Below are 130,562 nucleotides of genomic sequence, written 5' to 3'. Positions count from 1 at the left end.
TAAATGAGAAAAATAAATATAACCAAAAAGCATAGGAATATCCACATGTAGAAGAATGAAGTTGGGTTTTTAACTTACAGCATATACAAAAATTAACTCAAACTGGATCAAAGCCCTAAATATAAGAGCTAAAAGTATAAAGATCTCAGAAGAAAATAGAAGGAAATTTTGATGACATTAAATTTGGAGAGGTTGTCTCAAATATGACACCAAAAGCACAAGTAACAGAGGAAAAAGATAAATTATACTTTATAAAAATGAAAACCTTTTGCATATCACAGGACATTATTAAGAGAGTGAAAAGACAACCCGTAGAAAGAAAGAAAATATTTACATATCATATAGCTGATAAAGGAATAATATCCAGAATATCTAAAGAACTCCTATAGCTCAATAACAAAAAACCCAACCTAATTTTTAAAATGGGCAAAGAACTTAAACAGACATTTCTCCAAAGAAGAAATAAAATGGCCGATAGCACATGAAAAAATGTCAACATCACTAGTCAATATAGAAATGTACCAAAACCACCATGAGATACTACTTCATACTCATTAGGATGGCTATTATAAAAAAAATTTAAAAGGCAGTAATAAGTGTTGGTGAGGATATGGAGAAATTGGAACCCTCCTGGACGGCCAATGGGAATGCAAAATGGTGCATACTGGAAAACTATATGGCGGTTCCTAAAAAGAAGAAGAAGATGAAAGCAGCAGCAGCAGGAGGAGGAGGAGGAGGAGGAAGAGGAGAAGAAAGGAAGATACAGAATTGCCATATGATACAGCAATTGCCCCTCCGGGTATATACCTAAAGAAAATTTTGAAAACAGGAACTCAAACAGATACTTGTACACCAATTTTCATAGTAGAATTATTCACAACAGGCAAAAGGTGGGAACAATCCAAATGTCCATCAATAGATGAATAAACAAAATGTGGTATATACATGCAATGGAATATTATTCAGTCTCAAAAAGGACTGAAATTCTGATACATGGTACAACATGGATGAAACTTGAAAGTATCATGTGAAGTACAGTAAACCAGACACAAAAGTACAAATATTATATGATCCCACTTATATGAGGTACCTAGAATAGGAAAATTCATAGAGATAGAATGTAGAATAGTTTACCAGGAGCCCAGGGGAGGAAGGAATGAGGAGTTATTGTTTAATGGGTACATATTTTTTGTTTGGGGTGATGAAGAGATTCTGGAAATGAATAGTGGTGATAGTTGCACAGCATTATGAAGGTGCTTACTACTGCTGAATTGTATACTTAAAAATGGCTAAAATGGTAAATTTTATATTATGTGTACTTTATCACAATAAAAATCTTTTTTTCCAAAATTTATTTATTCATGAGAGACACAAAGAGAGAGGCAGTGACATTGGCAGAGGGAGAAGCAGGCTCCCTGTGGGGAGCCCGATGTGGGATTTGATCCCGAGACTCCAGGATCACACCTTGGGCCGAAGGTGGACACTCAACCACTGAGCCACCCAGGTGTCCCCAAAAATCTACTTTTAGGCACAGGAAACATGAGTCCTTAGCTTTATTGCTGAAAGCTTTGTGACCTCCATGGTTTTGCTACAGAGTGAATGGATAAGCTACCACACCATGGGAAAACTAGATACAAATATGAATTTAGTTGAGAAATTGTGTGTGTAGACAATAGATGTTTAGTCTACATTAGATATGATTATTCTTCTGACTTGTCAGAAGTGTCACAGCCTCTTTGCTTCCTTTCTTCAGTACGTTGTGCTTCAGTTTTTACAGGGAGAGATGGAAAAGACATTGATAGTGATACGGTAAGTAACATACTTCACCTTCTAACTTGGAGATTAGTTGAAGGATGAAGAAATGTGAAGAGGCTCTACTGGCCATGCTTCTTAGTCACTTAATTCCTCCCGGGGTCAGAGGTGCCACATTGTTTATGGATACTCTAACCACCATTTCCCCCTCGAGGTTTAGCTTTCAATGTTTGAAGACTCAGCAAACTGGATTATTTGTTCCTGGTGAGTTTGGGCATATCCTGAGGTTTATTGTAGACTGTTGACCCCAAACAACAATCCTACACAAAACTTCATCATGGTTAGCAAAAGGAAATTTATTTAGTAAGCACTAAATAAAGTAGTACAGACATATATTAAAGCTAGTGCCCCGGGACGCCTGGGTGGCACAGCATCTGCCTTCAGCCCAGGGCATGATCCTGGAGTCCCAGGATGGAGTCCCACATCAGGCTTCCTGCATGGAGCCTGCTTCTCCCTCTGCCTGTGTCTCTGCCTCTGTGTGTGTCTCTCATGAATAAATAAATAAAATCTTTTAAAAAAAAATAAAGCTAGTGCCCCTTATGTGGTTAGAATATATCATTTCTATCATTGTTTAGGGGAAGTTGGAAAGTATTAGTCATTTATAAATCATGGTGATGTTTATTATAAAGATTATTTTAAACAATAACAAACCACAGTGGAGAAGGGGGATAAAGACATACACACACACACACACACACACACACGCACGCGCCTAACACAAGATGGAAATATGAAATTAAAATAACCAAGGAATTCTAACTACACAAATAGTTTCTTGTGGCTTAGTCCCACTCAGACATTAGTGGAAAGTAGCTGACACCTGTAGCTTAACCTAGAGTTTCACTAAACTGATGAGAAGCTACCAGCTATCTTCTCAGGATCCTGTGTTGCTTCAGCGGTTTAGACTAAGATTAGAATAGGTGTGAGGGACCTAAATCAAGGGAGTGGAAATGGAGGTACCATATGCCCAAAAGGTCAGAAGCACTATAGATTCTCCAAGGAGTTCTGATCAGTTTCAGAAAGTGTGTGCTACCAGGGTATTCCAGGTAGCATGAGCATAATCACTAATAGAACCAAACTGGGTTGTTTGGGGTCTTTGGAATTATTTTGTCTGGGGATTTTTTTGGAATTTAAGAATAACACAATGATATATTACAGAGGCAATTGACCAGATCAAATGCCCTAAACCTCCTAAATCATCACAGACTAGAGACTGAGTTTCTGGTTTTACTAATAGTATTAGTTTGTGCTTATAACTGAGATTTCTGGGGCAGCCCTGGTGGCTTAGAGGTTTAGTGCTGCCTTCAGCCCAGGGCGTGATTCTGGAGTCCTGGATCGAGTCCCCCGTCAGGCTCCCTGCGAGGAGCTTGCTTCTCCCTCTGCCTGTGTCTCTGCCTCTCTCTCTCTGTCAGCTCCCTGTATGGAGCCTGCTTCTCCCTCTGCCAGTGTTTCTGCCTCTCTCTCTCTCTCTCTCTGTCTCTCATGAATAAATAAAAAATCTTTAATAAAAAATAACTGAGATTTCTGGTACTAGTATCAGATTCAAACATAGACTTTTTCTATCTTAAATGTTTTATACTTAATTAATAGTGAACATTTACATTTGAGGAGGTTAAAGTTCAGATAGGTTACATAATTTATAGGAAATTCCTGGGATTTAAACCTAGGTTGTGTGGCTCTAGTGTCCCTACTCTTAATCACTATACTCTGCTGTTTTCATGCCACTATGATCATTTTATCAAGTATGGATGTTTAAATTAAATCTTACATGTTCTAAGACTAGGAGAAAATTATGTTCTTTCTAAATAACTTTGTTAGATTCAGGGCCTGCATACATGCCTATCCACATACAATTAGTCAACAAATAATTTTGTATGTTTTCAGGAAAATGTATATGATAGCTGCAAAAGTATTGCAGATCATAGAGTTTTCTTTTTATAAAACACCAAAAGAAGAATGAGAATACAGATATGTGGCTCACATAGATTAAAAAGTTAAAGGTAGATGGGCATCTGGGTGGCTCAGTTACTTGAGCATCCAACTCTTGATTTCAGCTCAGGTCATGATCTCCTGTTGCTGGATTGAGCCCTGGGAAGGGTTCTGTGCTCAGCGTAGAGTCTGCTTATCCCTCTCTGCTCCTCCCCCGTTCTCTCAGCTGTTGCCCTTCTTATTCTCTTCTCACTCATCTAACCTTGAAAGAGTTGCATATACTCACTAACTATATACTTCACTTCCCACTCGTTCTGTGATCCACTGCAATCTGTTTTTTGACCACATTTGTAAAACTACTCTTGCAAAGGATGTCAGTGATATCCTAGTCTTGAAAATCTGACAAATACTTTCTAAAAGAGGTATAATTAAGATATCAGAAAAGTAACAAGTGTACAATTTGGTGATTTTTAGTATATTCACAAGATTGTGTGACCATTACCCCAATTCCAGAATATTTTTAGTATCTCTGAAGAAAAACTCCATAGCCATTAGTAGTCACTTTCCATTTCCTCTTCCCTGCTGGCCCTGCCAACCACCTGTCTACTTCCTGTCTCTATGGATTTGCCCATTCTGGACATTTACTATGAATGGAATCATAAAATATGTTATCCTTTGTGATGGCTTCTATCATTTAGCATCATGTTTTCTAGGTCAATCCATGATGTAGCATATGTCAGTACTTCCTTTTTATTGATGAATAATATTCTGTAGCATGCCACAGAATAGATATATCATTTTGTTTATCAATTCATCAGTTAGTGGACATTTGTGTTGTTTCCACTTTGGGCTATTATGAATAATGAACATTTGTGTGCAAGTTTTTGTGTGATCATATGTGTCAATTCTCTTGAGTAAATATGTAAGTGGAATTACTGGGTGATATGATAACTATTTAACCTTTTGAGGAACTGCCAAACTGTTTTCTAAAGCAGCTGCACCATTTCACATTCCCACCAGCAATATATGAGGGCTCCAATTTCACTGACTCTTGTTATTATTTGATTTTTTGATTCTAGCCTTCCTTGTGGGTGTGAAATGATATCTCCTTGGGGTTTTGATTTGCCTTTCCCTAGTGACTAAAAATGTTGAGCATCTTTTCATGTGCTTATTAGCCAAGTATGTATCTTTGGAGAAATGTCTATTCAAATCCTTTGCTCATTTTTAAATTGGGTTATCTTTTTATTCTTGAGTTGTGAAAGTTCTTAATATATTCTAGATACTAGACCATTGTCAGATACATGATTTGCAAATATTTTCTTTCATTCTGTGGGCTATTTTTTTACTTTATTGTTAGTGTCCTTTGACACACAGAAGCTTTTTTTCTTTTTGAGAGAGAGAGCAAAAGAATATGAGAGCAGGAGGGAGGGGGAGCCAAGGGAGAAGGAGAGAGAATCTCAAGCAGGCTCCTCAACCAGCACAGAGCCCAATGTGAGGCTCTATCTCACAACCGTAAGATCATGAGCTGAGCCAATATCAAGACTCAGATGCTTAACCCACTGAGCCACCCAGGCACCCCAACACACAAAAACTTTTAAAGCCCCATTTATTTATTTGCCCTTTAGTTGCTTGTGTTTTAGGTACCATATCTTAGAAACCATTGCTTAATACAAGGTCATGAAGATTTATACCTATTGTTTATTCTCAGACTTTTATAGTCTTAGCTCTTACATTGAGGTCTTTGATCCATTTGAGAATAGTGTGATATAGGGGTCCAAATTCATTATTTTGCATGTGGATATTCATTTGTTGAAAAGACTATTCTTTCCTCTAATGAATTTTCTTGGCGCCCTTGTTGAAATCAATTGACCATAGATGTATGGGCCCAATGGGCACTTTCCATACTTGACCTTTCACCAGCTTTGACTCTTCCTGATGATCACTCCCTCCTTTTGATAATGCTTTCTTTCTATGACTACTCAATTAGCAGGCATCATGGGAATTTGCTTGCTTTAGAGATAATACAAAGCATATCCATAGATAACTAGTTGGGTATCTTGGTTTAATAAGTACACTGGTAGAGGAATCATGAGATGTATTGGTATCATTTTCTGTGAACAGCTTGGTCACATACTTTGCTCATCTTTCTTGGGGGTTGGGGGTTTTTATTATTATTATTTTGTAGGAACTCTTTAATATTAGAAATATTGTCTATGCTATGAGTGACAAATATTTTTCCTCAGCTTGTTCTTAGTCTTTTGACTTTCCTATGAGGGTTTCTACCATGCATTTTTTTTCTGGTTAGTGTATTAGTTTTTTTATGGCTTTTTTGCTTTATATCATGTTAAGAAATGCTTTCCCCATTCAGACATTAGCAACAAAAAAATACTTCCATGGTTTTATCTCATAGTTTCAAGGGTTTGTTTTTTTTACATTTAAATCTTGATTTATATGAAACTTGTCCTCGGGTGTGAAATACGGATCTTAATTTTTTTTTTCTGGATGGCCATTTTTTATTTTTTTTTTAATTTTTATTTATTTATGATAGTCACAGAGAGAGAGAGAGAGAGGCAGAGACACAGGCAGAGGGAGAAGCAGGCTCCATGCAGGGAGCCCGACGTGGGATTCGATCCCGGGTCTCCAGGATCGTGCCCTGGGCCAAAGGCAGGCGCCAAACCGCTGCGCCACCCAGGGATCCCTGGATGGCCATTTTTAAAATTTCATTTTGAATACATGCAATTGAATGATCCTCTCCCAATTTAAATAGACACTTCTTTCATATTCCAAATTCTGTTTTAAGATGCATTTTTCTGCTTACTATTCAATTTAAGTAGTCTATTCATAAGCTATTTCCACACTGTGAGATTATTACTGTTTTCTAATGTATTTTCATATCTCCTCCTTTTTTCAGAATTCGTTTAGACGATGGACTTTATTTTTATTTTATTTTTTTAGATGATAGACTTTAAAGGGTCTTTGTTAAGGGATAAAGTTCATCTTGTTTATTTAAGCCTGTAAAAATATTTTTAAATCTTAACTCTGAGGTAAACAGTTTGTTCTCTCTTTAATTATCATGTTTAATGATCATGCCTATAGATCTTAACCAAATATAAAATTTTCTATAGAAATAGATGCCTGTAGCATTGTCCTAGAACCTTATTACTCTAAGTATGGTCTATGAGCCAACCCCACCAATACTACTTGGGAGTTTGTTATAAATTTTGAATCTGAGGCCCTAACCCAGACTTACTAATTCAAAATCTGCATTTTTAACAAGGTCCCCTCAAGTGATTTGTATGCATGTTAAAAGTTTGAGATCAGTATACAATAGAGATTTCCCTCTAGGATAGTAATCCACAACCTTCACTGCACAGTAAATTCATCTGGGGGAGCTTTTAAAAATACTAAGGACTGGGCTCCACCCCTAGAGATTGATCTAATTGGTCTGGAGTTGAGACCCTTGGCATGGTATTTTTTAAAACCTGTAATTGCAGCCAGGGCTGAGAAGCAATGCTCTAGAATTACAGCTTGCCATTGTTAGGGTCCCAGTTACTCAAAAACCAAGAAGGATGCCTTTATCATCTGATGGGGTGTCTTTAGAAAACAACCATGATCCATAGGCATTATCTGTGCAACTTGCATCCTCAGAATTTCTTAGCTGTTATACCAGCTTGGCATGGTTTTTTCTCCCACCATTTCTTTGGTTTCCTTGATAAATGACTCTTGCTTCCCGATAACTGAACCACCTCTTCTTCATCTTCCTGTTGTGATGCCCAATGAAAGTTTCTGACCTGTCTTCTTACTTTAATATGAAGTCATAAATTGTTTCCAGCTTGTGTTTCTGTCCTACCTTAAATATTCCAGTTCATGAGCCTGATTTAATTTCATCCCTGCTTGCTAGCTCCAGCATTCGCTTAAGAGATTTGGGGTTTTTTGTACAGTTAAAATCCTATACTCATAAATAACTATCACAGTGGCCAGTTCATTTTACTGTGCAGCCAACAATGATGAGTAAAAACAGACTCTATAATTCCCCTGATACACCATCCCAATAACTTTAACAAAAGAGGTAAAAAAGGATTCCTTTGGAATGACATTGAGAGAACACATGGTAACTTGTAATGAATAGTATACTTCCATTAACACTCATAAGCCAGTGGTGCCTCGGTGACTCAGTCAGTTAGGTGGCTGCCTTCAGCTCAGGTCATGATCCCAGAGTCCTGGGATCAAATCCCAAGCCCCTGAGTGGACCCTGTTTCTCCCTCTGCCGCTCTCCCTGCTTGTGTTCTCTTGCACTCTCTTTCTGTCAAATAAATAACTTAAAAAATATTTAAAATTTTAAAACCACTCACAAACCAATGTTTACTGTTACAGAATGTTGCAGGCTACCAGAATCAAGATTTCCACTGTGTAATTATTAGAATATACATATTGAAAATTCATAAAGTTATCAGTCTACGGTTTTTAGAAGCCTGTTCCCTCCTATCCCTTTTTTTTACATCATTTCTCACAGATTACTAACACTGACTCTGAAATCAATGGGCAAATTCTTTCAGCATCTAAGGCTATAATTCTCAGGAGTCCTGGAGTCTTGAACTCTGTAGAAGTAAAACTATAAGAATAGTCATTATTTCTTCACATATTGTAGGCTTCTTCTCATCTACTTTTAGTTTTGTTTATCTAACATACATGAGTGAACACCATAATGTGCTGAACTCGGACAAAGTTGAATAATTGAGTTTAGTCTCCATTTGGAAAGGTAATATGTTATGTTTTCAACCAATACAGACTCTTGTGTGAATGAAGTGGATTGGAAGGGGTAGATGAAATTTTGTATGTTAAAGTAGGTGGTCTTAGGGGATCCCTGGGTGGCGCAGCGGTTTGGCGCTTGCCTTTGGCCCGGGGCGCGATCCTGGAGACCCGGGATCGAATCCCACGTCGGGCTCCCGGTGCGTGGAGCCTGCTTCTCCCTCTGCCTGTGTCTCTGCCTCTCTCTCTCTCTCTGTGACTATCATAAATAAATAAAAATAAAAAAAAATAAAGTAGCTGGTCTTAAAGTTCTGAATAGTGATATTATAAATTTGCAGATTTTAAAGCTTGACTCAGGAGTATAGACTATGTTAACAGTTTTATCTTGGAGGGACTGGAGACCAGATTCCAAGTATTTTGATCTTTCTTAACAGCTTGAAAATATTTCTTTGTTTTTAGAAGATGGAATCTATGAAGTAATCAAGTAGCCCCCCCCCCCCCTTTTTTACTGTTTTTTTTCTTCTTCTTCTTCTTCTTTTTTTTTTTTTTTACTGTTACAATCATACAATTTCTCTCAAGCAGTGGGCCTTTTTCTTGGGGCGGGGAAGTGTTTCCTCCCACAAACTTCTAAAGAAAATCTACAGGTGAAAGATTTTTTAAAAATTATAACAAGATAAAGATTTAAAATGTTTAGTATTTTGGGCATACAGTCAGAGTGTTAAAGCAGATTTGGCTCAACAAATATTTAGCAACAAGTCACTCATCACATATTTTATGATCTGTGTCAAAATCTGTCCTTTCCAACTTCAGAACAGTGGTAGAGAAGAGAGTTAACAATGATGACTGTTCAGCTTATTTATGCCCGGCACCTATTTTATTTGATCTTCACAACAAGCCTCCGAGGTAGGCACTATTATTAACTCCATTTACAGATCAGGAAATAGGCACAGGATCAGGAAATAGACACTTACACATTGTTTAGTGGCAGCTGTTATGTGCCAGTGGTAGGATTCAAACCCAAGCCTGCCTGACGCCAAGGCATAAGTGAGGAGCCACCATACAAACTGCTCTCTTGTCTGCTGCTGTTGTCTCTCCACTATTGGGTAATTTGCCTCCCTGCCTTTCTTCAGGTTGTCAGTGTGATATTGAAGCCGCAGACTTCAGATGGTTCTTGGAAGTCTCAGACTAAGCAATTTCATCTCTTAATTCCAGCCCTATTATGTGTCTGTGGTGATGGGTGGTTTTTTAGTTTGCTTTTGCTTTGTTTTGTTTTGTTAGATTTTATTTATTATTTAATTGAGAGGCTTTTGGTTTTTTTGATAAAACACTCCGCTTTTCTTCAGTGATATATGAAAACAAAACAAAAATGGGAATGGTCCTTTTCTGGCTCCTCTGCCCTACTCTTTGAGAAGTTCATGCACTCAGTGGTGCCCATATGGCCCATTTGAATATTTGCTTTCTTTTCTGTCTTTGACAGCTCTGCACATATCTGAACTAGCCAGAAACATGGACATACACCCTTCTGCAACAACTTTATCTTATATTACATTCATTTTCAGATTTTGAACTCAACCCTTGATCATAGCCCATGTATCAAAATTGTGTACAGATAATAACTAAGAAAGGAAAATAAAAATATGTTTTTCTCCAATAACTTAAATATTCTGTAATCTCATATTTCCAATGGAAGAAATTAAACACACACACATGTATCTTCACTATAAATTACAATAAATGACCTTACCATTTCAGTATTGGCTCAGCTACCGATTACGGTTAACTTTCATGGAATGTTGAGATTATACTACTGTTTTCCTGTAGGTTACTGGTTTTTAACTGCTAGGAGGAGAAAACCAGTAGAATAAATAGAATATATTCATGATGTATTCATGATATGAAATTCAGCCTATAACTTTTCAACACCAAAAATAAGGTAATTATTTAAGTATTTCTTCACCATTTAGAGCTATTTTATCTTTATTTAATATTTAAGATCTGACTTTTGTTTGAATACTGCTTAGGATCAGCTATATAAATTAAAAACTTTTGATTATTTGAAAAATTATGAAATATGTGATGTTTTCCTCCATGAATCTTCTTTATTCTTCTTCTTTATTCTTCCTTATTCTTTATTTATCTTCTTTTCTGTGGGATCTTTCTGCATTCTTCATTCTTCCAGGGACTGGTGTCCTGCTGCTGCTCCCCAAACTGCCTACAGTCTCCACTGCAGATTTACTAGCCTGACAGTTGTCCTTTCCTTCCCTTTCTGCACTGAGCTCCCATTTCCTACAAGTCTTACACAGGTTGGTAACTGATAAATTAATTCAGACTAACATATTAATGGCTGACAGCTGTCTTGGGAATTTGGGGAAGAGATTTGAGAAAGGCCTCTCTCTGTGGCTTTCAAATCCCACCTGAGCAACAGATTAATTAGCTTATCTACAAGTGTGATCTTTCTCCTAAGCAAATTAATTGACAAGTGCTGGGGTTCATTTGGAAACAATATATTGGTTGGGGTTTTTTTTGAAACAATATATTGTTTAAATATAAAATAATTCTTTCATTAGGGGCTACTGCTTGTGTTTCCCATGTGGGAATTTTTTTTTAACATCCAGAGTTGAGACTAATTCCAAAATCATATATCAGAAATTCATCTTTTTCCTAGCTTTGTTGCTACCACATATCCTATATGCATTCCTATATTAATCATTTATAAATAGGAATAAAATGTCATATAAGAATGTCACAGAACTCAATGATTATTCATTACATTGGAAGTATTAAAACAAGTGAATGATAAATATGATAAAGTTACAATCTTGTAGTTTTCTACAATATTAGCATTTATAAAATTATACTGGTATAAATATAGCATTATAAATTTATAATTTAAAGTGTGAAATGTTAATTCATATAAACACTAAATCAAGATGGATAGAACTTTTGGAAGTGTTAAACACTCAAAATGGATAAAATATAGAATCTAATTTTTGCATGTCATATTTGTCCCTAATGAGCAAATCAGAATAAAATAAGAAAACTATTGGCACTTTACGTCAGTGCTAATTATAGGTTCTAAATCAATACTGCTGATTAATATAAACTGACTTGTAATTTTTAATTTATACAATGTATAACCACATACTATTTCAGTTGCAGATCTCATGGATTCTATTTTTAAACTATACTACTTAATTTGGATTTCTCCCTAAGGTTTTAGAATTGGGAAAAAGAATTGGCATAGCTTTAAAAGCAGAACTGCTTTTAGCAATTATGTTGAAAGGTCCTTGTCTATGTTTCCCATCATTCAAATAACTCAGTTAATTTTCAATACTTTTGTGGACAATCTGAATCTTATGTATTTCTTTTAATTAAATAATTATTTTTATTTTCACATGCGCCTGATTAAATATTGTGCATCATTTTAACATTGTATTTACTTGTCTATTCTGCTTGTATGAATAGTGAATCATAACTTTTTGACTAATCGGTAACTATAGACTGTAGACTATGTACTATATAGTACAGACAGTGATGTTGCCTTTTCATTATTGCATCAAATTGCAAAAATTAAATTGGACCTATATTTTCAGAGCTTAATCAGAGATAAAACTCAGATAATTTGCTTATCCTTTCTGATCTATTTTAAATGGATTTTTCTATTTACCCGTGAATTCTTCATGTATTTGCTATATAATATTCGTTTGGTTATTTAACATAGATTTGTTAGGTATCTTTAATAGGCTTAGTACTAATGATCCTATTTTCTAAATAAACAAAAAAATAGGATACATGCTCTGACAAATATATTTTTGGTGACAGTGCTTTTGAATTACAGAGAGAGGACCATCCTGAACACAATGTTGCCAAAACAAGTTACTTGAAAAAAAAAATAGACATCATATAAAACAACAATAAAAAGTGATTTCTTGAATATATACTGTGTGCCAGGCACTTTATCTATAGTATGCCTAACCCTTATAGCAAATGTGCAAGGTTGGTGCTATTGTTTCCATTGTATACTTACAGAATTCTGCTGAGGTTTAGGGTGGAAGTGAGGTGGTTATGTAACTTGCCTAAGATCAAATGGCTGGTATGTGCTAAAGCTGGGTCTCAAACTCAGAGCTGGTCTAACATCAAAGCCTATGATGATCTAGTATCTCTTAGCATACAGATATTCGTGGTTAAGAAAGGATGAGGAAGGGAATCAGCAGTCAGATAGATCTGGGTTGACTATTGGCTATTTCATTTTTTTTTTTAATTTTTTATTTATTTATGATAGTCACACAGAGAGAAAGAGAGAGGCAGAGACACAGGCAGAGGGAGAAGCAGGCTCCATGCACCGGGAGCCCGACGTGGGATTCGATCCTGGGTCTCCAGGATCGCGCCCTGGGCCAAAGGCAGGCGCTAAACCGCTGCGCCACCCAGGGATCCCGGCTATTTCATTTTTTATGATTCTACTTTTTAAATTCTTTCTTTTAAATCTATGATTTTAATATCTTTTAGACAAAGCATTAATAGAATAGAATTAAATATTTATTGGGTATCTATGTGCCAGGCACTGTTCTAGGAGCTGGGGAGCTAATGGTGAGCAAAAATAGTCCGTGCCCTCATGGAAGAAGCAAAATCAAATAATTGCAGAAATAAATGTAAAGCTGTACTTGTGGTAGGGGCTATGAGAGATATCCACATAGTGCTGTGAGAAATTATGGCAAATAGGTTTTTAACTCAGTCAAGGAAGTCTCACTAGGCTTCCAAGAGGATGGCACAGATGTTCTCTGAAGTCTGAATACAAGTAACTGGCCAAAAACAGTGAGAAGAATATTTCTGGCAGAGAAAACAGCTCTAGGATATTTTACAAGTACCAAGGATTGAAAGATGGGGAGCATGGCTGGAGAAGGCCAGAAGAAGGTTTTTGTAATAAGAACCCAAAGAATAGATGAGGGATCTGAACGTACAAGATTTTGAAGGCTGTGCTAAGGAGTTTGGACTTTAAGAACAATGGGAAGACATTGAAGGTAATCAAAGTTGAAAATGACATGATTAGATCTTATTAAATGATAACATCAACAATAACAAACCATGGATTTGTATGGTGATTATGGTAATAAGATTTAACTGATTTAAGTGATTTTTTTTTAAAAAAAGGGATTTTTATGAGTTAGATAATGGGAATTAAGAAAAAATTAAGTGGTTTTACCATGAAATACAGTTATGTTTTGGAGATCAAGTAATTTGAGAGCTAACTATATTAATAACCACCACAACAGTAAAACAAAAAAAAGACCCTCTTAAAATGTAGTTGAAGATTAATTAAGTTCTGTTGACAAAGATGAAACATTTTAGCTAGAAATAATGGGCTAAAATAAGAACTAATAAAAATATAAATTATTTCTAATTTTGTTTATAGCATAATTTGGCATATTTGCATACCCTTACAGAATTTGAAGTGGTGTTTTAGATGTACTTTTAAATTTGTGTGCATAGATGGGGGTTGCACTACTGACGGTGACGCATTACTCTTGAATGTCTTTCATCCCAGCATGGTAAACGCCTTTACAGACATTAAAATTCACGATACCTCTGACAAACAGTTTATAGGTAATTAAATTCTGTGATCTGCCCACTTGATATATGAATCAGTAACTAGTTAATATGCTCTCTTACATATTTAAAATGAAATTTAAAAATTTAAATAACAATAATGGTGCAAGCCACAGAGAAATACAAATGCATTTAAAATAATCACGAAAACTCCTAAATTTAAAAATAGAACTCCTTTAAAAATATGTAAAATTTTATGCTTGAAATAGTTCAAGGTGGACCTAAAATATTAAAAATTAGTTCATTCTTCAAAAAATGTTTTTAATGCCCACTGTGCATTAAACATATGCTAGAAGTGGTTTATACAATGATACATAAGCTATATCAACACTGACAACTATCCTTCAGGAGCTAAGCATCTAAGGAGAAACCAACAAGGAAGCAAGTAATTATGATACAAAGTGATAAGTGCTATTACAGAGGTGTTTAAAAAGTAGCTTTTCTGCTAAAGTATGAGGACAATGGCATGTAAAAAGGCAAAAGATCTTGCATTAATAACAATCACTCCAAAAACTGTTAATAATAATAATACCAATTTTCCTACAGACAAAGATACATTTCTGTTCTATGGAATAGTAAAGGGCCTCACAAAATCTATAAATAAGCTGGTTCCAGAGGTGCCTGGGTAGCTCACAAAAGTATTGGACTTTTGATTTCGGCCTCAAGTCACTATCTCAGGGTGGTGAGATGGAGCCTGAGCCAGGCTCTACCCTGGGCATGGAGACTGCTTGGGATTCTCTCTCTCCCTCTGCTCCTCCCCAGCCCCTTCTCTCTGTTTCTCTCCCTCTCTATAAAACATTAAGGGAAAAAAAAAAAAAAAAAAAAGCAAAATAGCTGGTTCTGTGGCAAGCATCTAATTTAAACCTCTTATTTTATAGATATGTTAACTCCACCACTAAGAAAACTGGGTCTCCTTCACTCCTCACCAGAAGTTTAGTGAATGATGGTAGAAACTAAACCTCCTGGCTACTACTAGGGTTCTTTTCATCCCACTTCTTTTTTTCCATCCCACTTTTAACATGATTTTATTTCAACTTTCTTCAAGATTCAAAGAAGGGAGAAACCTTTATTTCAGATCTCTTTAAGTTCGTACAATGGGGTTGAAAAAACACAATCCAGATTCTTCCTTTCATTCATATTCATTCATTCATTTAGAATATTTTAAATAAGGGACTACAGTAAGTCTCATTTTTTTTTTTTTTTTTTTTTTTTTTAGTCTCATATGGTTTTAAAGGGGATGTTTTAGAAGGGGATGTCCCTGACCTCCTCCATCCCAGAATTTTATTAACATATAAACAAATGGGTATGATGTGTTAAAAGAGCTATGTAGGGGAATTATGGGAACCAAGAAAGAAGCGTTCAGGGTTTGGTGTCTGGGTGTGGGGGTACAGGAAGTGCTTCCTTGAGAAGATATGTGCTTAGTCTAATATGTTTTAAGATTACTGGTCTTGATCTTGCAAAACAATGGCTTGGTCTGCATCATTATATCTGACTTGTACAAAATAGAAGTTTTTATTCCTGCCAATGAAAGTTACATAAGAAGTTTTTGACTCCTTATGTTTTTCCTGGGTCCTGCTTATTTTGGAAATTTTAGTACTACTTGTTGCAATTTGTTTTCTCTGACTGTTGAGACACAGTAATGAGCTTTTGTTCTTGAACAGACTGATTGCAACAGCCTTGGAATGTGTTTGTAAAATTAAAAGACAAAAACACAAAATGCTACAGTTCAGAATTTGCTTTTCATTCTATCTGCTACTTTGCTTCAAATTTTAAACTGTACACAGATAATACAAGAAACAGATAAGTGTGAATTGCAGAAAAGCTTCTGGGGTGATTGTCTCTTGGGAATCTTAATATTTGAATATACTTCCCAAGGTCCAATCAGGCAATGGAGTGGACTCCAGGGGTCTACCTAATTGTGTAACCCCATTATTATGAAGAATAAAGTCACAGGCACAATTAAATTTTAGGCTTTGAGAACATGCATAGAAAGTTATGTTACTGACAGACAATTTGTAAGCCTGCAGCTATTCAAAACCCAGACATACAAAAAAAAAAAAAACAGACAAGCAATATTCAGACTAAAACAAAACTTGTTACTTTGTTAGAACAGATAGACTATACTTTTTTGCTGGGAAGCTAAATCCTAGGAGGGACAGAGACTAAACTAGTAGTCTGTAGGTAGCAAGTCCCAAAGAGCCTTACTTTCAAAATGAGTGAGAGGGAGCCACCGTAAGACCCATGGGCCTTCCTAGAAAAGATGAGTGTTGCTCTCGTGTTGCTATTGCTGTAGCATCAGACATCAGAGGGGGTTTTTCCATGAGTTTGGTCAAAAGTCCTACATGAGCTCTGGGAAAGAACAGAAACAACACAGGAATAGAGGTGAAATGTGTGGTTGTGGCTGTAACTTTGAGGGAAGGCCACTAGGACAATTTTATAGAGAGATGGGCCCAGATCACATTATACTGGGTGCCCACCCAGCCTTTTAAAAAGAGGCAAAATCAATTTAAAATGAACATAAAGGGCAGCCTGGGTGGCTCAGTGGTTTCGTGCTGCCTTCAGTCCAGGGCCTAATCCTGGAGATCTGGGATTGAGTCCCACATCAGGCTCCCTGCGTGGAGACTGCTTCTCTCTGCCTCTCTCTCTGCCTGTGTCTCTGCCTCTCTCTCTCTCTCTCTGTGTCTCTCATGAATAAGTAAATAAAATCTTTTTTAAAAAATAAAAAATAAAATAAAATGAGCATCAAAACCCAGAAGTAGAAAAGTGGTCTCTCGGGTTATACAGATTGGGCATGATCAGTCCCACTCTTGGTGGGAAGGTGAAAGACATCATTAACCACTATGATTTTGCTGCTGTTTAGAAAGATTCTTGTTATAAATACAAATACTGCATAAGAAGGAGAGAACAATACTAAACGCCAGTTATGGGCAGACACTGTGCTTAGTATCTTCTCTGAAAGGTGACAATTAACTATCTTATTAAAAACAAGCAATTAGAAAACTGAGAAATTATCAATACTTAAAGTCATCTGACCTTTGCTAGCCAATAAACTAAATGATCAAACTAATTTACTAGAGCCATAATTTTTCAAAATCCATTTTCCTTGTGTTTTTATGTATGAAAATTACCATTATTATCAACAGAGAACTGGAAAGGAGAAAGTGATGTTGAGTTGTGTTCTGTGTTCACACCACTTAAATGAGCAGTGTGGAGGCAGGTCCAATGAAGCAAACTTTAGGGACTGGGATAGTGTTGCTTGGGGGGCATCCATACTTGCACTTTGTATTCTTTGTATGTAATAATATTACCAAAGACAAACTCTTTCATTGTGTATTGTAAATAACACTTTTTCACAGACCCATCATAAAGTTTTCATGATATATTGTCTTCTGGTTGTCATAAAAATTACTCAGCTGCAGTAGTTAAAGACAAACAAAATCCAACTAACCTTATTTTTTATTCTTTTTAAAAAGATTTTATTTATTTATTTGAGAGAGACAGAGCACAAGTGGGGGTTGTGGTAAAGGGAGATGGAGGGGGAGAAGATTCCTCTCTGAGGGCAGAGCCAGATGCTGACGCAGGGCTGGATCCCAGGACCTCGAGGTCATGATCTTAGCGGAAGTCAGACACTCAAAGGACTGAGCCACCCAGGCACCACCACTTACTTTTTATTCTTATTATATACACAATATATGCCAACTGCAGAAAAGTCAAAACAAAAAGAAAATATTTAAAATAAAAATTAAAAACACCCATCAGTCCAGAAATACATGCTGGCCAGTGTTAAAATTTTGATACATCTTTAAGACATATCATACATACTATTTTGTAACTTCTTTTTTCATCTGAACCATATATTAAAAATATCTTTCCATGGGAATAAAACACTTCTACAACATCATGTCTAATGGCTGGCAGTACAGTATTTAATTGTTTGGATATACTATAATTTATTTAATCCCTTTTTGCTAACTATTTGAATTGCTTTCTTTTTCTTTTGTTTTTTTTCTGTTCTACTAATATAAATAGAACTTCGATAGACATTCTTATATATAAATATTTGCTTACAGTACCCAAAATTTCTGGGGAATATAATTCTAGTAAATAAAAAGGTGGGCAAAATTTATTCCTTGAAGATGAATACATGAAAATTGGTGTCCACATCTCTAATGTCTAAGATGACATCTTTCCCCAAACAGCTGGTCATTTGTATTTCTCCCTTTATAAGGGGCTTCATGTCCTTTGCCCATTATTCTATTGGGTTTTTTCCTTCTCTTTGTAAGGAAATGACATAAGTATAACCCATAGAGCTTATTCAGATTTTATATGCACTTGTGTGTGTATGTGTGCATGTGTATAAAGTTCTATGCAACAGTTTGGCCAAACTGTTTTCCAGAGTGACTGTACCATTTTACATTCCCACCAGCAATGTATAAGTGATTCAACTTCTCCACTTCTTTGCCAGCATTTGGTCTTAGCATTTTTCATTATTTTAGCCATTCTGATAAGTGCATAGTAATATCTCATTATGGTTTTAATTCGCATTTCCCTGATGGCTAATGATATTGAACATCTTTTCATGTGTGCCATCTGTCTGTCCTCTTCAGTGAAATGTCTGTTCATGGTTTTTGCCTATTTTTCTAATTGAATTGTTTTTGTAACTGCTGAATTTTGAGAGTTCTTCATATATATATATATATACATATTTATATCTAAAACTTCATTTTTATATGTGTGTATGTAAATGTATATACACACATACACACATGCATACATAAAATTAACAAGCTTTTGCGAGACACACAGGTGGCTCAGTGGTTTGGTGCCTGCCTTTGGCCCAGGGCGTGATCCTGAAGACCTGGGATTGAGTCCCACATCAGGCTCCCTGCATGGAGCCTGCTTCTCTCTCTGCCTCTCTCTCTGCCTGTGTCTCTGCCTCTCTCTCTGTATCTCTCATTAATAAATAAAATAAAATAAAATAAAATAAAATAAAGCTTTTGCAAAGCAAAGAAAATCATCAATAAAACGAAAAGGCAGAAATGGGAGAAATATTTGCCAATAATATAACTGACAAGGAGCTACTATCCAAAATATTTAAAGAACTCATGCAACTCAGTAACAACAACAAAAAACCCACAATCTGATTGAAAAATAAGCAGAGGATCTGAAATTTTTCTTCTTTTTCTGTAAGTTTTATAATTTTTGTGTTTTAAATTTAAGTCCATGACCCATTTTTAGTTAATTTTTATGTAAAGTGTAAGTTTTAGGTTGAGAAAAGTTTTTATTTTATGGCCTATAGCTGTCCACAATGACTCCAGCACCATCTATTTAAAAAGCTCTCCTTCTTCCATTGACTTGCTTTTGCACCTTTGTCAAAAATCACTCAGGCCCGTTGTTGGGATTATTTGTAACTCTATTCCATTGATCTGGAAACAGTGTCTACTGGCCCTGTTTATTCTTTTTTATTTTTTGAGATTTATGATATGTTTTGCTTCTGGTAAGATAAGGAAGGTCATCTTTATGCCTCTTCTTTTTAAAAAATGTTCTTGCTCTGGTGAATCAGTATAGCCTAGTTTTAGGTTCCAAAAACAAACAGCCTAAACCTAGTTTTAGGTTCCAAAAACAAACAGTGGCTTCGCCACTCAAGTAGGTATGGGGCCTTGGGCAAGCAAACTGAAATGAAAATGGAGCTGTGGAACTAAATACTTAATGTCTACAGAGTGCAGTAATGTTTGACACACAGTAAATGTATTAGTCTGGTCGTCTAACATTGTAATAAAAAACCCAAAAACTTCTTACTTGAAAGAAATAAACTTACTTCCTGCTCATGCAACAGGCCAATGTGGGTGTTCCTGATAAGGTGACTTCCTTGAGCAATTCTCTTCTAAACTGTGACTCAATAGTAGACTCCTTAATTCTTACTTCCTTCTTGTGGCTTCACCATCTCTAGGTCTTTGGAGTATTTTCATTTTCTTGGTGGGAAAAGAGAACGGGGAGCAGAGAAGTGGTTGAGAGGGTCCCCTCCCCACTGCCTGGCTCCCAAAGTGGCCCTTTCTCCCATATGACATTGGCCAGAATTTAGTCACATGGACACAACTCACTACTAGGAAGGCTGGGAAATGTTTTCTGTGTACCCAGGAGAAAAGGTAAACACATGCTAACACACATAGCAGCTGTCTCTGCCTCTGGAAATGATTAAGAATGTTAGGGCCGGGATCCCTGGGTGGCGCAGCGGTTTAGCGCCTGTCTTTGGCCCAGGGCGCGATCCTGGAGACCCGGGATCGAATCCCACGTCGGGGTCCGGTGCATGGAGCCTGCTTCTCCCTCTGCCTGTGTCTCTGCCTCTCTCTCTCTGTGTGTGGCTATCATAAATAAATAAATAAAATTAAAAAAAAAAAAAAAGAATGTTAGGGCCTAGAATGGGGAGATGTCTCTATAAAGAACAGGAAATTGAGAAGAGAAAGGAATGATGAGAGAGTGGCAGACACATAGAGATGGAGGGGAAATATTTCAAGCAGAAGTACCAAGGGAAAGGCCTCAGTCTGGACCCTTTTGAATGGATCTTTCTTACATTTTCCAAATGGTTACTCCTACTGTAGAGGAAAGTTATCTTGTAACCAAACACCTTTCTGAACCTCTCTTATTAGTGGTAATAGTTTTTGTAGTTGACTCTTGGTTTTCCAGACAATTAGACCATCCACACATAACGATAAATTTCTCTTATTTTATTTTTTCTTAATTTTATTTATTTATGATAGTCACACAGAGAGAAGAGAGAGAGGCAGAGGCATAGGCAGAGGGAGAAGCAGGCTCCATGCACCGGGACCCCGACGTGGGATTCGATCCCGGGTCTCCAGGATCGTGCCCTGGGCCAAGGGCAAGTGCTAAACCGCTGCGCCACCCAGGGATCCCATATTTCTCTTATTTTAAAGTATCTACATCATGTTCCTTTGTCTTGTCTCGTTTATTAGCTAGCTTCCTGAACAGATATAAATAATAGCAATAATAGTGGGGATCTTTTATTGTTCCTAATTTTTATGAAAATGTAAGCAGTTTTAATATTAGGTTTGAAATTTGCTGTTCATGTTTTATTGTGGCTTTATTTATACTTTGGTTTTTGACAAAGTGGGAACAGACACTGAATTTTACCAACTTCTCTTTTGTTCTCTCTCAGAGCAATCTTAGATTATTACTCTTTTTTTTTAGATTATTACTCTTTTTAATGCATTTCTGTGGTGAAATTTATTTATTGATCTCTTAATGTTGAATCATCTATACATTCTCAAAATAAGCCCTTCTCAGGATGTGTTTTTCTAATAACATATTACTGGATTTGATTGCTTATATTTTACTTGAGATTTTTTTACATCAGTTTTCATAAGTTATATTAATTTGTGGTTTTCTTTTTTTGTGTACTATGTGTCTCAGATTTTGTTCTCTGGGTTATTCTAACTTTGTAAAATGAATAATAAAGCTTTCCATAGCATTCTATTTTCTAGAATGGGTTGTGGATATTATGGATTATGTATGCCTTAAAGTTATGAGCCTGGAATCTATATTCACTCTTTATTGATGAGGAAACTTTTTGTTTCTCAAGTCTATATAGACCAAATGGAAATTTAAAACCCCAGTCATAAAAGGCATTTGCTTTCTGCAAAAGCCTATTGTTTCTCTATCATGGTTTACTATCCCTAACGATTGTAGAGATGTCTTGCAAATAAGGGATTCTTCTCATCTGATAGAACAGAATTTACAAAAAGCCTCAATAATCTGACAAGGAGGGGAAATGAAACTCTTCTATATTTGTGAATTTCCCATATATGATCAGCCAGCGGTTAGCTGTCCCTCCCATTTCAGCCCCTACTGCAGCTTCACTTTTAGACTAGGGGGAGGCCTACAATGTCAGCCTTACAATCTCTCAAAAATATTTTTTCTGGTTATGAGGCTCTCTGCTGCTACCAAAACCCACTAGAAACACTAGAAACTGATTGAAGTCCAGTCTTTGAACTGATGCTTTCTGAATCCTGAGGCTTAGAAGGAAATGTGAGAGATCACTTCTAGCCTCCCTGTTCTAGCCTCCCTGCTCCTTTAGACTCCACAAAACTTGCACATTATAGTTTGAAGCATAAGTTTCTCCAAAGCTTATTGAGAAAGTAATATTGTCCCTTTGTTTGCAGGCCTCATGCTCACTCCATAGAAACAATAGCTCTCCGTGGCTGTACAGCAGATTTGGTCTTTTCTTGCCTTTCTCAGAGAGCCCAAGAGCAAAATTAAAGAGGTTTAGTGGCCGTTCTTTGTCCCTGTTCCACCTAACAAAATTCATTCTGTTTATTTTAACCACTTAATATCAAAATCCCTTAAAATGTAGAGAGGATATCCCCAAAGGAAAAAAAATCTAAATGGCCAATAGACATCTGAAAAAATAATAAATACCTTTTACCTTATTACCAATCAGGAAAATGCAAATTTAAGCCACAATGAGGTATTACTGCATAGCCACCAGAATGGCTAAAAAGAAAGGTAGTATCAGGTATTCGTGAGGATATACAGTTACTGGAACTTATATGATGTTGTTGGTGGGAGTGCCAATTTGTATGAGCACTTTGGAAGACAGTTTGACCATTTATTACAGCTAAAAATTTGTATATCCTATGATCCAACAATTCTATTCCTATCTATACATTCATACGTTCAAGACACACGTACAAGAATATTCATAGACAAAAACTGCAAACAACTCAATGTTAATCAACAGAAAAATAGATAAATTGTGGTGAATGCATAGAATACCACATTGCAACAATAATGAATAAACTACAGCTATGTGTAACAACATAGATGAATCTCATAAACATTAGAGTATACACTGTGTTCTCTTTTTTTTTCACACAGGTGATTTTTTTGTGATAGTTCCTTAGAGTATATACTTATTTTGTCTATTGTTCTGTGTATTTTGCAATGGAAAAGGTAAAAATGTGTTTGTATGTATACACATATATACAGTATATACATTCTCAAATTCCTGTATAGTATACTGAACATAATTTTATCTTTTCTTAAAAATTTAGAGGCACTATAATAAACACTTATTATGAGTCTATAATATAATTGATTTATGTAGGATTTTTTTGTCCTAACATTAAATGACTTCAAATCCAGGCTTTTAAAATTCTTATACTTGCTTCTGAGTGTCTTGAGTTGGAAGTAGTTCTGAGTCATCTTCTAACTGGTAGAAATTGTGTCCGATTTTTAGGTCAGTGGGGAGTTATCTCTACTTTCCACTGAAGTACATGATACCATGAATATGAATACGTATCATCTTTTTTGTATTAGAAAGACCTTAGGGGTGCCTGGGTGGCTCAGTCGGTTGACTGTCTGACTCTTGGTTTTGGCTCAGGTTGTGATCTCGGAGTCATGAAATTGAGCCCCATATTAGACTCTACACTAAGCGTGGAGCCTGCTTAAGATTCTCTCTCCCTTGCCCTCTGCACCCCCTCACTCACATGCAAGCTATCTCTTTCTCTAAAAAAGAGAGATTTTTTTCTCTAAAAAAACAGCTTATTTAAAAAAATTATTTGACAGAGAGAGAGAGAGAGAGAGAGAGGGCACAAGCAGGGGGAGTGGCAGGCAGAGAGAGAGAGGGAGAAACAAGCTTCCTTCCCAGCAGGAGCTGGACTCGGGGCTTGATCCTAGGACCCTGAGATCACAACCTGAGCAGAAGACAGACATTCAACCAACTGAGCCACTTAGGCGCTCTCCCCCCCACGAAAAAAAAAATAGTTTAGGGATCCCTGGGTGGCGCAGCGGTTTAGCGCCTGCCTTTGGCCCAGGGCGCGATCCTGGAGACCCGGGATCGAATCCCACGTCAGGCTCCCGGTGCGTGGAGCCTGCTTCTCCCTCTGCCTGTGTCTCTGCCTCTCTCCTCTCTCTCTCTGTGTGCCTATCATAAATAAATAAAAATTAAAAAAAAAAGAAAAAAAAATAGTTTAAAATAAATTTAAAAATAAAGATCTTAAAAACATGAAAAGAGAAAATTCCTCTAGATGATTTCAAGACAAAATTAGTCAATTTTCTGACTTACTCGGTGTATCACTGTGATGACATTATGCACAGGTGTTATTTCTTCTTAAAGATAATATTATGGATGTAGAAACACCATTCATTCAAAGTCAGCATAAGATAGACTTCTCGGCAATCAAGGAAGGAATTTCTAAGAGTGGTCAGCCTCATTAAATGTTGTAGACAAATCGAGAGGCATGAGGACTGCAAATAAGCTGTGGAAGGAAAACCAGGTAGCAGAGGGTTAGAGAGAATGAGTCCTATGGAATGTGGGGGGTGGTGTGGAGCAAGAAAAAAGAGTGGAAGTAAGGACAAGTAGAGGCATTTTTCAAGATGAAACCTGTATATAGTTAATATAGTTGAATGGATCCAGTAGAAGAGGCAATAACTGATTAAGCCAGGCTTCAAAGGAGACTTACAATAAAGGTGATAAAATCAACAATCTAGATAGAGGGTTAATCTTGGGAAAGTAAATGTGCATGTGTGTGCGTTTGTGTGTTTAGGTGAGTGGCTGGAGAGAAGACAGAGGAGTTGTCAGCTAGTGAGGATAAACACCCAAGAGTGCAAGGATCTTCTATTTTCTTCCCAAATAGAGTGTATGTCTCTAGAACAGTGGCTGGCATATAGAAAACACTTAGAAATATTTGTTAGATGAATAGACTTCGACATCTAATCAATCTCAATTCGAATCCCAGCTTTTCTACTTGCATACTGTGGCAACTTGAACAATGTCTTTACTCTGCTAAACCTCAGCCCTATTATCTAATATAACAGGAATAACAATCTAGAATGTATTTTTAAAAAGATTTTATTTATTTATTCATGAGAGACACAGAGAGAGGGGCAGAGACACAGGCAGAGGGAGAAACAGACTCCATGCAGGGAGACCGAAGTGGAACTCAATCCTGGGTCTCCAGGATCACGCCCTGGGCTGAAGGCGAGGCTAAACCGCTGAGCCACCCGGGCTGACTCCTCAATCTAGAATGTATTTCTAGACCTGTTTGTAATGCATACCTTTAATCTGAGCCATTATGACTTTCTTATATTATACTTATATAATAAGCTCAGTGCTTGGCAAAGTGCTTTATACCAAGTAGTTCTCAAAAAGATTTTTTAAAAGATTTTATTTATTTTAGAGAGAGAACATGGGGGATGTGGGAGGGGTGCAGGAGGAGAGGGAGAGAATCCCAAGCAGACCCGAGCTGACCATGTAGCCAGACATAGAGCTAATCCCATGACCCTGAGATCACTGATGAAGCCAAAACCAGGAGTCAGACACTCAATTGACTGTGCCACCCAGGTGCCCCTCACTAAATGAATTTTAAATGAATTTTTATACTTCACTGTAAGGAATAAACTTGCTTTACCTGCAAATCACGATCTTTAAAATTTTAGGGGGAGTTTTCTAGTTGTGGGGCCTTAATTTTGTTAGGATAACATAAAAGACATATTTTTGTAAAATTATAAAAATTGCTTTTTCTGAAAGTTGGTTACAAAAATTCATGTAAGTTTTGAAATATTTTGTCCTTTAGCTCCCAGGTCCAAATATGTAGCATCATATTCTGGCATTTTCTCTAACTCCATCGGTTAGGAAGGCAGCTATAGTGGATCAGGGCTAAAAGGTAGCTTTTAAGGCTGGAGGGAGACATGTAGGCGTATGTATAGAATATAAAGGGGGAAGCACTGTCAACTTTCCCTCTGGAAAGCTCTGAAATGTAAATAGCTTTACTGAAGATTGTTTACATCTAAATTAACAACGGAAAAAAGTAGTGTTCTCATGATGCCTTCTAAGTTTAAAACTTGACTGCCCATTTCTTATGAGAATGTCTAAATCTGTTGCCATTAGGGATTGCCCAAGACTCTCACCTATGGCCTTAAATGAATATAACTGCTATTGTGAGAGACATCAGAAAAATCCTGACTTATGACTAAGACATAAGCATTACATGACAACTCTAAGTGCATTTACAATTTTACCTTTTTGGAAACAGTTAATGGCAAAGTAGTATTTATATTATTTATTGTTTCTCAGAAGTCAGCATCCCAAATCTCACAACTATTTTAATTAGTCATGGCAGAAAACATTTTATGGTTCATTTACTATATGCTTTTTGCCCCACAGAACTCACATTTTTGAGACGCTGACATCAACATATAGGACATACTAACACAAATAGCTCTAGCAAGAATTTAAACCATTATCAAGACTACATATAGTTGTAAAGTTTATATTACTTAGTAGCACATCCATACAAAAGAGTAATAAGGTGATAGGATGCTCTGAAGAAATCAAAGCAAAGGGAAAAAAAATTTTAAAGTAGGGTGGGCTTGAATATGTTAATAGCCAAAAAAAAAGGAGCAAGTAAAGTGGGGAGACCTTGAGAAGGAAGTCAGAGAATAATGTCCTGGAGGTTGAAAGAAATGTGATCAAAGGCACAGATATAACCTTGGAAAGGAGAAGACAATGGGGAAAGAAAAAAGAGTGGCCTGAAAATATAAGAAAATTTGGGTTGAGAACAGATGTCATATTAAATGGCCCAGATTTATATTAGGAGATAAGGTGAGTAATGAGAGCAAGATAAGGCTAAGAAGGAAAGATCAGGTTGGTGGCTTGAGAAAAATGAAAAGAGGTTTAGAAAACCTGTTGTAAGGTGTTCAATAAAATGTCAGCATGAGAAGTCTTAAAAGGAATTTAGTGTATCTATGAAGACCCCTAAGATCAAACACGACATTTTTGTAATATCTTGCAATGATCAATCAGGAAGAAGCAACAGAAAAAGCACATGTTGGGGGCTACTCATGGTGGGACAGTGAGATATTTTGGAGAGCTGGTGAATGTCTTGGGCATTCTTATACTTCGGATGGGTACTTGAACACAGGAAATAACATCAAGAGATTTATTTATTTAGCAAATATTATTAGCATATTAATATTTATGTACAAATATTATACAGTAATATAGTAGTCCCCCCTCATTCATGGGGGACATTTTCTAAGACCCTCAGTGGATGCCTTAAACCGTGGATAGTACTGGACCCTATATATACTATGTTTTTTGCTGTACATACATACATGTGATAAAATTTAATTCATAAATTAAACACAGTAAGAGATTAACAGCAATAAGTAACAATAAAATAGAACAGTTATAACAATATACTATAATAAAAGTTATATGTATATGGTCTCTCTCCTTCAAAATATCTTATACTGTACTCACACATCTTGTGATGATGTGAGATGATAAAATGCCTACCTCATGGGGCATCTGGGTGGCTCAGTGGTTGAGCGTCTTTCTTCAGCTCAGGGCATGATCTTAGGGTCCTGGGATTGAGTCTTACCTACATCAGGCTCCCCTCAGGGAGCCTGCTTCTCCCTCTGCCTGTATCTCTCCTTCTCTCTGCCTGTCTTTCATGAGTAAATAAATAAAATATTTTTAAAAATGCCTATCTGATGAGGTAAGGTGAACGAGCTAGATGTCATGACTTGGTGTTAGGCGACTGTTGAACTTCTAATGACTCGTCAGAAGGAGGATCGTCTGCTTTGGACAGCGGTTGACTGTGGGTAACTGAAACCTCAGAAAACAAAACTACAGATAAGGGGAGGACTACTATATCCATCAACTTCAGTAGCTTTTGTTATCCTATTTCTGGAAACTGTTCCTTAATCTACAGCCTCAATCCTGATTTCTCTTTTGATAACAGGGCCTGGTCTTTCCCCTATGGGGCATCTCTGCTTTAGATTTAGATATGCTCCATATCTAAAATTAAATGTTTCAGCTTCCTCCCAAACCTATTTTTATACTCAGTTATCCCACTTCTGTTTTTTTTTTTTCCCCCACTTCTGTTAATGATGTTGTTACTTTTCTAATATCCTAGACCTGAAATCTCTGAGTCATCTCGGACTTGCCCTCTCCCTTCCTTAATGTGTCATTAAGTACTATCCTTAAATACTTCCACTGAAATATTTCTCCTGGCTGTTCTTCATTTCCATTGCCAAGGCAATAATTCAGGTTGTTCTTGTTCCACACTGGTACATCTATGCCTTCTCAATTGGTTTTCCTGTCTCCAGGCCTACTGAATCCAGTCTGTCCTACATATCACATATAGATTAATCTTTATAAAAGGTTAATTTGATAAGTCATTCCTCATCTCAAAAAACTTCAAGGAGCTATGTGTGGTAGAGTCCTGAAAGAAACAAGAAGATCCTAGAGGACATCATAGTCCAATGAGAATGGGGCAGTTTATGTAGTCAGGAGATGTTGATTTAGAGGAGGCTTCCCTGAGGAGTTCATATGAGAAAAGAGAATGGACACGAGAAAAATGAGATACATCAGGGTTTAGGAAATAGATTGAGGAAGAAGAGGTGATGCCACAGAGACTCAGGAAAGTTAGATGGATTGAAAGAGAACCAGGGGAGAGTGTGTCATAGAGGCCAAGGTAAAAGACAGTATCAAGGAACAGAGTTTGAATAAGGTGGACTCTTCCCTGGCAAGAGTCCCTTGGATTTGGCAATTAGGGTGTCAGAATCAAGAGCAAGGGAGCATAGGGAAATTATGGAGGATTGAGAAATAAAGAAATAGAAATGAGGAACATGGATGTCCTTTTTAAAATGTTGGTTAAGGAGAGAAGAGAAACAATGCTGAAGATAAAGAGAGATGAACTTAAGAATTCCCCCTCACACCCAAGGAAAGAGACTTGCACTAGATTATAGCCTGAGGGTAGAAATCTCAGCGGTGGAGAATTTGATATTAGATAGAGGGAAGATGATTGACTGAGTGACATCCCCAAGGAGATCTGGGGAGATCCAATCTAATGAGGAGAAAAACGTCTTCATCCATTTATAATCACCTTCTTGCTATATACATGATAATTCTTGACTATATATATATGTTATGGTTGTATATGGCTAAGGAAATGATGCATTACAAAATGACTACATGATTTTTTGCAACTCGAAGGGGTAAAACTGGATGAATCATTTCAGAAAACTTAAGGAGTTGCTAGTAACCTCAGCTTGAAAGAGCTTAATCATTCATTAAAGTTCAAAGGTGTCAGTCACTATTTGCCATGAAAATCAGCTGAGTGATTAAGAATATATTTCAGGCTGAAAAGTGGATGTATCTGTTTTCTATTGCCTGCTCTAACAAATTACCAGAAACTTGGTGATAGGTCAGAAGCCCAACACAGGTCTCATTGGGCAGAATCATAGTTGTTGGTGGGCTAGGTTCCCTTCTGTAAGCCTCTTGGGGAGAATCTGTTCCCTTGCCTCTTCCAGTTTCCAGAGACCACAAAATTCCTTGGTTTGTCCCCCCCTTTTCTCTATTCCAAACCAGCAACATCCTTCTAACCTTTCTTCAATGTCATCTATCTACGACCACACTCATGAGAACTTCTTCACTTTTAAGGACTCGGGTGATTTGATTGGGCCCACCTAGATAATCTGGGCATAATTCCCCATCTCAAGGTCCTTAACCTTAATCACATCTGCTAATTTCTTTTGCCTTGTAAGATAACACATTCACAGTTTCTGAAGAATAGGTTGTGCACTTCTTTGGGGGCTATTATTCTGCCCACAACACTGGAACTGAGGTCTTTAAGAGGGAAGTTTGAAATGGGAAAAATAACAATGTTTAATATTTGTGTTTTATACTTGAAGTAGGCAAAATGCTGGCTTTGGTAGATAAACTGGTTTCTAGATGTCAGGTATGTAGTGTCTAGATGCTAAGAAGTTATTGAGAAACAGTTTGCTGGTAGCTTAGAGTGAAACTTCAGTTGTGCTAAGGAAATAAGAGAGAGATATTTTGACCTAAACATTTAGACTAGAGGGATCCCTGGGTGGCGCAGCGGTTTAGCGCCTGCCTTTGGCCCAGGGCGCGATCCTGGAGACCTGGGCTCGAATCCCATGTTGGGCTCTCGGTGCATGGAGCCTGCTTCTCTCTCTGCCTCTCTCTCTCTGTGACTATCATAAATAAATAAAAATGTTTAAAAAAAAAAACATTTAGACTAGAGAAAATAAGGTAGTAGAATGTCTCCTGGGTCCTAGGTAAGATGATGGCAACAGGAATAAAAGGGGGAAAACCCTAAATGTTTTCATTTATAGGCACCTGTAGCATTAGCACATGTTTCAGCAGGAATTCTTAGATTAGAATTTAGCGATATATTCAGAAATGGATTCTGAATTTTAAATGTCTTCATTCTCTCTCTTTAGCCATAATTGCCAGATAGTCTACGTATACATGAAATATGGGGCTAGTTATTGGTGTCAAACTTGCAGTATTTACAATGCTAATACCATGCTTTAACCACATGAGATAAAATTGGTTAAAAAAAAGATATGATCCTAAAAAAAACAAGATACGGCCCTAATTATATTATAATTTGACTATTATAAGTGTTATGTAAATATTATAAGAAACAGTATAAGAAAAATGAAAGATAATAATGCTTTTCTAGACTATTATATGCTATTATATACTATTATACTATTATATTTTGAGTGCCCGCTGTGTTCCAGGCATTGTAGTACATATTTTTTAAAAGATTAAAAAACAGATTTTTAAAATTGTATGGTAATACTTAAAATGATATCTGATAGTAGGTTATAGCGTGAACACTAAAGGGAAAGTTAAAGAGGAACAAAATATATTCCAGTATTTTATACTCCAGTATTAACAGAAATTAGTTAGTAAATTAGTTAGTAAATTAGATAAATATTAGTGCAACTTCTATCTGAGAGCTAGTTTACAGATAGCTAGTTTTAGCTTGCAGATAAACTAAAACCTAAAAATTAGGGATGCCTGGGTGATTCAGCCGTTGAGTGTCTGCTTTTGGCTTAGGGCATGATCCCGGAGTCCTGGGATCAAGTCCTACATCGGGCTTCCTGCATGGAGCCTGCTTCTCCCTCTGCCTGTGTCTCTGCCTCTGTGCGTGTGTGTCTCTCTCATGAATAAATAAATATTTTTAAAAATAAAACCTAAAAATTAGTTTTGCAGTTGGTAAAAATGAGAAAAAGAACCCTCTATTTCACATTTTAAAACCTTCTACTTGTTCCTTATATGTCTTTTTAAACACAATAATAAACTGACTGAACATAGTATGATTTGGTCTGTAAATTGGTATATAACTAATTATTAACATAAACAATCTAGAGAGGTTTTTTTGGCAACATATAATCTAAATTCTATCTCCACATTAAAATGAAAGCAGGGTGCATCCTGCTTTTCACCCTGGGTGAAAAGCATCCCTGGGTGGCGCAGCGGTTTGGCGCCTGCCTTTGGCCCAGGGCGCGATCCTGGAGACCCGGGATCGAATCCCACATCGGGGTCCCGGTGCATGGAGCCTGCTTCTCCCTCTGCCTGTGTCTCTGCCTCTCTCTCTAACTATCATAAATAAAAAAAAATTAAAATGAAAGCAGCCATCCATTGGACTTTTCTTTCACTGTAATCAAATTAAGCTCGTATTTTATACATCCATCTAACCATTCATTCATCGAACAAAAATGTGTTGAACTCCTGTCATGGGAAAGGTGCTATGCTAGGCCCTGCAAAATATTTAACATAGACATCTGTACTTTTTATTTGCAGTTCTAAACTTATTTCCAGCTTTGAGTGAAAGACCATATTTTATTAAATCATCTATCTGTCCCGACCTGCCTATTTATCATCTAATCTCTGTATCTTACAAATTTTTATTCATCTTTCTACTCTGAAAATTCTCCCTTCTCTGTCCCCTATCAAATCTTCTCCCAGAGGGAACCAGTGTGTTATTTTTCTGTATATCCTTCCAGATGCATTTTATGTATCAAGCAAATGTATATACATATTAAATTTCCCGTACATATTTTTCTGCATTTTTTCCTTTTTTTCAACTTCCTTGTTCTTTCTTACATCTGCATACTATCCCATTATACGGACATATCATTTATTTAATTATAGGCATTTCCATTAATTTTAAAATATTTAATTCAATTTTAGTCTATTCCTAACAAAGCCAAATAGTCTTATATTCAACTATATTTGTGGATATCTTCCTAGAGATGGAACTTGTAATGTATTTACAAGTATCTACTAGTAATGTAATACACTCCTAGGATGTATTTGTAATCTTGAATAAATATTGTCCATTTGCCCTTCTTAGAGGTTGTGCCTGGTTCCCCATAGGCTTACCAACAAATGATGGTGATCTTTGCAAATCCAAAGGATGAACAATGTCATCTCAGTGTAGTTTTAATTTGTATTCTCTTATGATGAATGAGTAAGGTTGAGAATCTTTTTATATATTTTAAAGCCATTTGTGTTTCCTTTTCTGTTTCTCTTGGGTTGTGGTATTACTTATACAATAAGGCAATAGCAAATTATTTATACATTAGTGAAGCTAGCCCTTTGCCAATGAGTTGCAAATACATAATTTTCCCTCAGTTTGATAATTGTCTTACAACTTTGTGATAGCTTTTGTCACGTAAATTTTTTAATTTTTATTTTATAGAATTATTTTTATGGGTGGGCTTTGTGTTAGACTTTCCCCACTCTGAGATAACTCTTAAAATTCTCCATGGACTCCTCTAGTACTTTTTTTTCCTCTAGTACTTTTATGATTAACAGACATTCTTAATCATTATAAGTTCTAAATGGTTTAGTGCATAGGATCAGGTTCCCTATTTCAATTTACATCTGAGCTAGATTATCAAATCAGTCCCAGGAAATATAGTTGTAAGGAGCATGGACTTTGGAGTTGATAACTTGAGTTTTTCTGCTTCTGGGTTGTAAGATCTTGAGTATGCTACTTAATTAACCTCTCTGAGCCTCAACAGCTTCATCTGTAAAATGGAAGTAATAAATAGTACTTAGTTTGTTGTGACAATCGTGAGGTGATTCATTTAAAGCCCTCATTTAGCACAATGCTTCACAATCAATGCTGGAATGCTGGAATCACTCATTAAATGTAAACTATTGTGATAATGATGATAGCCATAGACTATTCTTTCAACAGATACTACCACCCCAAAATTCATGACTTTAATCACAAGGGCTTGAATAAGAAAATGCATCCCAAATTTGCCATTACCACGTTAGCATCAACAATCCAATCGTCTCTAACCATAGTTCTCAACCTTGGCAGTATATTAGAATTACCCGAGTAGATTTTTCAACTCCAAAAGCCTGGGTCCCTACCCCAGATATTGTTTAACTGGCCTGGGGTATGGCTCAGGCATCAGTATTTTTTAAAAATCCCTCTGATGATTTCAATGGGCAGCTAAAGTTTAGAACCATTATCCTAACACTAGGCCAGTGATTTCAGACGTTAAGGAAAACATGTTCATTGCTTCTAAAGAAAAGTATATAGAAATTTCTATAAGTCAACTGCCATGAATTATTTAGGAAGACATTAAAAAGAGAACATAAGGAGTTGAGACTGATGTCAGATACAGATATGTAGGAAACAAGTTACAAAGTTGAAGATATTCCTTGTATATACTTCTAAGACATCTTTCTCAGAAGATCTTAGGGCAACTATACTTAAGTACTTTTATTAACCATTCCTTAGGTATAAGGGATATAAAGGGTTTATATTTGTTAGATGTATTAACTGAAGCATGGGGACAGGACTCGTCAGCTCTTCAAATTTAGGATTCTCATTACCCCTATTCTTGAAGATAAATTCCTGGATAATTCTCAGAAATACATTATTATCTCTGATTATGAGTAATACAGCGTATCCCTTTATAATTTTAGCAGTTTGGGAAGGATTTGGAATGGTACTTTAGCTCACTTATAGATTCAGTGTGGGATGGGTATACAAGAAAACTAGATATTATCAAATCCAAGGGGAAAAGCACAGTGGTCTAGAGAAATTGGACAAAGAGTCAAGAGGCCTAGATTTCAGTTACTGAATTTAAGTTTCCTCAGCTTCAAAATGAAAGAATTAAGAGTTCCCAAAGGTTTCTTTCAGCTTTAAGTAATTAATTATTATGTCACCAAGCCACCTAAGCCTTTCTTAATCAATCAATAGAAAAAAGGAAAAGTATTCTAGCTCAAGCTTGAAAATACATTTTTCATAGATTTGTTTTTACATACATAAAGCAATGTACTTTCTCAAATATTCAACTAGTCTTGATGATTTAGACTAATATATGTCCTGCCTACCTAGGATATTTACATTTTACATTTAAGTGGGGGCAATTGATGTCTTCATTCAGAGAGGTGACTAAAGGAGAGTGAGGGATGCATCCTGAGACCTGTGAGGAAATGTTGGAACACAAGCTTTCTATTGCCTTTCAAATCAAGCCCCATTGATGACTTCATTTGGGACAGATCATTCGTCCTCCTATATTTACTTCTAATCTTTCTACTTCTCTTCTTGCATTATATTACTCAAGATCATTAGTACTCACACAATTCTTGTTTTTGTTGTATTTACATCATCTCTTTCCTAGAAGATGATTGTTCATTTTTTTAAAAGACCTTTCTGATTTGAGAAAGAGTGAGAGAGCACAAGCATGGGGATGGACAGAAGGAGAAGGAGAGGCAAGGAATCCCAAGCCCACTCCACACTGAGCCCAAGCCCAATGAGGCGCACTTAATCTTACAACCCCAAGATCATGACCTGAGCTGAAACCACGAGTCGGATGTTTAACTGACTCAGGCACCCAGGCACCCCAGATTGTACAATTTTTAAGGCCAGGATACATTTATAGTGTATTCCATGAGCTAGTAGTGTCTTAGCACATAAGAAAAGCCTGATAAATGTTTAATTAAATTGTTAAAAAATTAAAAGATTTTAATTTCATTTTTTATGTGATACTTTAATTTTCATAGTTTACAATACTTTCAATTTTTTCACACATGGTCTTATTTCATGACAGTATCCTTAACTACTTCCTGAAATAGCGATGAGCTTTTCATTCTCAAAAGCCTAGAAGTAGTAATAAAGAGTTAATCGTGATAGCAAAATATGAAATAAACATCTTAGGTAACTTTCAGTAATAAATGTGTAGGATAACTTTAAAAGAAGTATGATTTAGGTCTGCCTGGGTGGCTTATTCCATTAAGTGTCAGCCTTTGGCTCAGGTAGTGATCCTGGGGTCCTGGGATCCAGTCCCTCATCCAAGTTCCTGTTCCACAGGGAGCCTACTTCTCCTTTGGCCTCTCTCTCTGTCTCTCATGAATAAATAAATAAAACCTTTAACGAAATAAACAAAAGTAGTATTATTTTGAGGTAACTTAGTCTATCAATTTGATCAAGTAGTATAAACACATCAAAACTAAATTAATATGTTAATTATAATTTACTAAATATATATTATTGTGAATTAACAATGAACAACTGTATAACATTATTAAATATCACAAATCATTAAAATAAATGCTATGTATGTAACTCAGAGAATTGAGTAATGTTAGTATCGTAGTATTGGTATCAGCATATGGTAGTAGGGAAATAGTATTCTGATAATGTAGAATAAAATTTCAATTTTAAGTTAGTACTAAAAAGAATCCAATTATCTAAAAATCTGTATCTAATAAAAATAAAATCACCATTTTTGATCATGATTTTAACAAAATTTTAACCTCATCAAATAGTGAGCTCTAAGGCCCTGAGGGATGACGTATCGAAGTGTTGAATAGTGATTCACACATATTGTACACCTGAAACTAGTATTACACTGTATGTTAACTGGAATTTAAATAAAAACTTAGTGAGCTCTAAGAAATACAAATATGATATATTCAGGGAAAATTTCCTGTTTTTAGCTTAACGGATAAGCTGGGATTTTGGATTGTGAGAGTGATGCTTCATTAGCACTTGTAAATTTATCCATCCTCCATGTTCCCCCTTTGAGATTATATTTGTAGGTTCTAAATTTTTCACCTGGAAAATTAAATACTTTCTAGGTAGGGAATTTTAAATTGTCACTCAAGTACAAGGCCACTTTAAATGACTGCATAATTTTTTTTGAAGAGTTTATCCAGACTAAAGAATATAGTTGGTTCTGAGAACATTTCCAAGCCTCTGTGACTTCTATATTCAGACAGTAAAGTGCATCAATTTTATTAATGACTTTTAAAACACTCAAAACATATTGTCTTCCACAAAAATTCATTTTGCTAGCTGCCATAAAAGTACGTTGAAAGAAGTTAAAAAATTATAACTCTTGCAATTTGAACAGATTCCTCACATTTTTTTCCTATGTACAAATGTCCTTAATTTCAAGATAAAAAGATGATCCCACATTATAACTATAACCATTTCACGGTATTGGTAGTTGTGTCCTTTGTTGAATGGCCGTTCTTCAAACTCACTGTCTTACAGATTCATTCTTACATGTTAATCCACAAATAAGCAAACGTCAAGGGCAGTAGCAAAAAAGACCATTTTACACAAAGCTGGCAAACATTTGGAATCACTTGTAGTTTGAAAAATTCCTTTTAATTCAAAAGTCACATTTATTATGTGAATTAAAATTAGTTTCACAAATGGAAATTGTGGATATGGGAAAGTTGCTTAGGGGAAATTTCACTAGTAAATCCACAACCTTTAAAATTCTGTGTGATTGAATCGAATGTTGATACTTTGCAAAATGTTTTCATTGGCGTATCACAAATACTACTTTTTAAAGGTGTATTTAGTTTTTAGTTTCAAATATGTGGGAGTCCTACAGGCATGATGACATTTTCTAAAAAAGACTTTTTTGGTCTTTTCCTCTGCCAAGTCTTTGGCTGAGTTGCCCTCTTTAAATATTAACGAGAACTGCTGTCAAGAAAGGTATTTTCTTTTCAAGAAGGATGTTTACACAAGCAAAATATGTTTTTAGACATGCAAATTCTTTCTGAGGAAAATATCAAAATACTTTCTATTTTTTATTCCTCACTTCTCTTCCCATCTTTAAAATAAAAGTTAAATCTTAACTGGGCTCCTTCCCCCACCGTGAAGCCAAGCGATGGTGCCAGACTTGAAGATGAAGGCTTTACTTTGTTAGCCATGTGTTTATGCAAGCCCAGCGCCTTCCCTAGATCTCTCGGCTGATAATCTCAAACATGGAGGATGCTTCTGATTCTACACAAGGGGTTGCTCCATTAATTAATAATGTAGCTCTCCCAGGCTCTCCGCCGTCTCTTCCTGTATCAGTGACAGGCTGTAAAAGTCATCGAGTAGCCAATAAAAAGGTAGAAGCGAGAAGTGAAAAGCTCCTCCCAACAGCTCTTCCTCCTTCTGAGCCGAAAGTAGATCAGAAACTTCCCAGGAGCTCCGAGAGGCGGGGAAGTGGCGGTGGGACGCGATCCCCCGCGCGGAGCCAGGCCGTGGCAGCGGGAGAAGCGGCGGCGGGCGGCGCGGCGGGGCCGGCGAGAAGCGACCCCCCGGCAGGACACAGGCTCCCCTCGCCGCCTTTGTAGTGGAAAAGGTGGAGAAGTGGCAGTCGGCGTGCTCGCAGGTGAGGGGCTCCGTGTGGTCGTCGGGAGCCGGCCGGCGCCGACAGGGAAGTGTAGGCGAGCGGGGGAACAAAGCGGAGCGGCGCCGGGGTCCGCCCGCAGCGAGCTCCTCGCGGCGTCGGGCCGGCCGGCTGCGCGCCAAGCACGTTGCGAGCCCGAGGCGGCGGCGGCGGCGGCGGCGGCGGCGGCGGCGGCGGCGGCGGCGGGCTGGGAGCCGGCGCTGGGGGAGGGGGCCGCCGCCGTTCCCGCACCGCCCGCCCGCCCGCCCGCCCGCGGCGGGGCGTGCGGCCCCATTGTGAGCCGGCCGCCGGGCGTGCGGAGGTGGGGCGCGCTGGGAGGGCAGAGGCGGCGGCTCTGCGCGCTCAATACCCCAGGAGCGGCAGGAGCGACCTCGGCTCCGGTGGCAGCCGCGGCGCGTCAGTCACACAAAAGGCAGCCGAGCTTCCCCCGGCGCGCGGACTGGCCCACGCCGCGGCCGAGCGCTCCCCACCTTACCGGCTTTCCTTTCCCTCCAATTCTGATAGGGAAGCGGGGCCGACGCGGGCGGCCGAGGGTCCGGGTGAGCCCGCGGGCGGACGGGAGATGCCGCTGCTACACCGAAAGCCGTTTGTGAGACAGAAGCCGCCCGCGGACCTGCGGCCGGACGAGGAAGTTTTCTACTGTAAAGTCACCAACGAGATCTTCCGCCACTACGAGTAAGGGCCGGGCCGCGCGCGGGGGGTGCGAGGGAGTGTGGGGACTCCCTCCCCGGCGTCCTTTTGTCTCTCTCTTCTTTTCCTCGCCTTGGGCTTCTGGCGGGGCGACTCGCAAGTGACGGCTGGCCGCGGGCCCGCGTTTCCCGGCCCCCCGAGCCCGACCCGGGGACTGCGCGGGGTCCCCGGGCGGCGCGACCGGCTGAGGCGCGCGTGGGGAGAGCGGGCCGGGGCCGCGGAAGCTGGGGTCCTCGGCCGGCCGTGGGGACCGCTTCTAGCAGCCGCTGCCGCCCGGGAGCCGAGCAGCGGAAACTCCCCGCCTCGCCCCTCCCCGCCTCGGCCACACGCGCACTCCGGGGCCAGTTCCGGGATCCCCGCCCGGCGGCCGAGGGGATCCCCGCTCGGGTCAGCGGCACGGGGCCGCCGTCCCCCGGCCCGGAGAGGGAATCCCCACCCCCGGGGGCAGGAAACGGCCGGGCCGCGCTTGCTTCCTCGGTCGAGAGTGGAGCCTGACGTTGGGGCTGCCTTAGCGCGGGGAGGGGAGGGGAGGGGAGGGGAGGGGAGGGAGGAGGGGAGGGGAGGGGGCCGAGTTGAGACTTGGGGAAGGAGCCCCCACCCCCAGCCCCCGGCGGGCCGGGGGGCAGCGGGGTCCGGGACTCGCGAGCCATCACCGGCGGCCTCTCGTCCGGTGCGGCTAGGCCTCGGAGTGTGCGACGCAAGCCTAGTGCTCTGTCACCACCTCTTCTGGGTGACTAACTCCCGGCCCCGGAGAACTCAGCGTCTCCGCCTCCGGGAGACCTTGGTGAGGAAGAAGTCGGGTTCGGGCGGGGAGGGGGGGCGGAAGGGAGGGGGAAAAAGCCGGGCACTGGGCGCACTTAGTTATCACTTTGGCGTAGCCCCAAGGGCGGCGGTGGGCGTAGGGGGAGGGGGTTAAGACAAGTTCAACTCCAGCCTCAGCCAGTCTCCTCTTTTTATCCCCCTGCGCATGTGGGCTGCCTGACATGTGCCACTCGCTATTGTTTTGATAAGAATCCGGAGCTGCTGCGTGTGTAGTTTTCACTCCTAAATTTTCAGTACCTCGCCTGGTTTATCCCAAGAGATCCACTTGTCCTGTGACACCGAACACTGGGGTGCTTTAGAGATGTGTGTTTAAACAGGATCTCCAAGTGAGAACCTAAATTGGTCGATCAATGAAACAGCCTGATCCTCCCTTTTTCTCGTGCGTTATCCTCCCTCTCCGCTCAGAAGGGGGGTCCCTTTGTGGCTTAGAAACCAAATGTTATAGCAACCAAATAACTTGTGTGTGGGAGGCACCTTATTCTGAGTGGGGGCTTACTCGAGGGAGGGCTTTCAGCAAAGTCCGCACCTGTCTGAGAAACGAGCAGCGAAGTTAGAAAAATCAGTTCCTTTGAGCTTTTAAAAGTAAGGCTTCTTTTTCTTCAGCTCCACAGAAAGAGTTACACATAAACATGTTATATCGGGAGAAGTTTTTCAGCCGACTGTACTTTTAAAATAGGAGTGCACGTCTTAAATCTACTCCTGTACAGACTTGTTTTGTTACTCAAATAGAGTTCACTCTTGTAACTTAAGTGAATTTGGATTAGGTAACTTGACAAGGATGATGCCTTTTTTTTTTTTTTTAAGTTTAAGTTAAAATCCTTGGTAATAATTCCCAATTTAAAAAAAAATGGTATTTAAGAGTGCCAAGAAAATAGAAAACGGGGTTAAGTTTCAAACTTCCCCTTTGGCATAAGCAATCTTACCTTTTTAAGAGACTTTTCCCACTTTAGAAGGGCGCATGAATATGGCTGTATCCCTTTTGAATTAAACTTTTTGTATACTTTGGTTCTTGATTTACTATAATCATGGAGGTATCTGAAATGCCGAAATAAAGGAAGAGATTTTAGATATTCCACCTTCTACTAATTAAGAAACTGTGTCCTTTGTAGTTTTATAGCATTAACAAAGTTCTTTTTTAAATAGCTGTTTTTTTGGGTTTTGTTGTTTTCCCTGTGATGAAGTATTTGGGTTTTTGGAATTTACAAGCAGTTCAGGAGAGGCAGTTGGTTTAGGAGCAAAGAACAAAGGAGAGCTACTAGTGTTCTTAGGTGTTAATTTTTGTGACTTTAAATTGGCAAAAAGGGAAGAAGACTGACATTTAATTGTGTTAAATTTTGGTTTACTTTTTCCCTCTTAGATGATTACAGAGAGATCAAAATTGTATTCATGGTTTATGGTATGGTGATCCTTGGTATTATGGTAATCTGACCCTTGGCACAAGTCTGGAGAAGGAAATCTCTGTTTTTATTCATTAGCTCACCAGTTGGTTTATGTGAATTTGTTTGAAGATTATCCTTTAAGGGCATTATATGAATATTTGTTTTTTGTATTGGGGTGAAGACCACTGTGCTCATCTATTTGCTCAGGTTTTTGATTTCTGAATAGAACCTTTCTACCTTAATCAATCTCAAAGGGATTTTCTACACCTCCCTACCTTGTTCCCTTTGCAATACAATGCAAAGTATAACTTTTTCTTCTGACTCTGGTTAGTAGAAGTTTGCCAGTGACCTTTTAATTGTTAAATAGTTTTTTGTCTTTATCCTACTTGGTGTAATAGCCTAGCGCTTTCTCCTTTGTCCTAGGCAGCAATGATCATCCCTCCATTTTATCTAGTGTAAGATCAGCTATTACTACATAGTAATGCAATACATTATTGCCTCAATTTTTCTCTTTTCCTAGACCCTGAATTTTTTGAGAAAGGGACTGTGACCAGGATAGATCCTTAGTGGTTATACAGTACAAACTCCTTTTTCTGTTTGTTTGAACTACATGTTCTTTAATTACTAACTCATGTTTGACCTGCTTTCCATAAGTAAAGAAGACTCATTAAAAATAGCACATTAACTGTAGGTAAATGCATAAGCTAAAGTACAGAAGAATGAAACTGGACCACTGTTTTTGTGTTATACACAAAAGTAACACAAAACTCAAAATAAGTTAAAAGACTTGAACATAAGACCTAAAACTATAAAACTCCTAAGCAGTAAGCTCCTTGACACCGTTCTTGGTGATGATTTTTTAATCTGACACCAAAAGCAAGAGCAATGAAAGCAAATTGAAACAAGTGGGACCATCAAATTAAAAAGCTTCCTCAGGGATCCCTGGGTGGCGCAGCGGTTTGGTGCCTGCCTTTGGCCCAGGGCGCGATCCTGGAGATCCAGGATTGAATCCCACGTCGGGCTCCCAGTGCATGGAGCCTGCTTCTCCCTCTGCCTGTGTCTCTGCCTCTCTCTCTCTCTCTCTCTCTGTGACTATCATAAAAAAAAATAATAATAAATAAATAAATAAATAAATAAATAGCTTCTTCAGAGCAAAGGGAAACATCAAAATTAAAAGGTGTCTTACTGACTGGGAGAAAATATTTGGAAATTATATATCCAGTAGGGGCTAATATTCAAATTATAAAGAACTCCTACAACTCAATAGCAAAAACAACCCATCTAACTAAAAACATGGGCAGAAGATCTGAATAGATATTTTTCTAAAGGAGACCTATAGGTGGCGAACAGGTACATGAAAAGAGACTATACATCCTGAATCACGAGAGAAATGCAAATCAGAACCCCATTGAGATCCCACCTCACATCTGTTAGAATGGCTACTATCAAAAAGAGTAGCATAACAGTTGCTGGCTGGGATGTAGAGAAAAGTGAACTCTTCTGCACTGTTGGTGGAAATGTAAATTGGTGCAGCCACTCTGGGAGACAGTATAGAAGTGCCTCAAAAAACTTAAAATAAATAGAACTACCAAAGGATCCAACAACTCTGTTTCTGGGTGTTTATCCAAATTTTAAAAACTATTAATTTGAAAATATATACTCATTCCCGTGTTCATTGCAGCATTATTTACAATAGCTAAGATATGGAGACAACCTGTTTATCAGTGGATGAATGGAAAAAGAAATTGTTGTCTATGTTTCAAAGAAATATTACTCAGCCATAAAGAGAATGACATCTTGCCATTTGGGACAATATGGATTGACCTTGAAGGCATTATGCTAAGTGAAGTCAGACAGAGAAAGGAAAAATACCAATGATCTCTCTTATATGTGAATCTAGAAAAAATACATTAAAAAAAAAAAAACCTAAGCTCACGCAAAAAGACCTAAGCTCTATAGTCAATGATATATTTTTTTGAGCTTTTATTTATTTGAACCAGAAAGAGAGAGATAAGATAGCACAAGCAGGGGGAGTGGCAGGAAAAAGCAGGCTTCCCACTGAGTGGGGAGCCTCATACAGGGCATGATCCCAGGATCCTGGGATCATGACCTGAGCTGAAGGTGGATGCTTAACCAACTGAGCCACTCAGGTGTCTCTTTAGTCAATGATATGGTAATAGGGGACAGATGGTAGCTACACTTGTAGTGAATATACCGTAATGTATAAGCTTTTCAAATCAGTTAATTGTACACCTGAAACGAACTTAACGTGTGTATCTACCATACTTTATTTTTTTTTAATTTATTTTTTTACCATGCTTTAAGAAAGACTTGATTACCCCCACCTTCAAAACAATAATAAAAAAAAAATAAGCTCATAGGCAAAGAGCAGAATAAAGCATGTACTTTAATCTCTTAGATAAGATAAAATTTTACTCTGTAATTTGGTTAACTGACCATTTTATTATTTATTTAGGACTGTGGATTGTTAAAAAGCGGAGCAGTCAGGTCTGAATATTAGGAACTCTAGATTTGTGGGATGGGAAGATGATTTCTTGTATTACTCAATGATTTCATTTCCTAAATAGTTTTTGTTTTTTTTAGCCATTTAGACCCTTAGAATTGGAATGTACTTACGGTCTTTGAGTGAGTTTCATTTTTCAAATGGTTCAAAATGTAGGAATTCTTCATCACTTACATAGGCTGGCTTTATGTTTCAACCTGGCTTTCTATTTTTTTTTTTTTTTTGAAGATTTTATTTATTTATTCATGAGAGGCACAGAGGCAAAGACATAGGCAGAGAGAGAAGCAGACTCCATGCAGGGAGCCTGATATGCAGGACTTGATCCCGGGGCCTCAGGGATGAAGCCCTGGGCTGAAGGCAGGCTGAAGGCAGGCGCTAAACCACTGAGCCACCCAAGGATTCCCTCAACCAGGCTTTCTAGTAAAAGGTGTTTAACTCATTTATAAAGCACCTGATTTTCATGGTTCATCAGCTCTTCATTTGTTAATTCAGTCCTTTCAACAGCCCTTTTTTAGAGATAAGGAAACTGGATTTGGGATAAAGAGAGTAGTAGAGAGTAGTAGTAGAGAGTAGATCAGTCTTGAAAACCACCTATCTAGCAGTTGGTGACACTAGACTTTTCACTCACATACTTTAGCGTTTATGTTCTTATTTATGATCCACATGGTACATAAAATTTTTCCTAATATTTGTTGAAGCTTGCAGAAATGTGCACCAAGAATGTACCGCACTGCTTTGAATTCAAGCTCACCGCCTAGATCTTTGGGTAGGCACCACTCTTGTTGTCTGCCCAGACATTTGTCTTCTTTATTATATCCCCAATGATTAAGCTCTAGATACTAATTATACAAGCTAGAATGCCATCAGTTTACAGTGGGGATATATGTCTTTCACACAGACCAGTTATTATACTGATAAGTAGGTATGTATGAAATCTAATTATTATATGAAGGCCATTATATGAAGGCCATTTGGTGAGCATGGAATTTTTAAGGAGAATTGGATAATCTTAATAACTAGTGTCTTCAAATTAGATTTTCACCTTCTTTTTAGGAATAAGTCTGCTACATGGTCAGATATTTGGGTCCGTGAGTCTTTTTTTCTTAGATTATATGGCAAAGATCTCTACATACTTTTCCTTTACTTTTTATACACACTACACTTAGTAGGCTACCCTGTTTTGTGTTAATACAGTCTTTCTTCAGACAGAATATGTCTTACCAGTTGTTGTGTAATGAGCCATCCTAAAACTTAGTGGTTCAAAATAGTCATCATTTTATTTGCTCACTTTTCTGTAGATTGCCAGTATGGTTTCTGCTGACCTGTCCCCTCATTTAGCTATGGTCAGCTGGAGGGTAGGCTGAGGTTGGATAGTTTAAGAGGTAGCCTCAATCATATGTCGGGGACTTCACCTGGGATGGTTTTTTTTATGTGTGTTTATTTTTTTTTCTAGCTTTGTTGAGATATAATTTACCAGCAGATTTATAAGATATTTAAAGTATACAGTGTGATATAATAATACTGAGATGGCTTTTTTTTTTTTTTTTTTTTTTTTTTTTACCATATGGTCTTTCATCTCAGAAAACTAACGTGGTGCTGGGCTCGGTTCCAAGAGAGTAAGAGCAGAAGTGTCTCCATGTCATTTCTGTATTTTGTTAGTCAAAGCCAATCTTAAGGCTAGCCCAGATTTAAAAAGAGGTGGTAAAATAGATTCCATGTCTTATGAGAAACAAGTATCAGTCATATTTCTAAAGAGACTGCATACCTTCAATTCTCTTTACAGTCTACCACTGAGCATCTGGTAAGATTTTTTGACTGGGTCATCCTGATTGGATTTTGGGAGTTCATTGGTAATCTCTCTGCAGTTTATCCTTCTTGCTACCCTTCTTCCCAGTGCCAAACTTTTTTTCCAGATGCTCAAGTCTTTTATGAGCTCATCTGACATTGTTCCTTTATCACACTGGTTATTTTTTCCAGTGTATTTTTGCAAATATGGTTTGCAAATATGGTACCTAAACAGTTAGAATTGATACTGTTTATTGTACCCATACAGTATGCTGGGCATACAATAGTATTATTTTACTTAATTTTCATATTAACAATTAATGGAAGATATCCCCATATAATAAAAGAGAACCAGGTTCAATGAGGTTGTGTAATTTACCCAAAGACACATTCTACAAGTGGGAAGCTGAGATTTAGATACTTTTCCTTTCCTTCACATTCATATGTGTACTTTCTCTGTTTAGATAACACATAAAAATAAAAGTGGACTGCCAGTGGAAAGTATTTTTATTACTCTTGACACTGCGCTTTGGAGAATCTGGAGATACTGAGATAATTTGTCCCTCTAGTGAGAAATGACTATATAACACCATGAATGGCATAAATCACATGTGCTGTGGAGCCTGTGTAATGGGAGCATAGAAAATGGAGCTGATAACTCCTGGGGAGTTGAGGAAGCTCTCGAATAAGGAAAGAACATCTGAGTTGGGTCCTGAAAGATAGAGCTATCAGGACACAGAATGGAGAAAAATGACATTCCAAGCAGAGAATACTCCAAAGAATACTTTTTAAGCTGAGGAAACTATAGAAGGGCATAGAAATGTGAATTTGCATTTTCACTTAAAATTTGTCTTTTTCACATTCATTATTGTTAAGCAAGGACTTTTGTTGAGCTACTGTGATATTTTACTTTTGTTGATTTGTATTTAAGTCTCTAGATTTAAAAAAATCTTTATTGCTATCCTCCATCTTCGTGTCATCTGCAGATCTTATATGTCATTCTCTGAGTCTGAGGCAGCCCTAAGTATGAAGTAATATGTCATTAAATGGTTTTTAAAACTAAACATTTTAAATTAACTTTTCTTCTGACAATAAATGTAATAAATGTAATTTTCATGTAGCAGATTTTTCTCAAAATAACATGAGGCATGTTAAGTCAGCCATACTCAAGATCTCCTAATCTGCATTGTAATCCTGTCAGTGGAGTAAATTAGTAGAACAATCTATGCTGTCTTGTAGCAATTTCTACTTTTCTAAGTTTATAAGCTATACTTTTCCATCTCTTGGTATTATATGCTACTAAAAATCAGAAATTATGTTAGTTTTTAACTGTGGCTGCATTTCTCAGTTATACTAAATATTTTATGGACAGAGGAGTTTAAGTAGATCTGTTCTACAGTATTGTGCTGGGTCTTATCTTCTGTTTAGTTGATAAAGTTTTGGCCCTTAAGTAGAGTACACTTTTGCATTTATCTTTTCTAAATTGCATTTGGCTTCTGGTTTTTATGTCTCTTCATTCTTTTTATTTGTTTCTGTTCTGGTGTTTTGTTTGTTTTAGTTTCAAGTTTTTACTGAAATTACAGATAGTTAACATTGATATTAGTTTCACATGTAGAATTTAGTGATCGTGATTTACGTACAACACCCAGTGCTCATCACAAGTGCTTGCCTTAATACCCATAGCCATATAACCCATCCCCTGGCCCACCTCCCTTCCAGCAACCTCTCAGTTTGTTCACTGTAATTAAGAGTCACTTTTCTGGTTTACTTGTCTCTTTTTTTTCCCCATGTTCATTTGTTTTGTTTCTTAAATTCCACATTAGAGTGAGATCATATGGTATTTGTCTTTCCCTGGCTTACTTTGCTTAGTATAGCAGTCTTTAGTTCCATTCACATTGTTGCAAATGGCAAGATTTCATTCTTTTTTATGGCAGAGTAATATTCCATTATATATATGTAAATATATACATATAGAAACACATTTATGTATATATAAACACACCACCTCTACTTTATCAGTAGATGGACAGTTCGGCTCATTCCATGATTTGGCTATTATTGATAATGCTGCTATAAACATTGGGTGCATGTATCCTTTTGAATCGATATTTTTGTGTCCTTTAAGTAAATACCTACTAGTGCAATTGCTGGATCATAGGGTGGTTCTATTTTTAACTTTTTGAGGAACCTGTGTAATGTTTTCTAGAGTGGCTCCACCAGTATGCATTCCCACTAACAGTGCAAGAGGAGGAGTTCACGTGCTTGCCAACATCTGTTGTTTCCTGTGTTGTTAATTTTAGCCATTCTGTATGTCACTTCATTCCTCCTCTACTGGATTTTTAGTTTTCCAAATAACCCTGTAAGTTAACAGTATGTTGCTCTTTGTTCCCTAGTTTGTTCACCTGAGAGTTGGTTGCCTTTATATTAATTAAAGGTGTGTTCTTGCTAGCAATTGAGCTGGTAACTCAGAAGCAATTTTTTCCTTAAGAAATAATGGTAAAGAGCAGCAGTCATCAAACTTTTTTTTTAAAAGGCCAAGTATAGTCAGATTTTAGTCTTTGTAGGCAAATAGTGTCTATGGTACCTACTCAACTCCACAGGATGAAGAAGCAGTCATAGACAATACTAAAGGTATGAGTGTGGTTTGTTCCAATAAAACCACAAAAACAGGTGAAAAGCTAGATATGGCCTCCAGGCCAGTAGTATACTCACCTCTGGTTGAGAAGATAGTTGAAGGAATGTAGTAATACATAAGATGCATAATAATCTATATTAGCCTAAACATATTCATTTAAAGCAGTATTTTGTATATTAAATTTTTTACTCACAATAATAAAATGTTTCTTACAAAATTTTCATGATTTTTATATTCTTATAGAAATTGAGGAGACACTGTAACCTGCCCCCTAGAGTTCATTATTATTAACAAAATCCCACATCTTTAAATCTATGTGACAAATGGTTGATGAGCAGAATTACAGAAGTATGAGAAAGTGAAGATAATAAAAATGTTAGATGTGCCATGCTGGTAGGGGGTGCTGAATCGGAAGAAGTATTCTTTGGGATTTTTTTTTTTTTTTTTTTTTTTGCATGCTTTAAAATGGCCACAATGGTAGTATGCCCTGTCTCCCTTCTCTTCTCCTGAGTGTAGATCTTTGTGCACAGCAGGGCTATAATATAACAACTTTGCAGAGTAGATGATATAAGGCAAACAAACAGTACAAACACTTTGGAAGAGGAGGGCGGAAACCTGGGTGTAGGACAGCTGAATGTACAACAATGGTTACTGACTATCCTATTTTTCTGCCCTGTAATATGTTTAGTGGAGGTTTGTTTCACTTGTGCCATTGCTCTCTTTGGTATTTTTATTTTTTAATTTTTTTATTTTTTTTAAAGATTTTATTTATTAATGAGAGACAGAGAGAGAGAGAGAGAGAGAGAGAGAGGCAGAGACACAGGCAGAGCGAGAAGCAGGTCCGTGCAGGGAGCCTGATGTGGAAATTGATCCCGGGACTCCAGAATCAGGCCCTGGGCCAAAGGCAGGCGCTCAATCACTGAGCCACCCAGGGATCCCCTCTCTTTGGTATTATGAACAACCTCACCACATCTAGATAGCATTTATTGCAGCTCAGTATAAAATCGGTCTCCTTTATGTGGCACTAAATATGCCAGGCTACCAAATACCAAATCACTATGGTGAGAGCCATGCTGTCGAACACGGAAGCCGTTATTGGCCTGGGGGTTATTAATAACTCAAAATATGACTACTCAGAATTAAAATGGGCAATAAAGGTAAAATACATTCTGAAATTTGAAGACTTAGTACCCCCAAAAAAGGATTTAAAATATTTACATATTGAAAAGTTTAAAAAAAATTGTTTTAGGATTTTATTTATTTATTCATGAGAGACACAGAGAGAGAGAGAGAGAGGCAGAGACACAGGCAGAGGGAGAAGCAAGCTCCATGCAGGTAGCCCGACGTGGGACTCAATCTGGACTCAATCCAGGACCACGCCTCGGGCCGAAGGCAGGTGCTAAACCGCTGAGCCACCCAGGGATTCCCCGAAAAGTTTAAAAATGAATACATATTGAAATAAAGCATTTGGGGATATATTGGGTTAAATAAAATGTACAAATGTTTAATTTTTAAAAAAATTTTTTTATTTATTTATGATAGTCACAGAGAGAGAGAGAGAGAGAGAGAGAGAGGCAGAGACATAGGCCGAGGGAGAAGCAGGCTCCATGCACCGGGAGCCTGATGTGGGATTCGATCCCGGGTCTCCAGGATCGCGCCCTGGGCCAAAGGCAGGCGCCAAACCGCTGCGCCACCCAGGGATCCCAAAAATGTACAAATGTTAACTGATCTATAAAATTAGTGTTTCTTTTTAGAATTTGTTGAATGCAGCCACCAGAAAATTTAAAATTTTATTTGTGGCTAGCATTCTATTTCTGTTAGTACTGGGTTAGAGACTAGTTAATGTAAGATACCTAAATTTGTAATAGTTTTCCTTCTTTTTTAAAATTTATTTTTATTTTATTTTATTTATTCATGAAAGAGACACAGAGAGGCAGAGACACAGGCAGAGGGAGAAGCAGGCTCCATGCAGGGAGCCCCATGTGGGACCCGATCCCAGGACCCCAGGATCACATGCTGAGCCGAAGGCAGACACTCAGCTGCTGAGCCACCAGGAGCCCCCTTTTCCTTTTTTTTTTTTTTTTTTTTTTAAGATTTCATTTATTTGAGAGAGAGAATGCACATCAGTGGGGGAAGGGGCAGAATGAGAAGCAGATTTGCTACTGAGCACTGAGCCCAACGCAGAGTTCTATCCCAGGACCCTGAGACTATGACCCAAGCTGAAGGCAGACGCTTAACCTACTGAGCCACGCAGGCGCCCCTGAAGTATATTTTTCTTAAACAGTATTAAATATAGTTTAAATTATTAGGAGTATAACTCACATACATCATGTGCTGATTATGTGTTGGCTTATTAAGCTAAGTCTTACAGATATGTTTGTCCCAATAGAAAAAAGTTTAAAACTTTTGTAAAGCTTTCTAAGTGAACTTCAGTTTTAGGCAATAAAACTTAAGACCTCTTTAATGATCCATCCTTCCATTCATTTTATTCTGCACCATTGATAACCAGTTATTGGGTATATCTGTAGTGGATCTCTTAGCTAATAAATTGTTTATCTGACATATATTTTCTTGCTTATGAGAACCAGATCACATTCATCTTTTTTTCTCTCTGGCATTTCTTTCTTCAACCGTACTTTTCCTTTATAACCTAACTCTTTTAACACCACTTCTCCAAATAACAGAGTATTTCTTGATCATTTTTGCTTATCTCTCCTTCCCTTACTCTGAACATCCAAAGGATATCTGCTTGTCTTTTAATCACTTTGTGATTTTAATTTTAATGATATACATCCATTATCTCCCTTACTAACAGGTAAATACTTCCAAAAGGATCATCTTTGTACTGAATTAAAGTCATGTAACTTGGCATATGCATCTTACCTCTTTAGATCTCATTCATGTTAGGATATGATTATTTTTTTTTATTTCCATAGATTTCATTTTTGTTGTTGTTCATACTGCAGATGAATATACAAATGAAACTATGTTAATGGAATTACCCCAAATCTTTGGAGATCAGACTACAACAGGGATAACCTATATAGATAGACTAACCCGGAAGTAAACATATAGTCTTAATACTTTTTAGAATAAGAGAAGGAAAAGGGGATTTCAGGAAGGAGAAAAAGTTAGACAATAATGAATTGTATCAGTCACATATAATTATTGAAAAATACAACAAAGGGGCACCTCGGTGGCTCAGTGGTTGAGCATCTGCCTTTGGCCTATGTCATGATCCTGGAGTCCTGGGAGCGAGTTCTTCATTGGGCTCTATGCAAGGAACCTGATTCTCCCTCTGCCTGTATCTCTTTCTCTCTGTGTCGCTCATGAATAAATAAAATCTTTTTAAAAAAAAGAAAGAAAGAAAAATACACCCAAAGTATAGAGGAAGGAAAGACATTTACCCAAATCTTACCACTTAGAAGCAACTGTTACTACCCTTTTTGTGTATGTCTGACCTTTTCTAAAATGTGTTGATTGGGGGCACCTGGGTGGCTTAGTGGCTGAGTGTCTGCTTTTGGCTCAGGTCATGATCCCAGGGTCCTAAGATCAAGTCCCTCATGGGGGTCCCCACAGGGGAGCTTGCTTCTCCCTCTGCTATGTCTCTGCCTCTCTCTCTGTCTCTGTCTCTCTCTCTTGAATAAATAAAATCTTTTAAAAATAAATAAATAAAATGTGTTGATTGTAAAAACAACGCAAATACATGCTCATTATACAAATTCAAACAATATAGACATATTTAGAATAACAAATTTTCCTTTTCCTTTGTAGTCCTTCCTTTTCTCCATAGGGAACATCTGTTTATAGTATTTGTTTAAGTACATATTTTTGTTATCCTTTTTTTTAATTTTTATTTATTTATGATAGTCACAGAGAGAGAGAGAGAGAGAGAGAGGCAGAGACACAGGCAGAGGGAGAAGCAGGCTCCATGCACCGGGAGCCCGACATGGGATTCGATCCCGGGTCTCCAGGATCGCGCCCTGGGCCAAAGGCAGGCGCCAAACCGCTGCGCCTATTTTTGTTATCCTAATTAATGAATATAGGATTGTATTATTTGGTGATTTGAGTTTTTTTCTACTTAACATGCCTTAGCAATCTTTCCATATTATGGATCTCTTGCATTTTAAAAGTGACTATAGAATTTTTGAAAAGAAATAAATGCTCATATTAAGAAATTGCCACAGTGCAGAAGAGGCCCCCCAGGCCCATCCCTACTCTGTAACTGTTGCCTTGATTTTTGGATAACATTGTAGAAACAGTTTATGCTGCTTTAGGTTATCTTTCTTTTCCTGCCTTCCCTCCTTTTTCTTTCTTCTTTCAAGTGGGACCATATTACATATATTGTTTTGCTAAGTTTTTAGTTTCAAAAATATAGGAGGAAATCAAACTAAAAAGTTTTTTTCCATAAGTTTAAGAACTCTCCTCATACTGTTAATGACTAGGATTTTTCATTATGAAGTACTATAATTTACTTAACCTTTCTTGTTAGATGCTTAGATTTGCCAGTTTTTCACTATTATGTTAAAGCTTTTTAAAGTTCATAGTTAAGTGCTTAAATTGTCCCTAGCATTTTGGTTGCTTTGGAACAAAAAGCTTTAAAATTAGAAGAAAAAAGAAAAATTGGGTTTATTTTCAGTTTCAGTCCCAATTTCAAAAGTGATGGAAATCAAAGCCCAATTTTAGATGAATGTACCATTAAATTGCAAAATATAAATGTCTAGTTTAAATATAATTTTTCTTAGATTTGTGTTAGTATATAAGTTGACCAGTTAGTAAACCCTTGTTCTATAATTCTATGTAAAATTTTGCAATGAAGGCACAATCCTTTATCAGCTTTTAATGTAAAATTTGTGAAATGATGGGTAATGAATGGATTTTTGTTTTTGTTTTTTAATCAGTGATTTTTTTGAACGAACCATTCTGTGCAACAGTCTTGTGTGGAGTTGTGCTGTGACGGGTAAACCTGGACTGACCTATCAGGAAGCACTTGAGTCAGAAAAAAAAGCAAGACAGAATCTTCAGAGTTTTCCAGAACCACTAATTATTCCAGTTTTATACTTGACCAACCTTACCCATCGTTCACGCTTGCATGAAATATGTGATGATATTTTTGCATATGTCAAGGATCGATACTTTGTTGAAGAAACTGTGGAAGTCATTAGGAACAATGGTGCAAGGTAAAGTACTTTTAATTTTTTCTTTTGTTACACATGCATTCACATTACTCAAAATTCAAAGTACACAAAAAGGTGAACTGAGGAAAATTTCCCTTCTGTCCTCCCACTGCTTTGTTACCCTCCCCCCAGATAGCCCTAATGTTAATATATTTTTCCAAGGCTAATTTCTCTCCAGACTACCAAAAGATGTATGTATATGCATAGATATTTGTACACATATGTGCATGGGCCCACACAGAGTCTCCTGTCCCTTTTAAGGCAAAAGGTAACATATTTGATACCTTTCTCATTTAAAATGTCTTGAAGGTCAGTCCATTGCTTTATAAACTACCTTTCTTCTCTTTTTTGTTTATTGTATAATATGTCCCCTTGTGTAGAAGTTCCATCTTTACTTCCAAGTAAAAAAAAAAACCTTAAAGATACCTATTTTGTCCTTATGTTATCTAATAGTATAAAAGTATAAATATGCATATGTTTCTTGCTGGGTTTTAGTAGTTCCTCTGATAATATAATGACTGAGTTTTATGTACTCCATTGAGTTCCCTTTTACCCAGCTCTTTAAGAAAAATGAATTTTTCATATACAAAAATTTTAAATGACATTATCTCTGGCACTAAATTAAAAATTATTACTGCTTTCCTGAAGTTTAAGCATTTGTGATTGGCTAGTCACTAGTATTTATCATAATAATCCTTATTTGCATTAAAACTTTATATAGCCCCTTGGAATAATATAGTATGTAGTGTTCTATGTCTCATTTCTTTCACTTACTATAATGTTTTCAAGGTTCATCCACATTGTAGCATGTATCAATATTTCTTTTTATTGATAAATTCTACTGTATGGATCTAGCACATTTTGTGACAGACATTTAGGTTGTCCCCACTTTTTGGCTATTATAAATAATGCTGTTATAGGCATTCATGTACAAGTTTTTTGTGAACCCATGTTTTCAGGTCTTTTGGTCATATATCTAGAAGTAGAATTGCTAAGTCATATGTGGGAACACAATGTTTAGCACTTAAAGATCTCCAAACTTTCAGAGCAACTGCATCATTTTACATTCCCCCTAGCAGTGTATGAGAGTTGCAGTTTCTCCACATCCTTACCAAGTCATATCTATGGACAATTTGTTGTAGTCCATCTTTTTTATTTTGCCATCCTAGTGGGTATGGGATGGTATGTTGTGGTAATTTTGATTTGCATTTCCCGAATGTCAAGCATCCCTTTATGTGCTTACTGATCCTTTATATATCTTCTTTGGAGAAATGTTTGTTCTGGTCCTTTGCCCATTCTTAAATTGGGTTATTTATCTTTTTTATTACTGAGATGTAAAAGTTCTTTGTGTTTTTGGATACAGTCCCTGATAAGATTTGCAAATATTTTTTTTTTTTATGAGTTGTCTTTGTCTTCTCACTTTCTTGATGGTACCATTTGAGGTATCATCTCCCTTTGCTTTTAACTTTTGTTTCTACTTGTTAATAGCATATACCTTTTGTTTCTGTCTCTGGTAGTATTTACCAGTGGTCCTAAAGACTTCTTCATCCACCAGAATTAGATTTACTGGAAAGAGCATGCTAAATTACACGGAAATAGGATAGAGGCTATTTGTTGGTTGAATTAGTCAGTATAGGTACTCTGGATCTTTTCACCTCAATATTCTTTTCTTATTATCTCATTTACCTTTAGGTATCCCTCCTCTCTTGTTGCATTTTATAAGTATAGATTAGGTGCTTCCCTTCATACCAAGACTTTCTGTTTTGAAAAAAGCAATCAGCTAATGGATTCTTCTAGAAGATCCTTTGTCATTGCTTTGGTAGAATAATAAAGACAATACCTGACTACTTCACTGAAGCAACAGTTCCAACTCTTTATCCTCCCTATCCTGATTAACCCAGTTTGCCTACCAGTTATGCAGACATTTGTTCTCTACGACTTCCTTAGAGCCTATAGAAGAAGTGAGAGAATTTGTGGTCTTCCATAAAGAACACTTAACTAGGATTATATTATATTATATCAGATATGACCTCATTGTTTCCATTTACAGATGAGTAAACAGAGGTCCAAAGAAGTCAAGTAATTTTTTCGTGATATCTATCATATATTCCTGATCTCCTGCTGTTTACTTGGACTGCTCTAGACACTGGAGATATAGCAGTGAATAAAACGAAGTCATGGAGCTTCCATTTCAGTCTTATAAGTAGTAAGTGGTAGGATTTAAATTCAGGTAGAGCAGACTTACGAAAGTATTTCTAAAAACAAAACAAAACAAAAGTATTTCTTTCCTTGTATCATTGTCTCCTTAGTTTTGGATTCTGCCATTTAATTGCTCTGAGCAAGTATTTTAAACTCTTTAAGCTTTAGTCTTTTTTCAGCTGTTAAATGGACCCCTGCATTACAGGTTTGTCTTACAAGATAAAATGATATAATGAATGTGAATTTTTTAAGCTGTATTATATAATATTGCCGTTTGATATAGGTGCCTTGTTAGTATTTGAATGTTTGTATTGGGGGACATGCAGTTTGGCAGGATTTTTTTTGTTTTGTTTTTTCAGAGATATCACTAAATGTAGGACTACAATAACTGCATGGGCCACTGAAACTAGGAATCAGGTTTTTCTATTGTAGCTCTGAAAGGAAACCCCACAGTTAACAATTTCACTAAGAAAGACAGTCGTTTTTGAAGATAATCATCCTACTTTTGTACATGGTTTTCTGAAAAATGCTGCACAAGCAGTTTTAAGGCATTTGAGTTTCAGTTAACTTTATCTTCTTTTTAACAGCCTGATTATCGTTGTTCACTGAAGGGTTGAGAGTATGGTGACCTAGAGCTCAAAAGCTTACATGATAAACCCATCTTCTCCACTCCATTGCTGCCCCTCTCCCCACCCTGCCCCGCCCAGAATTGGATCATTAAATCAGGAAAAAAGAAGGTGGAAATCACACAAGAACACATTTGGGATTGTTGAATCATCTCTCAGTAGTTGAAGGATGGGGCTAGAGTTTGAGAGAATCCGAAAAATTGAATCAATATAATTGTGTATTTGGTAATTTTAAAAAATTAAAGTGGGTTTGGGCAACTTGTTTTCAGACATTTCAGGCATAGTCAAGATATTCTTGGAGTTCATAGGAGATTTGAAGCAACAGACATGAAGAGATACCTCTAAAAAAGTAGATATACTGACAGCGAGAAGTGGCACTTTCTTTCCTAAGAAGGAGATGGAATAAACATTAACTACTGGTTAATGGTTAAGTATACTGGCCTGGCTTAGTATATAATTTGGTAGCATTAGAAGACATTGCAGATTTGAAAGTATACTCGCATTTATTGAACGTTTCCTGTATGCTAGGCACTGTGCTAGATGCTTTCATTTTAATTCTCGTGATATTGATAGGTGACGCAGAATTTTCCAAAAGTTGTATGCTCCTTGGTATTTACTCACAGAAGTTGAAAACTTAATGTCCACACAAAGACCTGCAGATGAATGTGTATAGCGGCTTTATTTAATAACTTCCAAAATTTGGAAGCAACCAAAATGTCCTTTGCTAGGTGAATGGATAAATAAACCCGGTACATCCATGCAAAGGAATAATATTCATTGCTAAAAAGAAATGAGCTATCAAGCCATGAAAAGACATGAGGAACCTTAAATGAATATTACCATGTGTTAGAAGCCAATCTGAAAAGAGTACATATGTATGATTCCAATTGTAAAAGGCAAAACTATGGAGACAGTAAAAAAGATCAGTGGTTGCCGGTTGTTGAGGTGGAGTTGGGGAGAGGTGAATAGATGGAGCACGGCAGATGTTTAAGGCAGTGAAAATACTCTGTGTACTGTAATGATGGATACATGTCATTACATTTGTCCAAACCCATGGTGAAACACACCAAGAGTGAATTGTCATGTAAGCTATGGACACTAATGATGATGTGTCAGTGTAGATTGATCATTTATAACAAATGTACCTCCAGTGAAGGGGATATCAGTAATTTTAGAGGCTGTGAATGTGGGGCAGCAAAGGGTATATGGGAGATCTCTAGATCTTCCTCTCAATTTTGCTACGAATGTTAAAACTGTTTTTAAAAACTGAAGACTTTATATTAACAATATAAGTTATGTGCTCTGCTTATTAAGACTGATGTTTATAATTTTTTAAAATCTGGGTTTTTTAAAAATAAAGATTCATATATATTAGAGAAAATTATGAAAGGTGAAGGCCTAGAGTGCATTTCCCAAATGCTCCTTTCAGAGATAATCATTGTAAAAAAAAATTAGTGCACTGAAAAAAAAATTAGTACATAGGTTTTTTTTTTTTTCTATACTGCACTAAATTTTTTTAAAATAACATCTTTTTCACTTAGTAGTGGTTTGGAGATCTTCATTTATCAAAACACATAGATGTACATTTCTATTTGGTTTTGCATAAACTGATTAAACTATTAGTTCCTAAAAAGCTTACTTACTTTTTCTGAGGCTGGAGAAAGTTACTCCTTTTGCTAGCCTTATGTGAATTTTCCCTTTGAAAATAATAAACTGCATTTTTTTCCCAAATAATCTCCGACCTGGGCACCTGGGTGTCTCAGTTGGTTAAGCATCTGCCTTCGGCTCAGGTCAAGATCCCAGAGTCCTGGGATGAGCTCCTCAGCTGGCTCCCTGCTCAGCAGGAAGTCTGCTTCTCCTTCTCCCTTTGCCCCTCCCCCCTTTCCACCCCTCCCAAATAAATAAAAAATCTTAAAAAAAAAAATAATAATCTCTGACTCCTGACTGACAGACCTTTTCTCCAATGTAGGTTAAATCAGTAAAATAGCAGAATTGGATTTACACCAAAGAATTTCATTTATGGCCAGATTTTCCCAAATATTATCCCCATACTACTTAGATTTAAAATTTACAAAGTGTTGGAGCACCTGGGTGGCTCAGTTGGTTAAGCATCTGATTTCAGCTCAGGTCATGATCCCAGGGTCGGGCTCCCAGCTTAATGGGGAGTCTGCTTCTCCCTTTCCCTCCCTCTGCTCATGCTTACTCACTCCTCATTCTTTCTCTCTGTCTCTCAAATCCTTAAAAAAATTTTTTTTAATTTACAAAGCATTACCTAATAAAAGTATATGACCTACAGCTTTCTAGGTTTCACTGATAGAATGCTTTAACATGCTTACTCACTCCTCATTCTTTCTCTCTCTCTCAAATCCTTAAAAATTTTTTTTTAATTTACAAAGCGTTACCTACTAAAAGTATATGACCTACAGCTTTCTAGGTTTCACTGATAGAATGCTTTAAGCACTTTAATCTAATGAAGTAACAAAATTAGCATTAAAACCTAGAATAGGGCAGCCCCGGTGGCGCCGCAGTTTGGCGCTGCCTGCAGCCTAGGGCGTGATCCTGGAGACCCTGGATTGTCCTGCTTCAGGCTCTCTGCCTGGTGCCTGCTTCTCCCTCTGCCTGTGTCTCTTCTCTCTGGTCTCTATGAATGAATAAATAAATAAATCTTTAAAAAATAAAAAAATAAATAAAACCTAGAATATAGGGCAGCCCAGGTGGCTCAGGGGTTTGGCACCGCCTTCAGCCCAGGGCCTGATCCTGGAGACCCGGGATCGAGTCCCGCGTCGGGCTCCCTGCATGGAGCCTGCTTCTCACTCTGCCTGTGTCTCTGCCTCTCTGTGTCTCTCATGAATTAAAAAAAAAAAAAAAACTTAAAAAAAAAAAAAACCTAGAATATAGAAAGTAGGCGCTAAGTATTTATTAGAAGTAGAAATTTAAAAAATGAACCTTTAAATCTTTGGGTTCTGGGGATCCCTGGGTGGCTCCGCAGTTCAGCACCTGCCTTTGGCCCAGGGCATGATCCTGGAGTCCCCGGATTGAGTCCTGCATGGGGCTCCCGGCATGGAGCCTGCTTCTCCCTCTGCCTGTGTCTCTCTGCCTCATTCTCTCTCTATGTCTATCATGAATAAATAAATAAAATCTTTTAAAAAAATAAAAAATAAATCTTTGGGTTCTTTTTTTTAATATTACTGTCCTAAATGGTGTTAGTGAATAATAATTAAACTGCATTGATATTGAAGACAGAGAAATTCTTTTTTTTTTTTTTTTTTAAATTTTTATTTATTTATGATAGTCATACAGAGAGAGAGAGGCAGAGACACAGGCAGAGGGAGAAGCAGGCTCCATGCACCGGGAGCCCGACATGGGATTCGATCCCGGGTCTCCAGGATCGCGCCCTGGGCCAAAGGCAGGCGCTAAACCGCTGCGCCACCCAGGGATCCCGAAGACAGAGAAATTCTAAATATATTGAGAAGATAGGATGAACATAAAAGATTGGAGGACCCAATGTAGTTATTTTGATTTGAACATACATGGTTGGATAAAGATTTATTTATTTGAGAGTGAGCATATGCACGCAAGTGAGGGGAGGGGCAGAGGGAGAGAGAATCTCAAGTGGACTCTCCACTTGAGTGGGGAGCCAGATGTGTGGGGCTCAATCCCAGGATCCAAGAATACAACCTGAGCCAAAATCAAGAGTCAGACACCTAACTGACTGAGCCACCCAGGCACTTCATGTATTATAACTCTTTTTCAGAAAGAAGACTTTTTGTTGCTCAGCTAACACTGCTAATCTTTTTAATTTTAAGTAAGCTCCACACCCAAAATGGGGCTCAAACTCACAATCCTGAGATCAAGAGTCGCATGCTCTACTGACTGAGCCAGCCAGGCACCCCACTACTGATCATTTAAGGTCAAAATTTCTGGTTCTCAGCCAAAGAGAGTCTTTAGCAACATCCCCAAATTGTTTTCCATGACCATAGTATGTTGATACAATTTTCAGTACAAAAAAAAAGGTTGTTTGGGACAACTGTTCTTTCTTTGAAATTCTAAGTTAAAGTGAAAACTACCTTCTTTAGACATATGTTGTGTTTATTGTATGTACCAAAGACCCAGACTTACAACCTGATTCTTAGATTGTCACTGCAAGTTCAACAGCTAAAATTTAGAGTCCTATTTACTTGTATAATAATGTAAATTGAGAAGCATCATCTATTTGAGACAGAGCATGAACAGGGGGGTGGAGTGGGAAGGGGTAGAGGGAGAAACAGACTCCCTACTGAGCAGGGAGCCAGCCAGGGAGCTTATCCCAGGACTCTGAGATCTTGACTTGAACCTAAGGCAGACACTTAACTGAGCCACCCAGACACCCCTGAAAATGAATTTTTTTCTAAACAAGTTTAATTTAAATCACCTATAAAGCTTATGTTGTATTTCTGTATGGACTCAACAGAATAGTTCAGCTTAACAAAAATATAGTTCAGTAAAGTTCAGACTGATCATACAAACAACTAATCTTCAGTATTCTAAGGGCCTTCAAATTGCATTAGTCCTTAGGAGCATCTGGCTAATGCCTTTCAAAAGTCTTTGTAAAATGTTGGGGGTGAGGGTAGTTATTCTCTGTGGCAACTTCTTTATTGATCCTTTGCACTAATGCCAAGTACAGTCAGCTAAATCTCTACCAGGACTTACAGTCATTACTTTGGGGGTAAGAAAAAAAGGATAAAAAGGGGAGTTGGCAAGTAAATTGAGGTTTACCTCTTTCCTAACAGAAAAAGAACAAATGTTTGCTTGCTTCAATTTCTGTCTCATTGAACTGGTTAGTAACAGGATGGTGAAGTAGAACAGTAGTAATTCTGAAGTTCTTAGTTCCCTGTGGCAGGAAAATATTAGCAACTAATATCACAAAAGAGGGGAGACTATATATAGCTACTTCTGTCCTGAAATTGCTGTTCATTTCTACATGGTTACACAGGTTTAGGTCTGAGAAATTTGAGTGTCTTCTGAATAAAATCTCTCTTCTATATCTTTTCCACCTCCTTCACAGTCTGTTTCATTTGGCCAATATAAGATCAGTTTTTAATGAACAACTTACTTCACAGATATTTTGAATTTTTCTGAGAACAAGATAAAATTGTAGTTTGTTGATTTTCCATGCTGTCTTGGAGGCCAATAATAGTATGGTATGTAAGTGGAATTCATTTGACCTATGGTTCTGAATTACTGCTTTTAAAATGGGGTTATCTATCTTAGACAAAGTCAGAGGCCATCCAAAGAAAACAGGCAAAGAGAACTAGGAGAAATGACATATGCTAAAATAATTTTCAATGAAAGGAAAAAGAGTGGTAAAAATACAAATAGAGGGATGCCGAGATGGCTCACTCAGTTAGGCGTCCGACTCTTAATCTCAGTGTTATGAGTTCAAGCTCCATGTTGGGCTCTACATTGGGCATGAAGGCTACTTTAAAAAAAGAAAACAGTACAAATAGAATCTACGCATCACTAAAGGCCAGGGAAAATCCTTTGCTTAAATTAAAAACATATGCTAAGGGAATAATTCTGAGCAGAGTTTAGAACACTTTTTTTAAATAAAGAACCAGATATTACAGACTGTAGTTCATATGGTTTCATTCACAGCCACCCAACTCTGCTGTTACAGTGCAAAAGCAGCCATAAACAGTGGATGAATGAGCATGGTTGTATTCTAGTAGTTCTTTATTTATAAATGCAGAAATTTAAATAACCAGTTATTTTCACATATAACAAAGTAGTCTTCTGGTTTTTATTTTAATTTTTTTTTTTTATTTATTTATGATAGTCACACAACAGAGAGAGAGAGAGAGAGGCAGAGACATAGGCAGAGGGAGAAGCAGGCTCCATGCACCAGGAGCCCGACATGGGATTCGATCCCGGGTCTCCAGGATTGCGCCCTGGGCCAAAGGCAGGAGCTGCGCCACCCAGGGATCCCCTGGTTTTTATTTTAAACCATTTAAATATGTGTAAATTATTCTTAGCTTGCAGATCATACAATACAAAAAACAGGAGGTAAGTTGGATCCGGCCCATAGGCCATAGTGTAGGGACTTCTGGAATAGAGGAAATGTTACTGCTTTAAATAAGGGTTATAGAATAAGATCCCCAGAAATCCCTTTTTTATTTAGAACCTCAGAGTTTGGCATGGAGAAGTGGCTTGGTATGGTGGAAAAAAGCCTTTGGAGCCAAACTGACTATTTCTGGAAATCTTCTTTCATAATCTGCAAAACTGAAATAATATCTATATTCATATGGTGATTGTACTAGCTTTTGCTGCTTAACACACCACCCCAAAACTTAATGGCCTAAATCAATAAACATTATTCTCATCATTAGTTGGCTGGAACATTCTTATGGTCTGGGCTGGCGTGCCTTTAGGCTGGATTGTCTAGGTTTTCTACTTTAGAATAGCCTTACTCACATGTCTGGGGCCTCAGACTAGAGTGGCTACTTTCACATGGCCTCCCATCCTTCAGGAAGCTAATCCTCACTTGTTCCCAAGGTGGTAGCAGTGTTCCCAGCAGCAAGAGAGGGCAGGCCCCACTGTATAAGCACATTTCAAGCCTCAGCATGCTCATGTTTATTAGTATTCCATTGACCAAAGCAAGTCACATGAACAAATTCAGTTACTGTGGGAGGGAATCAAAGAGGTCTGATTCAATGGGGGCCATACCTGCAATAATCTGCCACAATTTGTTAGTTGGCCAGCATAGCACCTGGCACATAAAGCACTCAATGTTAGATCCTTCCTGTACTTGTCAGAGACCAGTAATGAGTCTGCCAGCTGTGATGACTCATCTTTTTTTAAGTCAGTCCCTAATTTTCTTAGTCCCTGTTCTTGAGAGTTTGCTATATATCATTTTAGGGAGATGATGACAATACCTGTAAACTTTTGAGAGCATACTGTATGCCACACACTGTTCTAAGATTTTTATTTATAGATCTTATTTAGTTCCCATAACAGCCATGTGTAATAAGAGCTCATTTGCTCATTTTACAGTTGAGAAGTTCATAAACAGGTTAATTAATTAAAATTTGACCGAGGTCACAAGTGAAATTTCCAAGCACAGTGTCAAAAATCACTGCTTCTGTTTGAGAGAAATTCATGAGTATGAAAAAAAATATTAAAGGATAGCACTTAAGCAGGATTAAATATTGTAGTTGAATGTACTCATTTATCATTCACTATTTATTCTTTACCTGAGCATTTTATAATTTGTCTAAGTGTGAAGAGATGCAGGATTATACATACGTGGTTAGATTATCTTTTAATCATTCATTCTAAGAGTGATACAGATCATAAGGTTGAGTATCTAAAAATCAGCATCATCTTTTGATCATTGATTCAGAGAGGGAAAACAGCTCCAATATTTAAACAGGTTCTTTTGTTATTTAAATTCTTAATCATTGTTCTTATCACAGGGTACCTTAAATTTTTTTTAAAGATTTTTAAAATTACTTATTTGAGACAGACTGAGAGCATGAGCATCAGCAGGGTTGGGGTGGGGGAAGCAGACTACCAGACTCCCCACTGAGCAGAGACCCTGAGATCATGACCTGAGCTGAAGGCAGATGCTCAACCGACTGAGCCACCCAGCATCCCCCCAGGGTACCTTAATTATTTTACTTCTGTACTCTGAGCTGTTTAAGCTTTAATCTTTTCAAACAGTTTGCTTGCAGATGGGAAGAATACTATTTACTAGCAACAAAAGGTGACTGCAAGCATGGGGAAAACTATAATTTTTATTTGTTGATTTTCTGTCTTTTAGCATAGTTACCAGGAATGAAAAACCAATTATGTCTTTTTTCTTGGAGGTAGTAGAGAATATTCTAATTTAGTACTTAAAGCATACACGAAGCCAAGTTTTATATGGTTCATTCAATAAGCATTGTGTGCTGTTGTTACTCTTGTAGGTATCGGAAAGAGGGTAGTGACTAAGACAAGAACTAGGACTTACATTCAAGTGCAAGAGAGAGAAACATACCAATCAACATAATTCCGATTCTGATCAGCATTGTAAAGAAAATGAAACTTGGGGTGCCTGGGTGGTTCAGTCAGTTAAGTGTCTGCTTTTGGCTCAGGTCAAGATCCCAGGGTCCTGGGATCGAGTCTGCCATCGGATTTCCTGCTCGGTGAGGAGTCTGCTTCTCCCTCTGCCCCCACTCGTGCTTGCTGTCTCTGGTTCTCTCTTTCTCTCAAATAAAAAAAATTTTTTTAATAGAGTAAAATATATAAAAAAAACTTGATAGGCTAGTCTTGAGTCATAATTTTTTGTTTTAGTCCATTAAATTCAGTATTTTCTCTATAAAACACTGTTGGATGCTATAGGATAATCCAGTATGAGTATAGCATTAGTATCTATTGTTCTCAAGCAGAACATAGGTAATGGGGATAGAGTTTGCAGCGCAAATATAAGTGAAGGCCTGAGAGGGGAGGGAGAACTGGAGGAAAGTAGTCAAAAGGTACAAACTTCCAGTTACAAATAAGTAAGTGCTAGGGATGTAACGTACAACATAACTGTAGCTAACATTGCTGTATGGCTAGGAAAGCTGTTAAGTGAATAAATAAATCCTAAGAGTTATCATCACAAGGAGAAAATTTTTTTCTTTGTTCTTTTCTTTTTATTGTATCTGTATGAGATGATGGATGATGTTAGCTGAACCTATTGTACTCTTTCACAGTATACCTACATCAAGTCATGCTGTGCATCTTCTACAGTGATGTATGTCAGTTATTCCTAAACAAAAGTCAGGGGAAAAGAGACATAAGTTTTATTTTGTTAGTGAATGTATCACCAACATTCAAATAGAATGAATGAAAGATACTGGAATGTCAAATTAATTTAGCTCTCCAGTAATCATTTGCTATGATTGGCCATTAGAATGGGCTGATGTTTACTTTTTAATTATTTTTATAAAGGTACACTTGAATCTTCCACTTGCTTCCATAGTCAGCGTGTTGATTTTCATTGTTAACATTGTCAATGTTAAGAATGCTATTGACCTTAAAGATAGTAAAAAAAAAATTCAGGTTATTTTCTTTGAGCTTCCAGCTAGAATTTGAGAATGCAGGGAATGATTGGCATAATTTTGTCATCTTAACTTGTTAGTTGTATATATAATAATTTCTTTGCCAATTCTTATTTTTTATGCACTGTATTTTGGTGTGTAGAAGCCATTTGACTTTGATTTGACTAACTCAAGTTGTAAGAGAGAATACCTATACATTGAACTTTTTTTGTGAGGAATGGATTTTTAAGTGAATTTTTATAATGTTTAATATGATTGAGATAGAAACAAGCTAGAATAGGTCTCCCTTTACATAGTTTACGCATTACACATGACTCTCTTGCCTTTCCTCTGGTAAGTATTGCAGGACTAATTTAAACTTATTTGAGATCTAGCAAGTAGACCTACTTCAGTTAGCCTTTCTCTTATGCATTAATTTTTTTTAGAAAAACAATAAATGTTTTTCTTTTAAGCTAAAGAATAAAATAACATTCAGATAGACCTTGATCCTAAGTAGTCTAAACTAGTATAGTTTTATTAAAGCACTATTACTTTATGATAAAATTCATTTTTAAATGTATAGCTGTGACTTAGTTATATAATCCATCACAGTAAAACAGAACATTTCTACCATTCCCCAGAAGTTCTGTTGTCCCCTTTTGTAGTCTACCCTTGCCCCACCTTCTAACCTAGACTATATGGCAACCACTGATGTGTTTTGTGTCTTTATAATTTTGCCCTTTCCAGAATATTAATATAAATGAAATCTTGGGTCTGACTCTTCTTTTCCATTGATCTGTATGTCTTTCCTTTTGCCAATATTACAATACTACAGTGTCATTATTTACTGTAGCTTTTTAGTATCCTTTGTTGATTTTTCCTCTTGATGTGAAACAAATGTTTTTAGTTGGAGTTAATTATTTCCTAATGTCTTTCATTAGTGTTTTTAAATTAAACTTTGTTTTGAGGTAACTGTAGATTCACATGCAGTTGTTAAATAATACAGAATTTCTCCCAGTGGTATTACCTTGTAGAATTGTAGTACAGGATCACAACCAAAATATTGACATTGATATACTCATGTACAGAACATTTTTGTCACTACATGGATCCTTCATAATTGCCCTTTGATAGTCATACCCACAAACCATAGGTTGTTAAATTTATTTTCCTACTTCAGATTTTCAGTATTCTGAAATAGGAGTTGAGATCTGTATTGCCAATGACAAAGCAACTTTCAAGTTTGAAAGTCTTATTCAGCTTTATTGGTTGAATTGAGAAGTACAGTATGGTGACTCAAAAGGAATTTAGCACAAACAAAATGTTTATAAATGAATCAGTTTTTAATTTAAAAAAATACCTAATACACCTAATAGATGACTTAGTGTTTTTTCTTATCAGCTGGGATTTGACTTGGGTGCATATGATAGAAGGAATTTTAGTGGCATAAGGAAGTAAAAATTTTCCATATAAAATACCAGAGTTCCAGGGGAGGGGAGGGGAGGGATGCGGGTCCACAAAGTTGTCAGGAACCCAGGTTTTTTTCCTGTTTCTGTTCCATCCTAAGGCTGTGACCATTGTTCTCATTGTTCAGGATGGCAGCAAGATAGAGGAAAAGCAAGAAGCCTGTTTTCTTCCTATATCCATCCTTCACATTGCAGCCAATTTAAGTATTCTAAAATACTGTGTGTTGATGGGGCACCTGGGTAGCTCAGTCAGTTGGGTATCCGACTCTTGATTTCAGCTCAGGTCATGATCTCAGGGTTGTGAGATCAAGCCCGAAGTCAGTTTGAGATTCTTTCCCTCTACTCCCCTCCCCCTCAAGCTCACATTCACTCTCTCGCTTTCTCTCAAATAAAATCTTTTAAAAAAATAAATACTATATGTTGAAACAAAAGGTCACTTGCTCTAAATCTAAGGTGACATTTCATTATATTTCATGTTTACTTGTTTTTGATCTTCATATGTTGTTGGTCTTGCCTTATCATAAGGTTATCATGTCTTCTTCTTATGTTTTGGTGTGAGAATGCCAAGCTAACATGAAGCTGAGCACACAAACACTTTAAATACCTACTAATTTGAATATACTAGTTGGAATTTTAAAGTGTTTTGGTGAAGCTTTAATTAATTTGATTTATACTTCAGCCTAACTCTTGTGGCTTTAAGATGATCATTTTTGAATACTAAAGAGCTTAAATAGCATGCTGATAATATCCAGGTATTTGAAACTTACTAAAAATATGTAGGATTTGGGGCACCTAGGTGGCTCAGTGGTTGAGCCTCTGCCTTTGGCTCAAGCTGTGATTCAGGGATCCTGGGATTGAGTCCCACATTGGTCTCTTGGTAAGGAACCTGCTTCTCCCTCTGCCTATGTCTCTCTCTCTCTCTGTCTCTCATGAATAAATAATAAAATCTTTAAAAAAGTATATGTAAGGATTTAACCCATATATCTAGGATTTTGTTTCCAAAGATGTTCATTTGAACTGTATACCTTTTAGTACTAAGTTTAGCCTTTAATAAGAATCTAATAATTCTTTTTTTTTTTTTTTTTTCCTTTTTTAAGTAAGCTCCATATCCAGCATGGAGCTAATCACAAGGCTTGAATACAAGACCATGGTATTGAAACCTGAGCTGAGATCAAGAGTCGGACGCTTAACCGACTGAGCCATCCAGGCGCCCCAAGAATCTAATGATTCTTATTTTCTTAATGATATTTAGGGTTTACAATAGGTCAAATCCCAGTTGGAGAAATAATGAGACCTGGTTCTCTGGTCCATAAAGAGCCTCAGAACAATTCAAAATGAAACATTCTTTGAACTACTCTGATCAGTATATCTAAAAGTGAGTAGCCTCTTCTTCCCACTGACAAGTAATCAACATAATTCTGTCTTGTTTGAAGTGGCAGACTTGTTGAGTAGTCTGCTTTCCTCTACTTAAAATGGAGTATGGAGTATCATACAACCACCTTAATTTGAGGTGTTTTTTTTTTTTTTATTCTGAACTTCAAATTAAGTATATATACTTTGTTTCTACCTATAAAGTTGAAGTATCCAAGCATAGCATTTTAAGTAAATGTACTTGACACCTGTATTAAAAGAAAATAAAAGGTTAATGAGGCAGCATAGGGGAACAGATATAAAGTATATCATAAATCAGCATATTCAATTTTTAGAGATCCAAACAGAGAGGCAGTCCCTTAGGTCAAGCATGTCTCCCCAAGTTTCTAATTTTTTTTTTTTTTTTTTTTTTTTTTTTATGATAGTCACAGAGAGAGAGAGAGAGAGGCAGAGAGACACAGGCAGAGGGAGAAGCAGGCTCCATGCACCGGGAGCCCGATGTGGGATTCGATCCCGTGTCTCCAGGATCGCGCCCTGGGCCAAAGGCAGGCGCCAAACCGCTGTGCCACCCAGGGATCCCTCTCCCCAAGTTTCTAGTCTTCTTTCCTTCTACTGTTAGCTCTTTGTCTTCTACCCAAAATGCCTTGTAAATACTCTGTATATATTTCAATTCTCAAATGTTTGATAATTTTACTTTAGAGAATTTGTATTTTGAGATATAAATTGGACTATGACTATTAAAACCAACTTTTTGGAGTAAGAGGTATATACCTTTTTTTTTTTTTTTTAAGATTTATTTATTCATGAGAGACAGAAGCAGAGACATAGGCAGAGGGAGAAGTAGGCCTCCTGTAGGGAGCCCGATGTGGGACTCCATCCCAGGACCCCAGGATCATGACCTTAGCTTAAGGCAGATACTCAACCACTGAGCCACCCAGGTACCCTATAGCATATTTTTATAAAAAGCTATTTCCATGCTTAGTTTGTCACTGTTACAAATTTATGGCTAACTTCTATGTCCTCATTCTGTGCTTGCTGCTATTCCACAGACTTGCTTTCACTCCTAAGAGTGTTAACTTCATTAGCACTTTAGGAGCCTCTTGACTGCCTAGGCTTTGAGCTCTGAAATAACATTGGAGCAATTCAGTGTTTCTGTTTCCCCCTCAACTCCAGTAATAGAATGGAAGATTAGAAAGTATACGGGCTTCAGAGTCAAAGCTAAAGTTTTGGCTGTATCGTTACTGATTGTATAATCATGAGCAAATGATTGAACTTTCTGACTCTAAAATTTTCATCTCTTGGAAAATGTATAACCTGTGGAGATGATATGAAGAGAGAAACATGTATAAGCCATGTACTTACCTGACATACAGGAAGTCTAATAATAAGGATCATCTTTTGATTATCAGCCTCTGCTCTGTCCTCAAATAATGGAGCATAACTTTAATTTAGAAAGCTTCTGTATCCTAAAAGACCCACTAGCTAGGTCTGAATTCATGATTCTTTAACCTTTGTTAACATTCCAATCTTTTTTGGACTCGCTAGAACCAAGAAATTATAGCAAGTGGATTTAAAAGACATAGATTAAGTCTTTTTGTAAATCTATTAGAAAGTATTGACTTGACATCTTAAATAGTTAACTGAAGTTTAGCTAAGCACTATTGAGAGGCCTGGCCTTGATTAGATTAGCAAAAATGCTAAACCTGTAGTTTGTGCAAAGTTAATAGCATTGGTAATAACTAGCCTAATTTATGTATAAAACATTACCTGCATTCTCAGTTATGTGTCTGTACTGTACTGGTTTGCTTCTTCCTTATTTTGTCAGAGAATTCTGTTTTACCTTATTTTTCTATTGGTTTTAGATAAATTGATTATTGAATTATTGTAGCTCTGTGATCCTTACTGGGGATCATAGACTATTCTCTCCAGTGGACTGTCAGACTGTTTTAGGCGCCACACCAACTATACCTGAGCCTATACATGAGTAGACCCATTTACTATGTTTTTCCTTCATGACTGCTACCATCATCACAACTTAGGGGTACTCACTTGGGGTCTACCAGTGAAAGCCGTCTCTTTTTGTAACTTGAAGAACCTTGTCATAATGTAACTGAAAAGCTTCCTTCATCACCACAGGGAAGTCTGAGCATATCATCCCTAAAAGATAGCCAGGCCCTTCAAAAGTGGGGCCCATTTGAGGTGAAGGGGCTTAGGTACAAACTTCTAGTTAAAAGTAAGTCACGGAAATGAAAAGTGCAGCATAGAGAATATAGTCAGTAATGTTGTAATAACATTGTATGGTGACAGATGGTGACTACACTTACTGTGGTGAGCACTGCATAATGTATAGAATCGTTGAATCACTATGTTGTACACCTGAAATGAATATAACATTGTATGTCAACTATACCTCAATAATACATTTTTTTAAACTGGGTGCATCTGATTCCTTGAATATTTTTGTGCAGTTCGTGTCACTAAATTACAGAACCTTTTTATTATTAGGTTACATAATTACCTAACATTTTTAATAGGATTTCCTGTAGTTGTTCCTCTTTAGAAACACTGGTTTATTTCTGGCAGCCAATGGTAAAAGTCAGCCTGCAGTTCTTTTTATACCATTTACATTTGCTATCAATTTAGGCTTGATAATTGAGCCTTCTTAAGCTTTATTGTTAGAACAGAAAAAGTTCTTTTTTTTTAAATTGTCATGGTAAAATAAATAAAAAATTTACCATTGTAATCATTTTTAAATGTATAATTCAGTGTCATTAGTACATTCAAAATGTTATGTAACCATCACTACTATTTCCAGAACTTTTTCATCATTCCAAACAGAAACTCTGTACCCATTAAGCAATAACTCCCCATTTCTCCCTCTCTCCAGACCCTGGTAACCTTTATTCTACTTTCTGTCTCCATGAATTTTCGTATTCTAGGTACTTCATATAAGTGGATTCATACAATATTTGTTATTTTGTGTTTGGCTTATTTCACTGAGCGTAATATTTTCAAAGTCCATCTATGTTGTAGCCTGTATCAGAACTTCATCCCCTTTTGTGGCTGCTGTATATTCCACATTTTGTTTCTTCATTCACCTATTGGTAGACATTTGAGTTTTTTTCCCCACCTTTTGGTTATTGTGAAGAAAGCCCTTCTGAACATTGGTATGCAGGTATCTGCTGAGTTCCTGTTTTCAGTTCTTTTGGGCATATACCTAGAAGTAGAATTGCTGGGTCACATGATAATTCTATGTTTAATTTTTTTTTTGGAACCACCATGTTGTTTTCACAGCAACTACATCATTTTATATTCCCACCAGCAGTGTGCAAGGGTTCCAATTTCTCTCTATCTTCACCAACACTCATAATTTTTCATTTTTATTTTTTTAATAATAGCCATCTTAGTGGTATCTCACTGCAGTTTTGATTTATATTTCCCTTCTGATTAATGAGGGCTGAACATCTTTTCGTGTGCTTATTGCCATTTGTATCTTTCTTGGAGAAATGTCTATTTAGGTCCTTTGCCTGTTTTTTAATTGGGTTGTTTGGTTTTTGTTGAGTTATAGGAGTTCTTTATATGTTCTGCCATGTGTTTGGTTTGTGTGTCAGGGTAATGTAGTGTTACAGAATGAGTTGACAAGTGTTATCTCCTCTTCAATTTTTTGGAAGATTTTGAGAACTAGTATTAACTCTTTGAATGTGTAGTAGAATTTATCAGTGAAGCTATCTGGTCCGGGGCTTTTCTTTGTTGGAATGTTTTTGATTACTGATTTAATCTCCTTACTATTTATAGATCTATTCAGATTTTCTGTTTCTTCTTGGGTCAGTTTTGTTACTTTGTGTGTTTCTAAGAATTTGTCCATTTTATCTAAGTTACCCAGTTTGTCAGCATACAATTGTCCATAATCTTTTCTTATAATCTTTTTAAATTTAGTGCCAGTTAAATAAATCACTAGTAATGTCCCCACTTTTACTTCTGGTTTTAGTAATTTGAGTCTTCCCTTTTTTTTCCTCAGTTCTTTAAGAACAGGTTGTAAAGGAGTCACATACGATACTTGTAACCTATATAAGACTCAGAATGAGGGAAAATGAACAAAGAAAGAAGATATGATTTGAGGGTTGGATTCATCTATGTAGTCTACATTTTGTTGATTATTAAACCTTGGGGTGCTGTAAGACCAGTTGCTTTCTTCAATTTGGGAATAGTGCAGAAATTTCCTGGCAGGAAATTCATGGTCCTGGTTTTTTCTGTGCCTAACAGCACTATTAGATATTTTAGGGCATACTAAAGGTATTCTAAAGGAGAGTTAATAAGCACATGATACAATGTACACTAATGAAAATACTTGCTATTATTTCATAAAAACTCACCAGTTTCCCAAAATGAATCCAGTCTGCATATACTGTTTGTCTTTCTGGAATTGTATGATTCTCTTTATTGTGGCTGTAAGTGACAAAAATTAATTTTGGAAAAATATAGGCAAAATGTCAGTTACCAGTTTATTGAATCAAAGGAAAGATTAAACAGCTAAACCTGAGATGAGAAAAGCACAGCTAAGTCTAAGGAAGAACAGGAATAAGAAAATTGATTGTCTCTAGTACCTTTGCCATCTCTCCTCTCTTCTCTCTTGTTGGCTTTATCTTCTCACTGAACAAATTACCTGCTTCTCGTGGCAGGAAATGTGGTTGCCAACCGCACCAGAATTTTATATCTTACAAATTCTATGATGGGAGAGGGACTGATTTTTTACTCTATAGATTCCAAATTGTAAAATCTTGGAAAAGATTGGAGCACCTGGGTGGCTTAGGTGATTAAGTGTTTGACTCTTGATATTGGCTTGGGTCATGATCTCCTGGGTTGTTAGATTGGACTGCAGCTCAGGGGAAGTCTGCTTGAGATTCTCTCCCACCCCTTCCCCCACAACTCGCATACATTTTCTCTCTCCCATTCTCTCTCTCTCTAAAAATAAATAAATCTTTTAAAAAATATAATCTTAGAAAAAATGTATTGGCTCAGCAAAAAGGTGCCCACCCAGTATCAACTCTGGCCAGGACCTTGTGGGAACATGACAGCCCTACTAATAGCCATGTAGAAAGAGGTAGGGTATAGGAAGAATGAAGTTCCTAGAAGAATGGGGATGGTGAATAGACAGTTAAATGAATGCCCATAATATATCAAAACTTGATTATGGTACATAAGATGACCAAATGAATGATACCACTTTTTCTCAGATAAAAGGGATTTACCCTATTGATAAATGTAGCTGTATGTACTTGAGATATTCTTAGTTGATAAAACCTCCCCCTGGATTGCCTAAGAGTTGTAGAGATGCTATACTTAGAATTCCAGCAATATACGCTCTCTCTCACTCCCTACTGTACTCTGCTTTTGTTTGTTATTCGGTCCTCTTTTTAACAACTTGAGATACATTTCACATAGCACAAAATTCACACATTTGAAATGTACAGCTCAGTGGTTTTCATAGTTGTACAACCATTACTATAACTAATTTTAGAACATTTTCAATACACCAAAGAGAAAGTCCATGCCTATTAGCAGCCACAACCCATTGCTGTCTATTCTCGCCCTCTTCCCTTTCCCGTCTACTTTCTGTCTATGGATTTGCCTATTCTGAATATTTCCTATAAATGGAATCATATCCTATGTGGCCTTTTATGTCTGATTTCTTTCATTTAGCATAATGTGTTCAAGGTTCATCTGTGCTTCATTTTAATTTTTGTGGTGAATAATATTCCGTTGTATGGGTATACTACATTTTAATTAGTCACAAATTGGCAGAGTAAAAATGAGACCCCAAAATATTTCAGTTGTGGTAAATATGTCTGAAATTGCAGCCCATAAAATCCACATAGAGTGGGCAGAGGTAAAGGAACTCAAAATAGAGGTAATAGAACTAGTGAATAGGAAGTTTTGTGACATCAGAAATGCCAACAAAAGTACAGTGATAATAAAAAAGGTTATTATGATCAGGAGAACTTCAGAATTTAAAATGCTGGATGCTATGAAAAACTGTGAGACTCAGTCTATATAATGACGTTATGCCAGTATTTGATTTTCTAAGCAGTAACTTTAATTAAGAATGTAATTGCTAAGAATCTTGATAAGTTGACCTTCTATTATTTTAAATTGTATCTAACCTTTGCTTAAATTGGATGTCACAGATTTTCTGTTAATTTGGTTACATCAGAGTCATAGTTTCTGTAAAACAAAATAACTTTTCAGTTCAGAATAATTAGGTTGTCCTGTAATGTTTGATTATAAAATATCAAATAATTTACATTTTTAATGTATCATTTTCTTTCAGGTTACAATGTAGGATTTTGGAAGTCCTCCCTCCATCACATCAAAATGGCTTTGCTAATGGACATGTCGGTAGTGTCGATGGAGAAACTATCATCATCAGTGATAGTGATGATTCAGAAACACAAAACAGTTCTTTTCAAAATGGGTAAGTGGTTTTTATTAATTTTTAAAATGTGTATCAGATTAACTAATGATACCCCATTGAAATAATTTTCTGTTTAACCCTTCTCTTTTTCCATTTGTAATAATACAGTGTAAAATCCATCCAAGTGATATGGTTCAACAATACGTGTTAGAATTTACAAAATTTAAAGTATCTAGTTAACTCTAGTCAGCTGCTTAGGAGCAATTGAAGTTCACCTCATTCAGTTACACCTATACATTCCAATTTAGTTTACTTTGAGAAAATTCATTCTGTACTCTGATTATTATACTTAATCACTTTATGGTGCATATGATAAAGAAACTAACCTTCTGAAGTTCAGTCAGTTGACAGCCTGGGTCAGCTGAGTACTCCTGGAGAAAAATCACACAAGCACATGTAGATTGGCATTGTCTACAGGTAAATTTAAAATCTCAGCTAAGTCTTCAACTGGTTAAAAGTTTCCATGTTTTAGCTCCACTCCCTCCTCTGTTCTCCACAACTGCTATTTAAATCTTTATTGCTCTGTTCTGTTCCCTCTCTGCCTTTTAGGCATCTCAAAATTAAAAATGTTTTTTCCGGTATGTCTTGTGTCTTTTTCTTCCCTATTGTCAGTGAACAGTACTATAATATTCTAATAAGACACCTGAGGCCACTTTAATTTTATTTTTTAAATTTTTATTTATTTATTTATTTATTTATTTACTTATTTATAGCATAGTTGGCACAAAATGTTATATTAGTTTCAGATTTAAAACAGTGATTCAGGGGATCCATGGGTGGCTCAGTGATTTAGTGCCTTCCTTCAGCTCAGGGCTTGATCCTGGAGTCCCAGGATCGAGTCCCACGTCAGGCTCCCTGCATGGAGCCTGCTTCTCCCTCTGCCTGTGTCTCTGCCTCTCTCTCTCTCTCTGTGTCTCTCGTGAATAAATGAATAAAAATCTTTTAAAAAATAAATAAAAATGAAAAAACAGTGATTCAGGCTTCCTGGCTGGCTCATTCTATAGAGCATATGACTCTTTATCTCAGGGTTGTGAGTTCAAGCCCACATTGGACATAAAGCTTACTTAAAACAAACAAACAAACAAAAAAAAAAACAGTGATTCAGCATCTCTTTATACTTAACACTGTACAACATAGTGATTCAGTTCTTTATACTTATGCTCCCTACAAGTATAGCTACCATCTGTTACAATATCATTGACTCTATTCCCTATGCTGTACCTTTGTATTCCTGTTACTTACTCATTCCATAACCAGAAGGCTGTATCTTTCACTCACCTTCACCCATTTTGCCCATTCCTCACCCCTCTCCCCTCCACTGACCATCAGTTTGTTTTCTTATCTTAGTTCTGATTCTGCTTTTTGTTTATTTATTCATTTGGTTTGTAGATTCCACATATAAGTGAAATCATATGATATTTGCCTATCTCTGACTTACTCCACTTAGCATAATTCCCCCTAGGTCTACCCATGTTGTTACAAAACAAGATCCCATCTTTTTTTATGGCTGCCTAATATTCCACCGTGTGTGTGTGTGTGTGTGTGTGTGTGTGTGTGTGTGTGTGTGTATTTATTTACTTATATTTTTAATTTCTTGAGGAACCTCCAGACTGTTTTTCATAGTGGCTGTACCAATTAACATTCCTATCAACAGTGTATCAGAGTCCTTTTTTCTCCTTTTTTCTCTACATCCTCACCAACACTTATTTCTTGCCTCTTTGATTTTTGCCATCCTGATAGGTGTAAGGTTTTGATTTGCATTTCCCTGATTATTAGTGATGTTGAGCATTTTTGTTGTTGTTGTTTTAAAGATTTTATTTATTTATTCATGAGAGACACAGAGAGAGAGAAAGAGGCAGAGACACAGGCAGAGGGAGAAGCGGGCCCCACTCAGGGAGCCTGACATGGGACTCGATCCTGGGACCCCAGGATCAGGCCCTGGGCTGAAGGCTTCACTAAACCGCTGAGCCACTCAGGCTGCCCTGAGCATTTGTTTTTAAGGAGGCTGCACTTCCATTGTGGAACTCAGTGTGGGGCTTAAACTCATGACCCTGAGATTAAGACCTGAGCTAAGATAGTCAGATGCTTAACCAACTGAGCCACCTAAAAGCCCCAGATGTTGAGTATTTTTTTTAAGATTTATTTATTTATTTTGAGAGAGAGAGAGAGAGACCAACCATGTGTGCATGAGTGGGAGAGGGACAAAGGAAGAGGACAGAGAGAATATCAAGCAGATTTCCCTGCCAAGCAGGGAGCCTGACACGGGGCTTGATCCCACCACCCATAAGATCATAACCTGAGCCAAGATCAAGAGTTGGACATCCAGGCACCCCTTGAGCATTTTTTAATGTGTCTGTTTGCCATCTATTAGTCACAGTCATGGTTAAGATCACTAACTTCAATTTAATATTCTAGCTATTTAGGCCTAGGCTTTAGGAAGCAAGGGAGAAAAATTATTAAAATGAGGTTTCTTTTTAATATTATATTTTAATTCCTTTTTTATAGGTGAATCCATATAAGAAGCTGTTTCTGTTGGTCTCTAATAACTACTTCCTTGGAAAGAATCCAGTTATGATTTTATTCTATATAGAGTTTTGTGTAAGCGTTATAGCAAAAATGCCATAAGAATATCTTCACTGATTGGAAAAAATGGTTTTGATTATATCATGCTTTATCTTCAGACATAAATTTCATGACATAGCAAGAAAAAACAAAAAATAATTTTTGTACACAAAAAATAACATTTTTATAGCCTTAATTCCATTAAGATAAAGTCCATAAATGAGTTTCTATGAACAAATAATATATAAGTAAAATAAATATATTTATGCATATATAATTATATACTCTAACTGGTAGTAATCTTTTTAAGTGCAGTCTATATTATACTTCACCAACCCTTTAAGTGTATAAAATGGTAGTGGTTAATTGCTAAGTTAGCACCAATTCAAAAAATGATTTAAAGATAAAAAATCAGATCTCTTGTTCTTAAACAACTGCTACTGATTCATTAAAACCTGCTTTTCTTTTTCCCTCTTTTCATTTCAAGAAATTCATATCAGTATTGGGAACTCCTATCATATTGCTTTCTGAACACTTGGAATTCTCTCTTTGATACGTTCTCTTGGGACAGTGCTTTTCAAACCACAGGTTATAGCCTCATGTAGGTTGTGAAATTAATGATGAACTTTAATGGAATAGAAAATATTAGACTGCACTCCATATAGTCAGAGTGAATGATTGAGTATATTTCCTGGTTTCTGTGTATACTGGGTCTCAATGTAAAGATCCTTGGTCTGACAACTAGGAACCTATTGCTGTTAAAGGTAAATACTTCAGTTTTATTTGTGTGATTATCTCATACTTCCTTTTTGTGCTGAGTATCTCCCCCCACCCACTACCTCGTATGTGCTGTATCTAAATCACTTTGACTATATCTGACCCTCATTGCTGAATGCTCCTTTTATCATCCTTTCATATCATTTTCTTCTCAATAATCATTATTTAATCCCCGTACATACGCATTTGCTTTCACAGAGGCAGCTTTTCAAGAATCTAATCACTTGTCTCTCCACTGCCACCACTAGCACCCTAGTCTATACTGCCATCACTTCTCACTTGGTTCATTGCATGTTTGCACTCTTGCCCCACATTCTGGCAGCCAGAGTAACTTCTTTCTGAAGTGTAAATTAAATCATTATCTCCACATTATTCAGTATCCTCTGGTGTCTTTTCAGAGTAAAATCCAAACCCTTACTGATGGCCTATAATCTGGCCCTTCTGTTTCCTCTCTTGACTGGATCTTTTATTCTTATTTCTTTTGCTTCTTGTGCAAACCATGCCTTACTTCCACCTCAGGGCCTTTACACATCCTTTCTCTCTTCCTTTAAACTCCTTTCCCTAAGATTTTTCTCATGAATTGCTCCTTCTTTTCTTTTAGATCTCTGCTTAAATGTTAACTTTTTTTAAGATTTTTTAATTTATTGATTTGAGAGAGAGAGAGACAGAGGGAGCACAAGCAGGGGCAGAGGCAGACAGAGAGGGAAACAGAGACACAGACTCCCCACCGAGCTGGGGACCTGGAGATCATGACCAGAGTTGAAGGCAGATGCTTAGCCATCTAAGCCACCTTAGGCACCACAATTGTTAACCTCTTATCAGGCCTATCTGGTCAGTGTATCAGGACTGTCACTATACAAAATAGAGTACCTCCACCCTGCAGTGTATTCTTTTAATAGCACTTAGCACCTACCCTGTTGTATATTTTTGTTTGCTTACATGTGTCTCCCCACTATATTTCTATTATGTTCACTACTTAATTCTTATTATTTAGTTTTTGGCATGTTGTAGGCTCTTAACTATTTATTGGACAGATAGATGAATACATTCTCAAAGGAGAGGTAAGATGAGAAGTTTGTGGAGGCAAGGATTAAATGCATAGCTTCTGCCAGTTCTTAAAACAGAGTAAACTACATTATCTCCACTTTTGCTCTTGGATTACATAGTTATTAAGAAGAAAACTTAGAAGAAAATCCAAGGGCTATTTGTTTACAAATTTATCCTACCTAAACTGGGTACTCTGTGCTTATTTATCTCTAGTTAATTTCCTCACACAGGAAAATTTATTAAATGAATAAAATACCTACCTAACATAAAATAGTGCTTTGTGCTATTTTGGCTAATAGAATGGTGAGGGATTCAGTAACTTATATAAAATCCTAGTTAAACTAAAAATACATTAGATTCTGTTATAGTGTGTTCTTAGAAACTAGATTTCCACTTAAAATCTCACATTTTTAAACAAATTATTAACTGATTTGTATCTTTGCTCTTTTTAGGAAGAAAAAAGATGCAGTTGATCCCTTATTATTCAAGTACAAGGTGCAACCCACTAAAAAAGAATTGTATGAGTGTGCTGTTGTTAAAGCAACACAAATCAGGTAAAACTCAGTATCTTATCTATGCTGGTTTAAAAGAGAATGATTATGTTCAATTAAGATTTGCTATAGAACAAACCGTGTTGCATGTGATTGTTCCCTTTTTAAAATAAATGTACACTTACAGACTGATAAAATGAATCCTAATGGACTCCATGAGCCCTTTGTAACTAACCCCAAAGTGTCTTCACTCTAAAAAATTAAGAAGGATCCTATTTATGAGGTACTTCTCATGAGAGAACTCAATTTTCAATGCTGAGAAGTCTGATGGTACTTAGAAATACGTAATTTGTAATATTTTATTCATTAGACACAAACATCTGATCAGTCTCTTCCCATTCCCTAAGAAAGTTAAGTAGTAACAAATTAGTATCTTCAAAAATTCCTGTTTGAGGGGTGCCTGAGTGGCTCAGTCAGTTAAGCATCTGACCCTTGATTTCAACTCAGGTCATGATCTTGGGGTCAAGAGATTGAGCCTTGTGTCAGGCTCCATCCATGCTCAGTGTAGAGTCGTGCTTGAGAGTCTTTCTCTCCCTCTCCCTATGCCCCTCCCCCTGCTCACACACTTTCATTAAGTAAATAAATCTTTTTTTTTTTTTTTAATAAATAAATAAATTCCTATTTGAGTCCTAATCAAAAGAGAGGGGTAATGAGTGGTTAATATTTAAAAGTATTCGCTTTAGGTTACACAGATCTATTTTAGGACAGTCCCCTTTGTTGCCTGCTGGGGTTAGGCCCTTAGTCATCTGAAAGTAAGTTGACATTATCAGCCAACTATCAACTTTCCACCTAGTAGTCAATCTTGTGTTTCATTTGATATAAAATGATTTTACTTGGGGCACCTGGGTGGCTCACTTGGTTAACTGTCTGCATTCGGCTCAGGTCATGAACCCCAGGGTCCTGGAATTGAGCCCCACACTGGGCTTCTTTCTCAGCAGAGAGCCTGCTTTTTCCCCTCTCTCGCCTCCTTACCACAACTATTTGTGCTCGCTCTTTCTCTCTCTCTCTCTCAAATAAATAAAATCTTAAAAATAAAATGATTTTACTTATTCTCATATACCTCTTATCCCCCCATATGTATATACTCATGAGTCCAAAAGAAAAGTGATAATAAATGCTGAGTGAATCCTGAGATACTCTAAGGAGATGTGTGTAGTTTTGTGTTTGGTTGGGTTTTGGGGACCCATCATTAATTTAAGATCTTTGGAGCATTCTGCATCTTATTTTATGTTGAAAAACAGCATTCCCAAAATAATGCTCATAGATTATTCACACTTTTTTTGAACTTTTTTTTTAAGTAGGCACCACACCGAGTGGGGCTTGAACTCATAACTGTGAGATCAAGACCTGAGCTGAAATCAGGAGGCAGACACTTAACCAACTAAGCCACGTAGGTGCCCCTAGATCATTCAGATTTTTGAATTTGTTTAATTTATGGGCAAATGAATAGTAGAGACCACCAATTTTTTCCTTATTCATAGTTTTATCTTTTTTTGGCCTTTAGTTATTCAAGACACGTTCTTTATATAATTTCCTTTAACTCATTTTTCTATTTACTTTTTTATTTACACTTTTTTAAAAGATTTTATTTATTTATTAATTTGAGTGAGAGAGTGAGTGGGGATTGAGGGGAGCAGAGACAGAGGGACAAGCAGACTCCATGCTGAGCGCAGAGTCCAGCACAAGACTCCCATCTCACAACCCCAAGATCACTATCCCAGCCCAATCAGGAATCATATGCTTAACTGACTGAGCCACCCAGGTACCCCTTGATTTATACTTTAAATGTAGTTCTCCTGGATCTTGGTTACAGTTTTAGTAAGTAATTTCTTTCTTAATGGGAGAGCCAAAGAATGATAAGGTAAGAATGTTATACTTGATAATAGAAAACTTAAATGACTTGCAGCTCTTTGTTAGCATCAACAGATAGTGCTGTTGTACAATGAAGAGATGGTACTATTTCTGTAGGAAGACTTTGATATAACAGTAGCACTGACAAGTAGAACTTTCTGCAAAAAATGGAAAGTTATATGTGTGCTGTCCATTATAGTAGCCAGTAGCCACATGTAGCTATTGATCACTTGAAATGTGGCTAGTAATGGTGAGGAACTTAACATTTAATTTTATTAAAAAACCACATGTGGCTAGAAGACACCATGTAGGACAATACAATTCTTGAGGACTAGTATATTTATTCACTAGTCCATAGTTAATTACCTTCTTATTGCCATCTACTGTATATATAGTACTGGGATATCACAGTAAACCAATCCTTTCTTTCATATAGTCCTTTCTATAAGAAAAGAATATACATTTTTGAGGAGGCTACTACTTTAAGACTATATTGTTTATTCACTCTTAGAAGCTTTTGACTTGGCTTTCTCTTGAAAGGAATACATTGAATTCAATTAAAACATTTAGTTTGTTTCCAGAACTTTTCCAGAAATATTTGGGTGTTGGCGGTGGGGGGGGGGGGGGGTGTTTGTTTTTGATTTGATTTTGATGGTGTTTGTTACCATTGTGGTTGCTGTTTTTGAATTTGGGGGCAAGGAAGAATCAAAAATAGCATATTTTTATAATCTTAATTCTAACTCTCTTTCATTTTAATTCCATGAACTTATTGGCTGCCATATGAAAGTTAAATACAAAATATTTTGAAACATGTTCAAGAACGATCGCAATATCCATTTGAATGTTGACTGATTTAGTGTTATGTGATATCTGGTAGTTTACTGATTTTAGTTTTTTAAAGAATTTCAGGGGCATCTGGGTGGCTCAGTGGATTAAGCATCTGCCTTCAGCTTGGGTTGTGATCCTAGGGTCCTGGGTTCAAGACCCATGTCAGACTCCCTGCTCAGTGGGGAGTCTACTTCTCTTCTTTTGTTCCCTGCTCGTGGTGTCTCTCTCTCAAATAAATAAAATCTTAAAAAAAATTTTTTTTTCAATGGTTATATTTTTAGAAAGGATCATCTCATTTTCTAAAATTTGGTTTTACTAAATAGTGTATTTAGTAATAGCAACAAATACACTAATAGTGTATTTAGTGTATTCCTTGAGGTTTATTTGATTTCTAAGTTTTTTTAATTTTTTTTTCTTTAATTATTTATGATAGTCACACACACAGAGAGAGAGAGAGAGAGAGAGAGAGGCAGAGACACAGGCAGAGGGAGAAGCAGGCTCCATGCACCGGGAGCCCGACGTGGGATTCGGTCCCTGGTCTCCGGGATCGCGCCCTGGGCCAAAGGCAGGCGCCAAACCGCTGCGCCACCCAGGGATCCCTTCTAAGTGATTCTTATGCAGCAAATGTGTATATTATGTTTGTAAAGCACATTTATAATAATAGATCCACTCAAGTTGATCTTATAACATTCAACATAAATACTTCTGTATAAAGTTTCTCATAACTTCTATATAAATACTATTGGAAAATGAAATATCCTTCTTTTCCTAAACTTGAATTTGAGATTGTGGATTTATAGAGATTATGGAGTTTGAAATGAATTCTTTGATACTAACACTTCACTCTTTTTCCTCCTTTTTCCCTGGTAGCCGGAGAAAACACTTATTTTCTCGTGATAAATTAAAGCTTTTTCTGAAGCAACACTGTGAACCACAAGATGGGGTCATTAAAATTAAGGTAATGAGAAGTGAAATTATTTATTGGAAGGAGGAGAAAAAAAGGAGGAACAGGTTAAAAAGAACATCAGAAACCAATACTAAGCAGATGGATTGTATTTTATTCATTATCATTAAGGAGAAAAAATCAAGTTTAGAAATCTCACATTGTGAAATAAATAAGTGGTAAAGCTAAGACTATTTTTTTTTGACTGAGAAATATTTAACTCCTTTTGGAGAAATACTAAGTAAAACATCAGTAAAATGGGTAGTGAGATGTATGCATGTGTCAAAAGTCAGCTACTAAATGCTTAAGATTTGTGTATTTCATAGTTAATAGATGTTACATCAAAAGAAAAGAAATGAAAAAAAAAGGAATATATGAGTTTTATGTGAAAATTACCATTTCAAGTCTCTACAGACCAAGATAGATTATTTAACAAATAAAACTGGGACACCTGGTTAACTTGGGAAAAACGAAGTTAGAACTACTCAAATGGGGCAGGGAAGGAAATAAAGCAATTATTAATGTTCTGCATGTTGAAGTACTTAGGAAGAGCAAAAGAAAAGAAATTCCAAGGATAAGACTGATTTGACGATATAAGTTTAATGTAGGTTTATAAACATCACAGGGGTGCCTGGGTGGCTCAGTTGGTTAATAAGCATCTGATTCTTGATTTCAGCTGGGGTCATGATCTCAGAGTTGTGAGTCAGCTGGAAGATTATCTCCCTCTGCTGCCCTCTCCCTACATGTGCGCTCTCTCCCTCCCTCTCTTCCTCTCTCCCTCTCCCTCTCTCTGATAAATAAATCTTTAAATAAAAATGAAAACATAATGAATAGATTTCAAGGGCAAGTGCTAGAAGAAAAATACTTCCAGTAAATACAGTGAGGAGCTCAAATCAATTAGAAAAACACAAATATCCCAGTAGAAGAATAAACAAATAGGCATGATCAAAATTCATAGTGGATGATATATAAAAACTTGAAAACATAGAATCATCTGAAATAATTTTGTTAATGTAAGCATATTTATGTTTTTGTCTTGATAAGAGAAAAAAGCTTAAATTGTGCTCACTCTGTAGCTTTGAAAATCATGGATAGCCATGTAAAAAAGATGCTTACAAAAAGTTAATGATTCAAATACTTGAGAAGTGGCTAGAACTGTGCTGGCATTGGTAGGCAGTCAGTCAATATGAAATGAGTTGTAGTATGTGTATCATAAATAGCAAGTTGGCTAATTTCCCTAATTTATAAAAATCTTATGTATCAATGAACAAAAACAACCTAATTGGGGAAAAAATGGTAGAAAGCCTCAGGAGTTTTACACCAAGGAAAATAGTCAGTAAACATGAACAGAAGTTCACCTTTATTTAATAAAGAAATGACAATTAAAGTGACAGTAAACATTCTTCTCTTAGAGTATAACAACAGATTATTAGCAGATATCTAGTGTACTTGCACACACAGAAATAACAAAGTTTTAATACCTGATGTGGGGCAACCTGGTGACTCAGCAGTTTAGCACCGCCTTTGGCCCAGGGCATGATCCTGGAGTCCCAGGATCGAGTCCCATGTCGGGCTTCCTGCATGGAGCCTGCTGCTCCCTCTGCCTGTGTCTCTGCCCCCGCCCCACCCACCCCCCGCCCGCCCCTCTCTCTCTGTCTCTCATGAATAAATAAATAAAATCTTAAAAAAAAAAAAAAAATACCTGATGTGGTAAGTGTAGTCTGCTATTAAGAGTACTGCAAGAGGGCATCCCCGGTGGCACAGCGGTTTAGCGCCGCCTGCAGCCTAGGGTGTGATCCTGGAGACCCTGGATCGAGTCCCACGTCCGGCTCTCTGCATGGAGCCTGCATGGAGCCTGCTTCTCCCTCTGCCTGTGTCTCTGCTTCTCATTCTCTCTCTGTGTCTCTATGAATAAATAAATAAAATCTTAAAAAAAAAAATACTGCAAGAACACAAAGATGTATTTGTTTATTGTGTATTATGGATGTATGAATGAGGAACATTGGCAATTAATGTATTAAAGCCTATTTTGACCTTTTGTGAGCATATATATTTGAGAAGAAACCACTCATATGCTTTATTCATATGCTAATATGCTAATATTCATATTTAAAGGGCAATCTGTATATTCAGGTGTGATTTACGTGGGATAGTCAACTACCATCTTAATAGACTTTAATGTAAAATCTTAATAGATTCTTGATTTATTATGATAGCCAGAACTGATTGAATTTTAAATGTTCAAAGCTGTATTCTACCAAGATTACGATTATTACACAAAATTTAATTCCCAGTTGAAATGTTTCTGTTTTAACAATTTAAATTTTTGTATCATGGGCAGCCCGATGGCTCAGCAGTTTAGCGCCTGCCTTTGGCCCAGGGCATGATCCTGGAGACCTGGGATCAAGTCCCACGTCGGGCTCCCTGTGTGGAGCCTGCTTCTCCCTCTGCCTGTGTCTCTGCCTCTCTCTCTCTCTCTCTCTCTCTCTGTCTCCCATGAATAAATAGATAAAATCTTTAAAATAAATAAATTTTTGTATCACTATTAAACATTTTCTGAAAAATATTTCTGTAAGAGGCATGTTTTCTTCAAGAGAAATAATAGTGATCTTGGCTATTAGACCAAAAATAATCTTCAGAATTGCTAGCCAAAAATAAAAAGTTTTGAGTTGGACATGGATGCAAGGTGAATAAGTTCTGAAACTTTTAGCTCTAGCAATTTTCCTAACATCACACAACTTCTGGTAAAAATGAGATTGACTTCTCTGAACTTAAAATTCTAAATTGAAACTTGATAAGAATTTATCAGCATTTCTCCTTTGCCAGATCAACTTTAAAATTTGATACATAAAGCCTTTTTTGAAAAAATAAGTTTTATTACCCCCAATTAGGGGGAAAATCTAAATGTTCCGCAATTAGGAAATGATTAAGAAAAATTTATTGGGTTAATACAGTAGATTTGTAACATTAAATATGTGGATTACTTATTTACATAGAAAATTCTGTACAAAATTAGTCAAAAGCAATGCAAACCAAAAAAGATTACTGTATAAACATAATTTTGAAATAGTTTTAGAAACTCTTGAACAGTTAAGAAACTCAGTTGAATAGTTAAGAAACTCTTGAACCATTCTTGCATATTTTATGGGGGGGGAATCCTTTGAATTGAATCGTGGTTTTCTTTCTGGTAAAGCTGACTGATAATAAATCAAGTAAACCAGCTAAAATGTATAACACTGGATAAAGAAGAGATGGTGTTGTATCACACACACAATGGAATATTACTCAGCTATCAGAAAGAATGAAATCTTGCGATTTGAAACAACACAGAGGGAACTAGAGGTTATTATGCTAAGCATAGAGGAAGACAAATACATGATTTCACTCACGTGGAATTTAAGAAATAGATGAACATGGGGAAGGGAAGGAAAAATAAAATGAGAACAGAGAGGGAGGCAAATCATAAAGGACTCTAACTCTTGGAAACAAACAGGGTTGCTGTAGGGGAGGGGGGCGAGGGGATGGAGTAGTTGAGAGATGGGCATTACAGAGGGCACTTGATGTAATGAGCACTGGGTGTTACATGCAACCGATGAATCAGTAAATTCTACCCCTAAAACTTAAAAAAAAAAAAAAATAGAGAGAATTTAAAGATGTGTGTTACTGTATATTAACACATGAGATTCTAATGTTTAGAATGTTCCACTGTTTAACAGCAGTCATATGACATTTTAGAGCGCATCTCTATAAGGCTTCCAAATGGTGTTATTACTGTACCCTATGTCTTTTTTTGTTTTTATGAAGGCATCATCTCTTTCAACATATAAAATAGCAGAACAAGATTTTTCTTACTTCTTCCCTGATGATCCACCCACATTTATCTTCACTCCTACTAATAGAAGAAGAGGGAGACCTCCCAAACGAGTATCTATTAGTCAGGTAAGTAGAGAACGGATAAAAGCCGCATTGTAGCTCTTAATAAAACTGTTGATGGGATACCTGGGTGGCTCAGTGGTTGAGCATCTGTCTTTGGCTCAGGGTGTGATCCCAGAGTCCCAGGATCGAGTCCCGCATTGGGCTTTCTGCATGGAGCCTGCTTCTCCTCCCTCTTCCTATGTCTCTGCCTCTCTCTCTCTCTCTCTCTCTCTCTCTCTGTCTTTCATGAATAAATAAAATCTTAAAAAAAAAAGAAACTGTTGAAAATCACAAGCAGTGTTTGGTTCCCCTCACCCACATAGCCTTAGGAAGGAACACATTTCTTTGTGTACAATGTGTGTAATGTATGTTGATAACTGCTTAGCAGTGAGGCTTGTGGAAGTTTTAAGTGTGAATTGGACATACCTTTAATGCCACAGAGATTTTATACCAAAGTGGAAGCAAGCATATAAGCAGTTACCGAAACATAAAGCAGGAAGAAGCGCAGGGAATAAATTATGGGATTGAAACATGAAGAGCATTTAAAAGATAAAAGATAGTAATAATATTATACTAAGCAGGTTACAGACCATTATTCTCACAAGAAGTACAGTAAAAAAATCTTTTGACATTATTTAACATTGACCATAAAAATGTTTTTGACATAAGCCTCTTTTATAGTTGATGTCTACACCATTTAGTTTTATAAGGTACCTTGGAAATTTTGTTTTGTTTTGTTTTGTTTTCCTAATACATATTTTTAAGATTCTCCTTGTAGATCACTGGTTGTGTTTCCTGGGAGCTTTCTGTGCTAATTTGCAGAGCTATAGAACTAACTCATATTCTGTATGTTGCTATGATTAAGATTATCAAAAGTTCAATTATGCTTAGAAATAGAATCTTATTGTACTATAAAGAAAGTATACTTGATGAAAGTTTTAAAACTTTTATTACGGGAAACCCGGGTGGCTCAGCAGTTTAGCACCGCCTTCAGCCCAGGGCCTGATCCTGGAGACCCGAGATCCAGTCCCACATCGAGCTCCCTGCATGGAGCCGGCTTCTCCCTCTACCTGTGTCTCTGCCCCTCTCTTTCTCTCTCTCTCTCTCTCTCTCTCTCTGTCTCTCATGAATAAATAAAATCTTTTAAAGAAATAAAGATTAATAAATAGAACTTTTATTAAGAACAAGCAGACCATCAGTTTGTAAAAGTTTCTCCCTTTTTTTAGGAGGACAGCGTTGCTAATAAACAGACTATTGCAAGTTATAGGAACAAAGCTACTAAAGAAAAAGACAAACTTTTGAAACAAGAAGAAATGAAGTCACTGGGTAAGTTTTAATATTCTCTCCAAGAACTGTTTAGGTAGAGAAAAGAATTTTTCTGTGTTTGGTGGAGGGTATTTCTGAAATGGCATATTTCTGTTATTTGGGGTTCTTTTTTTAAGCATAGTTTTTCTCCCTGCATCTATAGACTTTTATGATAAATGAGATGTGCGTTCATCTCTTAAGAGATTCTGCATTTCTAACAAGGTGATACTTTGCTACTAGTCTTAGGGCCACACTTAGAGTAGCAGGACTTTGAAAGGCAGGTATATGTTCCAGTGCAGTACTTTATCTTAAACCCAGTCAACCTGCTTTCCCATTTTAATCCCCTGCTGGCTCCCTCCAGCAATTTACAACCCCTGTGACTCTACTGATCACATTTAACCATTATTTCAGGGATTCTTTTGTTACCTTAAAAAATATGTTATTTTCCGTCTGTGAATAGTTCTAAGTTTGACCTTCTCCACAGCTTTTGAAAAGGCTAAATTAAAAAGAGAAAAAGCAGATGCCCTAGAAGCAAAGAAAAAAGAAAAAGAAGATAAAGAGAAAAAGAAGGAAGAATTGAAGAAAATTGTTGAAGAAGAGAGACTGAAGAAGAAAGAGGAAAAAGAGAGACTTAAAATAGAAAGAGAAAAGGTATTCATTCAAGTATATTAGCTATGCTCACTATATAATAAATAGTGTTTTGCATATTTAAATTCATGGTTAGGGATCCCTGGTGGCACAGCGGTTTGGCGCCTGCCTTTGGCCCAGGGCGTGATCCTGGAGACCCGGGATCGAATCCCACATCGGGCTCCCGGTGCATGGAGCCTGCTTCTCCCTCTGCCTGTGTCTCTGCCTCTCTCTCTCTCTCTGTAACTATCATAAATAAATAAAAAATTTAAAAAAAAATGTTAGCTATTAAAAAAAAAAAAAATTCATGGTTAATTTTCTTTTTTTTTTTTAATCCATGGTTAATTTTCAAATGCTTTTACCTCTTTTATTTATATTTCTAGTTGTACATAGAGTGCTGATAAAGTTACTGGTTTAGCTTTCTTTTGCTTTGGAAAATTTAATGAATAATTTAGAGTTCAACGTATATATATACATGCCTTTATACCCAAAACCTCTTAAGTACAATTCTTTCTCTTTTTTAAAGATTTTATTTGGGATGCCTGGGTGGCTCAGTGGTTGAGAGTCTGCCTTCGGCTCATGGCATGATCCTGAGTGTGGGGATAGTCCCACATTGGGCTCCCTGCAGGGATCCTGCTTCTCCCTCTGCCTATGTCTCTGCCTCTCTCTCTCTCTCTCTCTCTCTCTCTCTGTCTCTCATGAATAAATAAATAGTCTTTTTTTAAAAAGATTTTATTTATTTGAGAGAGAGCACAAGTGAGAAAGAGGAAGAGAGCACAAGCAGAGGGGCAGAGAGAGGAGAAACAGACTTCCCACTGAGCAGGGAGCCCAACATAAGGCTCAATCCCAGGACCCTGGGATCATGAGCTGCAGGCAGCCACTTAACCTCCTGAGCCACCCAGGTGCCCCTTAATACAATTCTAAAGTCCATTTTCTTCATTATTTAGACTTCCAAATTTATGGAAGATGATATCCATAAAACTTGCAAAAGTAAAATACATAATTAGAAAAATGCAATAGAATCTACAAATATCAAGAATATTAGTGTTATTCTCCTTGAAGAACAAAGTATCTGTAAAAATAGATTTTTCAATAAATCTTTTATTAAAAAAATATATCTTTTATATATTTTTATAAGATATTCCTTAGAGAATTCTGTGGCTGGTTTTCTCCTGAGTCAGTAAGTGTCATTCATTTTCTAGGATATTCACAAATAGCCCTAGCTGATCTTATTACACCCTGTGCGCATTTAAATTGCCTCTAGTTCCTTGAACTATTTCAAATAGGCCATTGGGATGGATGTGGAGGTATAATATATGTACACTCAAGAAAATGTAGAGGACAAAAAAACCACTTGTAATCTAAATGTGGTTATATTTAGAGATAGCATTTAAAAATTTTTTTTATTTATTTGAGAGAGGGGATGGGCAGAGGGAGAGGGAGAGAGAATTTCAAGCAGACTCCCTGTTGTGCATGGAGCCTGATAATGGGGCTCTTTTCCCAAGACCCTGAGATCATAACCTGAGCCAAAAACCAACAGTCAGATGATTAACAGGCTGAGCCACCCAGGTGCCCCTAGAGATAGCATTTTTTAACACTTGAATTTATTTCTAATCTTTATTCTGGGCCTTAAAAAAGATGCAGCATCTGTAATTTTGTAATTTTTCTGTTTTGTTTAATGTTGAACTATTTCTTCCTGGTATTAAGTAATAAGTAAGGTGGGATTTTTAGTAACTGCATGATAGTTAATCAGATAAGTACAGGTAAGTGCTTTAAAATTTTTTGCTCATAAAAAAACATAATAAAATAAAATAAGATAAAATTTTTTGCTCATCAATAATGGTACCCTATTCAAATTTATGAATTAAAAGTCTTTACTGTTTTTGGATTATGTCCCTGGATAAATTCATAGAAGTAGAATAATAAGTCAAAGGGTAAAGATACTTAACACTTTTTCTATACACATACATAGATATGTGTTTGCTAAACATGCTTATTTTACACCCTTAGCAATAGTGAATGAGAATACCCATCTTATGGGGTGTAGGGGGAAGACTTACTATAGCAGACTACTTAAAGCACAATTAGTAAGTTCTGTAACTATCTCTAGTCGTTATATGTTGAAAATTTGATAAGTTCACATCTGTTACCTCCAGTGGTCCTGAATTTCAAAGGAAGAGAATAATATGAACATGTTAAATATTTGTTGGAAAATAATTATAAAATATAATATAAAATAAAATATTTTATTTGCACTCTGCTTTATTGGAGATTTTTTAGGGTCATTATTTATCTTCCAGTGTAAAATACCAGAACCAAAAAGTAAGGGTGTCAAAAGACCAAATGAGCAAGACTGATGACCTGGATTAAAAGAAAAAAAAAAAAAATCTACCAACTGTGTTCTGATATTGCTTTTACTTACCCGTCCCTCTGTCCTTAGGCTATTAGGTTTAAATGAATCTTGAAAATAACTAGGTTACAAATATGGGGGGAGGTTTTATTTTAGGTACTCTAATAATTTGTTACCTTACTTTGTCAAGATTCAATTGATTTGAAGTAGGAGAAGAGCCGCTATAGGCAGTCAGATTGAATTAATATTTATCCAGGGGCTACTCTGTGTGAGACATTTTCCATCTTTGTAGCAATTGTGTTAGGCAGGCATTGTTTTGATCAGTGGTTCTAACACTTTACCATGCATCAGAATCACCAGAAAGACTTACTAAAACATCAACTGCTGGGTCTCAACCCGAGTTCCTTGTTGAGTAGGTCTGGTTTAGGGCCCAAATATTTGTAATTTTTACAAGTTTCTAGATGATGCTGATGCTGCCTTATAAAATTCTTATACAAATTTTTATTAACCTTATGTTTTAGGAAAGAGAAAAATTACGTGAAGAAAAGCGAAAATATATGGAATACTTAAAACAGTGGAGTAAACCTAGAGAAGATATGGAATGTGATGATCTTAAGGTATAAGCATGTTATGTGATATTTCACACCCATACTCTATGTGCTGTGTGGCTTTGCTGATGAAATTTTTCTTTCTTTTTAATAGTGGCTTCTTCATATTTAAGAAGAAATAGCTAATTAACCAAATGCAGTATTTAAGAGTTCTGAAGCGACACTGTTAGTAGTTTATAACAAACTTTGATAATAATTCTCATTCTGCAGATATAATTTGTCATTTGTATGATCGCCGATAATCCAGTATTATCATTTCATCTCAGTTCATAAGGAATCTCTTCTAAATTTAGTAGATGGTAGATTAATTCTATTCCATATCCTAAGGAGATCCTGCTTTAAAGTTAATATTGATGCAGCTAATGCCTTGATCTCAGAATCTAGGTTAAAAGTCCCTCTTAATTAGAAGTGTTGTCAGAAATACACATCAGCCCAAAGCTGTTCTTAGTTTGGTAAAGAAAAATGTCCCTAGTGACTGTGCTTTAGTAAAGCTGGCATAAGGCCAAGGCAACCATAATCTTATAAGTTCCAAAGTTGATTGTGATAAATATCCAGGGTTGAGAATCACTAGTCTACCTGAAATAAATCTTACTCAGTAAAAAGTATATATCTACCTTTTACAGTTTTCTGTACTTGACTTAAATAGTTATATAAATTGTTTAATCTTCCAGGAACTTCCAGAACCAACTCCAGTGAAGACTAGACTACCTCCTGAAATCTTTGGTGATGCTCTGATGGTTTTGGAGTTTCTTAATGCTTTTGGGGAACTTTTTGATCTTCAGGATGAGTTTCCTGAGGGAGTAACCCTAGGCAAGTGCTATTGCTATGTTATAGTTCACCCTAAAATTAGTAGCTTAAAATAATAAATCATTATCTCTCAAAGTTAGAGAGATAGAGTCACTGGAACTAGCCGTCCAGCTCTTTCTTGAAGTCTCTCATGTGGTTACAGAAAGTGGCTGGGACTGGAGTTATCTGAAGGCTTACCTGACTGGGTGGGTGTTCAAGATAACTTCCTCATACAAATGCCTGGTGCCTCAGTGCTCCTACATATGGCGTCCCACTCCATCAGGATAGCATATACTACTTATGTGGTATCTAAGGCTCCAAAAAGAAGAGGACAGAAACTGCCAGTCTTCTTAAAGGCTAGGCTTGGAACTGCAAACCTTATTTCTGTCATATTCCATTGGTCAGGCCTGCTGGGATTTAAAGGAATGAAGGAATAGATTCCTCTTCTCGAAGGTGTCATGGCTTATGGAAGTTCAGGGGAGAAAGGAGTTGACATTAGCTGCATTTAGAGACAAGTTACTGCCTACCTTTAATTTGTGATTCTGTATTGCCTCTGTACTTTTGCTTTTATAAACATCATAAGAACTACATTAAGGAGGGCTTTGAATCTCATTTTGGATTTTTAATTGTCAAATAGCTAGATAATTTTCTTAAAATCAAAATAAAGCCCTCAAAGACAGAATTATAATGCCATTGTTATTTTAATAAAAGTATATTCTTCAGGAGGGCTTTTACATTCCATCAGTTTCTCTTTATGAGCAGAGTGAGGCATAATCATTGTGCCTTACAGACCAAGGTCTAAACAATGCTGGTTTAGGTAAGATAAATTAGATAAGAAACATTTATGACTTGGATACAATATTAAGATTACACCTAATACTAATGATTACCTCTCCTTTGCACTACTTGGTAAACAGTAATGTCCCACATAGCTCTTGAGAACAGTGGGACAACAATAACAAATCTTTTTTGAGTTGTTATTCAAATTAGAATAAAATGATGATTTTTAATATGTGCTTTAATTTGCACCTGAAATTTAAACTTAAAATGAAAATATTGATCTGAGGAGGCTAATTTTGCTTTTCTTGAATGTAGTGATTTTGGCTTATGATTTTATTATATTTCATTGTAATCATTATAATTTGTTTTTTTATTTTGCCTTGGATAATACTCTACTTTGATAAATAGACACTTAAAAAAATCATTACACAGGCTGTTGTTTGATTAAAATGTTTATTATTCCAATGGAGTTGTTTTTTTCAGTACATGAACGGAACTTTAAATTCATTTTAAACATTTTATTCACAGAAGTGTTAGAGGAAGCTCTTGTAGGAAATGACAGTGAAGGCCCACTATGTGAATTGCTTTTTTTCTTCCTGACTGCCATCTTCCAGGCGATAGCTGAAGAAGAAGAGGAAGTAGCCAAAGAGCAAATAACGGATGCTGACACCAAAGGTCAGAATTCACTATTATTGCTGATTGATAGTAGCTTTGTAGCTTTGGAACTGATTTTTGAAGGTTATTTTAAAATTTACCTTGATTTTACAGTTACAAAATACAACTGTTCATGTTCCCCAATTCTTGAGTCATATATGAACAATACATTATCAGTTTCATAAAAACTAATATATCCTGTTTCTGATGACCTTAAAATATCTACTCCCATCCCACAATCTATCTTGCTTTTCATTCCTTTAGATTTCCCCTATGATTTAGGAGCATTACAGATGTCATTGACCAGCATCTCTAATTCCAAGAGATTCTTCTAAATGGCAATGATTTTTTTTTGCCTCCACCTAGGAAATACTTTAATTATTGTTATCATTACTTTAAATTGAAAATGCTATTGCTGATTTCATTTGAGATGTGACAGTTTGTAGATAAGAGTCATGTAAAATTTAATTTTTTTATTTCACCAACAGTTTGAACTAGAAATTTTGCTGTTTAAATTCTGTGCACTTAAATATCTAAAGTCAGTGTATGGCACATATTAATGTAGGACTAATTCTTGGAGAAACCCTTTCTTATTTTTAAAACAGAGTATGATCACTATTTTGTTTAGAACTTACCTTAACCAGAGGAATTGTTAAGCATTTGTATTAAGAGATTGATTTGCTTCCTGAATCATACTCTCTGTGAACTTTGCCACATAAAAGATTTAGGATCGGAAGCCTTTTTAAACAGTACTTAAGTGTATTTGCATAAAAATTCACAATAAGAAATAACTTTTGGGAGACATTTTGTTAGCATTCTCTATACAAAAAGATGGGACATTGTTGCATTCAGATAGTATTGTTGACCTTAGATAACTTGAGCTTGTATTTTTATGCCTGGTCCCTGAAGCAACAGGATGATGATAACTATGCATCTGATGTTGATTATCTTTTTATTTTACAGCCTGAGTTCAAACAAAATATATTCTCTAACATGAGTGCTAACCACCATAGGTCCCTTATCAAGGTCATTTTAATAGTGTTGTCCCTTTTATCATCTCAGATGACTTAGTCCATAAAATGAGACTGAACTAAAGGGAAATTAGAAGGGCAAACCATTGATAAAAGTCTAAAGATTTTCTGAGATAACAAGTACCAGCACTAAAGATGCATTATCTAAGAAAATGTAGCAGATACTCATTCTTTTAGCCATTAAGTTCTTTTAATGACCAGTAACATCACAGGGTTATGGACCAAGTTCTGACCATAATATAAGGTATAAATTTGTATTTAATTCAGAATTTGAGGCAGACGAATTTTGTAGTTTTGTAATGACAAAAAGTGGGGTGACAAGGAAATTATGTTGGAAAATCAGATAGCATAAAGAAAAAATATATGTGACTATTGGCGTTTGTATTGCCATTGTAAGTTCCTTTCATGATTTGTTCGATCTGTAATTTTTACAGCTCTAATCCTGTATAGGACTATCTATACATACTAATACAAGGTCTACCTCTGAATAAGTATTGGTCGTTAAATAGAGGTTTTAGTGTTCCTTTTAAAGCTATTTATTTAAATGTCAGGGAGAGGAAAAAATATGTTTTGGAATTTTTCCACCCTTTTTCACTTCCCTGTTGTATTGGCTGCATTTTACAGTTATTTCAGTTATAGTAGGGACCCTAGGCTATTCTCCCAAGTATTTTCCTCATGTTTTCCTATCGCCATAACAAAAAAGCTTTGCCACAGTCCTTTCTGAAAGCAACAGATGGGGATGCCTGGGTGGCTCAGCAGTTGAGCATCTGCCTTTGGCCCAGGGCATGATCCTAGAGTCCTGGGATCAAGTCCCACATCAGGCTCCCTGCATGGAGCCTGCTTCTCCCTCTGCCTGTGTCTCTGCCTCTCTCTCTCTCTCTCTCATGAATAAATAAAAAACTATTAGTTTTTATAGTGTTAAATATAAAACTATATAGTTTTATTTATTTTTTTTAAACTATGTAGTTTTATAGTGTTAAACACTATATATGCAATATTTCATTTACCATCCTTGTTGTATAAATAGGTATAATAGATTGGTAGATTATTATTAATTATTTTCTGCTTTTAACAAAAAAACTTTGACTTAAGGAGTAAGTAACTTGCCCAAAGACACATGGCTAATAAAGTGATGGGGGATACAGACTCAGCCAGTCTGCTCTAGAGCCTCATAATGGCTATGCTATATTGCCTCATAATATGGCAAAGATGTTGAAAATTTTAATATTTGTTTCCCTCGCCTTGCCTATAAAATTATCTGTCTTCAAGAAGATCTGAATTGTTTGGCCTTTGATCTCCCTTTTTTTTGTATCAAATCTTGGAAATTAATCTTACATCATGAGCTTAAAAGCCTTCAAAGTATAAGAGGAAGAGCATCCTCCTTAAATAACATAGTTTTGTGTATATACTGAAATCTCATTGTTTAGTGTTAGAATTGTAGATTCTAGATTACTATGATGATAAATGAAACTTTCAGCTGTACAGATGACCCTTGAAGAACACAGGGGTTAGGAATGCCAGCCGTCCCCACTCCCAGCCAAAAATCCACGGATAACTTTTGACTCTCCCAAAACTTAACTGCTGGCAGCCTTAATGATAATACAAACAGTTAACATACATTCTGTATATTATATGTATTATATGGTTTATTCTTACAATAAAGGAAGCTAGAGAAAAAATGGTATAGAGAAAATACATTTACAGTACTCTACGTAAAACTGCTTATAAGTGGTCCCACAGAGTTCAAACACATGTTATTCAAGGGTCAAATGTATTTTCTTGGTATGATGTATCGAAGTAACTGTCTCTAAGCAAATCCTAGAGTAATAATGCAGTTTTGTGAGAGTGCCATTTTTGTAGATAATTGAATTAAAGAATACATATTTCATTATGCTAGTTTAACACAATTAAAAATAAACTCTCATATTGTTGGTTGTCCATTTCCTAAGGCCTTTGTAACTTTGTCCTAGGAAATTAAAACTTACTGCAGATAACATAGGTTAAATGTGGTGAAGAGTGCCAGTCCACTTTTATAGCTCTGTAACTAAGACTGTTGTTAATTTTAGAGTGCCTATTAATTTTGTTTGGCTTTCCATGTAAAATGAAAATCGAGGAAGTTTTAGTTCTAGTATTTCCTTGGTAAGGAAGAACATAATGTCTGTCATTTAAACTGGATTCGTGGCCTGGTAGGGATAACTTCTGCATATAATGCAGTGTTTAGTCAGATAACTTCTCCTTTGTGGTAGTGTTCTTTCTTTAACCGCCATGAAATTGTCATTGATTGTAATCAGACATGATCCCAGAACTGCCTTTTTCCTTTTAGTAAAGGACAGTAGTTCTGTTCTCTGAGGTTCATTTTGTCAGCTTGTGAACTTTCAGAAGGGAAACATAATGGAAGGTTAAGGAACCATGGAACCAGTTTAGCCCAGTGATTTTCCAGCTCTAATCCATGGAATGCTGTGACTTGTACAGGGATTCCTCAGTGCCACTTGCAGGAAAGTTGGCAAGATGATTGGGCAGGATTATCATCTCCATATCCCACTGAACAAGGGAACTTTTATCTCTTTTGTATTGTACTCCCAAGAAATATTTGAAGAATTTAAAATACTGATCTAGACTCACTCCTTTAAGAAAAATGAAGCCAATTAAGTCGACTTGTCTAAAGACAACACAACTAAGAACTAAGGGACTGGCAGAGCTAAGACTAGGGTATGTATTATCTGACTCAGTGTGAAGTTACACCCACTGTACTATGATATAACAAGAGTTTTTTGTAAGCTTGAAGTTTTGTAGGCTTAGTTGTTTTTTTTTATCATTTGTGTATTATAATTAGGAATAATTGTATATGCTAATGCTTTAAATACATTTGTGCCAGTAGATTTACTCTGTAGTTCTGTTTGTAAGCTAGGCATGATTTTCAGAGTTAAAGCAATTTACTTAGAAAATACAGGGAAATCTTCCTGTTGTTTCTTGAATTGGAGAGTCTTCAAAATAAAAACAGGAACTTTAAATGAAGAGGATAAATCAGTGGTTAGAAGACAGCAGTGCTATCATTGTTTTAGTTCTTTGTGCTGGTTTTCTGATTATAACCCATACTTTGTTATGATTCGATCTTAAAATATTTATAAAAGATTGGAGATCTCCAAATACACTCTGGTTTTGAAAGTAGACTTTTCTAAAGTTATGTTGAGTGAGGAGATTTGTTTTTAATTCTAAAGGGCATTTTACTATTTTTTTGGAATGTATATGTGCATCTTGATAACTTGGGAATTGTCTTCTATGTTAACTAAGGAAAATATGAGTGTAGTACATGTCTTAGTATTTGTCTTAGTATTTACAGTTCTAGGTGGACACTAGGCAGGATGTGAATGATGCTTGTTGTACCTAGTGTTGGTTCTTTTGAGGCTCCTGAATATTAAGCTGTTTGCTGTTCCTTTCATCATTTTAAAAAGGCATTATTCCCAAATATTCCAGCTTTGATTTGCACTAGAATAAAGTGTTTATTTCCTTAAAGATTTAACAGAGGCTTTGGATGAAGATGCAGACCCCACAAAATCTGCACTGTCTGCAGTTGCATCTTTGGCAGCTGCATGGCCGCAGTTGCACCAGGGTATGTGTGGGTTTTTTTTTTTTATTGGCTTTTTATTTTTAATTTTATAAAGGTACATTTTACACTGCTGAGAATCTATTGCTTATGTTCTAAATGACTATTTCATTTTTTAACAACTATAGGCTGCAGTTTGAAAAGCTTGGATCTTGATAGCTGCACTCTTTCTGAAATCCTCAGACTGCACATCTTAGCTTCAGGGGCTGATGTAACATCAGCAAATGCAAAGTATAGATACCAAAAGCGAGGAGGATTTGATGCAACAGATGATGCCTGTATGGAGCTTCGTTTGAGCAATCCCAGTCTAGTGAAGAAATTGGCAAGCACTTCAGTGTATGATTTGACACCAGGTAAAACTTTGCAAGTTGGAATTTGTATAACCTGCCCACTTCCTCCCCTCTTCTATCTCTTTAGCCCAGAAAACTAGGTACTGATGAGAAGTGTTAGATAATATCAGTTTTAATTATTTTTTTCTAAGATTTTTATTTATTTATTTGAGAGAAAGACAGAGAAAGTACAAGCAAGGAAAAGGGCAAAAGGAGAGAGAGGAAGCAGGCTCTCCGCTGAGCAGGGAGCCCAGTTTGAGGCTTGATCCAGGACTCTGGAATCATGATCCAAGCTAAAGGCAGATGCTTGACGACAAACTGAGCCACCCAGGCACCCTGATAGCAGTTTTAATTAAAAGAGAACGAGAACAGTCCTTAAAAAAATTGTTGGAATACAATTAGTGACCCAAATGGAGACTACTGTTGTTAATTCGTATTAGCTTTAACTCTTTCTGATTTTTCTGTTCTTTTTCATTTGGATTTTCTATTACTTTAAAAATTTGTGGTTTATCTACTAAAGTGAGAATTAGCTAACTTTCACTTTTATTCGTCAGTGTATCAGAAATTTAGGCTGTAGCTGCTAAATTCTAACATTTACTTGAATAGAATTTGAGATATGAGAAACGGTATATAAAGTTAAGATGCAGGGGACGCCTAGGTGGCTCAGCAGTTGAGCGTCTGCCTTCAGCTCAGGGCCTGGTCCCATCGTCCAGGATCAAGTCCCGTGTCGGGCTCCTTCTGGGGAGCCTGCTTCTCCCTCTGCCTGTGTCTGTCTCTCATGAATGAATAAATTTAAAATTCTTTAAAAAAATAAAGTTAAGAAGAAGTTATTTTTCACTTCCATTTTTTTAAGATTATTTATTCATGAGAGACCCACATAGAGAGAGAGACAGAGACACAGACAGAGGGAGAAGCAGGCTCCTTGCAGGGAGCGTGATGCGGGACTCCATTCCCAGATCCGGGAACACACCCTGAGCCTAAGGCAGACGTTCAACCACAGAGCCACCCAGCCATCCCTTTCACTTCCTTTTTTAAATAAAAAAATTACGGTGCACAAATATGTAAAGCTTAATTTAATATGCTTATTTAAGAGAACATGTAATAAGAGTGTCTTCATTGCTAAGATTTATATAGGTTTTATAATTTATAGTAGTGTTTTTGTGCAGTATTTTCAGAGTGATTTGCCTATTGCCATTTTTTAATTTCATATGGTAATAACATTTTTTATTTGAACTTCCTAAGTGAGCCTAAAAATTAAAACTTGAAAAAAATTCTGTCATTAGAGAATTTTTCATGTCTATTTAACTGGTCTATATGGTACTTATTAGTATTTGAAATGCCTTGTATATCACATATCTGTTAATTTGGATTCAGAGGTGCTTTTTTCTGAAGACATGCCATTAACGTGTTTGATCTTGAGGTTTTTCCTATTCTTTATTAAGCATTTTCACATTAAGCCACAAATTAAGATTTTTCAAACAATTCTTTTTTATCCTTGATGATACAGAAGTTATTTACCAATTTTTGACAGGAGAAAAAATGAAGATACTTCATGCTCTCTGTGGAAAACTACTGACCCTAGTTTCTACTAGGGATTTCATTGAAGATTATGTTGATATATTACGACAAGCAAAGCAAGAATTCCGGGAGTTAAAAGCAGAACAACATAGGAAAGAGAGGGAAGAAGCAGCTGCTAGGTAAGAGATAATTATAGTCAGTTGTGCTAATGAAGGCTGTTTATTTCTTTGCATCTAAAACGATATTTCACATCGGGTTGTAATGTGATACTGGCTCACACTAATGTGTGATGGCTTAACTAAGAGATTATGAGTGAATTACTACATTATGATTTTGTGATAACATTTAAAGCACCTTCCATAATTTTTTTTATTAAAGGCAAGATACTAAAAGTTAAAAGTATCTTCCATCAAATAGACTAATATTTTATGTTAACTTTCAGAATTCGTAAAAGGAAGGAAGAAAAACTGAAGGAACAAGAACAGAAAATGAAAGAGAAACAAGAAAAACTGAAGGAAGATGAACAAAGAAATTCAGCTGCAGATATATCTGTTGGGTATGGTTTGAATTACAGTGCTCACCAGACTTTATACGAAGAATAAAAATCAGGGGCACCTGGGTGGCATGGTGGTTGAGCGTCTGCCTCTGGCTCAGGTCGTGATCCCAGGGTCCTGGGATCAAGTCGCATCAGGCATTCTCCCTCTGTCTAGGTCTGAAATGCTGAAGTTTTAAAAACTAGTTTTCTAGTTTTTTATTTATAGGTACATAATAATTATACCAGTAGGCCTATGAAATTTACATATAGGGAGTCCTCAGGTATACGTGTGTTATGTTAAAAAATACTTTCAGGGAATCTAGAACTCATTTTCTCATAGAATTAATGTCATAAATGATAATTGCCCAGAAAACCTTTCAATAGTCTATTTTAAACCAGTAATACATTTCTAGCATTACTAGTGGTATCTCCCCACTCCACCTCCACCTATCACAGTTGTACACTGTGTTTCACAAAACTCCTCTGAGTTTATTGAGGAATAGGGATGAAATTGGAGGTTTTAATAGATTGGTATAGGGAGAAGAAGGAAGCACATTAAGTAATTTAGTGACTTAGATACTCTATTGCAATTTGAAAATATTTGGGATGAAAATAGGCTCTGAAAACAAGTGGGAATTTTTGCATATTGTAGATGGCAAACCATATTCAAATTTTGCAGAAATAATTTTTTTATGAAATTGCAGAGGAAGGTTCTATAAATCTCAGTGTTCTGATATTAGTATATTGACTTTTAGTTATATTTGCATATAAAAATACCCATTAACTCGTAAGGTCATAGGTCACAAACGTGTAACAGCTGTATTTTATATGGCCATCAACAGTATTTTAAGAAATGGAATTTGGATAGATTAGCAAAATTAATCTGATACCTAAAGCACAAGCAATCAAAGAAAAAAAATAATTGGATTTATTCAAGCTTAAAAACTTCTGTACTTTGAAGAACACTGTCAAGAAAGTAAAAAAAGACAACCCAGTGAATGGGAAAAAATATTTACAAATTGTGTGTTAATAATGGTTTAATATCCAGAATATATAAAGAATTCCTATAACTCAACAATAAAAGAACAACCCAATTAAAAAATGGGCAAAGGATTTTAATAGGCATTTCTCAAAAAAAAAAAAAAAGATATGCAAGAAGCACATGAAAAAGACACTCAACATCATTAGTCATTAGGGAAATGCACATCAAAATCACAATGAGATATTACTTCACACTCACTAGATGGCTGTAATCCAATTAAGGGACAATAAGAAGTGTTGGTGAGAATGTGGAGAAATTGGAATTCTCATGCATTGCGGGTGGATGTAAAATGGTGCAGCTGCTTTGGGTAAGTTTGGCAGTCTCTCAGATAATAAAATCATTTGTTTACCATACAACCCAGCAGTTCCACTCCTAGGTATACACTGAAGAGAATTAAGAGCATATGTTCATCCAAAAATGTATATACAAAAGTTCATAGTTTCATTATTCTTAGTAGGCAAAAAAAGAAAGGCAATAACCCAAATGTTCATCAGTTGATGAATAGATAAACGATGTATTTCTTCAGCAGAATGTTGGTCAGCAATAGAAAGGAATAGAATTCTCATACATGCAACAATGTGGATAAACTTTGAAGACATTATGCTAAAAAAAAAGAAAAAAAGAAAGAAAGAAAGAAAACATTATGCTGAGTTAAAGAAACCAGTCACAAAAGGCCATGTGTTGTTGTATGATTCCTTTTAGATAAAAAGTCCAGAATGGGCAAATCCACAGCAAAAAGTAGATGAGTTGTTACCAGGGTAGTGAGGAAGAGGAAATGGAAGGTGACTACTAATGGCTATAGAGTTTTTCTTGGGGGATAATGAAACTGTCCCGGAATTAGATAAGGGTAATGTCTGCACAACTTTGTAAATATATTAAAGACCACTGAATTTATACACTCTAAAATGATGATTTTAGGATATGTGAGTTATAGCTCGATTTTTTTTTTTAAATTTTATAAACCTTTTGGATTTCTATTGAAGTATAATTGACTTATTGTGTTAATCATTTAGGGTATATAACATAATGATTTGATATATGCATATGTTATGAAATAATTTTTTATTTTATTATTTTTTTATGTTATGAAATAATTACCACATAAGTTTAGTTGCTATTCATCACCTCCTATACTTACAGATTTTTCCCTTGTGATCTCTTAATTAAAAAAAAAAAACACATTATAGATTCCACCATTTCGTACTTTTTTAATACTCATCTAGCCTAGCTTCACTCATTTTACATTATCTCTCTGGCTCCTAAGAACATTTGATATTTGGTAAAGAACACAAATGGTAGAACTTATTTCAAGGTTCATACAGTTTTAGTTTTAATTTGGATAGCATAATGAATTAGATAAAACATCTGTCTTGTCATTCAGCCTACTTAGTTTATCTGAAATGTTATCTGCTCTCCTCTACTATTTGTCTACTTATCTACTTTCTAGTCTGAGCCAACCATTACCTCCGAGCCAGCTGCCTGGACTGATACAGTGACCCATTGTCTCCCCTCATCTCCTTTCTCTCCCCGATCATTTTCCACATAGCAGCCGAAGTGCTTTCTAAACCCATCATTTCCCTTTTCTAAAACTCTTCTATTTCTTTTCCCATAGCTTTTTGAATAATGCCCTACAAAGCCAGGTGTGATCTAACCCTGCCTTTTTCTCATCCAGTTCTTGGATAACTTCTTTTTGTTTTATTATTTTCTCAAAATGATAAGCTCCTTCCTTTTCTCTTCAGCTCAGTGCCTTTGTACATGATATCCCCTGTGCCTGAAATGGAGATTTCTTCTCACTTGCTATCTTACGCCTGCCCAGTCTCCCTAGTCTCGGTTTAAATGCCACTCCCTCAGGCAAGGCTTTCTTGATTCTTGAGACTAGATTTGTTTCTCATTGAATTGCTTTTATAGCACCTTGAACTTCTCATTTTTTAATAGTTATTACAAATTTTAATTGTATAATTGTGTTATTATCTGTTTTCGCTGCAAGAATATAAACTCTGTGTCTGTCTTCTTGTCCATTACTTCCTAAACATGATGGCTAGCACTTCATAAGCAGGCAATAAATACCTCATGAATGGAATTACATATTCATTAATGAAAATAATCCTTGTTTTTTTCATTAAGGGAGGAAGAAAGGGAAGATTTTGATACTAGCACTGAAAGCAAAGAAACAGAGCAAAAGGAACTTGATCAAGACACAGTCACTGAGGATGAAGATGACCCAGGATCACATAAAAGAGGAAGAAGGGGTAATACAGAAATTTCTTAAGGGCATGCCTGATTGTTTTAATTAATAAGGCACTTTATAATTCAGCTATCCTGAAATATGTATTAGATTACTTCATTTGTGATTCCAAGGTGTATATGTTTCTTAAATGCTCAACTCATAGCTGTGATAAGTTTTTTAAATGGTGACCATCTTGTTTAAAAAAATGGTGTTGGAAGTTATATTTAGTTTTTATTCTCATATAAGTTATTCTTGAGGGAAGGGTGACAATATTCATATTGTTTTGTTTTTTTTAAGATTTTATTTATTTGAGAGAGAGCATGAACGGGGGAGGAGGGGCAGAGGGAGAGAGACAAGCAGGCTCCCCACTGAGCAGGGAGCCCAACTCAGGGCTCAATGTCAGGACCCTGGGGTCATGACCTGAGCAGATGCTTAACTGACTGAGCTACCCAGGCACCTCTTCAGATTGTTGTTGTTGTTTTTTTAATTCAATTTTCATATTGTTTTAATAGGCCCATTTCTCATAACTTCCAACTTTTGGTTAGTCAGCGAGTTTTGTTGAGTTTTTGTATTTACTATTTTATATTAGGCCAAATAGAAATTTTTATTCTATTGCATACTCACTCAACATGCATTAAGTGCCCTTTAGGTGCTAGAAATATAAAAGTCAGTAATGCTTTTAATAGGTTCCATATGCTGAGAATAGAAATCAACTACCTTAAAATAATTTCATGAATTGCTGGATCAAGGGGAATACATTTTTTTAAAAGTTGTTGATACAGATTACTTCTGAAGATCTTTAACTATCTTCATTTAACAACTATTAAAGGAGATTTTTAACTGTATTCTATGCCTATAATTTTGTTGGTATCTTTTTTTTCTAAATTATTTGCTAAATAGTTATTACAAGTAGACAAAATCTGTATCGTGGAGGCTATATTTTCTGATTATAATGCAATTGATTTAGAAATGTAAAACAAAAAGTCTTCATTTGATTAGAGTTTTAAGACATTTTTAAGTAATTGGTCAAAGTAGAAACCATAAATGGAAACTAGAAAATAAAACTAATCTATACTGAAAAAGACTATCAGTACTATCAATTAACACTTGTTTGATACAGTCCCTCTACTTAAGAGGAAAATTTCTAGTTTTAATACCTAGTAGGAAAGAAGAAAGGCAAATTGAGCTAGGTATTCATTTCAGAAGTCAGAGGTAGATAACAGAAAAATCCCTCAATAAAAGGAAGCAATAGATATAAGGAGAAATTAATAGAAAGTAAAACTGTAATAGAGAAGAACAGCAAAGCCAACAGTTTGTTCTTTGAAAAAGATATGAACTAGACAAAGCTTTCTTGAAATTGATTTGAGGGCAGGGGGAAGGGAGTCTCAGTAAGGTTAAGATTGAAAAGGGAAGCAGCATAACTATAGATAAAGTAGAAATTTAAAGAAACAGGGACAGCACATACAGTTTTATGGCAGTTACTTTGAGAAAGTGGAGACAAGGGCAGCCCAGGTGGCTCAGTGGTTTAGCACCGCCTTCAGTCCAGGGCCTGATCCTGGAGACCTGGGATCCAGTCCCACATTGGGCTCCCTGCATGGAGCCTGCTTCTCCCTCTGCCTGTGTCTCTGCCTCTCTGTCTCTTTCTCTCTCTGATGAATGAATAAATAAAATCTTAAAAAAAATTAAAATGAAAACCAGTACACTGTATGATGCTGATTTTCTCTGCTTTGATCTTTAAAAAAAAAAAGAAAAGAAAAAGTGGAGACAAAAGCAAAATCCTAGAAAAATACACATTATGAGAGTAGATTCATGAGGGCTGCCGGGGTGGCTCAGTTGGGCATCTGCTTTTTGCTCAGGTCATGATCCTTGGGTCCTGGGGTCGAGCCCTATGTTGGGCTCCCTGCTCAGTGGGAGGTCTACATCTCCCTCTCCCCCTACCCTCTCACTCTCTCTCAAATAGATAAAATCATTTTTAAAAAATGGATTCATAAAAAAAAAAATGGATTCATGAGAAAATTTAAAATGTGAATGGTCCTAAACCATTAGATCTTGAACCAATATTAAAAATCTTTCTACAGGGGTGCCTGGGTGGCTCAGTCAGTTAAGCATCTGCTTCAGCTCAGGTCATGATCCCCAAAGTCCTGAGATTGAGACCCTCGTTGGGCTCCCTGCTCAGTGGGGAGCCTACTTCTCCCTATCCCCCTGCCACTCCCCCTGCTTGTACTCTTCTTGGTCTCTGTTAAGTAGAGTCTTTAAATAAATAAAATCTTTATAAATGAAGATAAACAAATAAGTAATAAATTTATGTATCTTTAATAAAAATGCCTGTGTCAGGCTTCCTGCTTAGCAGGGACCCTGCTTTTCCCTCTCCTGCCCACTTATGTCCTCTGCTCCTATCTCAAGTATTTACTTATTTACTTTATTTATTTAAATAAAATATTTTTTAAAAAATCTACAGGGACACCTGAGTGGCTCAGTATCTGACTCTTGGTTTTGGCTCAGGTTATGAGATCAGTGTAGAGCCCGCTTAAGTTTCTTTCTCTCCCTCTGCTTCTCCCCTACCCTGCTCCTACTCTTTCTGAATTTAAAAAAAAAAAAAATCTTCCTACAAAGAAAACTTCAATCCTAGACAACTTTATAGGTGAATTTTCCCAAATTTTAAAGCAGATAATTCTAATCTCATACAGATGCTTTCAAGCAAAAGAAAGGAAGGAAAGAAAGAAAACTGACTCCCTGACCATCTAAGCAATCTGACAGTGCCTAAAATGGGAGAAGTTTAATTCAACACATCATAAAAGGCCAGGCAGCTCACCAGGAATCCAGGCTCTTTCTGTCTTGTTCATACTGCCATCCTTAGGGTTTTGCTGCCATCCTCATGTTCCAAAATGATTTATCCCCATGGCGTCATTCTGGCTAGTTGAAAGAAGGAAAATAGAGATACAACCCACAGGTTACATATAATGCAGAATTCTACTCCCATCTCTTTGATCAGAAGCTTCTTATGTAGCCATACTTCCTGGGGAAACGTTTCCCGCTGGGAAGTGTCCTTCTTTTGAACCGCTAGGTACCTAACTAAGCATTAGGGGTTCTGTTACCTTGAATCAGTGGTTAGTAAACTATAGCCCATTGGCCAAATCTGCCCTGCCTGTTTTTATGTAATCCAGTTAAACTGGTTTTTTACATTTTTACATTTTTAAATAGTTGAGGGAAAAAGAATGATATTTTGTAATACAAAAATTATATGAAATTCAGATTTCAATGATCATGGTTTTAATTGGACTCAGCCATGCTTGTTCCTTTATATATTGTCTATGGCTGCTTTCATGCAGCAGTGGCACAGTTGAGCAGCTGTGACAGAAACCATATGGCCCACAAAGCCTAAAAATATTTACTAGCTAGCCCTTTATGAAAGTCTGCTGACTCGTGCCTTAGAGAAAGGACTGAACATATGTTGGAGAATAATAGACTCTGCCTCACTATCCAGTATGGAGATTGCAGTTTTTTGTGTGTCTCCTGTATTTAAATATACCAGTTTCTTACCAGCATAGTGTATTAATCTGCTTAGGCTGCCATAATAAAATACCACAGACTGGGAGGCTTAAATGACAGAAATCTATTTTCTCACAGTTCTGGAGGCTGGAAGTCCAAATCCAGCAGGATTGATTTCTGGTGAGGCCTCTCTCAGCTTGCTATAGCACCTTCTCACTGTGTCCTCACAGAACTGCTCCTCTGTGCCCACAAGTGTGAAGAGTGAGCACCCTGGTCTCTTTCTTACATGGATATTGGTCCTGATTTACAGGGTCCCCACACTCTTTGAACTCATTAAACCTTAATTACCTCCTTAAGGACCCTATCTCCAAATATGTCACATTAGGGTTTAGGATTTCAACATATGAATTTGAGGGGCATTCAGTTTGGTCCATAATACAAGGTAACTTAGGATAGCTTTGTTTGTTTTTCTGATGAAAATTTGAAATGTGATAGTGATAATAAAATGTTTAAACTATAGGGAAAAGGGGACAAAATGGATTTAAAGAATTTACAAGACAAGAAGAGGTCAACTGTGTAACAAGAGAGCCTCTTACTGCAGATGAGGAAGAAGCTTTAAAACAGGAACATCAACGAAAAGAGAAAGAGCTCTTGGAAAAAATCCAAAGTGCCATAGCATGTACCAATATCTTTCCTTTGGGCCGAGACCGCATGTATAGGCGATATTGGATTTTTCCTTCTATTCCTGGATTATTTATTGAAGAGGATTATTCTGGTCTCACTGAAGACATGCTGTTGCCTAGACCTTCATCATTTCAGAATAGTATACAGTCTCAAGATCCTCAGGTATCCACTAAAACTGGAGAGTCTTTGACGCCTGAATCTACCTCCAACATTGACGAAGGTCCATGTGATGATTCTGTGCAACTGCCAAAACCAGTGCATAAGCCAAATCGGTGGTGCTTTTACAGTTCTTGTGAACAGCTAGACCAGCTTATTGAAGCTCTTAATTCTAGAGGACATAGAGAAAGTGCCTTAAAAGAAACTTTGTTGCAAGAGAAGAGCAGAATATGTGCACAGCTAGCCCATTTTTCTGAAGAGAAATTTCATTTTTCAGGTAAATTTTCATTGAAAACTTTCTTTTATTTTCTCTCCCCATAATCTCTAGTTCAGGCTTAAACATTTGTTGTAAAGCTATATATAAAACACCTTCTTTTCCATTTGGACCATGCTCTCAGTTTGCAAGTTAGAGAATGTTTGCCAGTTAGAGAACAAGGTTCTCTAGATGTCGCTGGGTTCCACTTGGACGGAGAAACGGCAATGTGTGAAGATCCATCCTCTTCCTGATCTCATTTCCTGATATCTAAGGCACTAAGGTTAACATTAGTTTTAGAAATTCGACATGATACTGAGACTTCAGTCACTAAGGATTTTGGCTGAGAGTCCAGGAACAGGTTCTCTTAGTGATCACTTCTTTGGAGATTGCTGCAACGGCAGATCAGGGAGCAGCATCTCTATATGATGGCTGGTTCATTGATAACACATAAGAGAAAGCAGTAAGGCATTTGGGGTATAAGTTTTAATATCACTAAACAAGATCCTCTAGGTAAAGAACTGTTAAATTAAAAAAAAAAAAAAAAAAAAAAAAAGAACTGTTAAATTTAGGGGCATATTGTCATGACTACTTTAGTTCTCTTCACATTAAAAACTTTAGATCACAATTGTTTATTTGACAGCTTTATTGAGAATTAGTTCATACACCATATAATCCACTCATTTGAAGTGTGCAATTCAGTGGTTTTCATTATATTCACAGATGTCCAGCCATCACACAATTTTAGAACATTTTATCACCTCAAAAGGAAACCCTAAATTTGTTTTCTGTCTCTGTAAATTCCCCTGTCTGAACATTTTAAATGAATGGTATCATATAATATATGTATGGTCTTTTGTGACTGGGTTTTTTCACTTAGCATAATGTTTTCAAGGTGCATCCAAGTTGTAGCACATGTCAGTACTTCATACTTTTTATAACCAAATAATGTTCCATTATATAGATACATACTACATTTTATGTAACCATATATTAGTTGATGGATATTTCTGTGGCTTGCATATTTTGGCAGTTGTGAATAATGCTGTTGTAAACATTGCATACAAGTTTTTGTCTCAACATATGTTTTCATTTCTCTTGGGTGTACACCTAAGAGTGGTCATGTGATAATTCTGTTTAATCATTTGAGGAACTGCCATACTGTTTGCTGCACCATTCTGTATTCCTACCAAGAGTGTATGAGGGCTAAAAGTTTTCCATGTCCTTGTCAACATTTGGTTTGTCTGACTTTCAGATTCTAACCATTTTAGACGTATGAAGTGGTACTTTATTGTTTTGATGTGAATTTCCCTAATGAGTAATAGTGTTGAACATCTTTTCATGGTCTTATTGGCCATTTGTATATCTTCCTTAAAGAAAAGTCTATTCATATCTGTTCATTGCCCATTCTTTTTATTGGAATGTCTTTTTATTGAGTTGTAAGAAAGAGTTCTTCAAATATTCTAGACTCAAGTTCCTTATTAGATATCTAATGTGCAAACATTTCTGCCCCCCCCCCCCGTTTTTTTTTGCACTTGAGGATTTATTAAATGTTCTTATATCCATTATCTCATGATCATAACTACCACTTTTGGGAAATCATATTTTTTAGTAAGAAAATCATAATAAAGGTATTGGTAACTATTTCAGACAAACCTCAAACTGATAGCAAACCTACATATTGCCGGGGAAGATCTTCCACTGCATATGATTCAGCTCAGATGTCTGCAGAAAGACAGCTTGAATTGAGGCTGAGAGATTTTCTTTTGGATATTGAAGACAGAATTTACCAGGGAACATTAGGAGCAATCAAGGTTTGTATCTGTTCCCATTTTTAATTTACCTGATTACCAAAGTTTTGGTCATATTTGTTAATTTACTTGGTATAGGCAAGGTATGTGTGGTTTGAATAAATACATGGGAGTGATACATTTTTTATGAAAACTCAGTTTCTTCCCTTGTATCAAAGTATATATGAGTAGAGATCTTTCTTAAATATACAGTATGGCTATCTGCTTTCTTAAATAGAATTTAATGAACATCATTGACCTAATTTTTAATATTAATTTTTAGTATTTTTTAAATATCTGTTTTATGGTATTTTCATCCGAGATGTTAAAATGTGTAAGGATATTTTCTTCTTCCTTGACTAGCTCCTGCCTGCTCTGCTGAGTCTGGTTTGTTTATTGGTTTCTTTGTTACCTTTTTAAAATCTGTAAGTAATTCATGCTTGATATGTGTGTTCTGTTCATTCCTTTGCTATATCATCTGTCACTTTTTTGCTACTATCAGGTGACCAGTCTTAGAATTATGATTTCCCTATATAGAAAGTGAGGTACCAAAGCTTCCATCTATGAATGATATGAATTTCATTTTGGCCACTTAGTAACCTTATTTTTAGATCCCTTTTTGATTCACAATCTGTTCTAGAATATTCATGAATTTTTCATATGTACATTGAATCTCATACTTCGTGGGAACAACATATGCCATTTTTCCAGGTTGATAAATTTGGGTTTTGTTACAGGTTACAGATCGACACATCTGGAGATCAGCATTAGAGAGTGGACGTTATGAGCTGTTAAGTGAGGAGAACAAGGAAAATGGGATCATTAAGACTGTGAATGAAGATGTGGAAGAGATGGAAATTGATGAGCAAGCAAAGGTCATAGTAAAAGACAGGTACAAAAAGGGTTTTTCTAAAGAAACTGTCACTTTTCCTTCGCAGTTCAATTGCAAAATTGAAAATTTTAGTAAATTCTCTTTTTCCTCAAAAAATTGTTTTAAAATCTTATCATGAGGACTTTTAAGACTTGTAACCACTGAAATGATCGTTTTCTTCAACCTCAGGCTCTCTTTTACTCCACTTTGTGCTAGTGTAGCCAAAAGACAGCTTGTTAGATAATGACAATTTCTCAAGCTTAAAAAGAAGTCTTTGGACTTAAGATTTTATTAATCTCAGAAAGTGACTAACTTTATACTATCCATTTTTCTTTTGTGTAGGATAACTTAGTAAATTGTGGTAGGCTTAATTATTATTTGAATTATTAATCAGAACCTATATCTGTATATCTATAGATAGATACTTTGACTATCTTTATAGTTATTTTAGATAACTACCCTTAAGGAGTTTATTATCTAGAAAAAAAGGAAGATATGATACTGGGAGAGGAGACATAGTACTGAAGGCTTTGAGCAAATAGGTTTGTACATTTAAATGATCATTTAGCTGCTGAGATTGGAGGCTAAGGAACTACTTAGGAGGCAGCTACAAGTGTCCTAGCCAGTAAAAATTGAAGCTAGAGAAAAAGGTATAGAGGTAAACTGCCTGGGGGACACCTGGGTGGCTCAGTCAGTTAACAAGCATCTGGCTTTGGCTCTGGTCATGATCCTGGGGTCCTAGGATCGAGCCACACATCAGGCTCCCTGCACAATGAGGAGCCTGACTCTCCCTCTGCCCCTTCCCACTGCTTGTGTTCTCTCTGTGTCTCTCAAATAAGTAATAAAATCTTAAGAAAAAAAAAAAAAAAAGGGAGCAGCCTGGGATTTGTGTCCTTAAGGCTCATCATTGGTTATCTACCTAAAACTTTTCTACCTAAGCCTTGTCTCATCCACCTTCCCTCCAAATATTTGCCCTTCTGACCTCCTTAAATGACTTGGTATTTAGTTTAGCTCTTGATTCACGTGTTTATTTCCCTTTCCTACTGGCTTACATAATCTCCTTTGAGATTGAAGAAACTGTTTCTTACACAGATAATAAGCAAGCATTTGGAGGAATAGACTCAAGTCTTACCTAAGTGTTTTTTAATAACGTAAACTCTGGGCAGCCCACGTGGCTCAGTGGTTTAGCGCCACCTTCATTCAGCCCAGGGCCTGATCCTGGAGACCCAGGATCGAGTCCCACATCAGGCTCCCTGCATGGAGCCTGCTTCTCCCTCTGCCTGTGCCTCTGCCTCTCTCTCTCTGTGTCTCTCATGAATAAATAAATAAAATCTTTAAAAATAATAATAATAACATAAACTCTTCCATGTTTTCATTGTAGACTCTTGGGCATAAAAACAGAAACTCCAAGTACTGTCTCAACTAACGCAAGTACACCACAATCAGTGAGCAATGTGGTTCATTACCTGGCAATGGCACTTTTTCAAATAGAGCAGGGCATTGAGCGGCGTTTTCTCAAAGCTCCACTTGGTAAGTACCAGTTTGCACTTCAAAATATTAGTTGTACCTTAAATGATTTTGAGATTGCCCTGTAGGGACAGCTCCCTATAGGGGTGGTTCAGTGGTTGAGTGTCTGCCTTCGACTCAGGGCATGATCCCGGGGCCCTGGGATCGAGTCCCACATTGGGCTCACCACAGGGAACCTGCTTCTCTCTCTGCCTATGTCTCTGCCTCTCTCTCTGTGCCTGTCATTCATTCATTCATTCATTCATTCATAAATAAATAAATAAATACTTTAAAAAAAGAGAGAAAGAGATGAAAGAAAAAGGAAAGAAAGAAATTGCCCTATAATAGAAATTTGTGGGCTGACACAATGAAATTGGCTAAAAATTTTAAGATTGTATTTTCATTTTAAAATGTGGGTTCTTTCAGGTGAGATGTTTTAAAATAATACTTAAAAGTACTTTTTATTTTAGATACTCATCTTAATGACTATCTTTTTATCTATTTCTGTCAATCTTTTCTTTTGTGTTTCATCAAAAGAAAGATTACCAAAACCTGTTACTGGCCAGATTCTGAATAATCAAAAATTGTACATAAATATTTGTTATATAAAACAGAACCCCAAAGAAACTGCTTAAGTGTGGGTCACTGGGACACCTGCGTGGCTTAGTTGGCTGAGCAGCTGACTTAATTTTGGCTCAGGTCATGATCTCAGGGTGATGGGATTGAGCCCTGCTTTGGGCTCCACACTCAGTAGAAAGTCTGCTCAAGGATTCTCTCTCTCCTTCTCCCTCCAAACCTCCCTCTACTCAAACACTCTCATCTCAGATGAATAAATAAATCTTTAAAAAAAAATAATAATGTGGGTCACTAACCTGAGCACCATATGAGAAGCACTGAATCAAGTGTTAAAGGGTACGTAAATGAGGAAATGCTCTATAATTTATGGTAGGATGATAGAAGTGATACTATCTGGATTGTGTTTTAGCAATGTGTTTCAAGTTCCAAATCAACTCTCAAGTCATAACTGCCTTGAACTTCCCTTTCTTCTGACATGTTAAAATAATTTATAAATCATCATATTCAAAGTAGTTTGTATCTCAGTAGTGGGGTGCTAGAAGAAACATACATTTTTTAAACCATATCTTTTTGGTCTCCTATTGAGAGCAACTTGAATTGACTAAAATCCTTTTTCAATTATTTGAATATTACCTTGTTGAGTACTAAGAACAGCTTTCATAAATATATGGTTCTATCAATGTGGATATATTTATAAAATATCAATTTGAAATTGAAGGGTTTATGGCCAGTATCTTATTGTTCTAATAAGCCTTTTCATATTTTTATAAATTGATAATTCCACCATGAGCTCAATGACTCACTTTTCAGATTGGAAAATAGCAGTTAGAGAAATAAGTATGTATGATCATAGCTCACAAAAATACTCATTTATATTTGCTATATCACTTATTTCCCAGTTTTCATTATTTCTTAATAGTTTCTCTAAATTGAACTACATATACAAAGGATCCCTTTCTACTATTTTTTACAACCACATAGGAATCTACAATTACTAAAATTAAAATTTTAAATAAAATTTACTTGTAAATTATGTAACTCTTATAAATATTTCACTACTACTATTAATTCTGTGATTCCAAAAGAGAGAAAACACAATTCTGCTGATTTTTCTTCCATTTCTGAAACTGCCCATCAATTAAAGTTGTTTATAAAATCAAGGAGAATAAATAAACAAATAAATAAATAAATAAAATCAAGGAGAAAAATATCAAATTGTTTAATGTGTCCATATTTTCATCAGTATGTTATTAAATATTTAAACATAAAGGGAAAAAGTTAACACTGGGAGATGTTGCAGCTTACAATCTAGTAGGTTATATGAGAGCTGAGAGCTATAGTTCTGCTAGGTTGTATACAGCAGTGTTGGAACATTCATTTCATCCTAAGGGATATAAAAGGAACAATTTTGGGGTACCTGGGTGGCTCAGCAGTTGAGCGTCTGCCTTCGGTTCAAGGTGTAATCTAGGAATCCAGGATAGAGTCTCACATCAGGCTTCTTGCCAGGAGCCTGCTTCTCCCTCTGCCTGTGTCTGCATCTCTCTCTCTCTCTCTCTCTCTCTCTCTCTCTCTCTGTCTCTCATGAATAAATAAGTAAAATCTTTTAAAAAAAGAAAAAGAACAATTTCAATTTGAAGTCTTAAAAAAGGTGAAATAAGAAAACTTCAACTTACTTTGATGGTAAATGTTGATCAAAGTTTAGATATTTATTATTTATAATATGATTGTTATCTACCATTGCTGCCCCATAAAAAGTTAATAGAATAATTGATGTCTGTAGGTTTTTATATTTTGTTTAAGCCTTTGGGGGATCTGTTTTGAATGGGACCACAAGAACTAGAGGTGCCTCTGGGGTTTGAAGATAATCTAAATATTTAGAGCAAGGTTATCAAGAATATCCTTAATCTGGGGGAGAAATGTGGGTTCTGCTTTATGAATGTTTGAGATAGAATATAAAAATTCTCCATTCTTTTGATTATTTTTCAGCATAGCAAATTCACTGTGGTAGGAATTTTACCAGTTTAGCTTCAGAGATCGTTTCGGTTTCTTTTTTTCTTTTTTCCTTTTTTTTTTAAGATTTTATTTATTTATTCATGAGAGACAAGAGAGAGGTAGAGACATAGAGGAGAAGCAGGCTCTATGCAAGGATCCTGATGTGGGCCTCAGTCCTGGAACTTCAGGATCATGCCCTGAGCTGAAGGCAGACGCTCAGCCATTGAGCCACTCAGGCATCCCTGTTTCAGTTTCTTGAGGAAGCAAGTAAAATAAAAATTCTACTTAAGTTTCACCTTCCGTAGGATGTCCCTCTTATTCTAATCATTAATACATTAATAAAACTAGGCTTTTTTTTAACTTGAGGAAGATATTCATATTTGAATTATTTTAGGTAAGATCTGTGAGAATTGTTTAAGTTGGAAATCTCATCATTTATAAAGTCATGCTTATGGTTAAATCCTTAAGCAATGAAAAAATCCTCAAACTAACTTTATCAATTTGAAATTAGGTAACACAGAAATTAATAAAGACCAAAGGGGAGATAGAAAAAAAAAAAGGACACGAAAAAGAGAGAGGAAGATCAATCTAGTTTGAGAGTTGGTAAATTTTTAACTTTTTAAAGAATTTTGTCTTTTTAAAGAATTATGATTTTACTTCCTGTGTTGCTGAGTACTGGTTTGAATATTTAGCTTTGGAAGGAAAACCTTGAATTTGATGGTCTTTTTGGAAAGGAATAGGATTGGAGACAGTCTTATAAAATAATAACTTCCTAGCATTTTTCTTCTACATTGCATACCTCGGTTAATGAAACTTTTTTTTTTTTTTTTTTTTTTTTTTTTTTTGCTAGCATAGGGGGATTTATAGGGTGGGAGTTTTTGTGTTATCTCCAGGAAAAACCTACATAGCATGGTCACATGGATTACTATGTAGTAGCAGTTAACAATATGAAGTCTCCCAATGTAATATATGATCATATGACTCTACCATTATTTCATATGTAAAATCCTAATCCTAATTTCTTGAGGGATTTATTTATACTAGCATGATGGAAGATAAAAGAGAAACAAGACACTTCTGCCCTTGGGAGTTTTATAATCTGGAGAAGTGGCAAGACAACAGAAAAATGGAATCAATTGTATACTGTTTTTTTATCCTTATTTATGTACTATATAAAAGCAGAAGCATGTGGACATCCATTTAAAAAGTGGGTGGGATAAAAATTGGACATTGAGATACCACAGATTTAATTTTTTCTTTTTCTTTCTTTTTTTTATTTTTTTAAGATTTTATTTATTCACGAGAGACAGAGAGAGAGAGAGAGAGAGAGAGAGACAGAAACACAGGCAGAGGGATAAGCAGGCTCCATGCAGGGAACCTGACTCCATCCCAGGTTTCCAGGATCAGGCCCTGGGCTGAAGGTGGCGCTAAACAGCTGAGCCACCTGGGCTGCCCAGATTTAATTTTCTTAAAGCACCTCTTTGATCAAAACCCATAATGTTTCACCAACCTTCAAGTTAAAAATCATTCAGACTGACTTTCAAGGTTCCAAAGGCCCTTCACAGTTTGTCTTTTTCCTCCACTCTTCCACAGTGGCCTATATGCAATCTTATTTCTTGCACTTACCAATAAGAATGTCCTTGGATTTATCCAGAAAGATTTCTTTAAGATCTTTGAACTAGCAATTTTTGTTGCCTCCTTCCTTAGAGAGTCTGCTCAAGCTAGAACTTTTCATGAAGCCTTATATCAAAAATCACGGTAAATAGAAAACACAAAATAAGAGGGTGGAAATAATTACTGCATTTATTTCTCACTTTGCTAATATTTTTCTTCAGCTTTACCTGAAGAGCCATTGACCCATTCGTTTTTTTCCCTCTTCCATCAAGTTATTACTCTCAATTATTTTTGGAGATTCTGATGCTTTTTCAAACTGCTTGGTTCCTTATATTTTCAAACATTTATTTCTTAAAACATTAAAACAGTTACTTTATATTTTGTGTCTAATCAAATATCTCAAGTCTTTATGGGTCAGATTCTGCTGGCTCTTGTCTGTAATGTTTTGTTTCCACATGTGCATTGTAAGTCTTGACTATTAACTGTCATTCCTCAGAACTTGATCTATGGAAATTTCTTTAGAGAGAATTTGCAAAGATGTGTACTTGTTTCTGCCATCCACCTGATTTCACTACCACCTGGGCCACTTTAAAAATCGTATGTTTTTTCAGGTTTTAAACTGTTTAGGCATTGGTTACGTGTTCTCAGGGTAGATTCATTTTCCCTTTCCACTCAACACCAAGGTCCAGATGAGCAGATTTCCATGCTACTTCTTTCTTTCTCCAATGTACCCTTTCCTGCCTTGATGTTTGAAGGTATAGCCTTTTGGAGTCCTAGCTTTTCAGAAAGGATTCGGCACATTGGGTGAGCCCTAGATATCACGTCCTGTCTCTCTCATCCAGCCCAACAATCAAACAGAAGCTCAAGACTCAACTAATGTTTGGCAGATCTGCTCCTTTATGACTTCAGCTCCTTGTATATATCTTCACTCTCCCAGCTATATAAAAAATTTCTTAAAGGTAGGGACCATAGAATGAATTGTTTCATATCTTCTAAATTGTTGCACACAGGAGGAACAGTATAATGCAGCAATAATGATAACAGTAACAGCGTTTACTACCTGACAGGCATTTTACTTGTCTCATATATATCATCCCACTTAATCTTCCTCACAGCCCTCAGACTCAGAGGTAGATGCTATCCACATATTACTGTTGGGAAACCTGAGGCCGCACTCAAACAGGGGGGCTAGTACTCCCCTCGAAGCAGACTGACTCCAGAGCCCACATTCCCTTTAATCATTATGCTACTGCCCAAGAGGACTTTTTTTTTTTTTTTTGAGGATAATAGTAGGAAATATCTCATAATAAGAACAAACTATGTTTGGAGTCTTATAAACCTTGTAGAAATTGGACATTATGTGGTAGTCCTTTCATAATTAAGTATAATGTTTTAGGAATATAAGGTGGTAGCAATGATGGAAGATTCACTGAAGAGAAAAATCACATGCCAGTGTTAAATGATAGATTAATGGCATCTAGCCAAATGACTCTTAATAAATCTTAGTCCAGAAGACAAAGAAATGATGTTATTAATGACAGAAACTTTCAAAGGTTCCTATATAAATATTAATGCTGAAAGTTCTTTTGGGAAGTGGAGTTTTAGCATTTTTTTTACCTCATTTAAAAAAATATTTTCTTAGAGATAGAAGACAAGAGAGTTAGCATTTCTATATAATTGATATTTTTAATAATAGCTTTATTGAGATATTTGCATATATAAAATTCATCCTTTTAAAAAATGGATGGATTCAGTGGATTTTAGTATATTCACTGTTACACAGCCATTCACCATGATCTAATTTCAGAAAATTTTCATCAGCCCCAGGAGAAAACCTCTTATATGATTGATATTTAACTTAGAAGTATTATCCTTGATTCAAATGGATACTAACTGATTTGTTATCATATTTAGCTAGTTCTTTAAGTCAGGCCAAGAATTGATTAAAAACCACTAGATTGAGAACACATTGCTTAAGTTAATTCTTCTCTTTTTAACTATTGAAATCCCCAAGCTTTTGATTTATAGATTTTTTTTTTTGATTTATAGATTTAAGTAATTCTTTATATCACAAACAAGCTATGGCTCAGCAAATATTTTCTTTAATATGAGGTTTTTGTTTTTAATATCAACACGATCTTTTTGTTAAGTTTTAGAAGAACTTTAAAATCTAACCTGTTTAAAATACCAAGAAAATAGTTCTAGGAGATGTCTGAGGTTTGCCTAGACACTTAAATTACTTTACCCTTTCATTTAAGATGCCAGTGACAGTGGGCGTTCTTACAAAACAGTCCTGGACCGTTGGAGAGAGTCTCTGCTTGCTTCTGCTAGTCTATCCCAAGTCTTTCTTCATCTCTCCACCTTGGATCGTAGTGTGATATGGTCTAAATCTATACTGAATGCTCGTTGCAAGATATGCCGAAAAAAAGGCGATGCTGAAAACATGGTACTTTGTGATGGCTGTGATCGGGGTCATCATACCTACTGTGTTCGACCAAAGCTCAAGGTATTTTTCCCCCTTCTACTTCTTAGATGAGGATTGAGTGATTGAGGTTTTGAGTGACAGATGATTAATAATCATTTCTGTGATTTGTCAGACTGTGCCTGAAGGAGATTGGTTTTGTCCAGAGTGTCGGCCAAAGCAACGTTCTAGAAGACTCTCCTCTAGACAGAGACCATCCTTGGAAAGTGATGAAGAGATGGAAGACAGTATGGGAGGTGAGGATGATGAAGTTGATGATGATGATGAAGAGGGTCAAAGTGAGGAGGAGGAGTATGAGATAGACCAAGATGAAGATGACTCTCAAGAAGAGGAAGAAGTCAGGTAAGTCCTAATATGCAATAAAATGAGAGTTTGTGAGTCATAACTAGACAATCTCTTGACTACTCAAAAACAAATGGAATGATTGGGGCCGATAACTTTTTAAAAACTGGTATATAATATAGTGTCCTTACGTTATCCTTGCTTTAGTATGATAAGCATTTGAAGTTATTCCTGAGGGAATGTAGTACCTATGTGAGTTTAGCCAGGTCATAAAATCCAATAGAAGTTGATGTTTGCGTAGGAATACCAATTCAGACCCCCATTAAGTTTGATTTTACTGAATTTTGTGCCTCCAGCGCAAAGAAACATTCCAAAGGATATTTATGAGATAAAGTGAATGCAATTTCCCAGTGCCCCTCTTGCTTTCTCAAGGAGGTATACTCAAATATGGGTGATCTTGGCATCTACAGAGAGAGAAAGAGATCTGCCAGGAAGCACATTATATTGTTAGACTCCTACCACATTAGCAGTTAGAAGCAACTTCTATACATAAGCAGGTATTCCGCAACTTAGCAAGCTGTGTCACTCAGGCCTAATGAATTGGGTGAGGACCTGGTTATTCCTGCTGTGGCAGCACTAGAGCATTCTCCCCTTTATTGGTCCCTAAGACCTCTCCACCTTTTTAACATCTGAACCCCATTCATGTGGAATCAGGAAAGTGAATTAAAGCAAGGGCAACTTCAAACTGACAAAGTACAAAAAGGCCAATCTGCAGAGGATAGAGAGAACTACCCTGCTTATTTTAATCAGGTTGTTTTTTAATAGCTCCAACTAGTAGGAACCATCGTCCTTGTAGATTATAAGGGCAGTATTTGTGTTAAACATAAAGATGATAAAGAATTTGGAAAATTCCAGGTAAACTGGAAGTCCAGGTATGGGGAAATGGATAAAAAGAGGCTCAGTAGGGTTGTTTCATCCTTGTCTATGACTTGAAGACAATTAAAAGATCGAACCTGGGGGGCCTGGCTGGCTCAGTCATTGAAGTGTGTAACTCTGGATCTGATCTTGGGGTTGTGAGTTCTAGCTGCATGTTGTGGGTAGAGTTTACTGAAAATAAAAGATTGAATCTAGTTTTGTATTTTACAGTAAGAATCAGAAGATGGCAGAAAGATTCTCAGCATGGTATTCAGGAACCACAGATTTAGGGCCTATTTTAGTTGCTGTCATTGACCAAAACTGTAAATTACCTCACCATCAATGATAATGAAAAGTAATGGTCTCCTGTAGCATAAGGACACCAAAGAAATATATGTAGAATCATTGGCTGAATAGTAGAACAAAGGGAATAGGGATAATTGTATGTGTATTCATTTCTCTGTAGAATAATCATGTTTTCTAACAATATTTACAGCCCACCAAAACGAGGAAGACCACAAGTCAGATTGCCAATTAAAACAAGAGGGAGAATTAGCACTTCTTTCTCAAGTCGTGGCCAACGACAAGATCCTGGAAGATACACTTCTCGGAGTCAGCAGAGTACACCCAAAACAACTGTTTCCTCTAAAACCACTGGTAGAAGCCTTAGAAAGATAAGGTCTGCTCCTCCAACAGAAACTAAATCTTTAAGAATTGCTGGTCGTTCTACTCGCCAGAGTTATGGCCCACTGCAAGCAGACGTATTTGTGGAACTACTTAGTCCTCGTAGAAAACGCAGAGGAAGGAAAAGTGCTAATAATACACCAGAAAATAGTCCCAACTTTCCTAACTTCAGAGTCATTGCCACAAAGTCAAGTGAGAAGTCAAGATCTCTAAATGTTACTTCAAAACTTTCTCTCCAAGATAGTGAATCCAAGAGAAGAGGAAGAAAAAGACAATCTACAGGTATAAAGAAGTCTAATTTAAATTCCTCTTACCTAAGAAAATGAAGTAATTTGCAAATATTGAATGTTGAGATATTTTGGATCATTTTTTAAAGGCTGTCACTAGGATATACAAGGTTATTAGCAACCTGGCCTAAAGCGTAATATTCATCAAAGGGGCAGCTATTTGGGGAATAAGGTAAATTATATTATGAGTATTTTTTAGTGATGTAGCAAAGTAGTTGTGAGAAATGACACATTTCATTCTTTTCCACCCTTTCCTGCTTTAAAACACAACATACTCATTATCACCTAGACAAGCTACATTGTCTTAGGGGTATTTGGTAAGGTTCCTATCTGATGTACTGATTTTGGGGGCAGGGGAGAGCTGGGGGAGTGATATTATCATTAGGGAGTGATCACCAGCCATCTTTTTAATTCTGATAATTGTTGTTTATAGTAATCTTTATCCAAATTTCTTTATTTATCTCTTCAATTCTATTTTTTCCTTTAATGCCAGTAGTAATAAAACTTTGCTATTCCAAAAAATGAAATTAGACATAAAAAACGATACTGTTCCTTGAAGAATTATAGATAGGTTGTATTGCATTATTCAAATACATGGCAGGATTAAGGAGTGCATTAGTGAAAGAATAGAAGACAGTTAGTCTGTTGATGCCATCACCAGACTGTCAGGTTTGGGGAGGCGGTGCATTGTATCAGGTAACTTAGCACCAGAGGTCTAATTTAGCTTTTCCTATCCCCTTATCTGTTTTGCTCTTCCCCAATTCTGAACTTCAAGCTATTTGGAAACATAGCATACCTAAAACATTTGTATTTTTTAAAAACTCTGCTCGGAAAAAAAATTGGGGAGGCACCTGGGTGGGTCAGTTAGTTGAATCATCTGCCTTTGGCTTGGGTCATGATCTCAGAATCCTGGGATTGAGACCTGAGTCATGGTCCCTCATGGGGAGCAACCTGGCCTAAAGCATAATATTGGTGGAGTGTCTGCTTCTTCCTCATCTCCTCCCCCCAACTTGTTATCTCTATCTCTTAAGTAAGTAAATAAAATATTTTTTAAAAATAAAGGAAAACATTTTGTTAATTGATTTGTGAAATTACTAACCTGGTTCCAATGACAAAGGGGGCAATGTATGGATTTACATTTAAGTAGAGAATTTAAACACCTGAATTCATAATATGAACTATGCTACCTTTTTCTACTAATTCATACACTTTAGATTTCGTTATATATACCTTAGGTTTTATGAGAAAGCATTTTGCTTTCAGAAATCCTCCATATAAAATTAAGACAAGAGATGCATTTGGGTAGCTCAGTTGGGGGACCAACTCTTGATTTTGGCTCAGGTTGTGACCCCAGGGTTGTGGGATCAAGCCCTCCCTCAGGCTCTGTGCTCATGCTCATCATGGAGTCTGCTCGTCCTCCCTCTGCTCCTTATCCACCTCCCTCTCTCATGCACTCTCTCCCCTCAAATGAATCAATAAATAAAATTAATGATAATCTTTTATTTTATTGTTAAACATCTAATTTCTACCATGCAAGGTAATTTATAAAGAGGTCTACTTGCTAGATCTGAAAAGATTGTTTTCCTAATGATGTGTTTCAGAAAATTCTGCAGAATTGCTTGCTTTTTATTATAGTTGAAAATAGATTTTTAATAAAATGGGCTAAAATATAATCTATAAACTTTCTGTTCAAGGAATTTTATATTACAGTGTTTTTACAATATGTTCCCAGTGAATGTTTAATTAATTCAGAAATTTTATGATGAAAAGGAAACAGTGGAGGCACCTGGCTGGCTCAGTCAGTGGAGCATACGACATTTGAGTGCCACATTGGATATAGAGACTAATTAAAAATAAAATCTTTAGGGGCGCCTGACTGGCTCAGTTAGAAGAGCATAGGACTCTTCATCTTGAGGTTGGGAGTTCAAGCCCCACCTTTGGTGTAGAGGTTACTTAAGTAGACTTTTTTTTAAATTAATAATCATAAAAATAATAAAAATTGATAATAAAATCTTTTTTAAAACAAAAAGAGAGGGATCCCTGGATGGCCCAGCAGTTTAGTGCCTGCCTTCAGCCCCAGGGCATAATCCTGGAGTCCCAGGATTAAGTCCCCAGTCAGGCTCCTTGTATGGAGCCTGCTTATCCCTCTGCCTGTGTCTCTGCCTCTCTCTGTGTGTCTCTCATGAATAAGTAAATAAAATCTTTAAAAAAAAAATAAAAAAAGAGGGCAGCTTGGGTGGCTCAGCAGTTTAGCGCCGCCTTCAGCCCCCGGCATGATCCTGGAGACCCAGGATCGAGTCCCACATCGGGCTCCCTGCATGGAGCCTGCTTCTCCGCCTCTCTCTCTGCATCTCTCATGAATAAATAAATAAAATCTTTTAAAAAATTAAAAAATAAAAAATAGAGTGAACATTAGATTTTCATATTTCAGAATGTAGGCTAATTTATCTCATTAATTACATATATAGAATGTTAATTTTCTGTTTGAAGATAGGCTGTATTTATATACCTGTTTAGCTTGTAGTGATCAAATAATTTTCTTTGTCATCACCTAAAATTTATTTATTTAGAATCGTCTCCTATGACCCTGAATCGAAGGAGTTCAGGCCGACAAGGAGGAGTTCATGAATTGTCTGCTTTTGAACAACTTGTTGTGGAACTGGTACGGCATGATGACAGCTGGCCTTTTTTGAAACTCGTTTCCAAAATCCAGGTAATATTATTAGACTCGATAAGACGTATTCATGAATATTATCTGATTTAGTCTGCATGGCAGTCAAAACATCCATTAGTCACGATACACTTTGCTTTTTAAACACTTGGAAAGTTAGTTTCTAAATTGAAAAAAAAGGGGATTAGAGAACATCCTCGGCTCAGTTCCTTCCAATCCTATGACTGATTCTCATGAAAAATGACAGTATGTTGTGTTGTAATAGCTTCAATGTTTTTATTCTATGTAATGAATATGAATAGATTTAATTCAACTGTGTACTATTGATATTTCTGTTATGTAAAACAGCTGTTCTCAAACTGTAGCATACACTAAAATCACCTGGGATGTCTTGTTAAAACGCAGGTTACTAGGCCTCATTCCAGAGTTCTTGATTCACTAGATCTGCAATGATGCTGATGGGGCTGGTCTGGAGACCACTGTGTGAGAAAGATAGGGACTCTTAGAAAACAAAGAGGGCCTAAAACTAAGGCATTTGAGATGGTGCTGGAGTTATTTATATACGTGGGGCAAGTATGATGTGCTACAGCAGATATGACAGTGTTATACTGCTATAATAGAAGTTATAATGGTCTTCCAGAAGTAGAGAAAAAAAGGAGATTGATTTGAGCTTTTCAGAGGGAGAGAATACCAGGAATTTGAAAGTTTGTTATGGAAGAACTGTTTGGTCCGGTCATTAAAGATGGGTGGAATTTCAACAGTGAGAAATGGAATAAGAAAAGGGAAAAGGGCATGATAAGTTAAAGACCCAGAAATGAAAATATGGGAAATGATGGGAAGTTTGAATGGAGCAAAGGGTGTGTTAGAGAGATTTCTGGAGCAAGAATGTGAAGGATTAATTACCATTGAATAGCATCCTATAAAAATTAAATCTGTTTGACTCTAATTCATTTTTCCTGAGTAGTTTTTGTGCTAAATAAGTTTTATTATGTACATTTTATTATTTATTACAAATGCAGTAATGCTCATTAAATAACTGTATAGATACATATATGTTTCTCTTTATTTTTTTATAGAAATATTTTCTTCCCTTTTTTTTAAGATTTTATTTATTTATTCATGAGAGAGACACAGAGAGGGGGCAGAGACACAGGCAGAGGGAGAAGTAGGCTCCACACAGGGAGCCCAAGATGGGACTTGATCCTGGATCTTCAGGATCAGGCCCTGGGCTGAAGGCGGCGCTAAACCACTGGACCACCCGGGCTGCCCATATGTTTCTCTTTAGAGAGAAATAGAGTACACAAGCAAAATCACAAACTTTTTCTTTTCACAATAAGTTAACATTTTTTGTAGTATCAAATAAGCTTCTACAACGTTATAGTGACTGAAATATATTATGTGGTTTTAATGGGATCGTAGTATTCAAAGGTTAATATTCCGTTGCTTTTAAGTGCAAAACTTTCACATATTTGACCACTTATCTCTGATAAATCTTCTATAGGAGAGATATATTTGAATTATTTTACAGGTCCCGGACTATTACGACATCATCAAAAAGCCCATTGCCTTAAATATAATTCGTGAAAAAGTGAACAAATGTGAATATAAATTAGCATGTAAGTAATTTATGTTTTCCTCTAATATTTTTGCTTAAAGAGGTAAAGACTGTGGTTTTTTTTTGTGTGATTTAAATGATGTATATTAATGTGATTGTGTAGATGGCATCCCAAGAGGTCTCTTAAAATGTTTGTCTATGGATATGGAGATGAAAGATACTGGGTAGGAACTGAATGAGTTAAATATTTTGTAGAATCTGGTCTTAATAGAAGTTCTGTGTAATCATCTAATGTTCCTAATTATGTAATTGCATAGTTTCAATAGAACAATTATAAAGCATTTTAGTTAATAATTTTAAGTTTTAGTTCTGCTACCTTGTTGTTTCAGAGGCTTCAATTTCTAAAGAAAAGGGTGGGCTTCGTTTTCTTAATGACATTTCCAGATATGATACAACAAAAATTATAATTTATGTACTTTTATTCTAATTTCTTTGGTTTTTTTCTTTCTAGCGGAATTTATTGATGATATTGAGTTAATGTTTTCGAACTGCTTTGAGTACAACCCTCGTAACACAAGTGAAGCAAAAGCTGGAACTAGGCTTCAAGCATTTTTTCATATTCAGGCTCAAAAACTTGGACTACATGTCACTCCCGGGAATGTGGATCAAGTTAGCACACCACCAGCTGCAAAAAAGTCACGAATCTAATTTTGTCCTTCTAAAGGATATATTTGAGGAAAACAAATTGTTCATGAAAATGGAACATTAAATCATGCTCAAAAGCAGACATATATATATAAAGCAATAACAACTGATTGACCACACTGAAGTGTGGCCTGCACTATATTCTCAATTTTAATATTAAGCACTCAGGAGAATGTAGGAAAGATTTCCTTTGCTACAGTTTTGCTCAGCATCTAATAAGTTTGATAGATGTATTGGATATAGTACTGGTTTACAGAGGTTTTTGTACATTTTGAGATCATTCATGTGTCCCAATATCTTTGAAAATATTTTTTCATCTGTGATTTATTTTGTCATTGATTTTTTTTTAGAAGTGTGGTATTAAAGGAGATTTATCTAAACGGATAAATCTTCTATAGCACAGTTTAGAAAAGTATATATGTCTAAGAATTGTTTAATGAGCACATTCTTTCAACACTACACATGAATGAATCCAATTTTATATCCTTGAAGTGCTGTACCAGTGCTGGCTGGAGGTATTAAGTCTGAGTTTATTAACTAGATATTTATTTAGCATTCAAAATAATTTGTGAATTTGTTTTGTATTTATAAAATTTGTACCTGGAAAATGTTCTTTAATTTTTTAAACATTTTACTGTGTTTTTGTTTTATTTCTCTAACTTCCTTAATGATCAATCAATAAAAGGTAACACCCTCCCTTTTCCCTGACAGTTCTTTCAGTTTTACAGAACTGTATTACAAGTTTCTATGTACAACTTTTTAAGTGTACAAATAAAATGATACATGTTTTTCAAGTATTCTGAATCTGGAATTTTTACAAATCAGAATTGAACTATTACATGTGATCCATACAGACCATCAGAACTAATGTTTTATTGTACCTGCGTCTGTAAGGCAGTGATTTGCACCTTTTTCAGCCCAGACCCTTGAGGAGTAAGATATCTCCATTAGTAACAGTAACCATCTGTGACAGGGATTCTCAGAGTAAAAGGAGGAAAGAAAGTATAGGATATGCCAGGTAAGTTAAAAAACACCACTCAGAAATTTCTTTTAAATAAAATAGGAAGTGCTGTTTCTTAGGTGTGGAAGATACATAGGGCCTCAGTTTCATGGGGGTGGCAGGGACAGGGGAACAGGGGGCAGAGAATCTCAAGCAGACTTAAGAGTTGCTGTTCCTTTTCAGGATGCAAAAGGCAGGTGTCCTCTCCAGGGCTTTATTGGAAGGCAGTAGAATCATCCCTCTATTTTCTCATCTAAAATCTTGACAGACGGGGGTGGGGGGAAAAATAAAAATAAAAGAAATAAAATCTTGACAGTACTATATTCTCATTTAATTAGGCTTGTTTATTGGGTAGTTACCCCTGTTTTGTGTCTTTCTCATTTGCTTTGAGATGATCGACTCTGGATTCTTTGCATGAATATCATCACAACTGTAACTTTTGGTAAATTTGTAATCATTTCATATGCCAATTGTTTAATGAGCACATTAAATTTCTTAGAAAATCTTATTTAATAGTAGTTAGATGTTTAGGAGAGAATTCTAAAATATAATTGCACTTCCATAGTAAATTATCTGAGGGGCGCCTGGGTGGCTCAGTCAGTTAAGCGTCTGCCTTTGGCTCAGGTCGTGATCCCAGGGTTCTGGGACAGAGCCCCATGTCAGCCTTGTGCAGGCTCCCTGCTCAGTGGGAAGCCTGCTTCTCTCTCTTCCTCTGCCACTCCCCCTGCTTGTGCTCACTTGCTCACTTGCTCTGTCAAAATCTTTTTTAAAAAATAAGTTATCTGATTACTTAATATTCTTCACTTTTTAATATTAATAACTTTTATATATTTGCTCTTCTAAACACTAAGAAGGGAAATTTTTTACTGAATTATTGAGTCTGAAAGTCTGTCTGAATGTCTTAAAACTTGGTAATTTAGGAACACCTGGGTGTTCCTGAGTGCTCAGTTAAGTGTCCGATCTCAGGGTCATGAGATCAAGCACTGTGTTGGGCTCCCCATTCAGCAAGGAGTCTGCTTGAGATTCTCTGCCCCCTGTTCCCCTGTCCCTGCCACCCCAAGGCTCACAGTCTTTTCGCTCTTTCTCTCTCTCTAAAATAATCTTTTAAAAAGTTGGCAATTTATATGTTGCCTTTCTCAGACTCAGTTAAATAAGACATTGCTTTTTAATCTGCCTGGCCAGATTTTCTTAGATACAAAAATCATTACTTATTCATATACATACCAGCAGTAATTGAAATCTTGCACAGCAACAAGGCTCAAATGCAAGGACACATATTAGTAGCTAGGAATGTAATGTTGACCAAGAAAATAGCATTTTCAACTCCTATTTTGATTTTACATTTTTCTTAAAGGAAAAAGGACTACAAAAGGAATGAGTGGAACAAAAACATGATTGAGAAAACTGAAGTCCAAGATAGTCAAGGAGAATTTCAGTCTGCTTGTTACCACTTCCAGGTTCAGTCTCTAACCTCAGATAAATTATATTTCTAAAAGCACTTGATTTGTAATTGCAAGACAGAGCCAAAAGGGAAAGAAATTAACACATCCTGTAACATGCCAAGCCCTTAATATAAAATTTTATATCCTTCATACCTAATAACTATGGGAAATGCTTTTTATGTTTTGTGAGGTTTTTTTAAGGTTGACAGATTGATCTATTTGAGAGAGTACACACACACGTGCGTGCTTGCAAGCAGGGGATGGGCAGAGGGAGAGGGAAAAGGAAAGAATCCCAAGTAGACTCCATGCTGAGTGAGCATGGAGCCCCATGTGGGGCTCACTCCCATGACCCTGAGATCATGACATGAGCCAAAATCGAGTCCCATGCTCAACCAACTGAGCCACCCAGGCGCCCTGGGAAATGTTTTTTATGTTAAATAAGGCAATTCTGGGGGCACCTGGGTGGCTCAGCAGTTGAGGTGCTGCCTTTGGCTCAGGTCATGATCCCAGGGTCCTGGGATTGAGTCCCACATTGGGCTCCCTGCAGGGAGTCTGCTTCTCCCTCTGCCTATGTCTCTGGCTCTTTAAAAAATAGATAAGGCAATTCTGTAAGGATTTTTGCTGTTATTCTCTCCATTTTTCAAGTGAGGTTTAGACTCAGATAATTTTTTTTTTTGTAGGTACTTACCCAAGATTACAGAGTAATTGACACCAGGCTTTCAAAGTTCTGTATTTCCAATACACTAGGCTACCTCCAGGAAGAAGAAGGATAAGCAGATTTACCTCTGTGATCAATATAAAAGAGTGAGCAGAAGGCAAAATAGAGAATGTGTATGTAGATGTATCCATGTCAGACAGTAGTCTACATCACGTTTTTCAAAGATTTATTCATTGTAAACACATGATTATTTTCCTTCCTCATTCGTAGTTTCTAAGGCTCTCTGTCCTATTATTTAGCCATGTGCTCAGAATATGTATTTAAGGGAGCATGAGTACTAAAAAAGCTGCTGTCTTCCAAACTTTGGATTTAGGTCCTATGCATATTTGGCTACAGATCCAATTCATACTGGCTATAGGATCCTTACTAATATTTTGGCATATTTGGATGTGTGAGAAGCAGAAATTTAATACCTATGCCATGCTTTGAAAATCGTCTTCCAATATAGTTCATTCTCTAATTTGTTTGCTATTTTTTTCCAGTGCTAAAATATTTAAATATTTTAGGCTTTCTCAGGAGAAGAAGAGGTATGGTGAGTTGCACACATGTGGGCTCACAGTTTTAATTTTTTTAAAAAATGGGCAGAGCCCTAGGTTAATTTCATTAACAACCTGAAGAAAATTGCGCATAAACTACATTTTCCACGTTAGCTCTGTATACTCACAGTTCAAGTGGGTTTACTATGGTAACAGTATCAGAGCAAATCTCTAGATTAGAAAAAACATGCAGGAATATCAGCCTATTAGTAATTCAATGGTATACAATGACCAAGCAGCCTTTAATCTTTCTTTCTTTTTTTTTTTAAAGATTGATTTATCTATTTATGATAGACAGAGAGAGAGGCAGAGACACAGGAGAGAGAAGCAGGCTCCATGCCAGGAGCCTGATGTGGGACTCGATCCCGGGACTCCAGGATCGCGCCCTGGGCCAAAGGCAGGCGCCAAACCGCTGAGCCCCCCAGGGATCCCCCCTTTAATCTTTCTATTCATTCTCTGTATCTGCAGAAGTTTTGTCTTGAGAGCCAATGACACTTTGTATCAAATTTGAGAAAAATATATTCAGAGCATTGATGAACAAATAACTGAGTGTAAAATTTAAAGCTGTGATTTAAGCCTTTGATCTGGTCAATATTATACATATATTTTCTCCAGGAATACAAAGAGCTTACTCCTCCTAGTTATAAAATTAATAAACAGCCATTGTCCAAAAAATAGAACTCAGTAAAATACAAAAT

At 36.5% G+C, this 130,562-nt stretch overlaps 1 protein-coding gene across 3 annotated transcripts; it reads left to right on the top strand.

Moving 5' to 3' along the window:
* Positions 1 to 37,445: 37,445 nt before the first annotated feature.
* On the top strand, positions 37,446 to 126,965 carry BAZ1A (bromodomain adjacent to zinc finger domain 1A). Of its 3 annotated transcripts, XM_038544479.1 has the most exons (27): positions 37,446 to 37,584; positions 38,107 to 38,277; positions 52,339 to 52,617; positions 73,643 to 73,786; positions 78,625 to 78,726; positions 82,273 to 82,360; positions 86,150 to 86,284; positions 87,487 to 87,586; positions 88,050 to 88,216; positions 91,064 to 91,159; positions 91,822 to 91,960; positions 93,245 to 93,391; positions 97,916 to 98,011; positions 98,134 to 98,358; positions 99,866 to 100,031; positions 100,295 to 100,408; positions 103,554 to 103,678; positions 107,666 to 108,262; positions 109,889 to 110,052; positions 110,766 to 110,920; positions 112,281 to 112,429; positions 118,846 to 119,093; positions 119,185 to 119,411; positions 120,763 to 121,232; positions 123,808 to 123,950; positions 125,437 to 125,524; positions 125,975 to 126,965. In XM_038544479.1, exons 2-27 carry the CDS (start codon positions 38,165 to 38,167, stop codon positions 126,169 to 126,171), a joined length of 4,674 nt encoding a protein of 1,557 aa, XP_038400407.1. In that variant the 5' UTR covers positions 37,446 to 37,584; positions 38,107 to 38,164; the 3' UTR covers positions 126,172 to 126,965. The 3 variants fall into 3 exon arrangements, with proteins under 3 accessions (XP_038400407.1, XP_038400408.1, XP_038400406.1); XM_038544480.1 differs by lacking the exon at positions 37,446 to 37,584 and having other exon boundaries at positions 38,035 to 38,277; XM_038544478.1 differs by lacking the exons at positions 37,446 to 37,584; positions 97,916 to 98,011 and having other exon boundaries at positions 38,150 to 38,277.
* The last annotated feature ends 3,597 nt before the right edge of the window (positions 126,966 to 130,562 follow it).

The sequence above is a fragment of the Canis lupus genome, chromosome 8, assembly GCF_011100685.1.
Source record: "Canis lupus familiaris isolate Mischka breed German Shepherd chromosome 8, alternate assembly UU_Cfam_GSD_1.0, whole genome shotgun sequence".
NCBI classification, from domain to species: Eukaryota; Metazoa; Chordata; class Mammalia; order Carnivora; family Canidae; genus Canis; species Canis lupus.
This window is presented reverse-complemented; position numbering and strand designations above follow the sequence as displayed.

Coding starts and splice junctions, on each gene's coding strand:
- BAZ1A (XM_038544479.1), top strand. CDS start 38,165: ATGCCGCTGCTACACCGAAAGCCGTTTGTGAGACAGAAGCCGCCCGCG. Junction 91,160..91,821: donor TGGAATGTGATGATCTTAAG/GTATAAGCATGT, acceptor TTAATCTTCCAG/GAACTTCCAGAACCAACTCC. Junction 119,094..119,184: donor GTGTTCGACCAAAGCTCAAG/GTATTTTTCCCC, acceptor GTGATTTGTCAG/ACTGTGCCTGAAGGAGATTG.